Source organism: Podarcis erhardii (assembly GCF_964252035.2).
Source record: "Podarcis erhardii genome assembly, chromosome: 14".
Taxonomy (NCBI): Eukaryota; Metazoa; Chordata; class Lepidosauria; order Squamata; family Lacertidae; genus Podarcis; species Podarcis erhardii.
The window spans coordinates 17,091,177-17,213,138 of record NC_138503.1 but is presented as its reverse complement, the minus strand read 5'-3'; the positions used below and the strand labels follow the sequence as shown (position 1 = coordinate 17,213,138).

General features: G+C 44.2%; 1 protein-coding gene and 1 long non-coding RNA gene across 6 annotated transcripts; both read right to left on the bottom strand.

The window, feature by feature from the left end:
- Positions 1-1,733: 1,733 nt before the first annotated feature.
- On the bottom strand, positions 1,734-77,684 carry LOC309329010. Its single transcript, XR_014151012.1, has 2 exons — positions 77,592-77,684; positions 1,734-2,091 (listed from the first exon to the last, which is right to left on the bottom strand). It is a non-coding gene; the product is annotated as an uncharacterized lncRNA (long non-coding RNA).
- On the bottom strand, positions 2,549-49,492 carry TMC3 (transmembrane channel like 3). 5 transcript variants are annotated; one of them, XM_081838771.1, is made up of 24 exons: positions 49,344-49,492; positions 39,213-39,659; positions 36,513-37,055; positions 31,770-31,913; positions 30,572-30,647; positions 27,128-27,209; positions 25,995-26,101; positions 23,909-24,007; positions 23,654-23,796; positions 21,154-21,301; positions 20,113-20,156; positions 19,830-19,977; positions 19,004-19,113; positions 17,248-17,326; positions 16,322-16,576; positions 15,769-15,897; positions 12,967-13,034; positions 12,341-12,469; positions 9,957-10,067; positions 8,920-9,045; positions 7,939-8,017; positions 7,691-7,733; positions 6,316-6,661; positions 2,549-4,094 (listed from the first exon to the last, which is right to left on the bottom strand). In XM_081838771.1, exons 3-24 carry the CDS (start codon positions 36,608-36,610, stop codon positions 3,233-3,235), a joined length of 3,426 nt encoding a protein of 1,141 aa, XP_081694897.1. In that variant the 5' UTR covers positions 36,611-37,055; positions 39,213-39,659; positions 49,344-49,492; the 3' UTR covers positions 2,549-3,232. The 5 variants fall into 5 exon arrangements, with proteins under 5 accessions (XP_081694897.1, XP_081694898.1, XP_081694900.1 ...); XM_081838772.1 differs by lacking the exon at positions 39,213-39,659; XM_081838774.1 differs by lacking the exons at positions 39,213-39,659; positions 49,344-49,492 and adding an exon at positions 44,191-44,417.
- Positions 77,685-121,962: the final 44,278 nt, after the last annotated feature.

Genomic DNA, 121,962 nt, shown 5'->3' with positions numbered 1-121,962 from the left:
TGGGGGTCTGCACACGACCATGCAAAAGCACCCCCCATTTGATGTGGGGAGCGGTCATTGCTAGCACGCAATGGCATATATTGCCTGTTGCAAAGGGACGCTTCCAATCTGTTGAGCTGGAATTCATGTGTAATTTGACACTATCAGATTTGGGCTCAACAGAGACTGGGTGTGGCTAGCTCACTGTAGAAAGTAAATGTGCCCTCTGTTCGTGCCTGCTACAAATCTTGCTTTGCCAACTCATTACCAGCTGGGAGAGGGTTACGCCCACTCCGGTTGAACCTTTTACACTTTCGACTGGATCTTGTTTTCACTTATGCCCTATTTAACACGCCTCCCTCTTTCATTGCCAGTCTTCTCATATAGCAAGAAACCTCGCCCTCCCCACTTCCTGGCATCTGCAGATATGGCTGGGGAAGGCATCTGTTTGAAATCCCAAAGAGCCACTGCCAGTTGCTGTAGACCAGGGTTTCCCAAACCTGGGTCTCCAGCTGCTTTGGGACTACAATTCCCATCATCCCTGACCACTGGGTCCTGCTAGCTAGGGATGATGGGAGGTGCAGTCCAAAAGCAGCTGGAGACCCAAGTTTGGGAAACCCTGCTCTTGACAATACCAACCTAATCACTAATCTTCAGCCTTTTCAGACTCAAGGACCATCATTTCCATGATATATCTGTATGTTGGTAGTGCTGCCATGGTGGCCCAGCTTAGACAAGGTTGTGGCCCAGTACTGCATTCTCCTGGTCTCTAGCCAAAGACCAATGAGGCAGATGAACTGAAGGTTTGGTTTGGTTTAAGCAGATTGCGAATGCAAAATGGGGAAGGGTCAGAGTTCTTAAGCTCCTTGGAGGAAAGATGGACTATAATAATTTGCACAGTGGTATCTTGGTTCTCAAATGCCTTGGTACTCAAACGACTTGGAACCCAAACACTGCAAACCCGGAAGTAACTTTTTTTGGAAGCTGAATGTACTCCGTTTTGAGTGCTACACTTCCATTTTTAATGCCACACTTCCATCTGTCTGTTTTTGCTATTTATTTTACATTTTTGTTTTTACAGCTTTTTTTTCTTGTGACTGTGTGGGACCCAGTTCAGCTACTGATTGATTGATTGTGTGACTGCAGTACATTGTTTATTGCTTTCATTTTATGGATCAATGGTCTCGTTAGATAGTAAAATTCATGTTAAATTGCTTTTTTATGGGTTGTTTTTAAAAGTCTGGAACAGATTAATCTGTTTGGCATTACTTTCTATGGTAAAGCGCACCTTGGTTTTGGAACGCTTTGGTTTTGGAAGAGACTTCCGGAACAGATTAAGTCTGAGAACAAGGTACCACTGTAGTTTCCAAGGTGCCATCAGACTTTTTGCTTCACTATAAAGTTACCCTTGTGGAGTACGTCACTAATAAAATAAGGAGGCAGGGTTTACAGACCAATCTTGCAATCCGTTTTTGCCTCCACCTTCCATAAAATGTGGAAGAACCAGTTTCGCTGCTACTGTGTGTAAACATATGAGTCCAGTCTCTCACCTCCTCTGTGTTAGGGTCAGCCCAATATATTTTGCTGTGTCAGTGAGATTTGTCCTCACATCTTAGAACAATTAAACTTTAAACTGATTTATAATATTGCAGCCTTAGTCATTATATTGGAAATGGGCACCGTGCAAAACTGAAGCAAAGCAGATACTAAACACTGATGTTAAGAAGGGAGTTGACCAGACGTGAGTTTTCAACTATGTTCAACTACTGCTTTTAATATTTTATTTAATGCCAGTGATGAGCACTGTATTGTACAGAGTTAGAAAGTGCACTGTTGATCTGGAGGCAGAACAGGCAATGAGGTGCTAAGTAGGTTTGCAATCTGAAAGTGGTTGTCATACAAACTCGGAGCAAGGAGGAGCCAATCCGAGTGATTTTATACAGCCAGGTGGAACCCTATTGGGCTACCTGTGTCACGTGGCAACTGCTGAACTGGAAAATGTAGTACCATCCTCCAGCCATAGGTGGTACCCAAGCATAACAGAGAGCAACTCAGCAGCGCCACCTTCTGGCAATGATGCAGAATACAATACTTCATGTGTTCTTATACACACTTAACCTAGTAATATGTCCTTTTGAATGCATTGTGGCTTACTTGTGAGTATACTACACCAAGATTCATGAGAGGGTGGAATAAGCTTCACACAATGGTTTCTGTCCGTTTCTTTTGAGGGCTTTTAAATGCCTTTCTTTACCGCTGCAATATCATTTCACAGTAACAATTCAGCCACAAATGATTGAATATAGAGAATCTATAGAGAGCCAGCGTGGTGTAGTGGTTAAGAGCGGTAGTCTCGTAATCTGGGGAACCGGGTTCGCGTCTCCGCTCATCCACATGCAGCTGCTGGGTGACCTTGGGCTAGTCACACTTCTTTGAAGTCTCTCAGCCCCACTCACCTCACAGAGTGTTTGTTGTGGGGGAGGAAGGGAAAGGAGAATGTTAGCCGCTTTGAGACTCCTTAAAGGGAGTGAAAGGCGGGATATCAAATCCAAACTCTTCTTCTTCTTGCTCAGTATAAGGACTGATTGGTATCTGCTCCAAGCACAATGCAATTGCCTCTTTGCTTCAAAAATCTTTTTAAAGCAGGGATGTGTACCATGTGGCACTCTGGGTATGGCTGGACCCCAGCTGCTATCAGCCCAAACCAGCTTGGCCAGTTGGGTTGATAGGAGCTGTAGTTCCCCAAGCCTGGAAAGTGGATCTCAGCTTGCCTGCCTATTTGGCCAATGGCAGGTGGGCTGCGGCACCACCCCTGGGGCAGATTGGACTCTGGTCCACCCCATGGATTTTTAATCCCGTGGCCTACCCTACCCTTTGTCCAGTTTTGAAAAACCTTTCCTGCAGGGGGGAGACACAGAGTATAGTGGTACCTCAGTTTTCGGACGTCTCCGTTGCCGAACGTTTTGGTTTTTGAAAGCCAAAAACTTGGAAGTAAATGCTTTCGTTTTCTAATGCACCTCAGAAGTCGAACGGCTTCCGCTGTATGTATCTGTTGTTTTTCACAATTTTCTCTATTGAATTGGGAGACCGCCCTTTGTGCCTCGGTTTTCGAACGTTTCAGAAGTCGAACGGTCTTCCGGAACGGATTACTTTAGAAAACCGAGGTACCACTGCATTTTCTTTTCTGAAAGGTTGTAGGCCAAATAAGTTTAGGAACCTCTGCTCTCGAATGCAGCAGCCTCGTCTTTCCCCACTAAACATTTGAGCATATCAGTTCATTAGCCTCGGCCATGTTCAAGTCGGCACCAGTCTTGGATTTCTTCCTGGTTAACGTTGCTCCAGGTTTCAGGTACTTGTCTTTGCTGTGGATAACTTGGATGTATTGGTCATTGCTGCTAGTTGGCTGGTCACTGCTCGACTCGACAGAGATGGAGTCAGACTCCGTCGGGGATGGCTCGGGCTTGTGCTTGGATTTCGGCTTTGGGTGTTGCTCTGGGTAGCGCGGGTCCAGTTCAATGTTCTTCAGGTGAATCTTCCGGTGGGTGTGAGGGGGCCTGCCAAACGTGAGCCCAAAGCCATCCTCCCAAGATTTGTAGTGCATCTTCGCCAGCGCCTTGCTACTAAGGATCTGGCTGTCAGCACACTCCCCAATGTAGAAGCGGGGGGCTGCTCGGAGATCAGAAAGCGACCGTGGGCGGTGGGATCTATTGGCCAGAGCTCTCCTCAACTCCTCTTCTTCCTCCTCTTCGCTGAAATGAGGGGAGTAGGCCCTGTGTGGCGTCCGAACCATGTACCTTCGGATGTTTCTCGGATACAGCTCCACGATGTCCCCCGACTCGTCCATTCGGAAATTCCTCGGCAGCCGCGTGGTGGAGCGGAGGAGCTTTTTCCGGGGTTCATGCTCGTTGACAAGGAAGTACCTGGCTGTGTGAGACCTGCGGCCCACAAAAGCAGGGGTGCCCCCAGCGCCGCGAGCCTCGGGGTTGGCTTGTCGGAGGCTCTTCCTGAACAGAGGTTCTGAGTGAACATCTTCTAGGCGCTTCTTGTACTTCACAGGGGTGAAAGCCTTGGCTTTGCAGAGGTCGCTTGCACTGCCATGGGCAGCACTTGGGTATCTAGAGAGAAAGAGAAAGAGAGAAAGTGTGTGTGAGAGAAGGTAGATTAATTTAGGGCTTATCCACACTTCCACTTCTCCTCCTGCTTTCCTCCCTGGAGAAAACAGCTCTTTAGCGCTCAATTGGGGCCAACTATTTGGGTTTTGCCTGGATTGCCATTTGTTCTGGTCTATCTAAAAAACGGATTTTCCCTTGGAAATGAGCGATAACTCCTGCCAGACAGGATTGATGGAAGTCAAGAATTTGAATAAGATGTAAAAGCATGTTTAATTACTGTTCAAAATGATATGTAAAAAAAACTAATAAAAAATTATATATATATTAAAAAAAAGGAAATGAGCGATAACTGCTCAGAACCATGCTTTCTAGGCATGGCACAAGCGGAAGTGTGGATTATTATTATTTATTGAATTTATATACTGCCCGGTTCACAGAACAAAATCAAAATATAAAACCACACAATATATAATCAAAATAAAAACAACAACCCAATAACGCCCCCCTCCCAACCACATTTTAAAAGTGCATAGGATGTCAAAGGCCTGGTTAAAAAGGAACGTTTTTGCCTGGTGCCTAAAGTGTATAGTGAAGGTGCCCGGTGAACTTCCCTGGGGAGAGCATTCCACAGACGGGGAACCACAACAGAGAAGGCCTGTTCTCATGTTAGTTCTCGTCCTTCGTCTACACCAGTTTGTTATCAAATGGGTGGCCTTCCGCATGATTGTCAGTAATGGCCAACTATCTTCCTGAAAGAGACATTACCAAATGCTACCTGCTTTGAGGGTTTTTGCCTACCTAGTAACAATCATCACAACTTTTGTGAGGTTAGGCATTGGGTAAGCCTTTGTTTGGTTGGAGGGGAGGTTGTTGCCTTCGCCTGCCCCTCCTCAGTAAGGATATCCTGCTAAGGGGATCTGGGCATGGGCTAGGGCCATGTCACAGCCCCTACGGGGACCCCACGGGGTGCCACTATCTGACGTAATTATAAGTCACTCCCTATCAGTGGTTTACCCTTCTGTGGACTCCCTGCAGATGGACAGGAGTCAAGATATAGCCTGGCTTCACCCCGATGCCTAAGCCAAACCGCTCACATCTGTAACCAATAAAGTTGTGGCCTATTTGAACCCATAAACCAAATATTCCATGCCAGTGTGATTTATTGTTCTCCTGGGAACTTTGGGGCGTGGGTGCCTTGGCATGCAATCTCATGGTTTGGTTTCCAGTCTCAGCAACTAAGCCAGTTCCAGCTGGCTCCTCATACTCTGAGGAATAGGCCTCATATTGGTTTAGAGAGGAAAAAGACTTAGGTCTTCTCATTGTTGTTTGGTTTGCAAGTTAAGCCTCCAAAACAATCCAAGGCGAGCTTCAAATAATTCTTCCTATCTCTGTTGGTTATCTCCCGCTTGGACTACTGCAATGCGCTCTATGTGGGGCTACCTTTGAAGGTGACCCAGAAACTACAACTAATCCAGAATGCAGCAGCTAGACTGGTGACTGGGAGTGGCCGCCAAGACCACGTAACACTGGTCTTAAAACATTGGCTCCCAGTACGTTTCCGAGCACAATTCAAAGTGTTGGTGCTGACCTTTAAAGCCCTAAACAGCCTCGGTCCAGTATATTTGAAGGAGCGTCTCCACCCCCATCGTTCTACTCAGACACTGAGGTCCAGCGCTGAGGGCCTTCTGGCAGCTCCCTCATTGCGAGAAGGAAAGCTACAGGGAACCAGGCAGAGGGCCTTCTCGGTAGTGGCACCCGCCCTGTGGAATGCCCTCCCAACCAAATGGCAAAGAAAAACAACTACCAGACTTTTAAAAGACATCTGAAGGCAGCTCTGTTTAGGGAAGCTTTTAATGTTTGATGTATTATGGTATTTTAATATTTTTTCGGAAGCCGCCCAGAGTGGCTGGGGAAACCCGGGCAGATGGGCAGGGTATAAATAATAAATTATTATTATTATTATTATTATTATTCCACCTCCTCTGTCACAGGCAGCTTGCCTCTGGGTTTCAGTTTTTGAGATTCACTAGTGGGAAGAATGCTGTTGCATCCATGTGTGTCTCCCATAGGCATTTGGTGGCCACTGTGAGAACAAGATGCTGGACTACCTGGGCACCCAGCAGGGATCTTCTTATGGTCTGCAATAGCGTAACATGAACAAAACAACTGAAGCTGCTTCTTGTGGGCCTCCATTTACTTCCAGAGCTCAAGAGGAGGGTTTTACCTGTTGGCGATGGGTTCAGCTCTCGGCTTTGGTACACTGGGCAGTGATGGCGTTGGAGTGACGGGTGTCGGAGCTATAGGCACTGGGGATGCTATGGGTAAGGGAGCCACTATAGGTGCTGGGGCCGCAGGAGGAGCATTTGCCGGCGGTGGGCTGACTGGCTTGGCTACTTCAGGCTGTGCTATGGACTGGGAGATGGTTTGTATTCTCCTGCCTTTGGGTGACTCAAAGTTCACTACACTGCCGTTCTTCCTCGGCGTCGAGCACCGGACTGAGGACTCCTGGCTGATGATGTCACTCTCCTGCTCCGGCCTTATGTCGTTTACTTCTGTAGTCTGTATTCTGGCTAAAGATGCGGATTAAATCAAGAACACGGTTATAGCCTCTTTATTCATCAACTAGGACATTTGTTTTCACAACTGCAGACCCTCCAAGTGTCCCTATTTTCCAGGGAGAGTTGCAGATTTACAGAAGCTGTCCCAGTTTCTGGTTTGGTCCCAGAATGTCCTGCTTTTCCTTAAGGGTAAAGGGACCCCTGACCATTAGGTCCAGTCGTGACCGACTCTGGGGTGTGGTGCTCATCTCGCTTTATTGGCCGAGGGAGCTGGCGTACAGCTTCCGGGTCATGTGGCCAGCATGACTAAGCCGCTTCTGGCGAACCAGAGCAGCACACGGAAACACCGTTTACCTTCCCGCCAGAGCGGTGCTTTAGAACTGCTAGGTTGGCAGGAGCGGGGACCAAGCAATGGGAGCTCACCCCGTTGCGGGGATTCGAACCGCCAACCCTCTGATCAGCAAGCCCTAGGCTCAGTGGTTTAACCCACAGCGCCACCCGCGTCCCCCTGCTTTTCCTTAGGACGTTCCTATTTTTATTGAAACAATGTTGGAGCCCTGAGCCAAGGAGATAACTAACTAACTAACTAACTAACTAACAAACTAACTAACTAACTAACTAACTAACTATATAATCTTTAGAAGACATCTGAAGGTAGCCCTGTATAGGGAAGTTGTTTAATGTTTTATTATGCTTTTATATTTGTCGGAAGCTTCCCAGCGTGCTCTAATTTAGCAAACAAAGCTAAAAACTTTGAAACTGTCAAGCCCGTCTAATATTGTATTTGCAGTTGCCATCCATTCATTGCTAGTCACGAGCTCATGAAACAAATTTTTCAGCAGAAGAATAAAGCAATGGAAAATTTTGCACCTAACAATATTGATGCTAAGTCTCCCACTGACATAGATGTGACATGATTTCCTAATGGTTTTGGTGGAAGTAGTTGCTGTAATAGATGGTCTTTGCTCCCAAAGAACATTCATTCAAATACAGCTAAGTGTTTCTTAGGTTCCTGTTTGTGGATTTAGCCTTTCTTCTCACCTGCTGCCATTTGGACCACTTTTTTCTTGTCTTCAGTTCTTTCCTAGAATGCACACAAAACACTTGGGATGACTTAACAGGACCTGTCAATAACAGAAGCACCCAGTGCAAATTGCTAATGCACAATAAATATTACAGTTCCTCTTCCAGTCCTCACCCACCCAATATTTTGGTGCTAAGTCCTTTATGAAATGCCACTAAACATGTGAAATAAGAGCTTTTATAAATTAAAAGATATCAGTACTTACATTCTGGATCTGCATCCTCAGTTGATTGTTAGTGAATTTTAGCGACCTAGCAATACTCTGCAGATAATAAATTAGCATGCTGGGAAAGAGAAACACAGGGTCATCACTGAACCACATTGCTCTGGTGCAGGGACAAAAATTGGATTATAACTGCAAACCATTCATTTCCATGAAGATCAGTGAATGTTGTGTAAACGTCTAACCTGGCAGAGTTGCTGAAACTAAGCAGGTGTGGACCTGATCAATAAGCTAATCAATACACTGAAATGGGAGACCACTTACATAAGAGCAGGTTAGAAGAATACCATATACTCCATTCCAAAATGCACATTAAACTCCTGATCCAGACCCCTGTGTGAACTATGATGCACACGATTCATTCTTCCCATTCATTTCACTGGAGAACTTTGTGTACAGTTTCCTTTCCAAGCCACCTTCAATTGAAGTGTTCAGCTGAAGTGGACAGGGTGGCCTTATTGTATGTGTTACCCCGTGAACCTCCCAGACACCTGAGGACAACATACATGCACACATGTATGGCCTCAAACCAGAAACAGCTTGTCACGCTAAAAACCCCATTGAAATTAGCAGAATGAAAATAAGTCAGAGCTCACTTGTCCTACTGAGCTCAGTGGGACGTAGACCCAAATCCAGACATGTTGTGTGCATGTGTGTGTGTGTGTGTGTGTGTGTGTGTGATTATAAATAGGAAGCCTGGAAACTCTTCCCCATTAAAAATAAAAATAAAATCTGGAAAGACAGCATGTCAGAAAGAAAGCTTCAGGTCTAAAGTGTTTCTTTATATGCTACTTTTTCTATGCCTGGGGAGATTTTGTCATGGGAGAGCATATTCCACCGTGGTGTCAGTCATCATTCTAAAATGATACAGTCCGCAGAAGGGTCAAAGGATGTTCTGAACATGTAGGTCAGCAGCAGCTGTAATGTTGGCAGTGAAATCGATAAAGAGGTTTATAGACTTACAAGAGAAGCAATAAAGCCGGGAGGACAACTACAGGGCTGCTCACATAAATCATCATCTTGTGGAACCAGACAGGAAAGTCAGCTTGAATGGTTTCGGACACAATGTCATATATTTTTTCTTGTCCGCTAGGGTGAAAAACATTCAGTTACTCTCTCAGGAGAAAAATAATAATAATCCTCAGCATCTTAAGACACTTCATAGTTGTCTTCTGGTAACAGCCATATTATTGATTGCATTCTTATCCCACCTTTTTCTCCAAGGAGCTCGAAGTGATGTACAGTGGTACCTCGGGTTAAGAACTGTTCTTAACCTGAGGTACTACTTTAGCTAATGGGACCTCCCACTGCCACCACGCCACCGCCACACGATTTCTATTCTCATTCTGAAGCAAAGTTCTTAACCCAAGGTACTATTTCTGGGTTAGCGGAGTCTGTAACCTGAAGCATCTGTAACCTGAAGCATCTGTAACCCGAGGTACCATTGTACATGGTTCTGCCCTTCCACATTTAATCCCCGCAACAACCCTGTGAGGTAGGGTAGGCTGAGCAGTGACTAGCCCTAGGCCACCCAGTAAGCTTCACAGCCATAACTGGAAATCTTGTGTAGGTGGCTAGGCCTGTGTTTGTTGGGGAAGTGGGGAAAGGACTGGGAGAAAAGGATGGGGACAAGCACATCTGAGTTTTGTCTTTCCAAACTTCGTCAGATTCCTGTGCTGAGCAAGGGTGCATGGGCTAGATGATGTATTTTTTTTAAAAAAAAAATTTATTAAGATTTTTAAATACAAATGCAAAAAAAATAAACAATATAACATGTATCATAACATCGTTTCATAGCTTCTTTGGACTCCCTCACATCTCCCTCTCCCACTTACATCATTGTAGATTTTTACCAGCAATTTATCATCTTGTTTGCGTTCTTATGTCCCGCTCATTTAAATATAATCTTAATAATTCTCCAAAAGATTTATATTTTCCTCAGTCTCACTTATCATCCCATGGGCTAGATGACGTCTTAAGCCTCACTAGCATCAACTCACCTAAACGGCCCACAGGTGAGGGATGGCTTGTAGCGGGCAATAGCAAATATGGTTGGAAGCATACACAAAAACAGCATGAAGAGCAGCATAGCCAGGTAGAAGTTATTAGATCTACAAGGAAATAAATAGTTAATACGCAGTTCGCCTGCATAAAGGGTTCTAGCAACACCCTAACTCATTCACAGCAAATTATTTTGCTAGGGGAATCCTCCCTTGAGCAGGATTTTCCTTCTCCCTGGGCATCTTACCCATCAAACTTGAATTCTTGACCCCAAAGTCTTCCTTCCACTGTATCCCATAGCTAGGAAGGAAGATATATGGCATTGCCCCACCTTGGAAGTTCCTGTTTTGGTTATTTGGGGGATATAACCAAGGTCTAGAGGGACGTGGGTGGCACTGTGGGTTAAACCACAGAGCCTAGGGCTTGCTGATCAGAAGGTTGGTGGTTCGGATCCCTGTGATTGGGTGAGCTCCCGTTGCTTGGTCCCTACTGCTGCCCTCACTGCCCAGTTGTTATCTGTGCCTTTGGTCTGCCCTCACTGACCAGTTGTCATCCCTCTGACCTATTCTATACTTCTTGGTCCAGCTTGGCTTTTGGCATTCACCCTGAGCTGCTCAGCTCCAATCTTTGGCCGACGGCTCCATCTCTCGCTGAGGTCCCATGTGATCCCAGTGCAGTACAGTCACTTAGAAAATGAACTTCGAACAATTCAATTAACAAAGTGCCATCAAGCTATAGCCTTTCTCTCCCCTTTGCTGGCTTCGAATTGATGACCTGGAGGCGAAGAAGCTGCTTTGCAATCTATGAGAACTGGGAGGGGGAAAACTTGTGAACCTCCAGGTGTCATTGAGCTCCAGCTTCCTTCAACCATTGATGGGGGTCCCAGACCCTCTGGAGGGCTGCAACAGGTCCCCACCCCTCGTGGCACCATTGGTTCTAATAAACACACACCTTCCTTTAAGGCATTTGGAATGTTCTTGGGATCTACAGTGCCCTGCAAAACTCTGCTTCCAGAGGAAACTGAAGGATATATTAAATGGATGCTTGTCTTTGAGGCATCCTGCTAAGGTAGCAATTACATGCAGGGGAATGACCCGGGATGAGGATTGAAGCACCCACTCGGGATCCCCTGTGCCATGCTGGTAATAATAATAATAATAATAATAATAATAATAATAATAATAATTTATTTGTGCCCCGTCCATCTGGCTGGGTTTCCCCAGCCACTCTTGGCGGCTTCCAACAAAAGATTAAAAATACATTAAAACATCAGTCATTAAAAGCTGCCCTTAACAGGGCTGCCTTCAGATGTCTTTTAAAGATAGGATAACTGCTTATTTCCTTGACATCTGATGGGAGGGCATTCCACAGGGTGGGTGCCACTACCGAGAAGGCCCTCTGCCTGGTTCCCTGTAACCTCACTTCTCGCAGGGAGGGAACCGCCAGAAGGCCCTCGGGGCTGGACCTCAGTGTCCAGGCTGAATGATGGGGGTGGAGACGCTCCTTCAGGTGTACTGGACCGAGGCCATTTGTCCCTCTTCCCCTCTCGCCCCTCCACTACCATGGAATGCCCATGCCGCTTTGCTTCATTTTCACCCTTTGGCATCTGAGAGGCAGGCATGACACACCCACCCCATTAGCTGCCCCTCACTGGCTGGCCTTATTTGCGTTGCTGCCACCCCCACCCCAAGGTGCCCCGGACTTCAACCACGAAGTCTGCACCTAATGTTGCTACTGGCAATGAGAATTGAGACTGCAGTACACCGAGAGGGAGGTTAACTCTCTCCCCTCACCCCCAGCTCCTTGGTCCCTGTAAAAATCACACACACAGCCTCCCCAGCTGTGTTTCTGGCATCAGGTCGGACCCACTAATGTCCTTTAGGAAAGAGGGAATATTCACAGTGAAGAGGCCACTGTTGATCTTATCTATATTTTGATGGTTTTAAAATGTCTACTTAAAAAAAAGTTTATTGAACGGCGTTTTGTTATAAATATTTTATACTATTTCATATAAACTGCTTAATTAAGCAGTCTATATGTTTTGTTACATAAATAAACAAACTAATTAAAGGTGAGCGATTGAAAATCTGCTTCCCGGACATGTGTTTCCACCAGCTCCATCCCCCAGCAGTTGCTATTTTTTAAAAATAAAATAAAATAAAAGCAAGACACACCCATTTGTTTAATATATACAAGCAGAAGTTACTGTTTTCCTCCTCCCTAGACTGGTGTGAAGCCAACAAAGTCCTACTTAGAGGAGACCAATCAAAATTAGTGGACCTAAGTTGATTGTGTGCACATCAAGTTTAGTGGGTCTACACTGAATAGGAGTAGCATTGGATACAACCCTATAGCTATCTTACTTATTCACTGACTAACCTACCTTGATGCTCTGAAGACTTGCTGATGGGGGACATTGCAAGTTAGCACAGCCCAGCTCCGCAGGTACATGAGCCCTATCAGCTTGAGAACGTTGAACGCTGGGAGGCAGGGCGAAAAGAAGGCTCCCATCCTAGGAGAGAAAACAAGCAGTGATGAATTTGGGGAAAGGAAGGCCCAGCGGAGAGGGGAGATACAGGTAAACAAGCTTGCCATCAGTCATCTCAGAACAGGTGGAGTAGTCGCAAGCTCTCTCAAGCCATGTACACATGACATTTTATTCCAGAATCAGTGGAGACAGACTACTTGTTTTTTCCTGTGTAGTTCACAAACAATCTAGATCTATCACATAAAAAGTTATTTTGAATCACTATGAGATTGTATTGAAATGTTTTAACTGTTTGGTGAATTTGTTTGTTTTCTGCCTTCTTTATATGCTGTTGCGCTTTTGATATGATTAATAGTGACTGCAATCTTTGTTTAATTTTTAATGCCATTCTGAGCCACTTTGAGCTCAGTATTATTGTCAGAATGCAAATATTGAACAAAATTAAAATAAAATCAATTGCAATTACAACTTAACCCCCCCCCCCCCAACTCCCACAAAATTCCATATGTGTTCTCACTTACCAAATCATCCCTTGATTGTAGACCAGATGCAGGACATTTTCTGCTATTTTGAATTCTCCATATTCTGGCTGCAAAGTAAACAAAAGTACAGGACTAGAAAGCCACTCTTTGGTCGGAGCGAAACAGTACAAACTTAAAGCTTTTGCAGATGACCTAGTCTTGACATTACAGGAGCCAGAATCTAGTACGAAAAGAGTATTACAATTGATTCAAGAGTTTGGTCGGGTGGCGGGATTTAAATTAAATAAGCAAAAAACTAAGGTTTTGGGAAAAAACTTGACAGTTACAGAGTCAGAAAGGTTTCAGAAAGAGACAGAGTTAAATGTGGTTAAAAAAGTAAAATACCTAGGGGTAAATATAACAGCAAAAAATTTGAGTTTATTTAAGGACAACTATGAGAAATGTTGGTCAGAAATTAAGAGAGATCTAGAAAGTTGGACAAGATTGAAACTTTCCTTTTTAGGCCGAATTGCTGCTATTAAGATGAATGTATTGCCAAAAATGTTGTTTTTGTTTCAAACTTTGCAAGTTGTGGACAAAACAGAGTGCTTTCGGAAGTGGCAGAGAGATATTTCTAAATTTGTCTGGCAGGGCAAAAAGCCCAGAATCAAGTTTAAGATATTAACTGATGCGAAAGAAAGAGGGGGCTTTACCCTGCCAGACTTAAAGTTGTACTATGAGGCCGCAGCTTTCTGCTGGCTAAAAGATTGGCTACTTCTTGAGGACACTGATGTACTAGATTTGGAAGGTTTTAATAATGCTTTTGGGTGGCATGCATATTTATGGTATGACAAGGTTAAGATCAATAAGACTTTCAAGAACCATATTGTCAGAAAAGCAGTGTTTAATGTCTGGATAAAATACAAAGACTTATTGGAAAATAAAACTCCAAGGTGGCTTTCACCATTGGAAGCTAAGGCCCGGAAAAGACTCAATATGGAGGCCAAATGGCCGAAGTATTGGGAAATATTAGAAAAAGATGGAGATAATTGGAAATTGCAGAGTCAGGAGAAAATGAAAGACAAAGTGCGAGACTGGCTACATTATGCTCAGATTAAAGAAGTTTTTAAACTTGATAAAAAGTTAGGATTCCAGGTGGAAAAATTGAAGTTAGAAACGGAATTGTTAGAGCCTAAGACTAAAGTACTTTCAAAAATGTATAACTTGCTGCTGAAGTGGAATACACAAGATGAAGCAGTTAAATCGGCTATGATAAAGTGGGCACAGGACATTGGATATAACATTATGTTTGAAGACTGGGAGAGGTTGTGGACTACTGGGCTGAAGTTTACTGCATGTAATGCTTTGAAAGAAAATGTTATGAAAATGATATATAGATGGTATTTGACCCCAGTCAAACTTGCAAAAATATACCACTTGTCTGATAACAAATGTTGGAAGTGTAAGAAAAATGAAGGAACATTCTTTCACCTCTGGTGGACTTGCCCTAGAGTGAAGGCTTTCTGGGAAATGATATATAATGAGTTGAAAAAGGTATTTAAGTATGCCTTCCCTAAGAAACCAGAGGCCTTTCTTTTGGGTATTGTTGGCCAGAATGTGTTAAAGAAGGATCGAACATTTTATATGTATGCAACAACAGCAGCACGGATACTTGTCGCCAGGCATTGGAAAACACAAGATCTACCCACACTGGAAGAGTGGCAGATGCAACTGATAGACTACATGGAACTGGCTGAGATGACCGGCAGAATCCGAGACCTGGGAGAGGAGACGGTGGAAGAAGATTGGAAGAAATTTAAGATTTATTTACAAAAATATTGTAAATTGTACGAATGTTAAGAAGGATGCTAGAGTATAAACAACTTGGCACCATTGAGTCCAAGGAAGTGAATTATGAAGATAAGATAAATTTAAGAAATGATAAAAATTTTGGAATATGTTGGTTATATCTAAACTTTTTAAGATTTGAATAAAATGATAGTCAAAATTAGAGATATAACATCGGAAAATTAGATATGAAGACTAAAAATAAGGGGATAAATTTGCTGAATAATATTATAACCAGGAACGCAGGAGCGGGATATGCGAGGGAGTCCAAAGAAGTGAAAAGATCTATGTTAAGAGATGTGATATTGTATTGTTTTATTGGCATTGTGATTCAAACAAAAAATTGTTAATAAAAATATTTTAAAAAAATAAAATAGAAAGCCACTCTTTTTTCAGAGTAAATATTCATCTTTGGCACTCTTAATGTAATAATACCCCACAGCCTGTTGTCAATATAATTCTTTCCCCTAAAGAGAGCAGATCTGGCTGGAACACCAGGTGATGCTTACTGTAAAGATGGGGAATGTTGCATGGTGGCTAAATGAAATTATTGTTAACACTCACTTAGAAGAGCAGACTTTATAACCAATTAGCAAGTTAAAACAACAGTGCTTTGGCCCCCGGTTTAGATCTGCCCAATTTAGGAACACCCAAAGAAAGAACAACAAGATGGACAAGGTATAGAACCTTAGCTGGGCACTAAAGGACGTGGAACAGCACCATCTATTGACTGGAGGTGTTATAACAATCACAGATATAATCATCAGTAGTGCTAGGGAGACTGTGGCCCTCCAGATGTTGTTGGATTGCAACTCACATCAGCTCCACCAGAGTGACTAATGGTCCAACAACATCTGCAGGGTCCACAGATCCCCCGCCATTGTGTTACAGCAAAAGGGCTGGGCGATGCAATATAGGGATGTAGTAGTCAGCAGCTACCTCCATGTCTGTGTAATGTGCCCCCCGTTTTTACCTCCCCTTCTCCTTCTTTACTAATAGGAAAGATATACTCACAAATTTGCTTTCCAAATCCCAGCACCAACAGTCACTTAAGTATCGGACAAAAAGCCCACGGAAGAAGTCAATCAACAGGATGCTCGCCACGGTGAAGAGCATGTCAATAATCGACAGCTTCAACATTTCCTGAAACAGGAAGGATGCAAAAATGTCACATTCCAAGGCAAGGAATGCTCTTCTGTCACTTCCATTGCTGCCAGGAACAGGGATAGATGGATCAAACTATTTCTATTCTGTGTTGATGTCACACACGCTTTAGTCATGGGTAGGAATGTCAGAGAATTCCAACAAATGCAGACACGGGAGTAGAAATTGCCTAATAAAGTTTGTTTGTCTGTCCCATGTTTGGAATGGAAATCAATCCAGTGAATACAATTGGCCCAGCAACATTTTGAGGGAAACAGAATCCCCATCCCCGATCCAAAAGCTGACATATAAAAGGGCTCAACAGATCTCCACAGTGGAACTATTCATCAATCCTGCTGCCATCACGGCAGAGACCTTGTCATGGGTACCTGCCTGTCTAATCTCACATAAAGGTCAAACCTACTTGACCAACATAGGTCTCCCAGCATTGATCTTGGTGGCTTTGAGTGTTGGATTCATAAGATGTTGTCTTGTTGGTCACCATGCTGATGGGTAGAGCATAGCTTTGAGTGTGGTTGTCAACCAGAAGAAAGGTGCTGGTCCTCATAATGTGCATACTGGGAATGATTGTTGAAAAGTTGTCTTCTCTAATACGTTTAGTAGCTGAGGTGGTTGTGGCAATCACTGTGGTGCTTCCGTTGTTGTGAACTTCAGATTCCTGAAATCATGGAGCAAAAGTCAAACTCATAAACTTAAGCTTTAAGAAGGTGGTGCTTAAAATATCCTGGTTCCAGCCAGTTTGGAGATCTAGATCTTTTAGGACAGAGCTAGGGAACCTGTGGCCAACTCTCCGACTCTCATCAGTCAACAGCCAATGGTCAGGGACAATGGGAATATGGAGTACACCACGTTTGGAGGGTGACAGGTTCTCTTCCAGCCCTTATAACAGCCCTATAAGGTAAATCAGTGGGCACAGCATCTTACCAGCTGGGAGCCGTTCAGAGGAGAGCAACAAAGTGTGAGATAACCAGCCTCATATAGCCGGCATAAAAGGTAAAGGGACCCCTGACCGTTAGGTCCAGCCGCTGACGACTCTGGGGTTGCGGCGCTCATCTCGCTCTATAGGCCGAGGGAGCTCTATAGGCCGAGGGAGCCAGCATGCTTAAGTCTAATTAATGCATGAAGGGGTTAATGCCATAGAGTAAGCTGTCCTGTCGATCACTTCTTTATGCATTTGGACCCTCTTAATACTTTTGAAATATTGTTTTTGCATTTTGACTTGTTATCCACCTTGAGTTCCTCAGAAAAACAGATGGAACATTAAAGGCCAAAAACATAAATAAAAGCATAGAGCTTACATCCCAAAGATGGTCGAGATTTGCAACTTACAGCGATGCTCATGCTGTCTACTTTGTCCAGAAGTGCAATGATCAAACTGTATAGATTTCCCAGATATAAGACAAGAACTCTGTCAAAACAAAAACAGAAACGTCAAGTGCAGAAAGCTACCATCAGTTCACAGTGCTATATAGGAAACTGAATTATACTGAGTTAGACACTTGGATCTGTTCCAGCTTCTTCTTGCCTATACAGTGGTACCTCGGGTTAAGTACTTAATTCGTTCTGGAGGTCTGTTCTTAACCTGAAACTGTTCTTAACCTGAAGCACCACTTTAGCTAATGGGGCCTCCCGCTGCTGCCGCACCGCTGGAGCACGATTTCTGTTCTCATCCTGAAGCAAAGTTCTTAACACGAGGTACTATTTCTAGGTTAGCAGAGTCTGTAACCTGAAGCGTATGTAACCTGAAGCGTATGTAAGCCGAGGTACCACTGTACACTGAGTGGCAGTGGCTTCCCAGGATATCAGACATGAGATATTTCCAGCCTTACCTGGAGATACCAGGGATTAAACCTGGTACCTTCTGCGTGCAAAATACCGTATTTTTCGCTCTATAAGATGCACCAGACCACAAGACGCACCTAGTTTTTGGAGGAGGAAAACAAGAAAAAAAATATATTTTGAATCTCAGAAGCCAGAACAGCAAGAAGAGAACAGCTGCACAATGAAAGCAGCAATTCCTCTTGCTGTTCTGGCTTCTGGGATAGCTGCGCAGCCTGCATTCGCTCCATAAGACGCACACACATTTCCCCTTTAGGAGGGAAAAAGTGAGTCTTATAGAGCAAAAAATACGGTAGATGTTCTGCCACCCAACCACTGCCTCCCCATTGTACCATACAGTAAGCCTGGGCAATGTATTGATACATCAACCAGGAGCAGTTTGAGGACCAGATCGCGATGGCGTCTTTACCCGGTAGTATATCGTGGGTCGGGCTTGCCTGCCACTCAGTGCCTTTCCTTTCTCCTCCTTCCTCTGTGTACCAGGCGCTGGTGGCGGAGGGAGCAGTGGCAATTTCAGCCCAGCGCCTCACAGGGCCGGCACCAGTGCTCCTTGCTCCTCCCTCCATGTGCCGGGCACTGGCGACAGAGGGAGCAGCACCCCCCTGGCATCTTTTGGGGCCAGGGGGCTTGATGCTCCTTCCTCTTCAGCATTGTGATGTGTCACTATATCGCAATGTTTAGCTGGTGATACACAGCCCTACCATACAGACAAAAATATGATACAGTGGTACCTCGGGTTAAGAACTTAATTCGTTCTGGAGGTCTGTTCTTAACCTGAAACTGTTCTTAACCTGAGGTACCACTTTAGCTAATGGGGCCTGCCCCTGCCGCCACACAATTTCTGTTCTCATCCTGAGGCAAAGTTCTTAACCCGAGGTACTATTTCCGGGTTAGCGGAGTCTGTAACCTGAAGCATCTATAACGTGAAGCGTATGTAACCCGAGGTACCACTGTACAGTGGTACCTCTGGTTGTGAACAGGATCCGTTCTGGAGGCCCATTCACAACATGAAAAGAGTGCAACCTGAAGTGCCGTATCTGCGCAGGTGCGCAGCGCGATTTGGCGCTTGTGCGCATGCATGAAGTGCGATTTAGTGCTTCTGCGCATGCGCGAGCAGTGAAACCCGGAAGTAACCCTTTCCAGTACTTCCGGGTCGCCGTGGGATGTAACCTGAAAGAACGTAACATGAAGCAAATGTAACATGAGGTACCACTGTATACAATTAGTCCAGCCCTCCTTCCCATACCTGGCAAGCTGAAAGCGTAGGGTTGTTCGAGGGTGGTACATCTCTAGTGCAGCAACCAATTCAAAGGCAGAAGGAGCGAGCATTGTGATGAGGGAGACAACAACACTTACCTGGAAAGAAGAGGGACACGTGTGATTTTTAGCAGGGGTCCCTGTGGAATTCTTTTCTAAAAAAATAGTTTTTATTAAGGATTTCAACATAACAAATTATTGAAACATATCATCTTCCTCCTCCCCCTAATTTTTCCCTTCCCCCCTTCCCAAGAAGAACCTTCCCTCCCTCCCCCCCAAGACTTACCTCAGCTCCTCTCTCTGATTTTTCAACACATGTTGTTCTCTGCATATTGTAAAAATCTTTAAATTATCTGTCTATTATGTCAACAATCAATAAATTTGAGTATGTTTATTCAAAACCTGCCAAGGAGTCCAATTCATTTGTTTTTTTAAATAAATTGTAAAAAGTTCCCATTCTTCTTTAAAGTCACAGTTGTCGTTGTCTCGCAGTTTGTACATCAATTTTGCCAGGGGTCCTTATGGAAATCAACCATTTGCTAAACGGGATGCAGAATAACTTGATCCACACATCTCAGATTAATGTTCAGTTCAAACTGCTGCTCTCTCTTGGATTCCACACTTCTACATAAACTGTGGCTCCCAGTTCTTGGCTCAAAACCCGTATTCAAAATAAGGTTTAAAAATGTTTATTTTGAGAGGAAATGTGTTTTAAAAAACCTGTATTTAAGTGTGGATAGCCCAGTAACAAAGGTCAGTCTACGGTAATTGCCCCCATACTGCAGACGGAGACAAAGAGGATGTGCTTTTATTACCTCATTCTTTTCCCAGAGTGTTAGCTCCTTTTTCGTGCGCTCTAATTTCTGGGATCGATCCACTACGAAGTAAATGATGTAAATGCTTCCGGCGAGTGAGAGGAGAACAAGGATGTTGGCGATGATCCTTAAGCTTATGGTCACGGCCCTTTACACGAGGGTAGGACAAAGTATGGATATTGTTTCAGCAAGTCATTTTCATATTGTTTCAAAAGGACAGGAGGAAGACAATTCCACTTTTGCAATCGTGGAACACAGGCTGGGAAATGATACATATACATACATGTTTGTGCTTTTCTTCTTTTCCTGTTCTTCTAGTATGGCTTCCTGTGAAACACAAAAATAATAGCATGTAGCAGGGATGCCAACCTGAATAAAATATTGGGGGCGGGGCACATAAGCCCCGCCCCACATAATCGATCACATGATGCAGTGCACGCTTACCATTTGAATGGCAATGCCCATCAACTTTGGGGGGCAGCATCCTCAAATATTTTATTGGGGGGAAAAGGGACCTTGGCCCCTAAGAGGTGGCTCCCATGGCATGTGGTGAGCTTCGTGGGACTTGCTTCTGAGTAGACATGCATAGGATTGCAGTGTTGAGTCAGCCCCCTTTGGGACTCTCCTGTCCCTCTCTAAGGCAGACATAGGCAAACACAGCCCTCCAGATGTTTTGGGACTACAACTCCCATGATCCCTAGCTAACAGGACAAGTGGTCAGGGATGATGGGAATTGTAGCCCCAAAACATCTGGAGGGCCGAGTTTGCCTATGCCTGCTCTAAGGTGTTAGAGAACTGTTAGGGTGCAAGTCAAGCTTTTTAGGCGCCACAACCCCTTTTTGTTGTTTTTACTACCCCCAGTCAGAAAAGAGAGGCAGACCATTTGAATTCTTATAATAGGTTTTAGGAGTGACCATGTGCTGCTATTTCCATGTCCAGTTAGATTCTACTAGATGATGATTATTCTCTCTTTAGAAATGCAAGGCCTTATCATTTATTGGCAGGTCACAATCCCCTGCAGCTAGCAATCCATTAAAAAAAGAGCTCTTAATTCTTCTAAAGTCATCTATTTCCTTGGGGAAAAATAGAATCTTTGGTTTTTTCCACAGATCCCTTCGAGGTTCTGTCTGCTGTTTGCAGAGATGCATCTACAAACAATTACCACCGAACAGTGTTACTTTCAAACACTAACAAGAACTGCACCTTTGGAGCATTAATGCATTGCATTTTTCTTTTCTTTTTGCATTCGCTCCGTAACACATTTGCCTCATGCACAACAATCACAGGCAGGCATCTCTTCCGGCTACAGAGACCAGTAGCTTACCCTGATGCTGTTAACTATGGCAGCTGATTTGCTCTCTGCAGCCTCAGGGTTGCCAATGAGATAATCCCAGGCACAGAAGACACGCCAACAAAATGTGTAATTTTCATCAGAAGCGCTTGCGAGGCTCATTCTTGAATTTTTAGCCATCCTGGATAAGAGCAGCGGAGACATCGCATAAATGTGAGTTGCTCAAAGGCTGGCTCATACATGCATCTGATCCCCAGTCACCAAATTCCTCTGTTGAATGTGCGAACTGACTCCACTCCAAAGCACAGTGTTTGAACAGGCACTGAATGATAGTAACGCCCCGATTGCAAATGGCTAAACGTTAATAATGTTAATACGAATCCTCCCATTGCAGGTACAAGAATTCTGGAGGCAAAAGAGTTAAAGATCTCCCATGCAGAGGCGTAGGAAGGTCAGGTGGTAATAATAATAAGTAATAATAATAATAATAATAATAATAATAATAATAATAATAAACAACTTTTATTTATATCCCACCCTCCCCTGCCGAAGTTGGGCTCAGGGCGGCTAACATCAGATACATAACATTGGTATAAAATCAAACTATAATTAAATTATCTCCTAAAAACATGTCAAAATGAAATTAAAGTCTAATTAGGGTTGGGAACAGTAAGTGCTCCACTGAATTGAAATTTCAGACTTCACGACATAGGAAAAAGGCCAAGTAAACAGCTATTTTCATGGAGGAGGGTCAAGATATTAACTGATATGCATGGAATTTCATATATAGCTATATAATACCCAGTGTGGTAAGATAAGACCTTTGGAGCAGGCATTTTCAAAAAAAAGTTTTTTATGAACTACCCTAGTAGGGCAGTAATTGTTCCGTGATAATTTGTCACACCCCTCCATGATGGAACCTGGGGTAGACCGTTCCCCTTCCTACGCCCCTGCTCCCATGCCTGGTCACAATCTCTTTATCAATCTCAAACCACCCCACTACCACACACGATCAGGGTTTTGGTTTTTTTAAGTCAACTAGAAAGGGAAAACTGCACAGCAAAGACCATGTGTAATATGGCCTTCAACAATGGTTCATCCTGCACATCATGCTCCTCATTGCAAATGCTATGGGAAATGGCTTGCAAAAATGGTTATGTGACTTACCCCCAATAAATCAGCACAGGGTAACCAAGATGGCAAAAGAGGGAATGGGTTTGCACAAAATTGGCACATGCAAATTTATATGTGTAGCTGCAAATTAAGAAATTACCACTATAATTTAAAAGGAAATGCCAGGCATTTTGCCACTGTAGGGAAGACTGTGGCTAGGTTGTGTGGGAGCCAGTTGAGTCTGCTGCTACATATTTCCTGCAGGTGAGAAACTTTATGCCACCTCCCCCTGTTCCTCATTCTATTCTGATTCATCTCGAAACCGGACTTGGACCAGGCAGTTCTTCAAATAAATAGAGGATTCCTCCTGAGAGATGACTGTTCATGCTGAAATGGGTATTCCCTACCATGGAATCTCTCTTCTAACTAGTCCTGCTCCTAAACACTGTTTTTTAGCACCAGTAGGGATACAGGTAAAGGTAAAGGGACCCCTGACCATTAGGTCCAGTCGTGACCCACTAGGGTTGCGGCGCTCATCTCGCTTTATTGGCCAAGGCAGCCGGCGTACAGCTTCCGGGTCATGTGGCCGGCATGACTAAGCCACTTCTGGCAAACCAGAGCAGCACACGGAAACGCCGTTTACCTTCCTGCCGGAGCGGTACCTATTTATCTACTTGCACTTTGATGTGCTTTCGAACTGCTAGGTTGGCAGGAGCTGAGACCGAGCAACGGGAGCTCACCCTATCACGGGGATTCGAACCGCCGACCTTCCGATCGGCAAGTCCTAGGCTCTGTGGTTGAACCACAGGGATACAGGTATGGTTCAATAAAAACACCACCCAAACATCTTTGCTTATTTATGCCTTTGCTTATTTACACATTTTTCAATCCTAGCCAGTTTGTTTGCTTGCAAATGAAGTAATGTAAGCATGGCAGGGGGAGCAATTCCAGTTGGATAACTTTAGTCCAGTGGATTTTTTTTGGGGGGGGGGGGAGGTTACGAACAAAGGGATCGATCCTGCTCAGTTAGACTGAGCATGTGTGTTCCCCTGCAGTGTGGTGCTGTTTGAAAAACCTGCTTGCAAACAAACCCATGCTTTTTTTCCGCAGAGGCTGTTTGCCTCTGTTTTCCTGCCCAACTCCCTGCCCCCTTACAACTCTGGCTCGCTTCGGGTGGCCCAACTCGGGGCAACCGTGACCTGACTTGGACAAAGCCTGGATCCCACCCTGAACTGGCCCATCTCTGGATTTGGGATTCAGGCATTGGCTGAACCTGATGCCCAGCCCCTACTTGCCCGTCCTCTCCCACATGCCCCGTAGTAACCATTTTGTGACCGCAGCGCTTTCTCAAAAATCAAAAATGTCTGCCCCAAGCCCCAAAGGTTGGCAACTCCTGCCTTAAGCAAAAGAGCTGCATTACTTCTTTAAGAGGATGATGAAGCTGTAAGCAAAGACGGCCATTCCGACGAGGAAGTAAGCGAGGGGCAGCCGGTAGCCTGCTGCCCCAATCTTCCTCGCCTGTCCGTAGTAGCCGTAGAATAAAACTGAGTACTGGAGGTAGCCCTGTGGAAACACCAATGAAATAAATCAGCATCTAGTAGGGTAGCCACCCAGTCCATCGAAAGAAAAAAGGCCCAATCAATTGCTGATATGATAATATAATTTTTCGCCTTGCCCCCAAAGACCAGATCGTATCGAGATCTTGTGCAGATTCTTCTTGCCCCGCAGGAATGCTCTTGCTGGGAGTGCTTCCAAAGGGTTCTCCAGCCAGGATCTGTAATAACAAAGCAAAGCTTTAAACAGGTCCTCTGGAATGAAGATGATGGAGTTTATGGAGCTGGCTGATCTCACCGGGAGAATCCACGACCAGAAAGAAGAGGAACACCAAGAAGACTGGGAGAAATTTAAAGAATATTTGAATAAATATTGTAATATTAAAGTTATGTAATCACTTGAAATAATCAATTAGGCCTAGGATTAAATTGGGATTAAATAAATAAATAAGAAAATGTACGATAAGAAAAGTTAGGAAATATGATTATGACTGTGATATGGTTTTATGAAATAATGATATTGGAAACTGCTATATATCATTACTAAGAAACTCAGATGGAAGAGATTTGATGAAGTCAAATAATATGTTTATGAAGATGGATTTTATTTAATTAATTAAGTTTTAGTTTATGCGGTTTATTTGTTTATTTAGTTTATTTGTTGTATTTTATGTTTTATATTCTTTTTTCTTTTTCTTTTTCCTGTTTCATTCTTTTTCCTTTATTATTTTTCTTCTGTTATGTTTATGTATGGAAAATAATAAATATTATTGTGAAAAAAATAGTAATAAAATAAACAGACCCTCCGGGTGTCCCTATTTTCCAGAGAAAGTCCCGGATTTACAAAAGCTGTCCCAGTTTTTGATTTGATGTCAGGGGCTGGACTGAGAAAGAATGGTGGGAGCCTACACCACCCCCTCTGCACCTTCCAAGAAGAGGAGAACAGTATAGATTTAGAACAGTGGTCTGCAGAAGGGCATAGTTCAGAGGCTGCAGAGGGGAGAAGCTGGGAAATATTGAGAGAGCAGCAGGAAGAAGATGCACCAGGGGAGAGACAGCTGACAGACTCAGTGTCTCCAGAAAGCCTTCCTGACTCCCTTCTCCCAAAACCAGGCATGCATTGAGAGTAGTAGAACAGAAAGCTCAGAGGCAGAAAGCACAAATCAGCCGGCGCAGGGGTGATGTAGAATAGGAGGGACTGAGGGGGTGGGACTTGACTTGGAGCAACGGCATTACTTAATAGAGATGGTGTTCCTTTGTGTCTCTCTCTGGGAATACTGAATAAATTATGTGGTTAAGAACTCTTTTTGCTTATCTGCTTTTTGACTGCCACCGGGGGGAGGGATTGTAATTCCCTGAAACCTTGACATTTGGCCCCAGAATGTCCTGGTTTTCCTTAGGATGTCCCTATTTTCATCAGATAAATGTTGGACGGTGTGCAGTTATGCAACCCCCCGAGCCAAGGAACTATATAACTTTTAAAAGACTTCAGAAGGCAGTTCTGTAAAGGGAAGGTTTTTTATGCTTAATGTTTTATTATGTTTTTATATATGTTAGAAGCCACCCAGATTAGCTGGGGCAACCCAGTCAGATGGGCTGGGCATAAATAATAAAATTTATTATTATTGTTGTTATTATTATTATTATTATTATTATTATTATTATTATGGAATAGGAACGTCCTTATTTTCATTGGAGAAATGTTGGAGGGTATGTGAAAACAGCTCAGAACGCAGTACCTCAAGGACTGCCTCTTTGCATATGAACCTAGGTGTTGATTGCTTTCAGTTTTTAAATTGTATCAAGATGTAAACCACCTGGGGCCAAGAGCCAGTATATACATGCTTTAATTTATAAATAAATAAATAAATAAATAGGCACATACCATGCCAAATCTCCCACACCACACCACAGCAGGCAGGCAGTAGGGTACCTAACACATAAGACTGGACTCCTATTAGTGAATTCCTGTTTTTATAGTGCAATTTTGCTGATGTTTTGGTTTTGTTTGTTTTTTAAAAAATGTTGTATCTCTGTTTTTCATTGGGTTTTTTTTGTTTTGTTTTTGGTATGATGTTTTGTTTTTGTATACCGCTTAGAGATTTTTTTTTAAAAAAAATATACTGGCAATAATAAACTTCTGAATGAATAAATAAATAACTCTCCACACATCCCACCAAGAAATACCATACAACGAGCATTGCTTACCTCTGGTAAAACAACAAATGTTCCTGTCATGATGGTGAGAACAATATTGATTCCAAATAGCCATCTCAAAAAAATAAAGTAAGAGGCGACTCCAGAGCCAAAGTGACCTTCAACCACAAAAGGGGGGGGGGAGTATTAGCATTATTATTCTATTCTATTCTATTCTATTCTATTCTATTCTATTCTATTCTATTCTATTCCCTTCACCCCCATGGTCCCAGGATGGGTTACAACAATTAAAACACAATATTAAAAAAAGTTTCTAACAACTTGCCCCCACAGAAATAATGTGGGCCCTAAAAACATACATCTGAAGTGTCAAAAGCCCGGGTCTTCAGCATTTGACGGTAGCTGCATAACAAAGGTCCTTCCTGTGGGGAGGGAGTTTGGCAACTTAAGAGGCTACCACAGAGATTTCCCTCTCCCAGGCATTAGGAGAAATTCACAGAAAAATGCTGGTGAATTTTCACACCACATTTTAATAATAATAATAATAATAATAATAATAATAATAATATAATCAGGGCCAGAACTCACCAGAACCCAGAACCTCTCAGATGGGTGCAATTGCCATGCTAAAAGAACATGGAAGGCATTCATGGTGAGTTCCGGCAACTCTTTTCCCACCAAAATAGCACTGATAATCACAAACTGATTCGGAACCGGCAAGACACTCCAGTATCCCTGCCAAGAAAACTCCATGGACGAAGGAGGCAGTGGAAGACAGGAGTGCCTGGCGTGCTCTGGTCCATGGGGTCAAGAAGAGTCGGACATGACTAAATGACTAAACAACCACAAACTTTAGATTGGGAGGAAAAATGACAGACTGAAGTTGGCAGATTCTTCCATCCCTTCTTCCAAGTAGAAACATGCAAGATTGCAGTGTTACTCTGAGGTAAGTGTGCTCAAGAATAAGGGAATGTTGATTATTATTATTTTAATTGGCTCAATATGACAAATGTTGGAAACATCTATTATCTATCATCTATCTATCTATCTATCTCTATCATATATCTATAATATAATATTATATAATATTTTCAATAAGCCCAAGAGAAAGCCTTATTCCCAGCACTTTCCCATGACAGGCAACATCTTAGTTAATTAGCCTCCCTCCATACTTCCATACTTACTTTCTATTTTCTTGATTCTCATTTCCCAGGGAATAAAGATGACCACAAAGTTATATGCAAGCCGAATAAATTTTCGCCACAGCTAGGAAAAACACAGACATATTAGAAACAGCTTTAGTTTACGTGAAAGGAATACACTCTGCCCACACGAGGGATCATTCTCAACATTTAGGTCTCATCTGCACTGTACATTCAAAGCAGTATCATATCACCTCAAACAGTCACGGCTTTCCCCAAGGAATCATGAGAAGTATAGTTTGTTAAGGGCTTGGAGAGTTGTTAGGAGACACCCCCCCCCAATTCCTCTCACAGAACTACAGTTCCCATAGTGGTTTAATAAAAATAAAAATATAATAATAATAATAATAATAATAATAATAATAATAATAATAATAATTTGTTGTTGTTGTTGTTGTTGTTGTTGTTGTATTTATACCCCACCCAATCTTCTCTATTAGTTTTTAATGTTCAATGTTTTATCACATTATTCTTATTCTTATTCATATTATTCTGCTAGGAGCTGCCCAGAGTGGTTGGGGAAACAGATGAGCGGGCTATTAACAACAACAACAACAACAACAACAACAACAACAACTTTTGTCTTCTGATCATATATTGCAAGCCACTTTGGGCACCCTTTTTGGCAAAACAAAATACAAACAAACATGACTACAATGATGGGGGGACTCCCAGTGTCCCCCTCAAACCTGGCCCAGAGGAGAAAGTTCTCTGACATTTGATAACATGTATTTCTTTTTAAATTCCTCAGTCCTTTTGCTCATGGAATAACTCTCTATTTCATGCTGAACTGCGCTTTGGGCAAAATTTCTCATTTGACCCTTTTGCTCCATGGTATTGAGAAAGCAATAACATTGCCGTGCCTATGATGGTTCAGCCCATTAGTCAATCTCAAGAGGCCACCTTCTCTGGTCGCTAGTTGCTCATGCACAGTCAATTTCTTTCGAGCCAGATTTTTGTTAACTCATGAATAATCAATGCCGTGGTCAAAGCTAATTAATTCCATGGGTCTTCCAAGGCTTTATTGCTGTAAGTGGAAGTATTTTAATTAAAGAAAAAATTAACAGATGGCACAGACCTTCTCGATCAATCAGAAAACCACACCAATGGCACAGATAAAGCTTTACAGGCAATATATTGTAAAGCAGCAAAGGGGCACCTGCTGGCCTCCAGATGTGGCTAGCCTACAACTTCCAGGGGGTGTATGGGGTGTTAGGGGAGGGTTAGTGTTATGTATTCAGTGGTCTGTGTTTGCCTGAGCTTGAGTCTGGACTAAGGATTCCGAGCTCCTGTGTTCTGATTCGATACATGATGTCCAGTCACAGAACATTTCAGGATTTGGGCCTCTGCCATTGGCCCTTGAACTCTGAGTCGTGATTCGCAGCTTGGAAGTTTAGACAGCCAATCATGTTGGGAGTGGGAGAGGCCCAGGCTTTCAGGGATGTATATAAGCAGTTGCTTTGCCCACATTTCCCAGTTATGTGGTTCAATAAAGCTTCTTGTGTGAAAGAGCCAGTGTGGTGTAGTGGTTAAGAGCAGTAGTCTTGTAATCTGGTGAACCGGGTTCACTTCCCCGCTCTTCCACATGCAGCTGCTGGGTGACCTTGGGCCAGTCACACTTCTCTGAAGTCTCTCAGCCCCACTCACCTCACAGAGTGTTTGTTGTGGGGGAGGAAGAGAAAGAAGAATGTTAGCCGCTTTGAGACTCCTTCAGGTAGTGATAAAGCGGGATATCAAATCCAAACTCCTCCTCCTCCTCCTCCTCCTCCTGCTCTTCTTCTTCTTCTTCTTCTTCTTCTTCTTCTTCTTCTTCTCACTGTGTCCTGCCTCATGGGAACCCACCTACACTTCAGTAAGTACCTCTGGTGAGGGACAAATGCTCCTTCTAGGGTGGTTTGTCCATCTTTGGCCCCACCCTGCACTCAGCTCCCATCTTTGGCTCCCAGAAGCTGTCAGCATGTGACAGCAGCCACACTCCAGGAACAGCTTTGATTGGTCGGCTAAACCAGGTGGCGGTAGCCGATGAGTCTCAAACCCTTGGTGAGTCAGTGACTTCCTCTGTATGTGAGAACAAGCTCTGGTGGATTGAGTGAGCATGACCATTAGTGGGCGCAACAGTCAAGAAGGCGGTTTCTGCACATTCCGGAGAGGGAAGTGTGGGGTAGATGGGGCTTGTCAACCTGGGAAGGTAGCCCATCTAAAGCTCCACTGCCTTGCAGGATATCTTCAGGAGAAGAAAAGGCTAAGGGGTAAACACTACCATTTACAGTGGTACCTCGGGTTAAGTACTTAATTTGTTCCGGAGGTCCGAACTTAACCTGAAACTGTTCTTAACCTGAAGGACCACTTTAGCTAATGGGGCCTCCCACTGCTGCCGTGCCGCTGGAGCACAATTTCTGTTCTCATCCTGAAGCAAAGTTCTTAACCTGAAGCACTATTTCTGGGTTAGCAGAGTCTGTAACCTGAAGGGTCTGTAACCTGAAGCATCTGTAACCCGAGGTAACACTGTATTGGACATAAGACAGAGCTGAGTGCTAGAAGATAAAGAGAGAGCAATTCACCCAGAGCACAGTTAAATCTGTGGAACTCGCTGCCACAAGAGGCAGCGGTGGCTTTCAAATAGGGTTGGGCAGATTCATGGATGATCTGAAGCATATGTAACCTGAAGCGTATGTAACCCGAGGTACCACTGTATTAATTTATAGGGTTTGAGGGATCCCTCCCAAATCTGTATCAATATTTGGGGAAATGGTTCTCAAAAGGCTCGGCTGCCTCTAGAAATATTGACACTAACATTGGCATGAGGGCTCCTGAGGTGGGGGAGGCAGTTTTTGTCCATGTTGCTGTCTGCCATTTTGAATCAAGATGGCAGACCAGCATGTGACTTGGGGCAATTTTTGGCACGATGGGTCCAAACTCAGAAATTACACTTCTAAAAATTCCTGCGTGGTGACAGACACGCCCCACTAGTCCTTTATATTTATATATACTTAGTCCTATACAGTGGTACCTCAGGTTAAGTACTTAATTCGTTCCGGAGGTCTGTTCTTAACCTGAAGCACCACTTTAGCTAATGGGGCCTGCTGCCGCCGCTGCGCCGCCGAAGCACGATTTCTGTTCTCATCCTGAAGCAAAGTTCTTAACCTGAAGCACTATTTCTGGGTTAGTGGAGTCTGTAACCTGAAGCGTATGTAACCCGAAGCGTATGTAACCTGAGGTACCACTGTATATATATTGCAAGGCTGTGAAAGCTTCCCCTTCAGAATTTCTGCCAGACAGATACTCCGGCAACCTCTACCTTGCTGCCCTCTTTTTTCCCATTTAGTTAATAATGATGACTTGGAAACATTTCCCTCTGCAAATGGAAATCCTCAATCACTTTCATGGAAAGCGAGTTTGGGAGCTTGTAATGAAAAGCAGACCAACCTCAGCTCCGGCTGCCTGGTAGCCTCTTGTTCGAGTCAGCCGACCTTCGTACTTCAGTACAATCTCTTTGGCTTGTCTGCCGAGGAAGACGAGAGATTCATTCCGCGTGGCCAAAATCTCATTACATCCCCAGCTCCTGACGTCCCCCTCTCATAAATAACATCTAACGAACTTGCCAAGGAGCGCGAATTACTGCTGCAAAATGCAGCCTGCCTTGTGGACCTTCCCCTCCCTCGCTACACTTAAAATAAATTGGAGCATTGCAAGAATGCTAAATCCATACCCTCCAACATTTCTCTGATGAAAATAGGGATGTCCTATTCAATAATAATAATAATTTTATTATTTATACCCCACCCATCTGACTGGGTTGCCCCAGCCACTCTAGGTGGCTTCCAATACATATAAAAACCTTAATAAAACATTCAACATTTTTTTTTTAAAAAAACTTCCCTATGCAGAGCTGCCTTCAGATGTCTTCTAAAGGTTTACTTGGTTCGGGGGGGGGGTCGCATAACTCTATAACCTCTAGCATTTCTCCGATGAAACTAGGGCTGTCCTAAGAAAAAGTGAGACATTCTGGGATCAAATCAGAAACCGGGATGACTTCTGTAAATCTGGGGCTGTCCCTGGAAAACTGGGACACTTGGAGGGTCTGTAATTCCACTCAATGTTTTCTCTTAAACAAAGAAATTTAAGAAAACAAAAATGAAGGAAGAAGGTGTTTAACCACTACAGTGCCTGAAGGAGCCCTGACATAGCCTTCTCGGCAGCGGCGCCCGCCCTGTGGAATGCCCTCCCACCAGATTTCAAGGAAATAAACAACTATCTGACTTTCAGAAGACATCTGAAAGCAGCCTTGTTTAGGGAAGTTTTTAATGTTTGATGTTTTATTGTGTTTTCAATATCCTGCTGGAATCTGCCCAGAGTGGCTGGGGAGGCCTGACCAGATAGTATGTATGTATGTATGTATGTATGTATGTATGTATTATTTCCAGGTAGACCTAAGAAGATCACCCTCTGAAATCCTGCAGATTAATGGTTCTACTGTTGACTTACAGAATATTACCTACTGCTTATCACTAGGCAGATGCAGCCATTGATTTGTTTCTTGGAAAATGTAAATGATTTGAGATCACAAAACCCACAAGGGTGTATGTTTCAGAAATGACTGGTGTTGTTGGAGAATTTCCATTACCTTAACGCCCTGAGTTTCTGCCTCATGGGCCAGGGTCTGCAACGGATGTTGGCCATGATCTCCTTCTGAAACTGTATATTCTGGAAGATCTGTTCTGGGTCACTGCTGTCAACCTTCTCATCCCCATTATCTTCATCTGAGTTGCTAGGTATGGCCGATATCCCATGGTGCATGTACACAGAGAGAGAGAGAGAGAGAGAGAGAGAGAGAGAGTGCACATGGTGAGTTATCATCACAGTGATTTTTCAGTCAAAAGTAAAAGGTTGCATCAGTGCAGATAATCTAGAAACCCCCATCATACAAACAGATGGTTGGATATTTCAATCCTTGTGACTCTGGTACTTAATTTAGTCTACCTTTTCTGAATGCTTCTGCGCTTTAAACAGCAGTCTGACAAACGCAGCCCCCAACATCACAATTCAACACATCTCTAATCAGACATCGCTCAGTTTAATTGGGCTTACTCGAGAGCCAGTGTGGTGTAGTGGTTAAGAGTGGTAGACTTGTAATCTGGTGAACTGGGTTCGCTTCCCTTCTCCTCCACATGCAGCTGCTGGGTGACCTTGGGCCAGTCACACTTCTCTGAAGTCTCTCAGCCCCACTCACCTCACAGAGTGTTTGTTGTGGGGGAGGAAGGGAAAGGAGAATGTTAGCCGCTTTGAGACTCCTTCGGGTAGTGATAAAGCGGGATATCAAATCCAAACTCTTCTTACTCCCAAGTAGGGAAATCTAACCCAGGGAAGAAATTCAGCTCAGTTCACATTTAAAGACACATCTATCACATTTTCGCATTCAAAACAATAAGAGAATAAATGAACTGGCCATCTTTTATTCACAGTTACCTGGATTTTCTGTGATGCAGTTTTCTAACCAGTGTTGACAAAAATGCCATACTTTAGGAGAATGTGTGCACAGCGATGGGAATGCGAGTGAAAATAACTTACAAAATTGTAGTAGAATTATATTGCTTGCAAAAAATGTGCACATTAGTCAAAACTGTATTAAAAATGTGCTTACTGGGAGAAACCTGCAATAAAACGATACAAAAATTTCCTGGGGAGTTTTATTTTCCTTAAGAAAATCCCAAATTGCTGCAGAAATGTGGAGAACTGAATTTAAGATTGTTAAAATAAGAAACTGAGAGAACCGAAATTGTCCCAGATAAGCAGGGCTACCTGTCTTTCTGACTTCAAGGCTTGACCAAGGCACTTTGTAGACCAGGGCGGTTAACTCTTGATACCAAGTGGGCCACGAGAGTACTTTGACATGGAACCCACGGTCAAGTTCACTGCATGTACGGTGTTAAAGGAAAATATTATGAACATGATGTATAGATGGTACTTAACCCCTGTAAAACTAACAAAGATATATCATAATAGTGATAATCTATGTTGGAAATGTAAAGAAAAGGAGGGTACCTTTTATCATATTTGGTGGACCTACCCCAAGGTGAAAGACTGCTGGGAGAAGAATTATAATGAATTGAAAAAAATGTTGAAATATACATTTATTAAGGAACCAGAGGCCTGCCTTCTTGGAATAATAGGTTTGGAATTGCCCCAAAAAGATGTTAGATTGTTTTTGTATGCCACAACTGCAGCTAGAATTTTGTTAGCTAAGAATTGGAAATCACGAGAAGTCCCAACAGTGGAGGAATGGCAGATGACGATGATGGACTTTTTGGAGCTAGCCGACCTCACTGGAAGAGTCCGCGACCAGAAGGAGGAGGAGTACCAGGAGGAATAGATGAAATTCAAAGACTATTTTAGTTAAATTTGCTAAGATAACTTAATTGGGAAAACTTGCAAATACCAGATAGGCTTAGGATTTAAATATGTGATGTTAGAGAATAACATGTTTAAAGTCAAAACAAAGAAAGATGTTAAGTGATTAAGTTAATTTTATGGGAAAATTGGTTTTGGAAAACTGTTACAATGATATACACTGAAATTCAGCCAGAGGGATTTGAGGAAGTCACTTAACAATGTTACCAAGATTGGATCAAGTAAAGTTAAGATGTTTGTTTGTTTGTTTGTTTGTTTGTTTAAAAATTTAGGAAAATCAATAAAAAAAATTTGGGGGAAAAAAGACATGTAACCCACGGACTGTACTTGTCATGTTGGGGGGGGGGAGGCCAAAATTTGAGTGCCCCCTGCCCTCATGCTGCTTTCCCAAAGCCAGATAAGTGATGTGGCGGGCTTTGGAAAGGAGGCACAAAGCTCTCCCAGGGTCCTAGAGCCCTTCTACCTTCTTCCCAAAGCTGGGAAAGGGCTCTCTAGGCTCTGGGAAGAAGGATGGGGGACTCCAGGTGTTAAGTTGTGGGTGAACATATCAGACGACACAGCGATTCTTCAAACAGCTCTTGTTTATTCACAGGCCATAACAGAACTGAACTGAAGGGTTCAGTCAGCCTGCTTATATAGAGCTCCAGTACAACGTAACTGTAACAATTTTCTAAAACTATCCAATCACTGAACGTCACTTTCGATCCCTTATTTGCATAACTATCTACAGTATCCCCCTGCTGGCCCAGGGTGAGAACTTCAGTACACAACACTAGGAAGCTGCCAAAGCCCTCATGCTTCCTTCCCCAAGCCCAGCAACTCTCTTACCTGGCTTTGGGAAGGCAGCATGAGGGGGGTTTCGGAGGGGGGAGTTCAAATGTTGCCGAGGGCTGGAAAAAAGGCCTCGAGAACTACCTGCATTTTGGACCGCCCTGTTGTAAACACATGGCTCCATAGGACTGAAGTGGCATGTCTGCGTTTTCCATTACAAGCGCTTGCTGCCCATTTAATTGCAGCTCTGCATCGTCTTCCATCTGAGCTGCACTGATAACACAGTGCTCCTTTCTAGAAGTGTGTGTGTGTGTGTGTGTGTGTGTGTGTGTGTAAATAATAAAAGAATAAATGGCTCAAGGCCATCAATTCCCCGGGACTGCGAATAAAGGGTTCTGCAACCAGATCCTCTAAATATTTAGCCAGATATAGGTCCCCCAATTGGATTTGCTCTGAAGTAAATATGCATATGATGATGACAGCAACCTTAGTTTTAAAATAGCAATATTATTACTCTGCCACTGAGGCTGCCATCCTATATATTTATCTATTTAAGAGCATTTGTACCCCACTCTTCATCCAAAAAGATTCCCAGAGAGGCAAACATACAATCAAGAGAGTTTACCATCTAAAAAAATCCACAACATACATGGGAAGAGGGACAAGGAGGAAAACAATCCTATATATGCTTACCTGGGAGTAAGCCTCGCTGAGCTTATTTGGGTTCCCCTTACATTAGAGTTGATACACACAGGACTACACTCTGAGGGAAGTAGATAGCATGTACCTGAATTATTTTTTAACCAAGATTCATTGCTAACAATTTCCTGTTGCACATAAGAGGGGCAGTGTGGTGTACAGGTCAGAGGGTTGGGTTGGGATCTGGGAAACCAGGATTCAAATCCTCACTCAGCCATGAAGTTTGAGCCAGAGTCATTATCTCTCATCCTAACCTACCTCACAGGCTTGTTGTGAGGGTGGAATGGGAAGAATATGACCTATGCAAGTTGCCTTGAACTCCTTAGAGGAAAGCTGGGGTACACATATAAAAACTAGTAGTCGTAATAATAATAATAATAATAATAATAATAATAATAATAATAATAGTAATAATATACATTTACTGAATTCAGACAGCATCTAGAGGCATAAACTGCATGGACAGTATTCCTCTTTGCAATGTTGGTTGTGAAGATGTGTGTGCGAAGGAGATGCAGAAGACCACACTTTCCTACATTCATAAAACGAATCTCCAAACAAATAAACAACCAAAGAGATTTAACCGCTTGCCACCCCGCTGAAATCTATCCATAAAGCTGGGATCTTTCAGAAACAGAAATGCACTGCGTTGGAATTCAACACGGGAAGTGCAGAGAAACAGCATCTGAAAAGTTGCAGGCAAAGGAGATTTGAAAATGCAACTTCCTGCATTCATCATTTCAGGGCATTACAAAAGCAGTGCTTGGGTTAGATTGTTAATTTGGACTGCATGGATGCTATACCCAGAATAGTTTTCTGAGTGTGTTCATTTTTAAACCATGTGTTAGACTCCTTGGGTGTCTGAGTGACAGAAGGAGGGACATCAATGATTTTCTAATAATAATAACAAGGAAGTAGATGTGGTGTGTGTGTGTGTGTGTGTGTGTGTGTGTGTGTGTGTTAGAGAGAATGAGAAAATCCCCAAAGGGACTATGCTCTTATACTTGGAGCAGCTGAATAAAAGGGGGGCATTTTTGGCTGGTGAAGCCTGTCAGGCAAGGATGAAAGAATCGGCACCTAATTAAATTCCCTCTCTTAGGGCTCCTCCAGACTGTCACTATTTTGCGGCGCATACCAGAAATTTAGCTTTGTGCAACTGAAGTGGGTTGAAGTGTGCTGTCACCCAGGTGTAGCAAAGTCCCTTTAAAAAAAAAGAGAGAGACTTTGACTTTTTGCAGTTTGGAAAGTGAAAAGGAAATGCACTGAAAAGGGTGGGATGAATGAATAACATGAAGATGTATCAACACCCTGTAAGCAAATCAGGATGAATGCTGGACAAATTCACCCTATAAACAAGAGTGCTTAATAAGGACCGAATAGAATCTTACAGGGTTGTGCAAGCAACCCTGAACAGGAGCCGTCTCTCTTTGCACCTGGTTCCCCATAGCCTTTCTAGTCTAGCCTATCCTATCCAAAGGCAATCTCTCACCTGTGGGGTGGCTCCTGGTAGGTGTAGATGCTGGCATGGCGCTTCACCGTTTTCGACCTCTTGCAGGACTTTGCTGAAGAAGCACCTCCAGACGACATCTCAGGAGTTTCTGGATGTTTCAAAACTCAGGGTGTTGAAAGGCAGCAGCAACAATCAGATCTTGAGAACATGGGGGGGAAAGTGTTGGGTACCACCAGGTATCTCAAAGCAGAACCAGAAGCTGATGGGTCTTGAAGCGGACTCCCTTATTTCCCCTCCTGGTGGCATCTGGCACTCCTGAGTCTGGGAAAGACCAGAAAGCTGGAAACACAGACATAATCTTAAAGGTACAGTGCACCAGAGCCTGTAGCACAGTAGCAGCGATGCTTGATCTCCTCCTTCACGTCCAAGAGAGCAGCTGTGGTGCTCTTGGTCTGTTGCAGCAAAGGAAAAAGACGACATGTCTCGTAGCACACATTCATCAAGGCATAGCTTTCCCACGGAAAAGCCTACTGCATTAGGCGCACAAAAATCATCATCAAACGATGCAGCCTGCTCCGGACGCTAGAAATAAATAAAACCCTGAGTCAAGAATGATTGTGGCCGCCATTTTAAAAGGGTAATTTTGCAGAGTTTGCATTTCAAGTGTGTAACACCGGTGCTTCCTAAAGCTGTGCCCTGGGGGAACCTCGTGTGTGGGCAGGTGAGGAGCCTGTCGGAGGTGGGCTCTGTTCACCCTCCATTTGGGCTCTGCATACGCCCCCCTGGCTCACCCACCCATACCCCAGCTGCCCAGTCCACCAGGGGGCAAAACACTTGCCCTGCCCTGGGCACCGGCAACCCACGCTACACCACTGTTCCACAGTATGCCACATTCCACACACACACAAACCTCTTCCCATCCAGCGAAGGCATTATTACAGCTCAGAGACACATTTCAGCCAGGCAAAAGCACCTGAGAGTTCAGGGCAGGGCCAGTAAGGCATCCTGGGGAGAGTCCTGAGGGCCAGATAAACATGCCTGGAGGGCCACATTCATTTCTTATTGAGTCCTCTGGTTGAGATTTTGCAAGGATGTGAGGCTTCAGCTGTCTATATTAGGCACCCATGGCCTCTGCACACTTTATACGTCTCCTCTCTCAAGACAGAACATTAAGTTCTCTCCACTAGATTTGTAGCTGAGGGCAGCTGGCTTTTCTTCACACTCCCAGCTAATCTACTGTGTCATTGTTAGCTGAAAAATGTCCCCTTTAAATGGCCATAGTTAAACCCTGTATGCATTCAGGCAACCAAAATGCAACGGCTGAACTATTCTTCTCTTACCCAACCCGTTTTGTCACTCTTTTGTAGCCATACTAAGTTTTTAAGTGATATTCTCTCTCATGATTAAGAAGCATCAAATGTTTTTAAAAGTGTTGTTTTGAAACCAGTACAGCTTTGGAAAATTCATCCCACCATCTTGATTCAAAATGGTGTTCAAATGCATCCAAACAAATGAGAACTTGCTCCTTGATCCCAGGAAACCATTGTGCAAAAATATATGGTGCCCATACCTATTGCAAACAAGTTTCATGAACACTCTCTCACACAGACATTCCTGTGCTGGACATGTTTTGTCCTTATTGTTAGAAAAAGTGTACTGTAATGACAATAAATTAAGCGAGACCATTTCCTCATTCATTTTTCTTTCTCTCTCTCTCTCTGCCACCTCCCCCGAGTCACAATCCTACAAAATTGCCTGGCTGGCATAATTGCCAATCAGGCCACAGATTAAATTCAAGCACAAATAAGCAGCCAAACGTCACAGATATATCAACTCCAAAATACCCTCCTCCAATCTCTCAGCTGCAAGGCTTATCTCAAGTTCCCAGATGGAATGGGTTAAGATCACAGAACATCACAGGAACATCACAGAAGCCCATGAAATTCTGTTTTGCTCATAAACTGGAGTCAAGCTGCCGGATCGCCCCTTTTCATGCCAGTGCTAGATAAACCTCTCATCTAATGATTTAATGACAGTAAAATGGAGCAATTAGATTGGCTGTTTGACCAGTCTAGTCTCAAGCATCAGTTAATAGTCTTGAGCACCTACGTAGAGATGGGTGAAGCTGGCTATTTTTGACCTGTGCCAATTTAACATGTTTTCACTCATAATTCCATCCCATTCCCTGTCCGCATTAGTCTGCAAATTAAATGCATATTTAAATTTGTAAATTTTTAATGAGTATTTTGACACATAATCGTATTTAAATACAGCTTTCATCTAAAAAATAATCTTTAAATTAATTAATGGGAAACCAATTATTTTGTCATAACCAACAGAAATGTCTAGAACAGGGGTGAGGGACCTGTGGCCCTCCAGATGTTACTGGACTCCATCAGCCCCAGTCAGAATTACCAATGGTCAGGGGTGATGGGAGGTGCAGTCCTGTGTCAGCACTCCATTCTTTAGTCTAGAACAGGGTTTCCCAGGGTCTCCAGCTGTTTTTTGGAATACAGTTCCCATCATCCCTGACCACTGGTCCAACTAGCTAGGGATGATGGGAGTTGTAGTCCAACAACAGCTGGAGACCCACGTTTGAGAAACACTGGTTGAGGACCTCGTCACCAAGCCCAAGTTCCTGTGTGTAGATTTAAGAGTATGTGAACAGCATCAGAAATGGATAAAATTGAACAAGAACAGCAAACGTTGAGTTCAGAAGCTTTTACTTAAAAGGAATACCTTTCTGCAATAAATAATAATTTCCTTAAACTGTTCCTTTGAAGCATCCTGCAATGCTCACAGCCATAACAGCTTAAGTGGAGACCATTTTCCAAGACTACTTAGACATGATATAGTTCCCTGCAGAGACAACATATCCATCAGCTCCATTAGCAGGGCCCCTTGGAGCTGCCCAAGTCTACTGGACCGGATTCCAAGCTCCCTGCCTACTTCAGATTCTGAACTAACTTTGCTGGCTGCCCCTATGAGACTAAAGATCTCAGACGAGCATCAGATAATATACAACCTTCCATGTGCGACTCCAGTCAGACTGTCTTTCTCAGGCCCTTTTGAACGTAGGCTGGATGTCACAAATATATTCAGCCCACCAGGGACTTTTCTGAAAGCGTCTTAATTGGATTATTTGGCACTGAACCTGAATCGCTGGAAACCAGGAACAGGATGCAGCTGAAATGCAGAAGGTAGAAATTCGGAGGCAATTGGCAGATACAGGAAAGGGGGTGGCTGACACAAGTGGTCCAGCAGAGCTCCTGCCAGTATGATGAGTGGGCACTGGAAGAAGCAGGGTTGGAAGAAGGGAGCAGTGATTCTGGAGAACCTGTAACAGCCAGGAGACAAGAGGTGGAGGCAGGAGAAGCTGCTGGATTGGAGAGTGAAGCACAGGTGCAGGAGCAGGGAGAAAGAGGTCAGGCTGGTGGAGAGTTAAGGGCTTCTACACCTTCTCCTCCTTCCCCCACCTCTCCTATTCCACTGTCTTCCAGAACCAGAAGAGGATTGCAGTGAGAGAAACAGGTTACACACAGGCAGGGTTGTCATAAGCATATGTGGCACCGGGGTGCAAAGATCCGCCCAGCGGGGGCTCCCCCCAGGTTGCCCAGTCCCAGGCATGCAGGAGGTTGGAGCTGGCTGGCTGCCTCAGCGTCTTGCTGGCTCAGTCGCTCCTGAACTCATGGCACAGAGCCGCCCACAGCAGAAGAGCCTGTCACGGCGCTCCGACTGATGGGCGGGCTCTTCCCCAGAATCAACTCTCGGGCCCCGGATTCTCAGCCTGGCACCCCTGAGAGCCCAGCGCCCAGGTGCCCCGCACCCCTAGCACCTATGGGTAAGATGGCCCTGCACACAGGCGTAGTCTTTGCCTGCTTGCGCACAGCTCAAATAAAGGAGATACGTAAGCTGCAGTTGGGGCTGGGGCCTCTCTGTTGTGGCAATCGCCTCATTGAGTGCACACCTAGGGGTAGCTGAGAGACACAGGACTGATGGTCATGCTTTCCCCTAATGTGTAAGTCTACTTTTGGCAATAATGATTTAATTCCTCGCTCTGGGCATTCCTATTATTTTTTAAATGAAATTTCTACCCCACCTTTCCTCCCAATCTCATTTTGCTGCATTCACTAGGGGATATCCAACATTGGGCATAATAATTAGTTCATAAACTGCTGAATTCAGTGGGTCTAGGTAAAAAAGGTAAAGGACCCCTGGCCGGTTACGTCCAGTAAAAGGCAAATATGGGGTTGCAGCGCTCATTTTGCTTTTCAGGCCGAGGGAGCCGGCGTTTGCCCAGAGACAGCTTTCCAGGTCGTGGCCAGCATGACCACACCGCTTCTGGCACAACAGGACACCGTGACAGAAACCAGAGTGCATAGAAACACTGTTTACCTTCCCACCACAGTGGTACCTATTTATCTACTTGCACTGGTGTGCTTTCAAACTGCTAGGTTGGCAGGAGCTGGGACAGAGCAACAGGAGCTCACTCTGTCATGGGGATTCGAACTGCCAACTTTCTGATCGGCAAGCCCATAAGGGACAGTGGTTTAGATCACAGAACCATCTCTTCTTATCACATAGAAGCAACCCAGGCATCAAAGAGAAAGCAATGATGTGGGAACAGAGGTGTATTTTGCTGGAACACAGCACCACCTGAGTCCCACACCTAGGAGTAGCTAAGAGATGCAGGACTGATGGGCATCCGTTTCCCTAATATGTAAGTCTACTTTTGACAATAACAAGTTAATTTCTTGCTCTGGACATTCCTTGCCTGACAGCGCTGTGACACTCATTCTTTTATTAATCAAATTTCTATCCCACCTTTCTTCTCAGTCTCATTTTGCTGCATTCACTGGGAAATAGCCAACATTGGCCATAATAATTAGTTCATATACTATTGAATTCAGTGGGTCTTTTCTTGGTAGGACTGATGTTGAATACCATTCGTTCTCTCTTCTCTTTTTTTACTGCTGCCTGTGGCGTTTAGTGAGGCCACGGGTCCAACTTTACAGAGGACAACCCTCTGTTTGAAGGGTGGTTTGGTAAAAGTGTGTGGTTTAGACACCAAGAACCAGAAGAGTGACCGCAGAGGCCTTGAAGTTCCCCATCAGCAGTTAGCAGTACTTGGACCACACAGACAGAACAGGCCCATAGGCTCCCTGGTCACAGTCTTTCCCACTATAGAGAGATGGATTGTGCTTCTGTTGAAAGCAGGTGGAGGGAACTTTTGGCTGTATAGACATGGCTGAACTACAACTCCCACCAGCGCCAACAAGCAAAGCCAATGGCCAGGTGTGAGGGGAGTTATAGTTCAGCCAAATATCTGTGCAATATCGAGCAAGCTAGTAGTGATTAAGCCTCTGGTAATAAACATTACAAAATGAATACTATTGATCCATTTTGCTTCCAAGATAAAACACCGAGATACATAAAAAGCGGCGACAGGCAATCGCTGGGGTTTTCGGAAGCAATGAAATACAGTAATATCTCCAGGACATAAAATTGCTCTGTGACTCGGGCACATTTTGTGTTGGACGACCTTGAAATTTCCTGAGTCATGACCACTTTCCGCCTTCAGTTTCTAATGCCTGCCCTAAATCTCACACACTGTCATGCTGCTCCATGCTTCATGCACTTCGTATTTCCCGGCCGTGGAAGGATCTCCACATAAATTATAAAGGAAATGGAGCAGAGATGTAATCACAGTGCCCAGTGCTGCCATGGCAGAGAGAAAGCACCAGACAAAAGGGAGCAAGCAAAGGGGCAGGGTTTAAATCAATGTCACTCCACTTGGTACAACATATGGGACGCGGGCGGTGCTGTGGGTTAAACCACAGAGCCTAGGACTTGCCGATCAGAGGGTCGGCAGTTCGAATCCCCATGACGGGGTGAGCTCCCGTTGCTCAGTCCCTGCTCCTGCCCACCTAGCAGTTTGAAAGCACGCCAGTGCAAGTAGATAAATAGGTACTGCTCCAGCAGGAAGGTAAATGGCATTTCCGTGCTCTGCTCTGGTTTGCCAGAAGCGGCTTAGTCATGCTGGCCACATGACCTGGAAGCTGTACGCCGGCTCCCTCAGCCAATAAAGCGAGATGAGCCCCACAACCCCAGAGTCAGTCACGACTGGACCTAATGGTCAGGGGTCCCTTTACCTTTACTTTACTTGGTGCAACAGATACAAATGGTGAAACCTGCCCCGCTGCTTCCAAAGCAGTCCTAGATTATATCATCAGACAATCATGTGACCTCAATACTCGGAAGGCAAAGGCTGCTTCTGGCCATCAGGGGAAACGAAATCCTGATGGGAGACCTCAAATTTATGCTGCTTTTGTTTTTTCCTTTGAAAAACAAATTTTGATTGACATAGGGTGGTATTCTACAACCTGCTGGGCTGCCCTTAAAACACTGCAGAGGTGGGTGGGTGGTTGCCGATGTTAGGATATTTCCATTCCACTTTAAAAGGGGGACAGGCTGTTGTGAGTCACAGCCTACATAGTTCCTGTTCACAGGATGTTGCTGTTTTGCATATAGCTTTTGTTCTCTCTCTGTGCCTGAACATTGAAGCAGGCAGTCATGTTTTTTTCTTTGTTCTGACCAATGCTGAATAAAGTTGTAAATAATGCTCCCCTGAGTGCATCTTTCGTTGTGTGAACTCTGCAAAGGGCCTGCACTAGTCTTGGAATGAGGACAGCTATTTCCGAGGCTTGTGCCGCTAATTGACTGATACTGCGTTTCTACAGGAGATCGATGGATCGTCCAGAGACAGCATGGGAGCATGATGGCCTTTGTCTCCCTGGCAGTATCCCAACAGCCCATATCTTCCTCCAGTTCTGCTTCACAAGTGGATCCCAATGCAGGATCACAGGCTCATGGGGTATAACAGATGCTTGAGCATGGCATAGTCAGCAGACACGGGTGGCTAGGGACATAATTAGGGACACGGGTGGCACTGTGGTCTAAACCACTGAGCCTCTTGGGCTTGCTGATTGGAAGGTTGGTGGTTTGAATCCCCACGATGGAATGAGCTCTCATTGTTCGGTCCCTGCTCCTGCCAACCTAGCAGTTCGAAAGCACGCCAGTGCAAGTAGATAAATAGGTACCACTGTGGCAGGAAGGTAAATGGCGTTTCCATGCGCTCTGGTTTCCATCGTGGTGTTCTATTGAGCCATAAGCAGTTTAGTCCTGCTGGCCACTGGACCCAGAAAGCTGTCTGTGGACAAATGCCGATTTCCTCGGCCTGAAAGCGAGATGAGCTTACCATATTCGCCTTTGACTGGACTTAAAGTCCAGAGGTCCTTTACCTTTTACCTTACTTGGCTTTGCACTACTACATGTGCAAAGCATCTCGGGACTGTAGTAGATGACAAGCTGAACATGAATCAGCCCTGCTCAAGGGCAGAGGACAAAGTTAGGAAAAAAAGGTTTTCAGTGCTTATGCTTAACCGTCCAGGGGTCCTTTACCTTTGCCTTAGTCAGCACAGGTCAGCCAGGCCAGGCACTGGTTTCTTTTCACGTTGTGCAAATCTTTTGATTTTGTTCAGATATCAAGCCAAAGTCTGCCAGTATCAAATATTCAGCACCTCTACCACTTTGTCTGGAGAGCAGCTTTGGGGCTGGGAGGCCGAGAGGTTAATCTGATTTCCAGCATAATCATATTTGGTATCTGTAACATGATCTAATGTGAAGCCACCATATCAATAAGACAAACAGCATTCACCTCTCAGAAAAAGCAGCAGGCCCAGCGGAACAGACACAACAGCTGGTATCCAGGAAACCTCGAAGATACGCCGCGGCTGCTACATTTCCAAAGGGGATTGAAATTGACATCATTTTATTACAGAACAGAAGATCTGGAAATCTGCCCTGTCTATGCCATCCCTGGGGAGCTGCGCCACTGGCATGGGAAGATGCCATATCATCTACTTGTGCATTTCACTGCATTTCAAGAATCAGGGGAGGGAAACGGATCAGGTTCAGCTTTAAAGGTGAATAGACCTAATTTGCAGGGACGCAGGTGGTGCTGTGGGTTAAACCACAGAGCCTAGGACTTGCCGATCAGAAGGTCGGCAGTTCGAATCCCTGCCACGGGGTGAGCTCCCGTTGCTCGGTCCCTGCTCCTGCCAACCTAGCAGTTCGAAAGCACATCAAAATGCAAGTAGATAAATAGGTACAGCTCCGGCGGGAAGGTAAATGGCGTTTCCGCGCGCTGCTTTGGTTCGCCAGAAGTGGCTTAGTCATGCTAGCCACATGACCCAGAAGCTGTACGCCAGCTCCCTCGGCCAGTAAAGCGAGATGAGTGCCGCAACCCCAGAGTCAGTTACAACTGGACCTAATGGTCAGGGGTCCCTTTACCTTTAGACCTAATTTGCACTTTCAGAACGTGAACCGAAATGCGGGGCTGTGCACAGCCCCCCACTGATTTCCCCCATTGCCCTGATCCAGGAGCCCCTAATCAGAGTGATGTTGCCTTGAGTCAACCCACAGACAACCTGCCTCACCCCAGATCCATCCCCAACGTGATTTGGGGGTCGGGCTTTAACATATGGTTGGGAAGGGGAGGAGCAGGAGCAGGAGGAGACACTATATCTCCTCCTCTCCACAAAGCTGACCAAGAGTGGCCAGGATTTGATCCTGCAGGGTGCTGCTCCTTTGCTCGTGAAGGAACAGCAACCAGCACCATGAAGCTAGCAAGCTTGAACTACTGCAATGCGCTCTACTTGGGGCTACCTTTGAAGGTGACCTGGAAACTACAACTAATCCAGAATGCGGCAGCTAGACTGGTGACTGGGAGTGGCTGCCAAGACCATATAACACCAGTCCTGAAAGACCTACATTGGCTCCCAGTACGTTTCTGAGCACATTTCAAAGTGTTGGTGCTGACCTTTAAAGCCCTAAACGGCCTCAGCCCAGTATCCCCAAAGGAGCGTCTCCACCCCCATCGTTCAGCCCAGACACTGAGGTCCAACACCAAGGGCCTTCTTGCGGTTCCCTCACTGCGAGAAGTGAAGTTGCAGGGAACCTTCTCAGTAGTGGTGCCTGCCCTTTGGAATGCCGCCTCACCAGATGTCAAAGAAATAAACAACTATCTGACTTTTAGAAGACATCTGAAGGCAGCCCTGTTTAGGGAAGCTTTTAATATTTGAGGAATTGTTGTATTTTAATATTTTGCTGGAAGCTGCCCATAGTGGCTGAGGAAACCCAGCCAGATGGGCAGGGTACAAATAATAAATAATAATAATAATAATAATAATAATAATAATAATAATAATAATTATCATCAACAGGATTCGATCCTGCATAGTGCTGCTTTAGAGCCTGGAAAGAAGGAGAGGTCTGGTAGGAAAGGATGTAGGGGTTGCCCTACAGTCTCTTGTGAAGATGCAGTTGTGGTGCATTTTGTTGTTGTGCCTCCTGACAGCCCCAGGTCAATCTGGGACCACGCAACCTGACCTGAAGTGATCTGGGGCCTGCCCAAGCCAGCCCAACCCAACTGATGTCCTCCCAATATGCCCAATTTGGCTCAGGCCTGAACTGAATCTGGTGCACAGCTCTACCCAAACACACCTATGGTTTGAAATTCTCATTCCTCTGAGTATTGCAACACAGCTATATTCTAGCAAAGTAACATGTACAAAAATGCATTGTACTGCAGGAAATTGGTTTGCAAAAGTGTTCATTGGGCAAAATTGCATACCAAAATATGTATATTGAGAGAAATGTGTATTAAAATGCTGATGAATTTTCAGGAGCAGACTACTTTTTAAAAAAATTGCACACTATTGTGGAAATGTGGAGAAATTGAACTTAAGAGTGGGAAAAATGGGAATGACCGCTCCCCACTTAAAACGGGGGGCGCCTTTTGCGTGGACGCGTGCAGCCCTGGATCTGGAGTGGCCCCATCAGCATAGGCTTTGCCTTCCCTCAGGTGGGATACCTGGAGGTCCCCGCCTACCCCAGCGAGTTGTCCAATCCCACCTGGGGGAAGTGTTGCCAGGGAAACCAGGCCAGGTAAGGGGAGGGATTACCTGCCCACACAATAGAGGGTGGATCTTAATTGTTAATCCTCACTTGGCTCCAGAGCTTCTCCCACCCTACCCACCCTCAGTTAATGTCTTCTTTTGCAGGTTAACTTTTCTTCATAGGTTTTGCAGGTTAACCTGTCTCCACAGGTATGCGGGCGCTGCTACGATAAGGTCGCTGTTAAAGGGCCGGAAAGGAATTTCCCTGCATTGGCAGGTTTCGCCTTTCCCGTAGCAAAACGTCACAACTTTGGCAGTATCAGGCCTTGGGCGGAATCCTTTAGTCCATCTTCCTCTTTGCGGCGGCGATACCAGGGTTCCCCGTTAAAGGGGTTTTTGAAGGGAGGCTTTGGCCGTACGCCGAAAGGTCGTCATTGCTCTCCCCTGCGGCGGCGTAACGGGGGCGGCTATCTCTGCTTGAACATATGTTCTCCAGAGCCGGCCCATCCCCCCCCCCCACACACTGGATAACCCTGATGCTCCCTAGGTCCCCGGCTGGGGACTAGGGAGGGAGAACGCCCAATGCCTGAGCCAAGGTCTACCCACATTTGAAATTTAATAAAGTTGTGGCCAATTTAATCCCATAGCACGTTGTCTAGAGTCGTTATTCCACATGACGGGGGGACCACTCGGGATCTGGGGACTCCGCCTGTCCACGCAAATGGAAACTGACAGATTTTGCCCATCCCTAGGTTTGGGACTCAAAAATGTGGAAGAAGCAACCACATCACAAACGTAGCATCAAATCAAAGTTTGCTGCAGGAAAAGAAGCAAAGAGTCTTATGGCATCTTAAAGATGATCTATTTTAAATACTCTGCTGCAGAAGTTAAAAGAGAAGAAGGGATTCCTGCAAATTGCATGAATTACCTAGGAAGCTGCCTTAGACCAAGATGAGATTGTTGACCAAGGATTCTGGAATGGGGACCAATGTCCCTGCTAGGGTTGACTGAATATGTAATTTTCTCCTATCCTGATGCAGTCCAAAATGCCTGGAGAACGCCAGGCTGCCAAAGGCTGAATGAGGTTACCATTTTTATTTTTCAAGTTAACAGCCAAGACATTTCAGGACATTCCAGCTTTATAGGTACCACTCACCAGATGGCAGCAGAGACTGCAAGATAGCATAATGGGTCAAACTGTTAACTTTATCACTAGACATGAAAAAAAATCATACTTTAAAAAAAATGTTTTAAATTCATGGGGAAACCCCCCAATGCTTCCTCCTTTGTTCATATTGAGGCTAAGCTACACCCTGCACAGCAGATCTGTGACTAGATCCCCCAGTGATTAACAACAACAACAACAACAACAACAACAATAATTTTATTATTTATACCCCGCTCATCTGGCTGGGTCTCCCCAGCCACACTGGGTGGCTCCCAACAGAACATAAAAATCACGATAAAACATCAAATATTATTACTTTTACATTAAAGCAACCGCACATGACAAGCCACCCTTGCTGAAATTCCTTCTCCTGTGCAACTATTAACTACAGAGCAGGAGCCCTGCCCTCCAACCATGCCTGGGGAAGTGGGTTTTTTGTTTGAAGTCAAGAAAACCAGACTAGTCATTTTAATGTTTATTTCTTTAGAGCACTCGTATGCTGCTCTTCAGCCAAAAGTGCTCCTTGGGTGGTTAACAATCAAACAAGACAGTCGCTGTCTGCAGTTCTTACAATCTAAAAGTCGTGGCACAAAAGGAAAAGGGAACAGGGAGGGAGGAGGAAAAAATGAAATAACAATACAGGCACCGGTTCTTAAAGTTAAAGAATAACGGAAGGGAACGACCAGCAGGAATGGCAACACTTCAGTGGCAGAAGGGACAATTCCCATCTCTCTCACTGAAGCAAGCTAGAATGGCAGCTACCAAACAACAAGTGAGGTAGAGGAGGCCTGGCAGCAGTGGCGGAGGAAGCCGCTCGGGTGCCTGGGGCGAGCTGCCCATAGGGGTGGGGCGAGCCACCCATAGGGGCAAGGTGTACTGCAGGGCCTCCAGAGTCTGCCTGCCTCCTCTCACTCAGTTGCCCTACAGCTGGGGGGCAGGCAGCGGGCGGACTGCGTCACTCCCAGGCCCCACGGTGAGTGCCACCCGGCATTTTGTCACCCCCCTCAGTGGTGACACCCGGGGCAGACCGCATCCCCCCCCACCTCCCTTCCTCCGCCCCTGCCTGGCAGAAGAAATCCTTCAGCAGAGCTGATTGAATGAGCCCTGCTTCCTATCTCAAGAGATTTTTGCAGCCAGCCTGGGTGGGATGTTAGTATCCAAAATGCCTATTGAAAGGGTTAATGGCAAGAGCTGTAGAACTCTGTGATGCCATATGCTCTGTGGTCGTTATGGCCATTATTTCCGTTATGGCAGTTAACTGAACAGTCTGAACAGTCAGAGCAACAAGTATGTCACGTTGTGCTGTCTGTCTCAGAGCTAGTTAGTCCGTAACAGTTTAATCTATGGCTGGTAAAAACAATTTACCATGGGCGATGGATTGCTGCTCTGGTGTCACATTTTATAACACATTTTTAACGTTATAATTGACCAGTGTAGCTGAGTCCTTTTTAAGACGTACAGTGGTAACTCTGGATGCGAACAGGATCCATTCTGGAGCCCCATTTGCATCCCGAAGAGACCGCAACCCGCGTCTGCACATCTGCGTATGTGCGGGTTGTGATTCACCACTTCCGTGCATGCGCATGACGTCATTTTGAGCATCTGTGCATGCGCGAGTGGCAAAACCTGGAAGTAACGTATTCCGTTACTTCCGGGTCACCGCGGAGCGTAACCTGAAAACACTCAACCTGAAGCATATTTAACCCGAGGTATGACTGTATTAGCAACTTAAGAATCACTTACCTGCATTGTCTCTTCAATCTGCAAGCGTAAGTACACTAAGTAAAAGTTATGTGTTCTTTAACCTTCAAAAGAGAGTGTCTTATGTAGTTTTTCTAGGAGGGAAAAGAAAACTTATTAAAGGGTTAAATGACCCAGGGCTGTCTTCTGCATACTCTTTTTCACTGCCTAGGACCCTCGTACCTACGGGACCGCCTCTCCCGGTATGCCCCACGGAGAGCCTCAAGGTCCATAAATAGCAACACCCTAGTGGTCCCGGGCCCTAAGGAAGTCAGATTAGCCTCAACTAGAGCCAGGGCCTTTTCAACTCTGGCTCCGGCTTGGTGGAACGCTCTGTCTCATGTGACCAGGGCCCTGCAGGATCTGATTTCTTTCCGCAGGGCCTGTAAGACAGAGTTGTTTCGCCTGGCCTTTGGCTTGGAGCCAATTTGATTCCCTCCCTCCCTCCCTCTCTCTCTTTTTCTTCTTCTTTTTTTTTTTTTTTCTTTTCCTTCTCCTCCTGCGATGAGGCTACATTTTAATATTTTAATGTTCCATTATTTTAATGTTGTATTTTATTGTTGTTTTTAAGTTTGTAATCATTCATCTTGTTTTTATTATTGCTTGTAAACCGCTCTGAGCCCAGCCTTGGCTGGGGAGGGCGGGGTATAAATAAAAAATTATTATTATTATTATTATTATTATTATTATTATTATTATTATTATTAAATGGGCACTAGGGTGTAATTCCCACAGCCTTCAACCACTGTCATCCCGCCCCCATTTGCCTCATAATCCTTATTCATTGGCTCTGCTGTGGCAGGCCCATGGGAACCAACTCCTAGGGGCCAAGGTCTCTTTGCCCCCCCATAAAATACTTGGGGGAGCCTGGGGGCCAAAGTTGATGGGCATTGCCATTCAAATGGTGTGTGCATGCCATTTGATCAATTATGGGCTTACCTGCCCCTCCCATATTTTATTCAAGTTGGCACCCCTTGGCAGACTAACTTCACTAGACCTCCTCTGCCATCTGCTTGCCACCTGGCGCCTGCCATTCCCTCAGACTGCCTCAGTGGGAGAGATAGGAAGCAGGGCTCATTCATTTCTCTGGCTTTGCTGGAGATGATTTTCCTCTTCCCTCCCTGTTCCTTTCCCCTTGTGTATCTTTTTATTTTTATTTTTATGTTTGTTGCGGACTGTCTTGTTTTGCTTGCAAGTAAGCTGCTTTGGGGGACGTGGGTGGTGCTGTGGGTTAAACCACAGAGACTAGGACTTGCCAATCAGAAGGTCGGCGGTTCGAATCCCCGCGACGGGGTGAGCTCCCGTTACTCTGTCCCTGCTCCTGCCAACCTAGCAGTTCAAAAGCATGTCAAAGTGCAAGTAGATAAATAGGTACCGCTCCGGTGGGAAGGTAAACAGCGTTTCCATGCACTGCTCTGGTTTGCCAGAAGCGGCTCAGTCATGCTGGCCACATGACCCGGAAAGCTGTCTGTGGACAAACATTGGCTCCCTCGGCCAATAAAGCTAGATGAGCTAGCAACCCCAGAGTCGGTCACAACTGGACCTAATGGTCAGGGGTCCCTTTACCTTTACCTTAAGCCACTCTGAGAGCCTTTTTGACCGAAGGAGTACAAATGCTCTAGATCAGGCATTCCCAAACTCGGCCCTCCAGATGTTTTGGGACTACAACTCCCATCATCCCTAGCTAACAGGACCAGTGGTCAGGGATGATGGGAATGGTAGTCCCAAAATATCTGGAGGGTCGAGTTTGGGGATGCCTGTTCTAGAGAAATAAATAACACTCCTTCTGCTGCATGGATCGACTTCGTTGGCATAAGTTACTTCTTTAGCAGCTCGCCGCTACCAGCTTTCCAGTTATGCTCAAGGCATGCCTCTGATTTCCCCAGCATTCATTTGCTCAGCGCACGGCACATAATGAATGGCCTCGGGTCTGTCGGAGGCGCCAAGAGTTCGCCCTCTTCATCAAGAGCAAGGCTACTGATTTGGAAAATTGTCCTTTGCAAACAAGCTCGCTACAAAAGTTCCTTTCGGCTTTATCGCTTATGTATATATTCATGCTTCACGGAGAGCCCCAGCGTTTAGGCTTTGCCACATGCTGCAGTTTAGAGCAGGAAATTTGCCCGGGAGGGAAGAGGATTTGGGTTTATTCTGTTTCAGACACTTGGCTCTTGGGGAACTGAGAAGGCAAGTCGCTGATAAGCACAGATTGTTCCTGCCTTCGCAAATGCTGATAATTAGGCTCTGCACATAGGGCTGGCCTCGCCATTAGGCAAACTGAGGTAATTGGCTCAGGCGGTGGGATCCCACTGGGATCCCGAGGTGGCAGATGCCACCACTGTACCTGCCTGAGGCCACGCTTTCCCGCCCACTGCTGCCACTGCAGGGGAAACAAGGAGAAGTAGTGGCAGCAGCAGTGGCAGGTTCCAGTGAGATCTCATAAGCCCTGGCAGAGCACTGCGCAAGCTTTCACGACTGATTCTGCTTCTCCAAGGGCAGGGGGCCCTATTAATTCCTTCCTAAAACATGAAGGTAACTTCATAAATTTAAAAGGAGTTTCTCGTTGTGTTTCTGTTTTATTTTCTCCATAAAATAATGTACAATTGAAAGAAGAAAACTTAAGCCAGCGGTAGCATATGAGGGATTTGGCTCACGCTGATTTTTGCCAGCCAAAGCAAATGCTCCAGACGTGACATTTGCAAAGTGAAGTCAGATGCCAAACTGGGGAAGATGATGTGCCCAGCTAGGATCAGTATGCATACAACTGCCATCACAGACTGGTTTCCAGTGCACAAGCTCAGATTTCTGAATGGTGTCAAGAGAGGGTTCTTGCCCCCTCCCCATGCCACCGGGGGTGGATCTACACACAGGAAGAAAACGCTATAAATAACCAGAAATTAAATCGTTATAACAAATGGGGGGAAAGCACTATGAAAAATTGCATGGAAATTTTTTTGCTCTCCAGCACCATCTGATGTTCCATACTTATAATACATTCAAAATATTGTTTTTTGACTAATGTAGCTGAGTCCTGGGTGCAGCCGGAATCAAAAGCGGACAGCACAATTAATGCAAACATTACCTTTGCACAGTAGGTGAGGTTCCACACACCCTCACACAGATCTTGCTAACCTTCATCCAAGGAAATAAGAAGCATTGCCAGAGTTCAAGGATACATTCCAGCCAAGCAAAAAACATTCAGTATGCAAAGTGGGACCATTGGGTGATGTGGCTTGGAGAGAGGGTCTGTGGCCTGAGGAGTGTTCCAAGGGCCAGAATGAGAGACCTGGAGGGGCCACATGTGTCCCCAAGGCCTGAGGTTTTCCACCCTTCCCTTCAAACAGTTGGGATTAAAGATGAAATTGCCCCATGAACGGTGCACATGTGACTTTCTAAACTAAAATGCCACTTTTAAGATTGAGGGTGGGGGAACGGACAAAAAAACAACAACCAAAGAAGCAAATAGCAATACTAGTGTTGAATATTTGCTCGGAGTTGTTTTGGCTCGTGTCATGAGCTGGTAAACCGCATTTCTTTGGAAATGAACAGCACACATTAAAAGGCCCCACTGACTTCAGTGCGCTTTGATCGCGCAATCTGAAAGCAAAGAGCGCTTGAGCACATTGCCTACTGGAGACCGCTGATGCAGATGGACGCGAGGAACAAAGAAAGCTGTGTGGGCCTTGCAGATTGTATTTAGAATTCAGATGTACAATAAGGGAGGGGGAAATTGGCACAGGACCTCTGTAAGTTAACACAGAGGGTGCCAAGGGTGGCTTGTGAGAGACACACAGCTGACAGGGTTCATTTCAGGATATTGAAGCCTGTCCATCTGTGCTGGATTTAAACTGCCGGGATACTTTTATTTAGTGAAATGCCACATTTGGGTGCAGCGACAACAATAATGATTGAACAGATCCTTTCAGTGTGCAGAATCTGATTGATGTGTCAATACTATATGTCACCTACTTATATCCTGAGCTGTTTCCTCTACAGCTACTTACACAGCGAAAACTCAGCCAAATGTAATTCGGCAGCGACAAGGACAAAGTTCTGGGTTTAGACACACACACAAAATAAATGGGATGGTAGATATTCGGTGCTGTGGTCTAAACTATTGAGCCTCTTGGGCTTGCCGATCAAAAGATTGGTGGTTCAAATGCCCATGATGGGGTGAGCTCTCATTGTTCGGTCCCAGCTCCTGCCATCCTAGCAGTTCGAAAGCACACCAGTGCAAGTAGATAAATAGATACCACTGTTGTGGGAAGGTAAATGGCGTTTCTGTGTGCTTTGGCACTTGTCACAGTGTCCCGTTATGCCAGAAGCAGTTTAGTCCTGCTGGCCACATGACCCACAAAGCTGTCTGTGGACAAACGCCAGCTCCCTCAGCCTGAAAGCGAGATGAGCGGCGCAATAACATATTCGCCTTTGACTGGACTTAAAGTGCAGAGGTCCTTTACCTTTTACCTTACTTGGCTTTGCACTACTACATGTGCAAAGGATCTCAGGACTGTAGCAGATGACAAGCTGAACACGAACCAGCCCTGCTCAAGGGCAGAGGACAAAGTTAGGAAAAAAGGTTTTCAGTGCTTATGCTCACAATGTTAAATAAATAAACCAGAAAATAACACCTGCAACTGTAAGTATCTTATTTTTCCTTCTTTTAATCATTACAATGTGGGGGAGGGGGTGACAATAAATTTTCCGCACCAGGCACCACCTGGCCTTGCTTACACCACTGGTCCAACCCCCAGGAATGCAGGAATAATGCACCCTTCCCATACAGGGATCGAACCTACAACCTTGGCGTTATCAGCATCATTCTCTAACCAACTGCATCATTCTCTAACCAACTGAGCTATCCACTACGTGGCTCTGAAAGAATGATTATTGTTCACTTAGCACAAAACAAAATTATAGGCTTTCAAGAATGTGCTAATAGATACAAATGACAAGTGTTCAATCAACCAAATGATGCAGATGCACATATTGATCAGGCTAACAAATGAGACCATTATAGGATGCAGAAGCTGGCCTTCTGGGCTAGGAAACTGCTTGAAGATTTGACCTTTTCCCAAAGGAATCATCTTTCCTTGGGTAACAGGAGACCCAAAGCAGGACTGGCCTGTCCATGAGGTAGGGTGAGGCAGTCGCCTTGGGCAGTGGAAGCCCAAGAGGCAGTGTCTCCATGGGTGCCCTGCCCTGCCCTGCCCTGCCCTGCCCTGCCCTGCCACCGGCAGTGGTGCTGCCAGCTTCGGGCGAGATTTTGCAATCTTTGTGGGTGCCACAACACAACCCAGCTAAGGGAGGTGGTGGCAATGGGGAGGTGGGGCAGTGGCATGGCATGGTGGCCTGTTTCTGTTTTGTCTTAGGGCAGAGAAATGAGACAAACTGCCCCTAACCTGAAGCCTAACACATATCCTTCAAATTATAGTATACTATAAACTGTTGGGGATCGGTCTGCCCACCTCTGCTCCCTTCTCCCAATTAACCTCCATCTCCAGCATCAGCACCATGATACTAGCAGGAGTCTCCCAGCATGACTTCATCAGGGTGTCACCTCTAGATCTCAGCTTTCAGCCCATACATTTCATGGTCTGAGATGCTTCTGACTTGGCAACCCTCGCTGCATCTGAAATCATAGATTACAGTGGCTCCCAACATTTTTGGCGTGGTGACTCACAATTCCGAATTCACTTGGTATGGTGACCCATTGATATATTATCAACAGGAATGCTAGACCTCGGGTCTTCGGCAGCCATTGTCTTTGTGCATTTTAACTGCAAGTTAACCAATTCTACAACCATTACAGTGGTGCCCCGCAAGACAAACGCCTCGCAAGACGGAAAACCCGCTAGACGAAAGGGTTTTCCGTTTTGGAGGTGCTTCGCTAAACGAATTTCTCTATGGGGTTGCTTCGCAAGATGAAAAAATCTTGCGAGTTCCCGCGGTTTTTTTTTTGTTTTTTTCGCCCTTTTCCTAAGTGCTAAGCCGCTTAACAGCTGATCCGCTGATAAGCCGCTTCTCAGCTGATCGCTAAAAGCCGCTAGACCGCTAATAGCACTAATCCACTAAGCTGTCAATGGGCTTGCTTCGCAAGACGAAAAAACCGCTAGACGAAGAGAATCGCGGAACGGATTCTTTTCATCTTGTGAGGCACCACTGTACTTGGGATATCCAAGCCAAAATTAACTTACCACCTATGAGCACCTTTTTGGGTCCATCATTGAATCTTTTGCCAGCCACCAAAGAGACGTTCTAATGCATCAAAATGCAAGAGCTGATCCTTTCAGTGTTTGCTTACAAGTGTCAACACAGTATTGCAATATGTTTCAGTATTGCAAAAACAAAGTTATAGAGATTTTGATCACATGCCAGCTAAAGATTAATTATCTGGGGTTTACTTATATAGCCCACAACCCACAGGCTTTGTGACCCACTTATGGAGCACAACCCACTGCTTGGGAAATGCTGGTCTATGATGTCAGCTGTAGGCAGTGCTATTTTTCTGTGAAAAGAGGTGCCGAAACTCACTATGAATGTCTCCCTTGTTCTCTTATAATGGCAATGGTGCCCACCTGAGTTCTAGTGAGTTCTGGCTGGAAAAAGCCCTGGTTGTAGGGCGGGTGAATATGACTCTGGCCAAAACAGTCTCCTGTGTCAAATGGAGGGGGCTGAATTAGACCCATGGGCCAGAGGTTCCCCACTGGTGGCTTAACCCGAGGTTGACACTTCAAAACTGAGTTGTAATAGTCAACTGCCTGAGTGAGCAAGGAGATGGGAATCAGGGAGAAGGCCTGAAATATGTTATTGCTGGGACAGCATCCTGACCAAAACAGGAAGTCCTTTGTAACTCTTCCTGTCCAGGATTGCCCAATAGCCAGCCTGGCTGGGCGGGGCCTGTTCTGAGCCTGTGAACTCTTCACTGCCAGATGTTTGGCCAGCTGTATGGGAGAGAGAGAGAGAGAGAGAGAGAGAGAGAGAGAGAGAGAAGTTGGCTGTAGGGCAAGAGCGCTCTCTCTGGAATTTGCCCCAGGTGTTGGTGTTTAATGGCAAAATGGGGTGAATCAGCAAGTCTGTTTTATATTGGTACTTTTGGCTATATGCTGTGCTAACGAATATTTACACAAAATCCTCCTGCACAGCACACATATGATTGATGATAGTATCCATATGGACTTCTGCTTAGAGTTATGGGAGGAATGTAAACCAAGAAAAACAAATAGCCTCGGTCGTAATTAATACCGTAGGACTGCTGCATGCCCCCCACCCCACCCCCGAACCCCTCCTTTGCCTTAGCCGAACTGCTGAGTGCATTCTTGGAAAGGGACAAAAAGTGATTGCTCTGGGAGTACAAACCTAAATCCATAGCAAAGAATGAAAACCTGCCCTTCTCTGCTATGGTGATGGGCAGGTAGCAATTAGGCCCAGCAATAAGTACTTCAATAATGAGTGCTTTTGATCCCTACACACACACACACACACACACACACACTTTTTCATTGTTGTAAGGTAGGTCAGTAGAGCTGGTTCCAGGTTATTTTATTCGTTTATTTATTTAGGGTTAACATAGGAGCATAAAAAGAGCCCTGCTGGACCATCCTGTTCTTGCAGTGGCCAACCAGGTGCTTGTTTGAAGCCCCACAGTGGGACCTGAGGGTGCAGCGCCCTTATGATTCCCAGCAGCTGGCATTCGGAGACATATTGCTTCTGACAGTGTAGATAACACACAGCCACCATAGCTGCAGAGGCTGTTGCACTAGCAAATGGGTTTTAATGTTGCACAGCAGACAAATCCAATGCAACAGCTGCGCTAGTGGCAACTCAGGCAACAGACTGCACAATCTACTGCACAAGAGAGTTACGGTACCGTCAACCTGCTTATGCATTCTCCAGTGCAACAATGCTCTCCTGGTGCCAATCATTTCACCCGCAGAGCAAGTATACCACTAAGTGACTTTAACTGAGCACTGTGCTGGGTACAACTCAATGATCGAAAGAGTTGAGTATCATATTGTAAGGACTGGCTGAATCTTTATATCCCTGCCTGATCACTGATGTCTTGTTGGAGTTGCTGTTGGTGGCCCACCATGGCATAAATGCAGGGTTTGTATCCTCTAGGGCAGGGGTAGGCAACGTAAGGCCAGGGGGCTGGATGTGGCCCAATAGCCTTCTAAATCCGGCCTGCGGATGGTCCAGGAATCAGCATGAGAAGAATGTGTCCTTTTATTTAAAATGCATCCCTGGCTTATTTATTGGGGCCTGCCTGGTGTTTTTACATGAGTTGAATGTGTCCTTTTATTTAAAATGCATCCCTGGCTTATATGTGAGGCATAGGAATTCGTTCATCCCCCCCCAAAGAAAATATAGCCTGGCCCACCACATGGTCTGAGAGACAGTGGACCAGCCCAAATCTGGAAAAGGTTGCTGACCCCTGCTCTAGGAGCTGTACATTCAGTACTGTGGGTCCAGTTCTATGGAACTCCTTTCTGGTTGAGATCAGCCAGGTCTGCTTCCTGTTGAATGTCTGGCACTTGGTGAAGGCTTTCTTATTTCCGTGTTTCCAGTGGTATGGCTAATTTCAACCAATTTGATCTGTATGGTGTCTCTTTGTAACCTCAATGTACACGGCTTAGAAACTACGGTGTTACATGTTAAATTAGGGATAGGCAAATCTATCTGTTTTGGTTTCTCATTTATCTAATCTTAAATTCCATTTTCCACATTGCCACATCAGTTTCCAATTAAAAAAAAAAAAAATCAGCATTTTAGTGCAAAATTCTCCTAATGTACAAGTATACATGCAATTTTGCCTAGCAGATACATTTTTGCAAAGCATTTTTCACCAATATATGCATTTATGTACATTTTATGTATGTGTGTCAACACACACAGAGAGACATTTTTGTACACATTACTTGGCTGCAGAACTGCATTGCAAAATTCAGAGATGTGTGAATTTTGAAGGATGCCTGCGTTTCAGTTTGCATATGGTTTTGCAAAGTGCGAATTAGGTATATCCGCCTTTAAATGCAAACTGAATTGAATTTCTCTCTCATCCCTAGTGGTACATACATTGTGAAACAATAAATGAATAGATAAGAGTAGCATAAGTAGAACAATAGTGAGATGCAACACCAAGTTCTTACGAATAGTTGACTCTTGTCTCTCTTTTCTTAATGGTTTGGGATTCATCCTGCGGCAGTGTGTGTGGGGGGAATGGGATCTGCTCCCAGTGGCACGTGTGTGTTCTTTGCCTGAGGAAAGTTGTATCCAGCTTCATTAACATGTACAAGGAGCTGCCAGCCTTTCATCCTGGTCTCAGGCATCATGAATGAATTTAATCTCATCTCTCACATGTTTCTCTGCAATACAGCCTGAAGCCCTTCTGGAGCCCTTCATTGTCTGCTGCAGGATGTTGATTAACCTCAATGATTCTGTTTCTCTTAACCTTGCCACCACAATAGGCTCTCTGCCTCTTCACATTGCCTCTTCCAGAAGCTGAGTACTGCTCTCAACAAATCCCTGCCAACTGTTTCTGCAGTGCAGGAAACAAACCTCGTGATGGCAGCAGTGAGCTGAGAAGAGGTGCCCAGGACAACACTCAAGTGAGAGATCTCTCTCTCTCTCTCTCTCTCTCTCTAATTTGCGGTTTAAATGTGGTGAGAAATCTCACAGTACAGTGGCGAATCTTCTGTGCTCATCTGCCCATCTGTCCCCCAGCAAATCCAATCTAAAAATTAACAAAGAATTTTGCCAGTCAAGATGGTCTACTTTCAGTTGCACAACTCTTGGTTCTGCAAGACTTGGGACTGTTTGGAACACAACCATGAAAAGTGTACTGGGAGTGCATGGACTCCTGCTTTAAAAATAAAAACACTTTGCCCGTCCACATCTAATCTTGCCCCTTTCTAAAATTTATTTATTGGTGTGAGTTTTTCTTGTTGTAAATCTACCAAAGGATAAAACAAAACAAAACTGGAATTAAGGGGTTTTCTTAGGACAGTGGAGGGTGTTTGTACATTGGTTCTCAAACTCAATCCGTTCTGAAAGTCCATTCAATTCCCGAAACCGTTCGAAAACCAAGGTGTGCCTTCCAATTGGCTGCAGGAGCTTCCTGCACTCAATTGGAACCCGCATCAGATGTTTGGCTTCTGAAAAATGTTCGAAAACTGCAACACTTACTTCCAGGTTTTCGGCGTTCGGGAGCCAATTTGTTCGCCAACTAAGCCGTTTGAGAACGAAGGCTCCATTGTATTCTGTTGGTGTAGTGTGAGTGGAAATGCTTTGCTAGGGGTCAGGGAATAGAGTCAGTTGGAGGGTGGATTGAGAATTGTCCCTATTTTCATCTGACGAATGTCGGAGGGTATGCATTCAGTTCTGGGGGCCACCAGCCAGTTGTGGGTGTGCCTGAGGCATAACTTAAGGCAACAACTTCCAACCATCAGTGGGTGGCTTCCACCACACACATCTGAACAATCCGCTACTTTGCAGTGCGTTAAGTGTCCCTCATTCAAATTCCCACCACTGTTGCAGGTGGCTTTAAAGAAACCACTCCCTCTCAAGCCACAGCCGATGTAATTACTACATGTGTCACTTTTCCAGTGCATAGAACGTAAAGCAGAAAGAGGAAAGAAAACCTTCGTTTAAACACAAGAACCCTCCCTATTAAACACAAGTGGTCTGCCAACCATAATAAGCTCGCGGGCGCCACCCCAAGAGCAGCACTTGAGAAAATATACTGGTGAGATGTGCCGTGCCAATTAAATCTCCCTGGCAGGCTAGGCAAACTTCCTAAAAATAACCCCTGTTAATTCATCAGGAGAGATTATCTTGTTAAAATTTGCTCACACCTTGTTCTAACACATTTGCACCCGCGAAATCCAAAGTAGTAATGTTGCAGGGAGAAACCAAGGACACTTCCTTATGTCATAGGAAAATCTTTGGTGACTGGTTTCATGCTGAATAATAATAGCAATATACAATAATTAAACGCTATTGATCCTCCCTCTCTGTAGTCTCCTCTACTATCAAAATGAGGTAGGCCTCTCTCTGTTCTCAAGGTGTTTCCTATTTTTCTGTAAAACTATCTATTACCACTAGCAGTGACAGCAATGATATGGGGTGGGTTGGGGGGGCATGTTTCCCTTGCAAATTATGTTACTTTGCTCGGGGAGGGATCAGTTTTCCCCAGACAATTTTCTGATGCCCTAGAGCAGACTTCCTCAAACTCAGCCCTCCAGATGTTTTGAGACTACAATTCCCATCATCCCTGACCACTGGTCCTGCTAGCTAGGGATCATGGGAGTTGTAGGCCAAAAACACCTGGAGGGCCGAGTTTGAGGAAGCCTGCCCTAGAGAGTGATCTCATTTAGCACATTTATTTGACTTTTATTTAGCTAACCAAGCTAAAAACTTTGAAACTGCCAAGCTTGTGTAATATTGTATTTGCAGTTGGCACCAATTCATTGTTACGAATGAATTTATGAAATGGAAGGTTTTTTCCATGGGAAAATAAGGCATTGGAAAGTTTCCCAGAAAATTTTCTGCCCCACATCACTGAGTGATAGTACACAGCACACCCAAACACACACACACGAGAGAAAGAGAGAGAGAGAGAGAGAGAGAGAGAGAGAGAGAGAGAGAGAGTTGTAGTACCTTGAAAACGAAACCATGGGCCAAAGACCAACTATCTAGAAAATACCACGTGGATCTGTGCTTTGACTATAATAGACTTACTCTTCTGGAATTCTGCTACCAACAGATATAGCAGTTCTTTCCCCTACAACATTAACACAACAACAGTGATAACTGAGAATGGGGGGAAAACCCACAAATGCATTCCAACATATAGTCACAGAAGGAAAGTATGTATAGAAAGCAATGGTAGCCTCAGATATTAGGGGTCCTTAGGCAAGATGTCCTTCGGTGGACCCCTTTCCTCATCACCCTGGGCCATTTGCCAGCCTTCTTTGGGCATTCTGTTTGTGTGGAGAGATGGTGGGAGGGAGGACCTGTCAATTTCAGTTTTTCAGTTTTTCAAATATTAAGTTTGGTTCTCCACATTTCCACATCAGTTCACTATTCTTTTAAAAGCCGCCATGAATATTAACCAGCATTTTAGTGTGAATTTCTTCCATATGCATGATTGTATGCCATTTTGTCCAATAAGCATATTTTTGCGAGGTAATTTACTCTAAAAGAATGCATCTGTTTCTTTTAAAACTCATATATACATTTTTTATGCACAGTTTACCTCATCACATGCCTTTTGGTACACATTATTCGGCTGGAGAACTGCGCTGCAAAATTCGGAGAAGCGTGAATGTCAAAAGGATGGCTGTATTTCCCTTCTCATATTATTTCAGCAAAATGCGTATTAGGTAGGTTCACCTTTAAATGTGAACTGAATTGAATTTACCCCCCCCCTTCCTCCTTGCGTGGAAAACCAGCGAAGGAATTGGGGGGGGGGAATTCAAGCATGCTAAGCTCTGCCCTGTCACCGCTTCCATCACCTTCCATGAGTGGAAGGGCAAAGCTCTGGAAGCCATGATAGAGTGTAATTCTCAGCTTTTCCACTCACCCCCCCAAGCTTTAAACTGGACGTTAAATTTTCCATCGCCCTAATTAGCTGCTGGTGTAAAGATGGGGGGGGGGATGAAGGATTTTAAAATATGCTGATGTTTATTATTATTTGCTTAGTGGGCCTATTTACAGGTGGATTAATTTGCCTGGTGGTTTCTAAAAGAGAAGCTGTAACAAAATCATACAAGTTTGATATCATGCTATATATTGCTTCTGGCGTTTGGGAATTTGGGGAGGGTGTGTTCCCTAACTGTACAGTTGAGCCATTTTGACATGGCCTCTTATAGGGACAAAGCAATTAACTTTCTTTTCACTTTTCTTTCTGTTACTGATAGCTGGAAGTTAGGTCCAGATAGGCTGCAGAAGATACCCAACTCCAATAAAGTTCTTGTTGATAATTGGCTCCAGCAGAAGCATTATTATCCTTACACAATAAGGATGTGAGCTACCAAGCCCGATTCAAAGTTTTGCTGTTAGAATACAGAGCCCTAAACCAAAGATTGAGAACCTCAGGCCCAGGGCCCGATTTAGCTTTGATGAGGCCCTAAGCTACTGAAGGTTTTGGGGCCCTTTATATGTCCAGCTGTCCTTTGTCAACAACAAATTGTCGCTGTTTTCTGTGTTGAATATATGCTATATGGTAATTATGGACCTAATAGGTCCATACACAACACAAAACACTGTTGCTGTGTGTAGGTTTTATTTGATTTGTTTTTTATCTTATATTTTGGAAATGTACATCCAGGTTTTTTCCCTTTAATTTTTTTGGGGGGCCCCAAAAGAGTGGGGTCCTAAGCTATAGCTTCTTTAGCTTATACGTAAATCCAGCACTGCTCAGGCCTGACAGGCAAATGTGGCCCTCTAAGACTCTCTGTCTGGCCCTTGGAAACTCTCTCTAAGCCACAGCTGCTTGCCAGCCACACCTGCTCTTGCCTCAGGCCAAACTCCTCACCATCCCTGCTTTGCACCCTCCTTGAGTGTTTTTGCCTGACTGGAATGTGCCCTTGAACTCGGATAATACTTCTTGCTTGCCTAGTTTCTACACTAGGCTATTGTACAAGTCAAAATTCATAGTCAGGGCTCTGCTTCTTTTGCCACTGGCTCCACCTACCACTGGCATGTCAGCCTGCGTGGCATGATGCCAGAGGTCTGGGGCTGAACAGGGCTCTTAAGCCAAAAACAGATTTCCCACGAAATCAGTGCTTCTCAAGCTATCTGATGTGGTGGACAGGCAAGTCCAACCACCCTAATCTGCCAGGGGTCAGGACCATACTTGTGCCATATTATTGTTGTATTCATATACACAGGCACATAAGCACATCTGTTCAGGAAAATGTTTCTCCCTCGCCCCAGCTCGATGTGTCCAAGACATGAGTATTCTTGCCTCCACTCAGTTCATTTTTTTTTAAAATAATTTTTATTAATTTTCATAAAACAAAAAACACACAAATAAACAAACAATACATGACTTCCCCATGCCTCCCCTTCACTGCACCCCTGTTTCAAAAATTTTTTAGCAATCCTTCATTCCTTTTCAAAATTTGATTTCCCTCCAAATTTTCTTAACTTAAATATTTACAGCTATAGTTCTCTGTTTCTTAACCCTTAACATTTTATCAGTCCGAAATTTTACAACAGTTCTTAAGATATAATTTAAATTTTTTTCAGTCCTCTTCCACTGTCTCCCTCCTCTGATCACGGATTCTGCCAGTCATCTCTGCCAGTCCCATGAATTCAGTCACCTTCGTCTGCCATTCTTCCAGAGTAGGTAATTCTTGCATCTTCCAATACTTTGCCAGGAGAATTCTTGCTGCTGTAGTTGCGTACATAAAAAAGGTCTTATCTTTCTTTGGTACCAATTGGCCGACCATGCCCAAGAGAAAAGCCTCCGGTTTCTTTACAAATGTCCACTTAAGGACTTTCTTAATTTCGTTATAGATCATTTCCCAGTAGGCTTTAACCTTTGGGCAGGTCCACCAAAGATGATAAAAGGTTCCTTCGCATTCGTTACATTTCCAACATTTATTACTGGGCAAATGATATATCTTTGCAAGCTTGACTGGAGTCATGTACCATCTATAGATCATTTTCATTATGTTTTCTTTCAAGGCACTACATGCCGTAAATTTAAGGCCTGTGGTCCATAACTGTTCCCAGTCAGCAAACATGATATCATGACCTAAATCTTGTGCCCATTTAATCATAGCTGATTTAACTGTTTCATCCTGTGTATTCCATTTCAGCAACAAGTTATACATTTTAGACAAATTCTTAGTATTGGTCTCTAACAATTCTGTTTCCAATTTTGACCTCTCTTTCTGAAAACCTAGTTTCTTGTCCTGCTTAAAAGTCTCATTTATCTGATAATAATGTAACCAATCTCGAACTTTGGATTTTAATTTCTCAAAGCTCTGTAATTTAACTTCTTCACCGTCATATTCTATAATTTCACTGTATTTTGGCCAATTCGAATCCATGTTAAGTTTTTTTACCGCTCTAGCTTCCATTGGTGACAACCATCTGGGTGTTTTATTTTCCAACAAATCCTTATATCGATTCCAAACATTATATAAGGCTTTCCTGACAATATGATTTTTAAAGCCTTTATAGATCTTAACCTTGTCATACCATAAGTATGCATGCCAGCCAAAATTGTTATCATACCCTTCCAAGTCTAGAATATCTGTGTCTTCAAGAAGTAGCCATTGCTTCAACCAGCAAAAAGCTGCTGCTTCATAGTAAAGTCTTAAGTCCGGCAGCGCAAAACCCCCCCTATCTTTTGCATCAGTTAAAATCTTAAATTTTATTCTGGGTTTTTTGCCCTGCCAGACAAATTTAGATATATCTTTCTGCCACTTCTTGAAACAATCGATCTTGTCTATAATTTGCAATGTCTGAAACAAAAACAACAATCTTGGCAATACATTCATCTTAATAACAGCAATTCGGCCTAACAAGGATAATCTCAGTCTAGACCATATATCAAAATCTTTCTTCACTTCCAACCAACATTTCTCATAATTGTCTTTAAACAAATTCATATTTTTAGATGTTAGATTCACCCCTAGATATTTCACCTTTTTTGTTATCTCCAAGCCAGTTTCTTTTTGAAAGCTATCTTTTTCCCCCATCGTTAGATTTTTTTCCAGTACCTTTGTCTTTTGTTTATTTAATTTAAAACCAGCCACCTGACCAAATATTTCAATTAACTCTAAAACTCTTTTTGTGCTGACTTCTGGCTGTTGTAAAGTCAAAACTAGGTCATCTGCAAATGCTCTTAACTTGTATTGTTTAGCTCCGAGGTGTATTCCTTCAACCAGCTGGTCCCTTCTAATCATATTCAACAACACCTCCAGGACCGATATAAACAATAGAGGGGATATTGGGCAGCCCTGTCGTGTCCCTTTTTCTATTGGGATTTCATCCATGACTACACCATTCACAATTAATTTAGCTTTTTGCTCTGAATATATTGCACCTATACCGTTTTCAAAGTTTTGGCCTACCCCCATCCCATGGAGATTCCTCTTCATAAAACTCCAAGAGATATTGTCAAAGGCTTTCTCCGCGTCCACAAAAATTAAGACTGCTTTTCTATTTATATCAGTCTCCAGTAGTTCCAAAATATCTATAATATTCCTTACATTATCTGACATATGTCTCCCTGGGAGAAAGCCTGTTTGATCTTTATGAATCTCCTCTAACAACACTTTTTAAAATCTTTTTGCTAAAATGTCTGCAAAAATTTTATAATCCACATTTAAGAGTGATATAGGGCGGTAGTTCTTAACTTGATGTTTCTCAGTTTCTGTCTTCGGTATAAGTGAGATGAATGCTTCTTTCCACGATTTGGGAGCCTTTTTCCCCTCCAAAATTTGGTTACACACTTCTTTCAATGGTTGTATTAACCATTCCTTCATTGCTTTATAATATCTCGCCGTCAGTCCATCTGGCCCTGGTGATTTTCCTAATTGCATATTCTGGATGGCACCCTCAATTTCCTGATTCGTAATTTTTTCATTTAAACTCCTCTTATTTTTTTCCGAGATCTTTGATAGTCCGTATTTTTTAATAAATTCTTCTATCTCTTGTTCATCTTTCGGCCCTTGTGCATATAATTTCTTAAAGAAACTTTGAAAACAATTACTAATTTCATTTGGTTTATTTATAAATTTTCCCTCTACTTCAAGGGACGTCACAGTGTTCAGCTTTTGTCTCTTTTTCAATTGCCATGACAGCAATTTCCCACATTTGTCAGCTGATTCAAAAGTTTTTTGCCTCATTTGTTTTATTTTCCATTCTATTTCTTGATTCATCAGTTCCATGTATTGGGTCTGGTAATATTTTATTTCTCTTAAAATCTCCTGAGATTTTGGTTTTGACCTCAGTTTCTTCTCTCCTTCTTTCATCTGATTCCAAATTTTTTCTTTCTTCTCATTCTGTTGTTTCCTTTTTATCGAATTTTGTTGAATTAGAAAACCACGCATGACAGCCTTACTTGCGTCCCATATTATTCTTCTTTCCAGGTCTGTTCCTAAATTTATTTCAAAGTAATCTTTCAGAGTCTTTTGGGCCTTTTTTACAATTGCTTCATCTCTAAATAGGGTGTCATTCATTCTCCATCTAAAAGTTCCAGCTGTTGTCAATTTCATTTCCATCTTTACTGCATTATGATCAGAGCAAGTTTTTGGGCAGATTTCTGTATTTTTAACCCTTGGTGCCAGATTACTAGAAATCCATATTTGGTCAATCCTGGTCCATGTCATTTTTGCTTCAGAGAAGAAGGTCCCCTCTCTTTCCAGAGGGTTCCTTGTTCTCCAAATGTCAATCAAGTCCATTGTGTCAGTCAGTTCAAAAAAAGTCTTTGGAAGTCTCCCATCCTTAGAGATTACTTGTCTTTGAGCTTTGTCCATGTTTGTGGAGACAACTCCATTCATATCGCCCATCATTATAATTTTATAGTCCATGAAATCGGTTAATGTCTCATGCAACTTCTTGAAAAACTCAGCCTTCCCCTCATTAGGTGCATAGATACCTACAATCAAAATTTTTTCTCCTTGCATTTGAATTTCCACTGCCAGAAATCTTCCTTGTTCATCCTTAAAAATCATTTTTGGTTCCCATTTTTCCTTGACATAGATCACCACTCCTCTTTTCTTAACTTTATCTGAGGAAATAAATTCCAGTCCTAATCTTTTATTTGTCAAAAGTTTTCTATGTATTCTGGCAATATGAGTTTCTTGCAAACATATTATGTCTAATTGCTCTTTCTTTAATATATGAAACACTTGAGTCCTTTTTCGGGGATGGTTAAGACCGTTGCAGTTCCAACTCAGAAGTTGCAGAGACATATTTGTTACTGGGTGTCTTTTCCACCAACCGCTCCAAGTTCTTGTTCCTGGTCAGTCGGTGCTGGAGTCAGTCCAAATGATAAATTTGCAATATCCGGTATTTCCCTCTCACTCACGGTTCCTTTCTGAAAGTCCTCAAAATTTCTCTCCAGAAAATGTTCCTTATCTTGGATTGTTTTTATTTTAATTTTCTTCCCTTTAAAGTTAAAGGATAGCCCTTGTGGGAACTCCCATCTAAATGGAGTGTTGTTTTGTTTCAGCAAGTCCACTAAGTCTTTAAATTGAGTCCTCACCTCCAAAAAATATTTAGGAATATCTTTGTAAATCTGTATTTGAGAATTCTTAATAATCAGTGCCTTCTGGAAATGTAGGTTCAGTATTTTATCTCTTTCTTCCTTGGATCTTAAAGTGATTAAACAATCCCTTGGTTTCTTGCCTTGCTTCCTGCCAATCCGGAAGGCTGTAGTTATTACAAATTCATCTTCTTCTCCTTCTAATTCATCAGTCCAAAATTCTTGAAATTTGTCTGTGAGAAATTCCCCAAGGTTGCCCTCTTCCTCCTCTGGTACCAGTCTCAATTTCAGATTCTTGCCTTTCCTCTCCAGTTCCATAAGAGCTAAGGTTGCATCATGTTCATGTACCTTCTTTACAATAGGTACAAATTTTCCCTTGACTTCCTCGGCAGTAATTTTAGCAGTCTCGGCTATTTTCCTTGTTTCCGTACTTTCTTGTATTAAACGATTTGTAGACTCTGTGTTAGACGATATTGTCGTTGTGTTCAAGTCCAATCTTGTTGTTAATTCTGTCAATTTCTTAGAGTTCTCTGTAGATTGCTTAGTGAGTACTTCTAAAGATTGATTTATTTTGAGCAGTGCCTGTGTCATAGAATCCATTGATGCTGTTGTTACTTTTTCTTGTCCAGCTGCTGCTCCTGATATAGAGCTTCTTTTCTGAGCCTGCTTTTGAGCTTGCTTTGTTTTGCTTCTTGTTGATATTTCATCCAGTGGCGTGCTCATAACTCAAGGTCGTTCCCACAGGAGGATTACAAGTGGAAAAACCCAGTTCTTGCCTCAGTACTGCAGTCTTTCTTTTAATCCTCTAGAGGGGGAAATTGTATCCCAGCAGGAATAACAAAGAAACAGGGAAGCAAGTAGCCATACAATGTCCCAAAGGAGATAAAATCCAACCCAAAGTCCTACTTTGTTGCCATTTGAAAATCTGGGTCTGCCAAGTAAAGTCCCGTTACTATGTTTCAAATATAGTCTTACTTTATATCCGTAGTCCTCTCTTTTTTGACAGTTCGTTTCTAGGCGCTCACCGCTCAGGCAGCCTGATCAAAGGTATCGGCAGCGGAGAGTTTCCCTTTCAAAGCTTACTTCTTCTAGCGGGTTAGATTAAGCCAAATTTTCCTTCCCCCTACTCCCGCTCCATGGGGGGAAGGTCTTTTCAATGTCGGGGTTTAGCAAAGTTCAAATAAAGCGTTCCCTTTAAATACAGCTAGCTCTTTTCATTGCTGCGTTAATCGTGCAGTTCCGGGAGGCTGACTTCCTTAATTTTGCCTTTCCCGTTTTCAGCCGAATCTTCTTAAAAATAGTCCTTTTCAAATATTTTGTAATTCCTACTCACAGGTTTTGTTGCCAATCGGTAATTTTCAGGAAGGAATCGGCGCTCTCCGTCAATGGCGACGCGGCTTCGCTCCACGAGCTGGGTTGCGATCCTCAGCACCGCACTCACACCCGATGCCGCTCCGGAGCCTTTAAAAAGGCTCCTTCGCAATACCGGGGGGTGCAAAGGTGCCCACCGAATCTCCTTGTTCACAGGCTTCAGCGCCTGTGATTTTAGGGGTCCCCCGCTCGCCGTAGCGGGTCAGACCCGAACTCGCGGAGCAGTCCTGCCTCGGAGCTCAAGGCAAAGACCGCCATTAAGATGCTGGCGCCGACCGGAAGCCGCCTCCACTCAGTTCAAAGTCTCTGCAGCAGTGACAGAAACTCTGGGTCTCTCCATCCCTCCTGGCTGTCACTTCCCTTCCTGTGCTAGAATTCCAGTGTGATTTTTCAATTATTCTGTTGTTTCTTTCTTTCCTAGAAACTCGCTGTGGACTGGCAGATGATGGCTCGTGGGCTGGCATCACTTTGCGGGCCACCATTTTGAGTAACACCGCCCTAAATGACATTGGACTAAAGTAACTGGTGTTATGTGCATTTTGATAAGCAGGACAGGTCTTGCTTGTTGTCCCACCCGCAACAGAGGCAACAAAGGTGGTGAGACCAGACAGGGAATTCTCGGTCGTGGTACCTTCCAAGTGACATTCTGTCACCATCTTCAGTAAAAATATTTCAGTGGAGACGAAATGTCTTTTTATTTGGCTAAGGTGTTGGTCCATCAGATGATTTACTTTTGGGGTGTTATTTTACAGATTCTATTGCTGTAGCTCGATTAGGATTCCGTATTTTCAAAGGATGCTTTATACTTGCTTTATGCTCTTTATACTTATCTCTGCTCTTAACCACCCCGTGCTCTAGAGCAGCAAGATATAAATGTCCTGTTTAAATAAAATTAAACAAGTTAAGTAGAATTTGGGAAGGCTGCCAAGTGGCCTTCACTACTTAAACCACAGACCTTAAAACCAAAGCAGTAAATCGGGAAAGCCCCCCTGAAACCCAAAGAAACAAATGCTTTTTTTGTGGTCCAAAATGCACCTTTTTCTTCAGAAGAGGAACATGGAGTTCATACAAAGAATACTGTATGTGTTTCCACTCCACCGGTACAATGCGAAAAGAGGATTCTGCTGGTTTTTTTTTCCTCCTGCAAACAAATTTGCTGATGTGAAGAAGCCAGAGTTATTGTTTTACAAACTATGATTGAGCCTACGCTTTGAAAATATGCACAAAAATTGCACCTTGGAGCTTAGGGACAAAAGTCCTGTCTTCCTTTGTTCCTTCAGCAAGAAAGCACACAGAGATTTTTTTATTTTTATTTTTTTGGCCTGTAACTGGTTCTTCCTGGAGGTAGAACTTTTCCCTGTTTCAAAAATAAATAAAGAGAAAATGCTTTCAGTGAAAACCTCCCAAACGCTGCAACTTCACTGGAATAACCCTCATAAGATGCCACTTTGTTTTACGTCTGTAACAAGATACAGTGATAGCATAAGTGAACTTGACCTCACCCTAATCTTTGGGCTCAGACAGTGACCTCTGTTTGAAAAATCTCCCTTTCAAGTGCCAGATCGAGACCAAGACCAATCAGATAAAGCAGCATATCCTGGGGGCTTACATCTCAGCTGTCCACATATTTAACCCTGGTGACAGAAAATCAGATCCCTTCTTTATCCGGTGGGGTTAGCAGGATCACAGTTATGACATGGATTTCTTAAGAGGCTTTTGGAGAAGGAGGCCACCAAAATAATTTCCTGGATTTTGTGCCGTTTCACACAATGTGCACCGATGCTCACGCATCCACCCTCAAGTCCTCAGTGGGGTTGACTGACACACAAGTATGTTCCTTGCTTAATGAAGGCAACATGAATGGGCCACCCTGATCTGAACATCACAGCAGGATTCCCAAGAGTCATGTGTCACCAAAAACACTCCTCTGTTTGGAGATACAGTCATACCTCGGGTTACAGACGCTTCAGGTTCTGCGTTTTCGGGTTACGGATGCACCGAAACCGGAAGTACTGGAACAGGTTACTTCCAGGTTTCAGAGCTCGCACATGTACACAAATGCTAAATCACACTTTGCACATGCGCAGAAGCATCAAATTGCAACCCGCGTGTGCGCAGACACTGGGCTGTGGGTTGCGAATGCTGTGGGTTGTGAACGTGCCTCCTGCACAGATCACGTTCCCAACCCGAGCGTCCAATGTATTCTCTAGTTAATGGTCTGCTTGGTCCATGTTCAGATTAAAAGCAAAGAACCACAAGAGGATGCATCGAAGTTGCCTGTCTGCTGTTAGCAGCAGAGACTGAGCAGCAACATGGCTGTCAAGCTTCAGGGAATCAGCTTCCTCTCCCCCCCCCCCCCCCCGTGGCAGTAGATAAGTAGAAGAAAGGAAAAGGAGTCTTCTTGCCAGTTAGAAACTTTAATAATCACAGCGAGAGAACAAAGAACACATCTCCTAGAAATGGCGGGGCTCCCAATTAAGGATAACACCCCTTTCAATCCCAATTAATCACTTGTAATCTGAGTTTGTACACTCTGTGCTTTCTGTGTAATCAAACAACCATTGATTAATTATTCTATACTATTCTATACTGCTCACTGGAAGGACAGACCCTGAAGCTGAGGCTCCAGTACTTTGGCCACCTCATGAGAAGAGAAGACTCCCTGGAAAAGACCCTGATGGGAAAGATTGAGGGCACAAGGAGAAGGGGACGACAGAGGACGAGATGGTTGGACAGTGTTCTCGAAGCTACTAACATGAGTTTGACCCAACTGCAGGAGGCAGTGGAAGACAGGAGTGCCTGGTGTGCTCTGGTCCAGGGAGTCACGAACAGTCGGACACGACTAAAAGACTCAACAACAACAACAACAACAAAATGACTAAACAACATTCTATACTATTCTATTCAAGATAAGGTCAGAGACACATTGGAGATTAAGTAAATGCAAAATTAAGCATGAGACCAAGGTAAAGGTAAAGGAACCCCTGACCGTTAGGTCCACTTGCGGACGACTCTGGGGCTGCGGCGCTCATCTCACTTTACTGGCCGAGGGAGCCAGCGCACAGCTTCTGGGTCATGTGGCCAGCATGACTAAGCCGCTTCTGGCGAACCAGAGCAGCACACGGAAATGCCATTTACCTTCCCGCTGGAGCCGTACCTATTTATCTACTTGCACTTTGATGTGCTTTCGAACTGCTAAGTTGGCAGGAGCAGGGACCGAGCAACAGGAGCTCACCTGAACTGCTAACCGTATTTGACTGTGTAATCCAACAACCTTTGATTAATTATTCTATACAGCCCAAGATAAGGTTAGAGACACATTGGAGATTAAGTAAATGCAAAATTAAGCATGAGACTAAAGCACAGGCTAAAGAAACAGTCCTCCTTTTTTTAAGAAACTTTTTTTTTTTAAAGGCACACACAGAAAACATCTGTGTCTTATAAGTGGTCTAATTCAGCAATATTTCACAAGTCCCACCTGTGTTATATTTCCCTGGTCTCTGCCCATCCGTTCCCTGTCACCAGCAGCAAAGTGAATAAAAAGTATAGCAGCTGGTGTCAAAGTATATGGGGGGAAAAGAGCCGCAGTTTTATTGCCATAACAATTTTCTTCAAGACGTTTTAAATGTCCATCGCAGAGAGTCCATATGTTATGTTCCTCTAAGGAGGTGCACTGTATGCCTCTATGTATTGCCAAGATAAATGTGAGGGGTTTTATAGAGTGGCAGAGAAAAGGAGCTTTGTAAAACCTTGTAATTTGAGTGCCTAATAAGCTACTCCATTGCCCCAGGACATCAGTAGCTTGCAGACAATTGAGGTGGAAATTGCATTGACAAGTAAGAGGCAGAAGTATTAAAGAAACCCCCACACACTTTGGGGAATTGAGGGTGGTATTCTTCCACAAGTACTGGGCATGGTGAACGTCAAGGCATGGTACACAACATGTAGGCAATATCTGGATTGAGTGCGCAGACATTAGTGATTGTAGTTGCACATCAGAGTTACAAAAGAGACTTTTTTAAAAAAGAGAATAAGGCATAACATAGAGGCTGGGGAATCTTTCTTCAGCCTGTGGGCCACATTCGCTTCTGGGCAGTCTCCCAAGAGCCACATATCAGCAGTGAGCAGGACCAGAGACAAAAGTAGGTGGAGCAAGAAATGCAAATTTTACCTCTGCAAATGATACCTTTGTACAAGGTGAAAGGTAAAGTTTGGCTTTCTGCATACACTTCCTTGGCTCAGTATACCTGAAGGAGTGTCTCCACCCCCATCATTCAGCCTGGACACTGAGGTCCAGAGCCAAGGGCCTTCTGACAGTTCCCTCGTTGCGAAAAGTGAGGTTACAGGGAACCAGGCGGAGGGCCTTCTGAGTAGTGGCACCTTCCCTGTGGAATGCCCTCCCATCAAGGAAATAAACTACTATCTGACTTTTAGAAGACATCTGAAGGCAGCCCTGTATAGGGAAGTTTTTAATGTTTGATCTTTTATTGTGTTTTTAATATTCTGTTGGGAGCTGCCCAGAGTGGCTGGGGAAAGCCAGCCAGATGGGCAGGGTATAAATAAATTATTATTATTATTATTATTATTATTATTACTCTCCATTCGAGCAAGCAAGGGGCATTATTTGTCATGGTTGGACTCAGAGGAATGGTGGGAGGAGCCAGCTGTGGAACCCCCAAGGGAAGAAGGCTCAGAGTCCAGGGACTGGTAGTGAGACGGCAGTGAGTCGTCAGAGGGAGAAGACTGGGAGGAGGATGGGTCAGAAGCTGAAGAGGTCACAGGGCTTAGTGAGCTGGGAGAGACTGTGATGGAGAGAAATCCAGAATCAGACGCAGAGGCAGAAGCCAAGAAGCAGACATGAGTCAGGCTTGAGATGAAGCCAGAGTGCCTCCCCCTCCAGCAGTGACAAGCTCCTCTCACCCCTGGTCTCCCGAGAACCAGAAGAAGTATGAAGAGGAAGGAGCAAAGACAGGCAAGGCGATGGAGTCTCAGAACGCTTGGGAAGGACCTGGGGATAGGTGAAGGAGGTTTAGGCAACTGTGGGAAGGGGGTAAATTCAGTCCACATAAAGGCAAGATCTACCAGAACAGGTTGGTGTGCTTACTAGTCCTGGGCTCCTGAGCAAACCTTGTTTCCTTTAATGAAGAGTTAACTTCACTGATGATGTGTGATTTATTACTGACCTGCTCCTGACACCCGCTCCTGACATTATCAGAGACCAAGGACACATTTCAGCCAGGAAGGAACACTTGGAGCGCAAAGACCAGTGAAGTGTGTGGCCTGTGGAAAGGAGGTGTGGCCTGGGAAAAATTCTGTGGGTAAGATAATGGAATCTGGAGGGCAGCATTCTACCCCCACTTACCAGGTTGGTGAAAGTTGACCTAATTTAGATCTTGCTCATTGCCTTCAATCATGAACCTTCCTTCTCCCTATTAACATAATCTGCCAAGTATTATGGAGCATGGAATAACTTTTCCAGACATAAAACTACCACGGTTCATTGTTGCATGGTGATCTGTGGCTGTATTCATCTTTCTCCTTTAGCAGAAAGTCAAGCTGGAGTTCTCACGCATGACTCATGCTTACTTAAGGTATGCCCTCCATATGTCTCAGAAGAAACATTTGCTTGGGGAACGGCACTACCTGGTGCTTAAAAGGGAGCCCTTCTTCTTCCTGCCATTAGCACTGTGAACTATTTATGCCACAAGGCAAAAAAAAAAAAAAGACAGAAAAGTTTAAGCTTTGCAGCTTTGAAGTTGAAACCTCAAGCAGATGTCAGCTTGCTGACCCAACACCCCACCTAATGCTTTATTTTGGCTTCCTGCTTATCCTGTCGCCTGTTTTTCTCATTAAATAGCCTCTCTGGTGAACCACAGAATCCAAACGCAGACAATCTGCAACATGAGGGTCATCATCCTTTAACAAATTGATCCATGATGCTCTCTGGCTTATTCTTAGAGCAGAGAAACATGGGAAAGACACCATTTTGGAAGGTTAGGAATATGTGAGGCTCATACCATCCAACATTTTCTTACCTGAAATTGTGACGCGTGATGCTCCCAGGTGAGTCATGTGACCCGCGCCACACTCTTACCCCAAAAAAGTGAGGTGAGAGGATCGCAGGGTGAAAGAGTGGGGCAAGAGCACAGTGCTGGCACTCTGGGTTCATCATAGCGTTGTATCAGAGTGCTGGACCTTCGACACTCTGCCACGACTCTCCTCATGAGTGCCAGAGTGGGAGTCTTTTGGTCCAGTGCTCTGGTGCAAGGACTTGCATCAGAGCACTGGACCAAAAAAATGGGACACCTGGAAATCAAACAGAAGCTGGGATTGGGTTCTGTGATTCCAGGATATCCCGCTTAAAACTGGGCAGTTGATGGGTATGTGTTTGTTCCTCAGAAGCAGTGTTTCCCAAACTTGGGTCTACATCTGTTTTTGGACTACAATTTCCATAATCTCTGACCACTGGTCTTGTTAGCTAGGTATGATGGGAGTTGTAGTCCAAAAACAGCTGGAGACCCAAGATGCTGAGAAGCATCTATATCTAGCTAGCTCATTGGTTTTATATAAGACCATAAGACCATGCTGGACCATTCAAAGACTCATCTCGTCCGGCATTCTGTTCTCATAGCAACCAACCAGATACCTCTTCTGGGAAGCCCACAAGGTGGACATGAGTTCAACAGCACTTTCCCCACCTGTGATTCTCAGCAAGTGGTATTTTATTCATCGAAGGACTTGTCGCAGTTGGAAACTTCAGCCATTTCAAGGGCTGGTGATGAAACACAGAGGCAGTTTGCTGGAACATCAAACTCTGTCATCGCTTCTGTTTTACTGGCTAGTGATTCATTTCTGGGCTTGATTAAAGGTGTTGCTGGTTCTTACCTTGAAAGTTTTCTGCGGTTTGGGATGGAGATGCGCATCACCAAAAGCACAACACGAGGACACAGATTTGTAAAAAATCTGAATATGATAATTTATTGGTAGAGAGTGATATCTAGGGATGGAAGAATCTGGTGATTTTGGTTCATTCCATTTCCCCTTCTTCCAATTTTCAGTTCAGTTCTCAACATTTCCTCAGCAATTTTCATTTTTGAAAAAAAACCCTCATGTGAACCCTTCAGCATTTTTATGCAAATTTCTCCTAATAAGTACAATTTTGTGTGAGGTTTTGAATAACTCACATTTTTTTGAGAGCATTTTCTCATAATATAGTGCATTTTTCTATGTTATGGTCACAGATGTATCCATATTTAAGTACCTAATATATGTGCTTTTGTCAATATTGGTTGGTTGAAGAATTGTAATTGCAAAATTCTGATAACTCTGAATTTCAAAGGATGGCTGTGGTTCATATCTCACATTGTGCTCTCCATGTTGTCAAGTAATCCCAAGTAAGAGCACAGAAAAATACAGCCTTCACATCTCCTCTCTGGAATAATAATATTAATAAAGCCCCTGTTGATTAAGAATCTCACTTTCAGCGATGCATTCAGAGATCAGCCGCGTCCACTGTTAAAATACGGCCATCAAAGTCTGAGAATTCACATATTGCTTATTTTGGAGGGCTTTGGTGTAATTGCAGAAATTTTCAGGAAACCCTACTCCGCTTTGCTATTTTTAAACTTCAGGAATGCAATAAAAGCTGCTCGCCACTTAATGGAAATAAATGATTATTGATTTTCTCACAGTTACTATGAGCCAAGTAAAACAAGCCTTAAATCAGGACTGGGAAAGCGGGACAGTATGGCAACAAAGATCCAAAGATACATAACAGTCTGGATAATGGTTTAACAACAAAGAACTAGCATATGATTGACTAGTACATTAGACCCACAGCTAGATCAAAATAAATAATGGAAGGGTTCACTGCGGCAAATAATCTAGACTACTATTACACCGCTGCATGGATACCACAAAGCAACCGCAAAAATTGTTTGCTGTCATTCTCATTTCCCATAATGGCTACATTATTGGATCCATCAAGGGCAGGGTGTCTCCCCCCCTCCCCCCAAAAAAAATAGATTGCCATGCCGGAATACAGGATTACAAAAAACCTAGTTGGTATCCAACTGAGTCCCCATCTGCACTATACATTTGAAGCAGTATCATACTACTTCAAACAGTCATGGCTCCCCCCCCCAAGAATCCTGGGAACTGTAGTTTGTTAAGAGTTATTAGGAGACACTCGCCACACCATTCCCCTCACAGAGCTACAACCCTCAGAGTTCCCTAGGAAGGAAGGTTGACTGTTTAACCACACTGGGAATTGTACCTCTGTGAGCCAAATAGGGGCTCTCAGCATCCTTAACGACTTTCAGCATCCTTAACAAACAGCATCTCCCAGAATTCTTTGGGGAAGCCATGTGACTGCTTATAAGGTGATATGATTCTGCTTTAAATGTATGGTGTAGCTGAGGCCTAAGCCACACACCAGTTTAAGTCCATTGAATTCAATAGGTCTAGAAATATTTTTTCTGTTTCTCATGGTGATCAGTACTGCTTTTTTTGTGTACACACACACACACACACACACACACACACACACACAAAATGAGTGGTATACAATGTTCTTCATACTCAAAATAGACTCATGGGAATCACTGGGTGTAAGCAACTTACTGATCTCAGTGAGTCTGCTCTATGACTAATACAGTGATGCCCCGCAAGACGAATGCCTCGCAAGACGGAAAACCTGCTAGACGAAAGGGTTTTCCGCTTTGGAGGTGCTTCGCAAAACGAATTTCCTATGGGCTTGCTTCGCAAGACGAAAATGTCTTGTGAGTTCCTGCAGGTTTTTTCCCCTCCCCCCTTTTTCTAAGCCGCTAAGCCGCTTATCTGCTTATCCGCTAAGCCGATAAGCCGCTAAAAGCCGCTAAAAGCCGCTAATAGCGCTAATCCGCTAAGCCGTCAATGGGCTTGCTTCGCAAGACGAAAAAACCACTAGACGAAGAGACTCGCGGAACGGATTAATTTCGTCTTGCGAGGCACCACTGTATTGAATATCATCCCTTATCTGTATATTATTATTATTATTATTATTATTATTATTATTATTTACACAAAACATATTGATAACCAGACAAAAAAGGAAATTAAAGGGCAAGGAAGAAGAGTAAGTTTTTAAAAAAACATATTCAAAAAGACTGTTTGGTACAGTTTAGAACAGGAAGAATAAAAATAAATGGCTTGAATTCTGTACATGCTTTCTGAGGAGTAAGCCCAAATGAGCCCTGTGGACTATACAAGAAGCTGGTATTCAGAAGCAGACTACCTCTGAATATGGAGGTTTCATATGGTCACCATAACTAATAGCTGTCACTCGTTCTATCCTCCTCCATGCCTCTAGCCCTAAGCTCCAGCTTGCTGCTTTTTACAGTGTGTCACTATTTTCCTCCTGCCTACGCAATCTCCATCTGCTCAACCCTGCTTCATCTCCCCTAACTATCTCTGTTGAAGGAGGGGATCATACCCACCTGCTGGCTGGCACAGAGTACTTGCTTTGTTACTCTCCCATTACCTTCCTCTTGTTCTTCCTAATGGCTCTTTTCCCAGGCGATTTCCTGAACATGGGAACCTGAGCCCAACTATTAAGTGTCTGACTTACATTCTACCACTTACTTAAATTCTAACACTTACTAAATCCAGGAATTTAGGGAAACCTGGCACCTACAATTCATAACAATCCATTTCCTTGTCATGCAGAAGACCCCAGATTCTGACATCTTAAGGTAAGGCTGGGAAAATCTGAAATCCAGGGGAGTGCCTGTCACTCCATGTGGAAAATACCGTGGTAGATGGATGAACAGTCTGTCTAAGTGCAAGGCAGCTTCTTTTGTTTTGAGTATCTCTCTCCAGAATGGTTGAACATGAGCATGACAGGTTGGATTTATTTATTTCTTTAAAGTGAGAGAACACAGGTAAAAACATCCCAAAACACTTTTTTTTAAAAAAAAGAAAAGGAAAGGAACAATAGTGTCTCAAACAATACACTTACATGTTGTATTTCTCTTTCTTCCTCGGAACTGAACCTCTCCTGCCATTCTAATAAGAAGCAGAATGATAATAATTTACACACACACACACACACACACACACACACACACACACACACCACTTGCCAGATGAAAAGGATCCAAGCTCAAGTAACACTCCCAATTTATTTTTTTTAAGTCATAAAAGCGCCGCATTGTTTGAAGTCGGAGACCCAGCAAGGAACGAGCTGCTTTCATATGCGATCGTTAGCCTCCTTCCTTTTCCCTTTCCAGTTGCCCTTTAAGGGCGCTCCCTTTATAAAAGTGACAAGATGGGTTAGATCGGCAGCAACTTCTGATTAGCACATGGCAAGCTCTGCTTCTCATTAAGAGGGATCACTTTGCCGTGAGCCCTCGTCATCCCAGGTATTTCCACCCATTCGTTTCATGAGGCTCATCTGACAGAGAGATCCCGGTGTCCAGCTTTCCTTTCTGTTTTATGATTGCAAGGTTTCTCTCTCTCTCACACACACACACATACGTTGGTCCTTCTGGACCTTGGTGAAATAGGGATCCTTCAAAGCAATATTGGCCCATCCTTCAGACTGGGGTGCTGAATTTTAGGCCCCATTTAAAGCACTATCACATCACTTTAGGCAGCCTCCCTCCAAACAATCCTGGGAACTGTGGGGTTTTTTAAAAGGTTCTAAGTAGTGATGTATGGAAGTGAGAGCTGGACCATAAAGAAGGCTGGTTGCCGAAGAATTGATGCTTTTGAATTATGGTGCTGGAGGAGACTCTTGAGAGTCCCATGGATTGTAAGAAGATCAAACCTCTCCATTCTGAAGGAAATCAGCCCTGAGTGCTCCCTGGAAGGACAGATCCTGAAGCTGAGGCTCCAATACTTTGGCCACGTCATGAGAAGAGAAGACTCCCTGGAAAAGACCCTGATATTGGGAAAGATGGAGGGCACAAGGAAAAGGGGACAACAGAGGACGAGATGGTTGGACAGTGTTCTCGAAGCTACCAGCATGAGTTTGACCAAACTGTGGGAGGCAGTGGAAGACAGGAGTGCCTGGCGTGCTCTGGTCCATGGAGTCACAAAGAGTCGGATACGACTAAACATCTAAACAACAACAAAGAGTTGCTAGGAGAGCCCTGTTTGCCTCACAGACCTACAGTTCTCCAAGTGGTTTAAAAATCAAACCCTCTTCCTGGGGAACTTGGGGGAATTGTAGCTCTGAGGGGAATAGGGGTCCCCTAGTGACTTGCAGTTCCCAGGATTATTTGGTGGAATCCATGATGGCTTAAAGTGGCATAATACCGCTTTAAATGTATAGTGCAGATGCAGCCTTGGTGTGGAAGAGCGAAAGGAGCTATTTAGAAACCACACAGGACTTGATGCTTCTTGTATGAGTGTAGCAACATGACTGTAGAGCAGTTACCCTTTGGCCAAAAGAAACCCTCCTCCCTGACATAAATGCATAAAAATGATGACATACAATACGAAATAATGTTATTATTTCCCTAATTTATTTATTATGACATCCTCTCTCACCCTCTTAACAATTTGAAAAGGATTGCGCACAAATTCAAGCTTAGCTTGAAATTTTCAAAAATTCATCTCAGTCAGCGTAGGTCATTTGTTCTTTATTGTATGAGTTTATATTTTTTTTGATGTGTTAATAATTTTATTATGATTATTATTTTTATGAGTTGATGGGTGATGATGAAAATAACAGTATCATCAACTTAAAGGGCTAAAAAGAAAACTTTCTAAAAAATGAAAAAATCAGATACTGAATTCTGGCCATACTGTTGCACAGTATAATCATAAATACACCAAGTCCTGATTCATCTTGTAATTTCAGCTACAAGGAATCTGAATTTTCCTTCCTTGAAGATCCAAATGTAAGAACCTTGTTCAGTTCGCATTACAGTGGTACCTCGGGTTACATCCGCTTCAGGTTACATCCGCTTCAGGTTACAGACTCCACTAACCCAGAAATAGTGCTTCAGGTTAAGAACTTTGCTTCAGGATGAGAACAGAAATCGTGCTCCGGCGGCACGGCGGCAGCGGGAGGCCCCATTAGCTAAAGTGGTGCTTCAGGTTAAGAACAGTTTCAGGTTAAGAACGGACCTCTGGAACAAATTAAGTACTTAACCCGAGGTACCACTGTATAGCCAATTACATATATATTATAAATGTGCATATCTCTCTCTCTCTCTCTCTCTCTCTCTCTCTCACACACACACACACACACACACACCCCCCACACACACACCAGTGGACTGGACTTCCAAGTAATTCAGCTGGTCTGAACTTGGAGACAGGGACCTTTTCTTTTTCCCACTTCCCAAAGCCCCAAAAATAGCACATGAGAAAGATTACAGCCATCTTACTACACAAACAAATGCTTTTGCCAGCAGTTTGACAAGCTTGGCAGCAGCACTAACAAGAAACACTGAATAAAACAGAAACTGAAAAGGGGGAAAGGAGGGGTGGGTGGGAGAGACGCTGATGGAAGTTTGATGGAGCAACACCAGGTTTATTCACTTAAAATACCCCAGCCATTAGGTAATATAGCTCAGAAACACTTGCTCATTCAATAAATACATGCCTGTTTGCAAAATAAAGAAATAAATTAAAGAAAGGCAGGGAAAATGTTCCACAGTTCACCACACTTCATTGTTTCCCTCGTTTTCTTCTGGATTTAACTTCCAGATGCAGATCACTTTTATGCTTGAAAAGGTAAGATGGAGATTTTCTCAGTTCCCAAAAATGAGGAGTAGGAAACATCTAGGACACCCAGCAAATCTGATGGCAAATTCTTTTGGTCAGACCTACTATACATTTAAAGTACAGGGTTCACCCCAAAGAATTCTGGGAACTGTCGTTTACCCACCACAGGGCTACAACTCCCAGCACCCTCAACAAACTACAGTTCCCAAGATTTTTTATTTGGGGGGGAGCCATATGCTTTAAATGGGTGCTGCGGGTGTGCACAGCACCTTACTGCACAAGAGGGTGATGTTTGTACTAACCATTTTCCCTTTGCAAACAGCCACAGTGATACCTGGTTGCAGAAGTACCAAAAAATCCTTCAGAATAAAGCCTGGGGGAAGGGGAACTGGGCATGAAGACTGAGCACATTCAGTGAGTATGGAAAAGTAGAAAACTGAGGGGTGGATCTATACACGGGGGGGGGGGGGAGATGCTATAAATAAGTCAGAAATTAAGTAAAGGTAAAGGGACCCCTGACCATTAGTCCAGTCGCGGACAACTCTGGGGCTGCGGCGCTCATCTCGCTTTATTGGCTGAGGGAGCCGGCGTACAGCTTCTGGGTCATGTGGCCAGCGTGACTAAGCCGCTTCTGGCGAACCAGAGCCAGAACCGGAGCGGTACCTATTTATCTACTTGCACTTTGATGTGCTTTCGAACTGCTAGGTTGGCAGGAGCAGGGACCAAACAATGGGAGCTCACCCCGTCGGCAAGTCCTAGGCTCTGTGGTTTAACCCACAGCGCCACCCATGTCCCTCAAGTCAGAAATTACTTATAACACAAAAAAAACCCTATGGAAAAACGCATATAAAAATTTTCGGCTCTCTGGTGCCATCTGGTGTTGCATGTTTATAGCGCATTGAAATCGTTTCTTTACTAATGTAGCTGAGTCCTGGGATTTGGTGGTGGTAGCCATGCCCCTTTCCCAAATAATGCTCCCACAATGCCTGCTCTGCCCCCTTTGTCAAGTGCTTTGCCCCTAAATGGCCTCTTTGAACTCACTAAACCCTGTGATAATGTTCCTTGCTCGCTAGATGGTGTGTGTGTGTTTAGAACCATCTGCCTTCAATGGCTAAAATGTAGCCTAAGCCTGCTACAGAAAAGAAAGTGACTTCTATGGCTCCACCCATTTTTGTCTCTGGCCCCTCCCACCGCTGAGGTGTGGCCCCCAGAAGGTTGCTGATGAGGAAATGTGGCCCTTGGCCTAAAAAGGGTCTCTCCCTCCCCTGCTTCTGGAGAAGGAATTAACCATGCATCAGTCTCCAGAGAGATAATATTTGCACAAGCTTTAAAACAGAAACAAAATGACGTACTGCAGGTTTAATTTAAGAGGAAATAATTCAGAGAATGAAAACCATTTGGTATCCTTAAATAGTTTCTGGAAGGTTGTTTGTGGGGTAGAAAGATGAGGTCTCTTTCTTGCCGCTTGCTTCGGATGAATCAGGGGTATATTTAGTGTGGACATTTGCACATTGTCAAAAAGCGGAAATGCAACTGCAAAAGGGAGAACAGGACAGGACAGAGATTTGCATAATATTTGCCTATGCTTATGTATATGTAGAAACACACATTTAGAAACAATGGCTGTAATTTAAATAGAATGGGGAAGACTGACTGTGTTCACACCATATGGTCATACCTTGGTTGTCGAATGCCCTGGAACTTGTACGTTTCAGCTCCAGAAGGATTGGAAACAGGAAGTGAGTGTTTCAGTTTTTGAATGATTATTGGAAGCTGAACGTCCGGCACGGCTGCCATGGCTTCTGATTGGCTGCAGGACACTCCTGCAGCCAATTGCAATCTGCGTCTTGGTTTTCTAACAGTTCCAGAAATCGAACGGATTCCCGGAAGGCAGTCTGTTTGACAACCAAGGTACGACTGTACATTGAAAACACTTTGATACTACTGCAAAAATTATGACTTCCCCCTATTAATCCTTTGGACTGTGATTTGTTAAGGGTGCTAAGAGTTGTTAAGAGACCCCAAATCAATCCCTCTTCCCAGAGAACTTGGGGAGTTGTCATTCTGTTAGAGGAATAGAGGTCTATTTTTAAGACCCTTGCTACGTTCCAAATGCAGCAACGTGTCCGTGTTCCTTGCTCCCTTACTGAAATATACTTGAAATATGTCTGTAAGTGCCTCTGACAACATCATTCATAACCATAGTCTTGGATTGCAGAGCTAATATTTTAAACAAGAGGCAGGGAAACTTCATTACCCTGACGTTGTGGGACTCAGTCTCCGCCACCATGGCCAATGATAGGGGATGATGGGAGTTGGAGTCCAAGCTTCCATCAACATTCACAGGACTACAGCTTTCCCACTACAGTGGTACCTCGGGTTACATACGCTTCAGGTTACATACGCTTCAGGTTACAGACTCCGCTAACCCAGAAATAGTACCTCGGGTTAAGAACTTTGCTTCAGGATGAGAACAGAAATTGTGCTCTGGCGGCGCAGCAGCAGCGGGAGGCCCCATTAGCTAAAGTGGTGCTTCAGGTTAAGAACAGTTTTAGGTTAAGAACGGACCTCCAGAACAAATTAAGTACTTAACCCGAGGTACCACTGTACTGTCTTAGAAATTAAGAAGGAAATATAGATAGCTCCAGGTGCACAGATTCTACTATCTGCAGAAGAAAGGTGGAGGGGGGCGGGGATATTTTGTGTGAAGTGAGAAAGAAACCTATCCAAAACCAACAGCTTTCCAATTCATTGGACTCCTCTTATCTCCCTGAAAAATTATTGATGAGTAAAACAGATGCTTTTCTGGGAGCTTCATGCTGAAATATGAGAGGGAGTTGTGTTTGCCTGTGTGCAGCAACCATTCCTGAATTTGAAGCAATTTTTAAGGAGATGGATTTTGATAAGCTGGGCCTCCCAGCTTTGAATGGATGCTTATCAGCTATCTGTTTGCTTGAATTGGATATTAAATCTAGAAAGTGATGCTGCTGAAGAACAGAGAGCTACTGAAATGTTATACTAATATTAATGGTTGCTGTAAACAAGTTGGAGTATCCATTGCCTCTCCTTGGCCGCCGCCACAAGCCTCCTCTTTTGGATTGCCTGTAGTGGCTACTGGAGAGAGGGAGAGGCTGTGGCCGTCGAAGGCCAGCCCCATGTGGTACACCAGCTCTGAAGGGCAGTCCACCCTGAGCAGGAAGAAAGGGGGAGTACAGTGGTACCTCGGGTTATAGACGCTTCAGGTTACAGACTCCGCTAACCCAGAAATAGTACCTCAGGTTAAGAACTTTGCTTCAGGATGAGAACAGAAATTGTGCAGTGGCAGCAGGAGGCCCCATTAGCTAAAGTGGTGCTTCAGCTTAAGAACAGTTTCAGGTTAAGAACGGACCTCCGGAGCGAATTAAGTTCTTAACCCGAGGTACCACTGTAGAGTGGATTTCAAAGAGTTCAGATTTTTTGATTTTAAAAAAATGCTTTCTAGTTCTGCGTCTAATTGTGCCCCTTTCTAAAATTCACGATTGGTGAGTGTTTTAGTTTTTGTAAATCTACCAAAGAATAAAATAAAATAAAATAAAATCAGGATTAGGGTTGGTAGTGGGGTTTTTTTTTAGGGAGGGTGTGTATGCTGTGTCCTGTTAGTGACACTTGTCCTTCTTATGACAGGAAATGCTGGGGGGACGACAATGACAAAAAATGGAGGAGTCAAGAAGGTTCAGTTGTGGGAGAGTGAGAAATGTCCCTGTTTTCATCTGTTCTCTGTGGCTATCTGCAGGGCGCTTTATTCTGACATAGTTAGAAAGAAGACACAACAGCACTCTTGGGCTTTAAGCAGGCCACAACTTTATTGTGTTGGCAGGTTTCAGTCTGGGCATTGGGTATGTAGCTTCAAATCAACAAACCCGCCTACTGGTTGGTGATTGAGCATTTTTACGGATTGCATCAATTCCAGGCAACCCTCCAAGCTCACCATTTAGGGGTGCTATTGCCCATCAGCCCCCAAGCCAGGAGTCTGGACAGGAAGCTCCTCCCCTAAGCTCCTTTTAAGGGGATACCCTGTTACCATGGTGTGGGAGGGGCCACCACCCACTTCCTTAGACTAAGGATCCAAGCCAAAGCCTTATCTGCCACTCAAACTGCCCCTTCCTTGCCCACAGTGGGGGGAGGCTTGTAAGTTCAAAACAGTCCCCTTGCCCAACTGGTTGGTTTTATAAAATGTTACGGAAAAATCTAGGTGTGAGGCTGTTCAGTCACCCAGCTCGTCGGGCAGAGCCCGCGGGTTCCTGTGGAATAAAGGAAGGAGTCCAGCCACCAACTGGATCCAATAGCCGTAGATCAGTTTATTGCGCAACAGGTTCAAAGAGGAATTTTGAACCCTGAGGATGGGGTGACAAAGACTTTTAAAACTTCCCCACCATATCCCAAAGTACAGTTCGTACAGCATCATTGGTACATCACTGACATGTCACAAAAGGGGAGGGGTTAACCTTGGCAAGCATGTCCAGACAAGTCCTTGGTACAAGATTAGCATAAGCAGGCATGGCAGGGCAAGACTCAGGTATAAGATTAGCATAGACAAATATGTCTTTAAGTACCCGCCACCCAAAAATACAATTGAACTTCCTTTGCATGTCTGAAGCCTGAGGCAAGTCAGGTGATGAGATTTGGCTTCCCTAGGCTAGCAATGAGCCCAGCAATTGTCACCTCTGGGAACTTCCTGGAGTCCTTTTTCAAGGGGAAAATAGCTTTGCAATGGAGGAAACTGGCAAAGGAGTTGATTTTATATTATTTTTAAAGCTAGGTAACTTCCCTGAGCTGTCAAGTTGAGAGGATACATTCAGGCATAATATTTGTAACATTTAACTTTAAAGATGTGCCCTCCCCACCCCGTAATTTCCGTAACATAAAATCACACGCATATTTTCAAGGCACCCTGAGAGAGCTTAAGGTCACTCAGCAGGAGACCCTGGGTTAATGTGAGGCATCTAATCATAAGCCTGCATGTTTATCAAAGCTTCTATATATTTCAATCAAGGCTTGTATTTAAAAATGAGCTTAAAAAAAGGATTTTCAAATGTTTCATGCCAGGCAAAAGACCAGCTGCCTAAAAGAACCTTGGCAAGATGTTTTTCCTCCTAAGACAAGAAGGGCCCCATTGATTTATAGTAGAAAAACAATTCTCAAAGTCATAAAAAGGGAGAATTACATATGCTGCCCCAAGGCTGAGAAAACACCATTAGGAATGGGGAAAGATAATACTAATGTGCCTCCCAGTAAAATGAGCCAGATCTTCTTTCTAAGGTTGAAAGGCCAGGAGCAAATGGAAGGAAAAACATTTAGCTAGAAAGAAAGAGAGCATTTTTGGGGAAGTCTCTTCTAAAGCTGTTTCTTAAACTGAGAGAGTTAAAAAAGGTTAAAATGTGTTAAATGTTGGAAAGGCAACTGGCTTGGCAGAAGAAGCAGCTTCTTCCTATTTTATTTTGAGGCTGGAGAGGAGGGGGAAAGGGGGAGGTGCAAACTGAAGAGGCTTCTTTTAAAAGCTGTGTTTTATTGAGTTCCTTCCTTTTCACTTTGAGAAGCTTTATTCTTTTAAGAGGCTACCTATGATAAATGTATGAAATATATTAGCTTAAATATATTGGCTTAAATGTAATTATGCAAAGGATTTAAGGAATGCTAGATTCTTATTTCATATGGTTGTAAGAGTTGTATTTATCCTGAAATTAAGTCAGCCACCAGCCCCCCCCTTGCCAGACAGAAGACGCCATCCGGGCAGTCTTGATATATAGTTGTCAGGCATTTTGTTTAGAAACATTAAATGAAGGAAATCTTTCAATGTTTATGTGAAACTCAAGATCCTTGACATCTGTTGAACATAAAATGTAAGATTAAACCATTTGTTTTAGAAGGCAATAGGGCAAGAAGGGCAAGAGGTGAGCTGGTAATTAAGATTCCATGTAAGATATATTATTACTTATTTGTCATTTATATATAGCTCTTTGTCTCCCATATAAGGGCAAGGAAGTGGGTGTATCTTTTGTGGGTGTATCTTTTGTGATTGGCTCTAGCAAACAGCCAATAGGAATTTCAACCAGGCTGATTGGACAGAGGCAGCCACAGGAGGAGCAAAGGGGGCTGGATTAAGGGAATATAAGTGCTGGCCAGAATGGCAGGAGGCCAGGCCAGAGCTTGGTAACCATGTACCACTGTGCCTCTTATTTATTTGTCTGACAAATAAATTACTATTTTAATTTCTCTATTGCTGCGTTGAATATTTCATTCCAGCTAAGCGTTAACCACAAGCAGGGTGCTACATTTTATGGTGCCCTGTGACTCGGATAAGTGGTCTGCTGGAACGCAGCCCCTTCGCCCTACTGGGCAGGGTACAAGAGAGAGGACAACTGCTTACCCAAAGCGCGCACTGGTAATTTTTTTCCAGGGGGAACGCAGAAGACTCGTCTGTCTGATACCCTGCTCACTGGCGGCGACGGACCGGGGGAAACAGGGAACCAACCAAGGGTAAGTGCACAAAGGGATTTTTGGCCCTCCAATTAATTGGGAGGAAGAGAAGTCTTGATCAAACTTCTGCGTCTCAGTAAGGGGAAACTGAGTACGCTAGGTGGTTGGGTACATCAGATGGTGATCTGGTGTAGGGAAAGGGAAGGATTGGGAGGTAGAGTGTGGTGAAGTATCCAGCGCATTGTATGTGTGAGAAAGTACAGAGCAATCTGTAGCTGACCCGAGTGTGGAGTGGGCAGTACTTTGGTTCCTAGTAAGGCGACTTCACTAGGCAAGGAAACCCACGAAGCGCGTCTGTGAGTGACTGAGTGGATACTTCACAGGGCCATACAATGGGAGTTGGGGGTTCAAAGGGGGAAAATACACCTCTTGAGTGTATGTTAAATAATTTTAAGAAAGCCTTCTCAGGGGCATATGGAGTCAAAATGACGCCAGAGCGCTTGAGAACGTTATGTGAACTAGAATGGCCAAAACAAATTACTGGATGGCCATCCCAGGGAACCTTTGATATAAATTTAGTAAGCAAACTTTGGACTGATATCGCCAAAGAAACTGGAGGGTGCCCAGAACAATTTCCATATATAGATTCCTGGCTGAGCACATTAAATAAAAATCCTCCATGGATAAGGGAATGCAAAGTCAAACGATGCAAATTATTGGCTGTAAAAGCCGAAGCTAGGAAAGGAATCTTGCCAAATAAACTCAAACCCATTTTTGAGGGGCCAGAGGAAGAGGTGCTTCCACCTCCACCCTATGCTCCACATCGAAGGGAGCTTAATCCAAACACTCCACCAGTTGTAACCCCAAGGCAAGAAACTGGAATGAATAATGGGAGTGGAGTCACAGAGCTTGATTCCTTGATAGATTATGATAAATATCTTCAGGAGGCATTGGAGTCCTATAATAAAGCCCAAGCAGAAGTGGTTATTCCACCTGTGACTCCTAATAGACCTCCATCTACAGTCTCCTTTAGTGGAACAACTGATTGCCCACCCCAAACCCCTGTACATCCAAGTCCCAGAGAAATGTTACAGAAGTTACAGGGAGACCTTGCTCGGTCAGCAAGCAATACAGCCAGGCGTATAAAGCTGCTAAAAGAACGCCTTGCGACAGATACCATCCCCTATGATTTGAGGCCCCTAGAGCAAAGTGAAGAGAAAGATCACGTAGTAGCCCCTCTTAGAAGAGTATTTGATGCACTTGAGGAGCCTGCGCTGGTTAATGGGCAACCCGGACCACGGCCACCTCGAACTTCGACCCTGCAATATATTCCATTCACAACTACAGATCTGATGAATTGGAAAACACACACCCCATCTTTTGCAGAAAAACCTCAGGCTATGATGGACTTGGTGACTTCAATAGTAAATACTCATAGCCCTACTTGGACAGATTGTCGCCAGCTCCTAAATACTCTGTTCACCACTGAGGAAAGGAGAGACATAATTGAAAAGGCACAGATATATTTGCGTGAGCAGGCCAGAGCGGGAAATATTTATAATATTGACCGTCATCTCCAAGATAACTTTCCCTTGGAAGATCCTAATTGGGATCCAAACAATGCAATTCACCTGGTCAGACTCACCACCTACCGCCAGACACTTGTGCAAGGTATCCGCAGGGCATGCCAGAAGCCCACTAATATGTCTAAAGTCTCAGAAGTAGAACAAAAACCAAATGAGAGTCCGGGAGACTTTTTAGAGAGGCTGCAAGAAGCCTATCGTATATGGACTCCTTTTGACCCTGAAGCCCCTGAAAACAGTAGAATGATTACTGCTACATTTGTGGCCCAGTGCGCTTCTGACATTCGTAAGAAAATTCAGAAATCAGAAGGATGGGAAGGGATGCTGATGAGCCAAATTATGGCCATTGCACGCCGAGTTTATCGGAATAGGGATGAGGCTGAGAAGCAAGAGAAGAAGAAGTGGCAGAAGGAAAAGATGGTAATGCTAGCCACAGCAGTGAAGCAAGACCACCGCCCCTTAAATGGAGGGCGAGGGCGAGGAAGGAATCCACCACTGGGAAGGAATCAATGTGCAAATTGCAAGAAGGAGGGTCATTGGAAGCGGGAGTGTCCTGAACCCCTGAGGTTGGAAGAAGTACGCCCAGGCCCAGGCCCAGGCTCCGGCTCCGGCCCAAGAAACCAGGGACGGGGACGGGGAATGATCCGAGATGGAAGATATCAGAGACCAGGACAGGGACGGAGTAGAGACAATTTCATTGGACTGGCAGAAGAGGATTTTACCCAAGACTAGGAACGACCGGACTCCATAAAGTTAGGCTTCCAGGAGCCCACGGTCACGATTCAATTAGGAAGCCATTTAATAGATTTTATGATTGATACTGGGGCTGAATACTCAGTACTCCCAGAACTATTGCAGAAAAAGGCATCCAAAAGTGTAATCATTAAAAGTGCCACTGGACAGTCAGCTAAGAGGTCTTTCCTCCAACCTTTGGAATGCCAGATTGGGGGACATCGTTTAACCCATCAGTTTTTGTATATACCTGAGTGTCCAATACCTCTCTTAGGTAGAGATATGCTGTCCAAATTGCAGGCCCAAATCACTTTCACTCCTCGAGGTCCAGAAATGAAACTGCCATCAAAAGCAGCAGGAATAATTACCCTCTCAGTACCTAAGGAACAATCATGGCGCCTAATGTCAGCCTTGCAAGTCCAACCCACATTGGATACAGAATTAAACAAGCTCCTCCGAACTCTACAGGTGCCACCAGGAGTATGGGCCGAAAATAGCCCACCAGGAATGGCTAAGAATATAGCTCCAATTGTAGTAACCCTAAAACCTATGGCTACCCCTGTATCTGTAAAGCAATATCCCTTACCCCGGCGAGCAGCGGAGGGCATCCAGAAACATTTGGACCGCCTATTAAAATATGGTCTGCTTAAGCCTTGCCAATCAGAATGGAACACACCCCTTTTGCCTGTTCGAAAACCTGGGACAGATGAATATAGGCCAGTGCAGGACTTGAGGCTCGTAAACCAGGCTATCGAGACCTTGCACCCAAATGTGCCAAACCCATATACCTTGCTGAGTTTGATCCCACCAGAAGCAACATTTTTTACTGTATTGGACTTGAAAGATGCATTCTTCTGTTGCCGGCTGGCACCACAGAGCCAACCTATATTTGCCTTCCAGTGGGAAGACCCTTTGACAGGAACAAAAGGCCAGCTAACCTGGACAAGATTGCCCCAAGGATTCAAAAATTCCCCAACTTTATTTGGCACTGCCTTGGCGAGGGATCTAACAAGTTACCCCTCAACACCGGGAGAAAAGGTGGTTCTGCAATATGTGGATGATCTTATACTAGCTGCAAAGGATTTTGATACCTGTAAAGAAGGGACAGAGGAACTGCTCCACTTGCTCTGGGAAGCTGGCTACCGAGTTTCCCAGAAAAAGGCACAGTTATGTTTAGAAAAGGTCAAATATTTGGGCTTTGACATCTCACACCAACAACGAGCATTGAGACCAGAGAGGAAAGAAGCTATTTGCCTTATCAAGGAACCTACCACAAGAAAACAACTTAGGGGATTCCTGGGAACAGCAGGGTTTTGTAGACTATGGATACCTGATTTCAGTAGTCTGGCCAAGCCCTTACATGAAAGCACTCGAGGTGCAGAAAAGGACCCATTCGTATGGGGACCTGAGCAGAAACAAGCCTTTTTAGTTATCAAACAGCGACTTATGGAGGCACCAGCCCTTGGATTGCCTAATTCGGAAAAACCCTTTCAGCTGTATGTACATGAACAGAATGGGATTGCAGCGGCAGTCCTGACCCAGAGATTAGGAAGTTGGAACCGTCCAGTAGCTTATTTGTCTAAACAATTGGACTCAGTAGCAAAAGGATGGCCTCCATGCCTAAGGGCAGTAGCGGCCACTGCGAGCCTTGTCAAAGAAGCTGATAAATTTACCTTTGGCCAGACGATGTATGTGAATGTACCTCATGCTGTTCTGACACTCATGGAATATAAGGGTAGTTATTGGCTAACGAACCCAAGGATGGCTAGATACCAAGGCCTATTGTGTGAAAATCCCAGGATTCATCTACGAGTAGTGAATATGCTCAATCCAGCGACTTTGCTGCCCCTACCAGAGGTAGATGATGAGGAATCACATGATTGTCTCCAAGTAATGGATGAAGTTTATTCCAGTAGACCTGATCTGAAAGATGAGCCATTGAAAAATCCAGATGTTGTATATTATACGGATGGTAGCAGTTACCTGCATGAAGGTGCCAGACGAGCAGGATATGCTGTGGTCACCAATGAGGAAGTTGTGGAAGCTGAAGCTTTGCCTGCTGGCACCTCAGCACAAAAGGCTGAACTTATAGGTTTAACTAGAGCTCTGCAATTGGCAGCCGGATGTAAGGCAAACATCTATACTGATTCAAAATATGCCTTCTTAACCCTGCATGCACATGGAGCTCTATGGAAAGAAAGAGGTCTAATCGGAGCCCACGGGAAGGCTTTGAAATATGGACCTGAAGTAGAAATCCTGTTAGAAGCAGTATGGGCTCCAGAACAGATTGCTGTAATGCACTGCAAAGGTCATGGACGAGGAAGGGATCCAATAACCAGAGGAAATCATGCTGCTGACAAAGCAGCCCGAGAGGCAGCCCAAAAGCCTGTGGGAGGATTTATAGCAGCCCTCATACCAGAGGTAGTTCCAGAAGATGTTAAACCTCACTATACCCCAGAAGAGAGGAAGTGGGCTGAACAGGAAAGAGCAGTTGTGAAGGACGGTTGGATGATCCTGCCGGACAATAGGATTTATGTACCTCATCATCTAGCAGGTACAATTGTAAGAAATTATCATGAATCTACTCACCTTGGCGGTACTGCAACTAGAGAGAGTCTCAGTCGGAAGTTGTATATTATTAATCTATCACAATTAGCAACTTGCATTTCACAGAAATGTGTTCTTTGTGCTAAAAACAATCCCAGGCAGGGACCGGTACAACCTCCTGGAATTCAGCATGTGGGATACGTCCCCATGGAAAGCCTAATTGTGGACTTCACAGAGCTGGTCCCTTCTAAGGGATTCAAGTATCTCCTTGTGTTTGTAGATACTTTTACCGGATGGGTTGAAGCTTTTCCCACCCGAACTGAAAAGGCACGAGAGGTAACTAAAAGACTCCTCACTGAATTGATCCCAAGGTTTGGATTACCTAGATGCATTGGAAGTGATAATGGGCCAGCGTTCATTGATCAAGTAGTACAAGATGTATGTCGAGTCCTACAAGTAAAATGGAGACTGCATACAGCATATAGGCCTCAGAGTTCAGGGAAAACTGAAAGAATGAATCGGACTCTGAAAACCCAATTGGCAAAATTAACCCAGGAAACGGGATTGGGATGGGTAGATGTGTTACCCATAACACTGTTTCGTGTTCGGTGTGCACCCACAAAAAGACTTAAGTTGTCACCTTTTGAGCTCCTGTATGGGAGACCGCCCTCCTTTGTTCAGGATATTCCAGCTGACCTTAAACAAATAGGAGACCATGTGACACAGGAACAAGTGCAATCTCTCTCCCGTGTTTTTGTTTCTCTTAACAGGTGGGCCCTCGAGCGCACGCCGTGCAGCATTGCCGAGCCGATTCATCAGTTCCAGGCTGGCGATAGCGTATGGGTGAAAGAGTGGAAACGTGATCCACTTGCACCTAAGTGGCGTGGACCTTACACCGTCTTGCTCTCTACTCCAACAGCGGTGAAGGTAGCTGAGGTGACCCCCTGGATTCATCACTCTCGTTTGAAGAAGTCTGAAGGCAGTTGGACGTGCAAAGGTGACCCCTCTAATCCTTTAAAACTAACTCTCTCCAAAAACCCCTGTATCTAGCCCTACCGGGAACGGGCTAGGTCACGGGCAACATTTGACGACCGGCCTGCTGCAGCCACAACCTGGAAGCTGGCTGACCTGCGCACGCCTGAAGCTTGAGGAGCGTCTGAACCAGCGACTGTGAACGGAAAGATTCTCTAATACAATTGATTGACTGCCCCCCCCTTGTGGAACAATTATCAGAGATATTACTCATTGGGGATCCTCGGGATATATGTTTTGGTCTTGGTGGTTCCCCATTTCTGTCACTGGGGGAATTATATTGGGGCTAATAATTATTTGCTATCACAATAAGGTAATCTTTTGTGGAAGGAATGCATATACTAGACATCAACATGATTTTATTAATCCTGATCCCTTGGGAAGGGGAAGGGTCCTTGAATCTGACCAAATTGGCTAAATATGGATTCAGCCATGACCACAATATGTGGGTAGGTTTAGCTGAAATGGTAGCTAATGTTGCAAATAGGACCAATTGCCTTGTTTGCTCTCTTGGGCCAGATGATTCAGAGGGAGGTATGCCCTTATTACCGATACCATTAGATGCTATTGGTATGGTAAGCGAAATGCCACACCAAACTGAAATACAGAATTTCCCCGGATGGAACTCAACTAAACCATTACGAGTTATACCTGTACAAGGGGAATTCTGTGTACATAAATCATCAGATGCAGCTGATTCTCCCATGATAGGCTCTTCTCATTGTCACTATACTTGGGATTATAAGAAGAATAGTCATACCTGGGCACACGGTACTACCTATCGAACTCGGAATGCCTTGCCCTGTGCACCTCCTTTTATTCATGCATGGAAAGTGGTGTGGAACATAACTGTGACAGAAAAAGGCAATCTAACATACTGCACTGTGAACTCTCTACCCCTTTTGGTATTTCGCCTTCTGTATTCCCCGTACCAAAAACCTCAGACCCGATGGTTGTGGTGGATATGTGGAGAATGGGCATACAAGAAACTCCCTTCCAAATGGAGTGGGACTTGTTTCTTGGGTTGGGTATTACCACCAATGTGGATTATGCCCACTAGTTCGGCCAGGCGAACACGAAGGAATGCTGATATTTCTCATATAGCAGGAGGAAGTACCCAAAGTTGGAGCGGTACTGATGATTGGCCGCCAGAGCGCATTATAGCCTATTATGATCCTGCCTCCTGGAATCCTGGTGAGCTCATACAAGGGGCACGGGATCCTATTTATAATCTAAACAGAATAATTCGATTGCAAGCAGTAGTGGAACTTGTAACCAATGCAACGGCCCAGAGTTTGAGACTTATTGCACAACAGTTGGATGAAAGTAGAGCCGCCATTTTGCAGCTGAAAATGGGAATGGATTATGTACTTGCCAGGCAGGGAGGCCTATGTGGAGTCTTGAACTTGACAGGGAATGCCTGTTGCTTTAACATTTCTGATAATGGTGAGGCAATCCGTGTGTTGGCCACAAAGATGGAGAATATAGCACATGTCCCAGTACAAACATGGGAAGGATGGGATATGGGATGGCTCACCAATTGGTTACCTAATGTCACAGGACTCAAAGGGATACTATTGTCTTGCTTGTTTTTCTTGACAGTAGTAGTATTGGTTTTATGTATGATGCCATGTATCATTTCATGTTTTAGAAGTACAATTAGCAAGATGGTTTCAAATGAAACTCTACCTCATATCATGGCCCTATACAGAGCTTTACCTCAGGAATATGATGAAGGTCAAGCTATCAAGGACACTTGGGATGAAGGTCCTTGAGCTTGAAAGGGGGGAATGAGGCATCTAATCATAAGCCTGCATGTTTATCAAAGCTTCTATATATTTCAATCAAGGCTTGTATTTAAAAATGAGCTTAAAAAAAGGATTTTCAAATGTTTCATGCCAGGCAAAAGACCAGCTGCCTAAAAGAACCTTGGCAAGATGTTTTTCCTCCTAAGACAAGAAGGGCCCCATTGATTTATAGTAGAAAAACAATTCTCAAAGTCATAAAAAGGGAGAATTACATATGCTGCCCCAAGGCTGAGAAAACACCATTAGGAATGGGGAAAGATAATACTAATGTGCCTCCCAGTAAAATGAGCCAGATCTTCTTTCTAAGGTTGAAAGGCCAGGAGCAAATGGAAGGAAAAACATTTAGCTAGAAAGAAAGAGAGCATTTTTGGGGAAGTCTCTTCTAAAGCTGTTTCTTAAACTGAGAGAGTTAAAAAAGGTTAAAATGTGTTAAATGTTGGAAAGGCAACTGGCTTGGCAGAAGAAGCAGCTTCTTCCTATTTTATTTTGAGGCTGGAGAGGAGGGGGAAAGGGGGAGGTGCAAACTGAAGAGGCTTCTTTTAAAAGCTGTGTTTTATTGAGTTCCTTCCTTTTCACTTTGAGAAGCTTTATTCTTTTAAGAGGCTACCTATGATAAATGTATGAAATATATTAGCTTAAATATATTGGCTTAAATGTAATTATGCAAAGGATTTAAGGAATGCTAGATTCTTATTTCATATGGTTGTAAGAGTTGTATTTATCCTGAAATTAAGTCAGCCACCAGCCCCCCCCTTGCCAGACAGAAGACGCCATCCGGGCAGTCTTGATATATAGTTGTCAGGCATTTTGTTTAGAAACATTAAATGAAGGAAATCTTTCAATGTTTATGTGAAACTCAAGATCCTTGACATCTGTTGAACATAAAATGTAAGATTAAACCATTTGTTTTAGAAGGCAATAGGGCAAGAAGGGCAAGAGGTGAGCTGGTAATTAAGATTCCATGTAAGATATATTATTACTTATTTGTCATTTATATATAGCTCTTTGTCTCCCATATAAGGGCAAGGAAGTGGGTGTATCTTTTGTGGGTGTATCTTTTGTGATTGGTTCTAGCAAACAGCCAATAGGAATTTCAACCAGGCTGATTGGACAGAGGCAGCCACAGGAGGAGCAAAGGGGGCTGGATTAAGGGAATATAAGTGCTGGCCAGAATGGCAGGAGGCCAGGCCAGAGCTTGGTAACCATGTACCACTGTGCCTCTTATTTATTTGTCTGACAAATAAATTACTATTTTAATTTCTCTATTGCTGCGTTGAATATTTCATTCCAGCTAAGCGTTAACCACAAGCAGGGTGCTACAAATGGACCCACTGGAAGGGTGACCTTGCACTCCCTCACCCTTTGGACCCCAAAGAATGCAATGAGTATGCAGCCTGGAAAAGCCTAGTCGCATATCTAGACCAACAAATTGTGTCCAGCAGGTTTTTCCTGCTGGTTCAAAGGGTCTTTACCACAAGCACCCACTTGTTAGTGTTCTGATCTTGTATTAAATGAATTTGTTGCTTTGGCTTTTTAATTATCTTATGCATACACCTATTGTTATGTACTGAGTTGAATAGGATCCAAAATGCAGCAGTCTGATTGGTCCTAGAACAATAGGATCCAAAATGCAGCAGTCTGATTGGTCCTAGAACAATAGGATTCAGAATGCAGCAGTATGATTGGTCCTAGAACAATGCAGCAGTATGATTGGTCTGCAGGAGCCACCCAATCCGTCTCCAGATGGAAGTGAATCCACAACCTGATTGGCCTACAGGAGAATTCCGGAATTAACCAATCACATGCAGCCCATTGTGTAAATAATGTATATAAAGCAGATACTTTGAGGGGACATTCATTCCTCCTCACCACTATGAGCTGAATAAAGAGCATGAAATCCACTCTCGACTCTGAATATATTTCACCTTATTTCAGGACACCGCCCCCCCCCAAAGCCAAAAAACATGATTTTCCGATTGACTTGCCTAAGATCGAGGACAAAGCGCCACGTTTCGGAAATTCCCCTGGGCGTCAATTCCGCCTTGGAAAATCCGGACGTATGGCAGCCCTAATACATCATGGAGGTTCATAAGGTGATTAGTAAATCAATAATGATGATGATGTTAAAAAAAATAGTAGCAATAATTTATATTCCTCCCTTCAGTGTAAATATTTAGTGGTTAACAGCAGCCCACTTCTTATTCTTGCTCTAATGCATAGCATAGAAAGACACAGCTGAGGAGTTTCCAAAGTGGAGTTTTATGCTGCACAAGGGGTCTACAGTTTAAATATGATTTTTTTAATTTATTTTGGGTTCGGGGGGGGGGGGGACCTTCCTGAGTGTGCACAAGCCTTTGGACATGTCTTAAAGTAGCACTTTGGGATCTAGCCCAAAGAATCTCATTAGTGGGGCTGGTTTGTTTGCAGGAAAAGGTCCCCCTCTCATAAAGACCTGGGGAAAGTACAGGGAGGATTTTGGTCTGGGAATAAGTCCTGATCGTTATTCTTTCCCCTATTAAAAAAACAAAATAGAAAGACACAAGGGCACACACCCTTTTCTCATGTCATGTGCATTTAATTTCACTGTATAGGGTAATCCAGTGGGGCTTCAGATTGTGCCAAGAAATATTTTCCCTGCTCCTTTTATTTCCTCAGGTGAATAGCGAAAATTAGAAAGACAGGGGGAAGATGAAAAAGGACAGGCAAGGGATACAGAGGTCCAAGAAAGTTAAGTAACACCAGTCTAAACAACGTGGTCCCCCTTCTTCTTCCTGGCCCGTGCAAGGAGCAGTGATTATTTATAACAAGGGAAGCATCTGTCTTTGATTAGTATTTTCATGGAGACTGCAGACTGTGGAGAAATTACTATGTGCGAGGGACGGCCGCCATCCTGCAGCCTAACATTCCAGCAAACCAAATTCATCATTCTCTCAGTTTGAATGCCCCACTTTGCCCTAAGTGGAGTACATCACCGAGTGCGAAGTTTGTGCCAGGAAATTCATCAATAAATACATGAAGCTGACTTATGCAGGGTCAAGCCCAGAGCTGTCCACAATGGAGCAGCATTGGCTGTCTGGGATTAAAAGCAAGAGGGTTGATCAGTTCAACCTAAAGATTCTGGAGTTGAAACTGGGACCTTTTGCATGCAGAACCACTGAACGTATTGTGACGTTAACATATGAGAGTGCTGGAGGTGAAATAGTTAAACAGGTTACCCAATCAGAACCCAGGGGTTGGAGTCAGTGAGACTATAAAACCAGCTCTGCGAGGGGTGAAGGGAGGAGTTCGTTGGGAGATGGGTGGTTGGTTGGAGTGGGAGTGAATTGGGATAGAGCCTGTGGGTAGGGTGAGTTAGTGTAGAGAAATAAGTTGTCAGGAACAGTTAGGAGCTAGGAAGACAAGTAAATATCTGAGAGGTGGTTTAGTGAGTGAGAGCAGGTAGCAGAAGTTATAGGTCTGGATAGGCACCCAAGAAGAAGAAGAAGAAGAATAGTAGTAGTTTGGATTTGATATCCCGCCTTTCACTCCCTTTAAGGAATCTCAAAGCGGCTAACAATCTCCTTTCCCTTCCTCCCCCACAACAAACACTCTGTGAGGTGAGTGGGGCTGAGAGACTTCAAAGAAGTGTGACTGGCCCAAGGTCACCCAGCAGCTGCAGGTGGAGGAGTGGAGACGCGAACCCGGTTCCCCAGATTACGAGACTACCGCTCTTAACCAAAACAAAAAACTCCTTCCAGTAGCACCTTAAAGACCAACTAAGTTAGTTCTAGGTATGAGCTTTCGTGTGCATGCACACTTCTTCAGATACCACTCTTAACCACTACACCACACTGGATTGTAATTGACCGATACTGTTTATGAAACCACACGCTTCTTAAACTGCAATAAATAAACAGAAGTTTATGTTCCAATTTAACCCTGACTGGACTCAGTATTGTCCCAGGTAGGGCCTCGGTGGTGGCAGTGATAAATAAAGTGGTGGCACAGGGATCAACAGACGGTGAAACGTCCGGGGACCCTGTGTGATCACCACACATATAACCATGGGCTTCTCCAAAGAAATTCTGTTCAGGTTGGGATCTTCTGCATGCATAGTTGGGAGTAGGCCCCAATGAACACAGCAGAGCTTAACTCTGAGTGAATTCAGATAGGATCAGATTGTTAACTGATGAAGCAGGGGAAGCAGTGAGATTATGCAATGGTTTCTAGGCAAGCATGAAAATTCAAAATCTTTTGTGAGGATACTATGAAAGTAAATAAAATAAAAAAACTTTTCAATGAAAACAGAGAACAGAGTTGTAATTTTGTATATGGCTTTAAGAGAGCTGAAGGCATTGTTACCTATAGTACAGAAAAATTATTTTATTAGCATTCATTGTTGCTGCTGCTTTCAATCTGCAAATGAAACACAACATACATTTCCCCCCTTCCATTTGCCTAGTGTTTCCTTTATCCTGAAATGAGTGGTGCGAAACAACGGAATGACAGCGGAATTTGTGTAATTAAATTATGTAAGTTAGGTAGTTTATGGTCAAAGGCAAACTGCAGCAGCATGGAAACAGCGCTGTATCTGACAAACACAGGGCAGAAGCGAAAATGATGCCTTATTACATCCCCCAAGGGTGATTGAGAAATTCTCTGAAATATCAAAAATGCAAATTCTCTAAAATAGCACTGATCTCTCAAGGCTAGGGCAGAGATCAGGTTTCCAGACCTAGTTTTGCATTTATTTATTTATTTATTTAGCCTCCAGGGGACAAATCCATCTCCATGCGAACAGAAAAGTAGCAGTGTGCAGGTCGGCTGGAAGACAGAAATTACTTACCTACCTTCTCCCCCACCCCAAATTGCTGACAGCCAATCTTAGTTGGGAGCACAAATTATAATTTACCCACTTGATTCTTGACTTTCAGAAACAGCACCGGAGAGGACATTTCGTAACCTGACAGGCAAGCCACATCCCAAGGTGTAGTTGCCCATCAAGATCCGTGCGACTGACAGCGCTTTCTTAATGCGCCTCTCCTTCAAGTCATGGTGAGACATACAGATTTGATGCTCAAACATTTTTGCATTTGATATGGTGCCAGGTGATAGCAGCTTGTCACTGGCAGCAAGTCTCCTGCCTGTCTGCTTCAAATCACCCTGAGCAAACTTGGACTTCGCAGTCTGCAGACTTCCTTTTAAAAAAAGTGTGTGGGGGGGGGAATTCAAGGCCTGGAACCAAATATGGTTCCCTTGAGATTATTATTATTATTATTTATTATTTATACCCCGCCCATCTGGCTGAGTTTCCCCAGCCACTCTGGGCGGCTCCCAATCAGTATTAAAAACAATACAGCATTACATATTAAAAACATCCCTGAACAGGGCTGCCTTAAGATGTCTTCTGAACGTCAGGTAATTCTTTATCTCTTTGACATCTGATGGGAGGGCGATCTCTCTCTCTTGCCCTGAGAACTCTGCCAAGACCCTTTCTCACACCCCAAGTGTTTTCTCCTGCCTGGAAGGTGTCCCGGAATTCCAGTAATGTCTCTTGCTTTTCTGGATGGATGAGGGAGAAGAGATTGTGAGTGTTCATGTCAAAACTAGCCTACTGTACATAAGTAAAAGTTGCACATATGGCTCCACCCACTTCTGCAACTGGCCCCGCCCACCACTGGCTTATGGCTCCCAGAAGGCTGAAAACTCTTTCCTTTTTCAAATATATATATAATTTTTGTTAGATTTTCTCTTTTGCCATTTCAAATACTCATTTAAACATCCTTACAACATTAATGACTTCCCTTCTTCTCTTTCCATTGTTCATTTTGCATACTCTAAATCCTTGCATATTTGACATAAACTAAACCATTCAGTATTCCATTATTACATCCTTATTTAAACTGTTAAATTTATCGTTATGCTGCCAGCGTTTTCAAGTGTACACAATTTCCCCCATATATTCAATAAGCATTTTCCAATCTTCTTTAAATGTATCTTCTTGTTGTTCTCTGATTCTATATGTTAAGACTGCAAGCTGTGCATGTTCCATCAGTTTAAGTTGCCATTCTTCTTTAGTTAGGACCTCACTTGTTTTCCATTTTTGGGCTAACAAAACACGGGCCACTGTAGTGGCATACATAAAGAACCTTTTTTGACACCTGGGAATTTCCATCTGAATTATCCCCAACAAAAAGGACTCTGTTTTTTTTTTTTGGGGGGGGAAGTACTTTTAAAATGCTTTCCTAACCTTGTTTTAATATGTATAATGGTAACTGGGACTGGATCTGCATTGATCTTCTAAACATAATTAAAAATAATGTTCTATAACTTTTGTTGGCAGTTCCCTTTTGCTAGTGGCTTGCTGCTCTGCAGCGCCCTCTGGTATCACATTTTAATAATACATTTTTAACATTATAAACGACGACTGTAGATCCGCCATTGGTTTAAAAAGCAAAAGAAACCTCCTTCGATGGAGCAAAATACTTTACTGTTCAAGAAAAGCTCTTACACCAACATAGGAAGCTGAGTCAGACCATGTAGTCCATTATTGTCTCCACTGGCTACCAATGACACTCCTTAAAGTTTTAGGTATGGGTTCTTTCCAGATTTACCTGGTAATTGAACCTAGGACCATAGCTGTCAACGTTTTCCTTTTTTTAAGGGAAATTCCCTTATTCCGAATAGGATTTGTTATGTACTGAAGTTCTCACCCTGGGCCAACAGGGGGATACTGTAGATAGTTCAGGTCCACATATGCAAATAAGGGATCGAAAGTGACGTTCAGTGATTGGATAGTTACAGAAAGTTGTTACAATTACGTTGTTCTGGAGCTCTATATAAGCAGGCTGGCTGAACCCTTCAGTTCAGTTCTGTTCTGGCCTGTGAATAAACAAGAGCTGTTTGAAGAATCGCTGTGTCGTCTGATATGTTCACCCACGACTTAACAGGATTCCTCGCAAGAAAAGGGAAAAGTTGACAAGCTATGCCTAGAATATCTGCATGTAAACGGCTAAGGGAGCTGGGCATGTTTAGCTTGGAGAAGAGGAGGTTAAGGGGTGATATGATAGCCATGTTCAAATATATAAAAGGATGTCACATAGAGGAGGGAGAAAGGTTGTTTTCTGCTGCTCCAGAGAAGCGGACACGGAGCAATGGTTCCAAACTACAAGAAAGAAGATTCCACCTAAACATTAGGAAGAACTTCCTGACAGTAAGAGCTGTTCGACAGTGGAATTTGCTGCCAAGGAGTGTGGTGGAGTCTCCTTCTTTGGAGGTCTTTAAGCAGAGGCTTGACAACCATATGTCAGGAGTGCTCTGATGGTGCTTCCTGCTTGGCAGGGGGTTGGACTCGATGGCCCTTGTGGTCTCTTCCAACTCTATGATTCTATGATTCTATAAAGCAGCTGTTCTACCACTGACCTACAGCTCTCCCCACAAGAGTGACTATAACCCACACCTAGTAGTGATACCTCAGTCAAAAAACCAAAAACATGTGCAACTCATTTGACCCAGGAAGGAAAAGCACTTTCACTCCTGATACAACGTATCTATATCAATGACTAAGGAGGCAATCCTGAACCCACTTACCTGGGAACAAGCTAAGTGAACTGGATTCAGCTGAATCCTGAACTGATTTGGGCTGATTTGTATCCTGTATGGATTGGGTTGAAGCAGCTATAAATCACTACGAGACAGACGGGCTCGCCACAACTTGATTTGTAGAGATTTGTGCTGATCTGTAGTTCAAAGCACTCTCAGAAAGACAGACAGCATGTCCCCAAAATGTTGCAGTTATTAATCACACCACCAAATCAGGTGGATGCCAGGGTGTGGGGAGGGGGAAGGCTAGAATGCCTCACTCAACCCAACCCTCTCCAATCAATCCTTCTTCCCAGGGATCTCTGTGAGGGGGATAGGGGTCTCCTAACAATTCTCAGCACTCTTAACAAACTATTGTTCAAAGGATTCTTGGGGGAAGCCAAGAGTGTTTAAAGTGGTATATACTGATTTAAATGGACAATGCAGATGGCATCCAATATTGCTTTATATGTATGATACTGATTTAGCCTTAAACAGAAAGGCAGAGTCAACTTTTTAAAAAATGAACAAGAAGGTAAAGAAATACATCTAAGAATGAAGGCTAAGGGTCCTTCCAATTTTCTGGAACAAAGTAGTAACACAGTGCTAGGAATCTTAGCAGTTAAATCATTTGGTGCTCCATCTCCCATTGTGTACACAAGCCCAGATTTTGAATTGAATGAAGTTGAATGAATGACTGAGTTATTTTACTCAGTACAAATTGGTTTGGGGTTTTTTTGTGTTTGCCCGTATGTGGGGCAGACATGGAGGACTTTGTGAAATAAATAATTATCAGTGCTCTCTTTGAAGTGCAAGATCAATTAGGAAGAGAGGAACACAGAAAGCTGCCTTTTCCGAAGTCAGACCATTGGTCCACCTAGCTCAGTACAGTCTTAAGCAATAGGCAGACCAAGCCTGTGCTGAGGGCAGCAGCAAGTCAGGAGTGCACACACAAAAATGAGAATTTAAAAATAAAAAATTAGACATTGCGTGTGTGTCTGTGTGTGTATACACATATACAGTGGTACCTCTGGTTGCAAACAGGATCCGTTCCAGAGCTCCAGTCACATCCTGAGGAATTCGCAACTGGAGGTGCTGCTAGTGCGCATGTGCACGGTGCGGTTTAGCGCTTCTGTGCATGCACGCGGTGTGCAGAGTGCTTCTGCGCATGCGCGCATGGTGATACCCGGAAAAATACTTCTGGGTTTGTTGCGCACATATCCTGAAGAATATGTACCCGGAGGTGAACGCAACTAGAAGTACCACTGTATTTAAAATCATCAAAGTGATTGTGATGGGGAAAATCAGGACTTTGTTAGGTTTTCTTACAATTCGCTAACATAGACTGAAAAATAAAAATTTGAAGAATAACATTCAGTTTTGGGTTTAGCATTATTTTTGTTATGGTGAGCACCATAACCTTTTCAGCGCTTCGGGTCTCTAAAGGTCTCAGTCTAGCTGTATGTGCACTGGATGTGAGTGGCTCTTGCGGGTTTCAGGCAGGAAAGGGTCTCTGCTCTCACCTTCTGCATGCAAAGCAGTTGCTCTACCACTGAACTACAGCCTATGTAGTGAATCAAGATCACTGAACTGAACATGAGAGCATAGAAAATGTAAGAGGCACAAAAAATGGAGACGATTTCATTCCCCACCCGCCTTTCTAATTACCATCTTCTAACTCAAGATTGCGTTGCTTAAAAGAGGCCAAGACTACCTGCCAGCTGAATTTTTGCGCCTGGTGTCCTGCAGATTCTGGCAGTCACCTTCATTACTGGCGAATATGGAAGTGCAAAGCTAGCATGAAAAATGAGGCAGAACCCCCATCACTACGGTCTCCTGCAAGGAGACAAAGGGAGAGGAAACTCACATGCGTAAAAATTGACACATGGCACAGCCTCCTTTAAGCTGCACGGTGGCAAGTTACTGGAGGTAGCAAGGCAGCAGCTCTTTGCAAAAAGAGAAAAGTGCTTTCAAGGAAGCTGTGTGTTTATTTATGATAAACAGAACACGTGCATCACTTTTGATGAAACAACGCAAGGGAAAACCATGAGATAGGATGAGGCAAAGCAACTCAACAGCATCCTTTTTGGAATACACTCAGGCATGCAAAGGACACATTATTTCCATTATTTTGGGTGTGCAGTGAATTCACATGAACCCCAAGTCAGTGTGTATTTGTGTTTGGCCAATGCAAGGTGAGATCTTTACAAGACTCACCCAATCAAGTCTCTCCAAAAGGTTTGGTTCAGCTGTGTTTACATGGTTGCTGCAAAACAGAAGAAAAAGCAGACTTTCCCTTTGGCAAAACATGAAACCAAATTTACTGTATGGAAAACAGCCTTGGTCAGAGAGGAGGGAAAGTGAGCAGGATAGCTGGTTGTGATTGACAGGTCAGAGTCAATTTCTGATCACAGTGTTTTGTGGCAGAGATGTTGGAAAAAAAGATGTTTGTCTTCTGCGCTCATTGGTCTTTTGCAGGTTCTGCCTATTTCCTAAGCAGGGCACTTACAAGAGTTCTGCAGGACTAGGCAGTGTCCCTAACTGGGCTTTTCTTCAGCCAGAACTCACTGCAACTCAGTTCTGGCACCTCTCAGGTGGGCGCCATTGCCATTCTAAGAGAACCAGGGAGGCGTTCATGGTGAGTTCCGGCACCTCTTTTTCTAGAAAAATAGCACTGGTCCCTACTCTTCCCTGTCACAAACAATTAGGCTGGATCTAGACACATCAAATAAGTGTTTCAGTTTAAAGGTAAAGGGTAAAGGGACCCTGACCATTAGGTCCAGTCGCAGCTGACTCTGGGGTTGCGGCGCTCATCTCGTTTTACTGGCCAAGGGAGCTGGCGTACAGCTTCCGGGTCATGTGGCCAGCATGACTAAGCCACTTCTGGCGAATCACAGCAGCGCACGGAAATGCCGTTTACCTTCCCACCGGAGCGGTACCTACTTATCTACTTGCACTTTGACATGCTTTCGAACTGCTGGGTTGGCAGGAGCAGGGACCGAGCAACAGGAGCTCACCCCGTCGCGGGGATTCGAACCACCGACCTTCTGGTCGGCAAGTCCTAGGCTCTGTGGTTTAACCCACAGTGCCACCCGCGTCCACCTTTCAGTTTAAAGTGTCATAAATTTAAAGAGGGAAAATGGGTAGAGAAAAACGGGACTCCACGTCACCATCTGGTGGCACAATGTTATATCGCACATACAACTCATATAAATCGCTTTTCCTTTACCAGTCTTGTTGAGTCCTCAGAGAGTCTTTTAAAATGAGATTGAATGACATCATTTCCTTGGCTCAGGAATCCTTCAGAGTCATCAAGTTCTGTATGTCTGAACGGTGATTAACTGGACACTCGCCTGGTTGCCACACCGGAAAACAGAACTTAAATCACTCCAAAAGAAGATATTGGAGCACTTCCAATCAATTTGCCCATGCGTGTGCAGAGAAAATAGTAGAGCTATATGAAAGCAACACATGAAGATCTGCTTTGATCACTGCAATGAATATCTAATTGTTGTTGTTGTTGTTGTTGTTGTTGTTGTTGTTGTTGTTGTATAAGATTATTTTATAATCTTCAAAAGGGGCATGGCTATGAGGGGGGAGTGACTGTGATTATTACAAAGGGATACTGAACTTCTGAATTTGCCACTACACTACTGGCCAGAAATGTAGTATATATGGAAAGCTAGATTTCTGAGGCTATGTCTTCTAGCAGTACTTGATGAGCTGGTGTAATTCTGGTGGAGGGACAATTGTGGCACATCAGGATGTTGATAGAGAAGGGGGAAGATACATCTATGTCTAAGTAGAAAACTAGCACAGGAGAGAGAGAACTGGGTTACAGTCTTTGTCCCTGATATCCGAGATTTCTACTTGCAGGGAGTTCTTCTACATGAGCATTCAAAGACAGGATTTCCTACCGGCAGTCCATTCTGCCAATGCACTCTGTTTCCTGCTTACAGACAATGAATAAGAAAGTTTATAGGACAAATATATATATGTGAGTCATTATTTTTATTTTTATTTTAAAAAAAATTGTTGATGGGGATACAATTGATTGATTTTTATTTTATTTTTTTACATTAAAGGTTTTTGATGAAGGACATTAGAATGTTTCCTAGGAAGCATGGAGAAGTTTTATGGCTTTAATTTTCCCCCTTCAAAAGATGCTTCTAATTTTTATGAGAATAAAACTGAAATATTGCAACATTATTAAGATTGTCTATGAAGGAATAGTTAGCAGCGGTTGTGTCTTTGAATGTGCATACCAATGAGGCAGTTCAAATCAAGGGCATGTGACGTTAATGCTAATGAAGGGAACCACTCATGTTCAATTTTATTACCGTCTTCTGCAATTAGAATTTTTTGAATTATAAGCCCCAGTGCCTATGAAGAGATCTCTGCAGTTCCCTTAATGCTGGGCTCTCACACCACCCAGCTGCATCTGTTTACTAAGTACAATGCCTGGTCTATTGCAGATCTATTGATACCGACTTATGTGCTAAAGTAGCAATGCTAGCTGGTTGTAGTATAATAAACACTGGTCAATTATGTTATCCCCTCCCACTCCCAATGCTAATATTCAACTTAGCTGCCTCTACATTAAAACACATGGGAATATTGGAACCCTTAGACCAGATATGGAGAGTCTTTGGACACCCAGATGTTCCTGAATCACAACTACCATCATCCCTGGCCATTGGGCCAAAGGTACTGTATCCTGTGGGAAGGGTACTCACTGTGTGAGGAAACCTTTGCAGCAGGAGTCAGGAAAGGTTCAATAGCAGCATTTATCTGTGAAGAACGGGTTAACAGGAACAGCAACTTACAGCTAGGGCTTGCTCCACATGCCAGATGTCAGGGACTGGTTGGATGATGAGGAATGGTGGGAGGAACCAGCTGGGGAACCACCAAAGGAAGAAGGCTCAGAGCCCAAGGAGTGGTGGTGGGACAACAATGAGTAGTCAGAGAGAGGAGAGGGGGAAGACTGGAAAGAGAAGGTGTTGGAAGCTGAAGAGGTAACAGGGCTTAGTGAGCGGGGTGAGTCTGTGTTAGAGAGCAGTCCAGGCACAGAGGCAGAAGCAGAAGAGGAGGGAGGCGAAGAGACAGTGATGGATCAGGTTTGAGAAGTGGCATGGGTGTCTCCCCTTCCTGCTGTGACCCAGCTCCCTTTCCTCCTTGGTCTCTCAGAACCAGGAGAAGCATGAAACTGCTTTAAGTGCAGGTAAAAAGGTACAGGTAAAGGACCCCAGGACAGTTAAATCCCATCAAAGGCGACTATGGGGTTGCAGCACTCATCTCATTTTCAGACCGAAGGAGCCGGTGTTTGTCCACAGACAGCTTTCCAGGACATGTGGCCAACAGGACTAAACCACTTCTGGCGCAGTGGAATACCGTGATGGAAACCAGAGCGCATGGAAACGCCATTTAACTTCCCGCCACAGCGGTACCTATTTATCTACTTGCACTGGCGTGCTTTTGAACTGCTAGGTTGGCAGGAGCTGGGACAGAGCAACGGAAGCTCACACTGTCATGAGGATTCGAATCGCCGGCCTTCTGATCAGCAAGCCCAAGAGGCTCAGTGGTTTAGACCACAGCGCTACCATGAGGTCTCATGCACACATTTAACATCACATCTAGCTTGACTCTTAGATCCACACCACTTTGTAATGCCAGCTTCCATTACTGACTTGGAGGTAGCTCATGGTCTCCTTGATAAGGCAATCTGACATCAGCTAGAATTGTAGTTCAGACAAACCGTTCTGAGCTGGTCCAGTCAGGTCATAGTCTAAAAGGTAGAAGGAAACACAGAACTCACACATATATGCCGGGTTTAGCATTTCAAAATCTTCCTTGCTTTCATAAAAAAAATGGGTGGCATTAGGAAATAAGCCAGGCATGATCAAAGCACTGTTCTGCTCACAATCACTGGCAGAGGAAGAGGGGGCAGGGGGAACGCATCGCCCCCGGCAGCGCAATCCCGGTAGGGTGTCATCGCGGCTGCCACCCCCCCCCCGCCTGCACAGGTGGCGCGCCACACCCCCAGGATGTGCGTCACATCCCCGGGATGTGTTCCGCGCCCCTGCGGGCAGCGTGCCACACCCCCGGGGTCACGCCAGACACGCCCTCGCCTGCTCTCCGCCCCCCCCCAGTGCCGGAGCATGAAGCCCCGCCACTGCTCACAATTTGTGTTATAGTGCTGTGGCGTAAATAAAAGAGTAATTTGTCGCAAGCCACATGGCTATAAACCCTGAATGGCGTTTTACGTTTAGCAAAGTCATGGGAGGTTTGTGTAAACAGTAATAAGTCCCATCAGAGCTTATATATGTCGAGGGTCATTGTGTTTTCAGTGTACAGTGTACAGTGTACAGAAGAATGTGTGCCAAGCAACCGGCTACACCCTCATGCTTGCTTCAGAGTTCTCAGGAATGCCGACTCCATGTCATTAACAGCATTAGCCAAGAGACACCTAATCACCACAGGAAGAGACCTTGGCAATACTCCCAGGGCAAACCCACAGCATTCCCAAGAGCAATGCTCACATGCCAAATGATCACTTGTGGCTCAGGATAATTACTATCAGATCCTGAAGATTCTACCTGGGAGGTCTGATGGTAACCACAGCTATGGGGCTATGGTTGTGATGCCACACAGGGGTGGAGAACCTTAGTCACAAGGATCAAATCTAGTCCTTCAGGGTTGTCTACCTGGTTCTCAGGCTACACTTCCTCCAGAGCTGAATGTTGGAAGATTCAGAATACAGTGGTACCTCGGGTTAAGTACTTAATTCGTTCCGGAGGTCCATTCTTAACCTGAAACTGTTCTTAACCTGTAGCACCACTTTAGCTAATGGGGCCTCCTGCTGCCACCGTGCCGCCGGAGCACAATTTCTGTTCTCATCTTGAAGCAAAGTTCTTAACCTGAGGTAATATTTCTGAGTTACCTGAAGTGTATGTAACCTGAAGCGTATGTAACCCGAGTTACCACTGTAGACAAAAGAGAGGACTTCTTCATGCAGCTCATAGTGAAACTATGGAGTTTGCTCCCCCAGGAGGGAGTGGTGACCACCTACTTGGAAGGCTTTAAAATAAGACTGGACAAATTCATGGAGAAGATTATTGGCTACTAGTCATGATAGTTAAGCTCAGGCTCCACTGTTGGAGGGAGTTATACTTCTGAATACCAGTTATAGCACTGGATTTGGCAGGAGAAGACCCAGGTTCTAATCGCCACTCAGTGAAGAATCTCACTAAGTGATCTTAGACCGAGTCACGCTCCTTCCCTCTAAGCCAGCGGTTCTCAACCTGTGGGTCCCCAGATGTTGTTGGACTACAACTCCCATCATCCCTGAGCTCTGGCCTTGCTAGCTAGGGGTGATGGGAGTTGTAGTACAACAACATCTGGGGACCCACAGGTTGAGAAAGGCTGCCGTCGTGGAATAGTTGTGAGGGTCAAAAGTCAGAGAACCATGAGCTCCTCAGAGGAAATATGAGATATAAACATAATAAGCAATGAAGTTGGGCTCCAAGGGGCAAACCACAGGATATGCATCGTCCAGCCACCAAATGGGACATAATAAGAAACAAACCTGTGATCTAAATAAAGTACGGTTTTATTGTCCAGATTCTTTTTTAAAACAATCCATCCTGGAAGGGAATTAAGAACAAAAAAAAGCAAGCTATTTACATACTTGCAAAGATGGAAATTAAAAATGAAGGGGCTGTTTGACTGCCAATTATGCCTAAAGCCCCCACCCCCACTGAACATACAAACAAATACATGAAAATGTGCTGCAACAGAAAGGGACAACAGATTCTTCCCTCCTTCCCCGTGCAAGATGTTTGCAATTTAGTAGGTATAAAAATATGGTCCTTTGCAGATCTAGCCAAGGTTCGCTAAAGCAATTGAATCAGTATGAAGGGGGCTGGAAGGAAGCCATTGAGCAGACTCTCAGCAGCGATTACAACCATGGACTCCGGCCCAGCACAACAACCATGGACAGTTTTGCTGCTGCCTCCTGCCTCAGTTGCTCATAATAGTCGTTCTGATCTCAGCAGGAAAGCATGCCTGTGTTTGCAAGAGGCTGGCTCAAGCTGTATATGAAGTCATCATCTCTTTATTCAATCTTTTAGCTGGCACCTGTCAGCAACAGCTTGTAAGCAGGTTGCAGGCTGGGGGTGGGAGTTTATTTTTCAAACCCAGATTTAGGCAGCGCAACAGAATGCTTATTTTGCAGAGCAATGTCTCTCCCCACTTTCTATTTATTTTCTCTTCATGCGATGAGACGAGCAACCCAAATCTAGTCGCCAAATCTTTTCCTTTTCTCTTTTTCTTTTAAATAGCTGATGTGTGAGAGAGGGCATGGGATGACTTTCCCAAGTCCATTCCCAAAGCTGAGCAGGGAATTAAACGGGAGAGTTCTGGGTTCAAGTCCAACACTGATGTTCAACTCATGATCAAAGGGATGGAGCAACGAAAGGTCACAGCCTCTAAGGCTTTTTCAGTTTAGATAAAAGACAACACGAAAGAAGTATACAAATGGATGCGTGAAAGCGGTGGGCGGATCCAGGAACAAAAGTGGGAGGAGCAACACGTGCAAATTTTACTTTTCTTCAGTTGGAACGCTGACATGCCCCTCTCTGTCCCCCAGCCAGGCATGATCAGGGACTCATTCCAGTCATGCAGAAACGTCTAAGGTGCAGAGCAGGGTGAGTGAGGGATGTGGTTTGGAGAAGCATTGGAGGGTCAGGGAGAAAGGCCCTTAAGGCTGCATTTGGCCTGAGGGTTTGAGGCATCCCACCCCTTCAGGAACCAATAAATGACACAGCAGTGGGCAGAGGGATATAAAAAGCCACCCAGTTACTAGCAGCTCTTTTGAGTATCTTCTCTGGCAAAGACCGGCCAGAGCATCATCAGCGCTTGATCAATTGGCGAAACCAGGATGTTTCGTTACATCAACAGAGAACGAACAATTTCCACACTTTCCCCTCCACTAGTAAAGGTAAAGGGACCATTGACCATTAGGTCCAGTCGTGGCTTACTCCTGGGTTGCGGCTCTCATCTTGCTTTATTGGCCAAGGGAGCCGGCATACAGCTTCCGGGTCATGTGGACAGCATGACTAAGCCGCTTCTGACAAACCAGAGCAGCGCACGGAAACGCCGTTTACCTTCCCACCGGAGTGGTACCTATTTATCTACTTGCACTTTGGCGTGCTTTCGCACTGCTAGGTTGGCAGGAGCAGGGACCGAGCAATGGGAGTTAACCCTGTTGCAGGGATTTGAACTGCCGACCTTCTGATCGGCAGATCCTAGGCTCTGTGGTTTAACCCACAGCGCCACCCACGTCCCAAATACTAGTATACTGAGTGCCATAATACACAGTGGTACCTCGGGTTACATACGCTTTAGGTTACATATGCTTCAGGTTACATACACTTCAGGTTACAGACTCCGCTAACCCAGAAATACTACCTCGTGTTAAGAACTTTGCTTCAGAATGAGAACAGAAATCGTACTCTGGCGGCACGGCAGCAGCAGGAGGCCCTATTAGCTAAAGTGGTGCTTCAGGTTAAGAACAGTTTCAGGTTAAGAATGGACCTCTGGAACGAATTAAGTACTTAACCGGAGGTACCACTGTATCCAACTCAAATGACATCTCTTTTATTCTCCCACAGGAAAGCTGCTTTCCCCAGTCCCTCCCACCTTTAAACTAAACCTATAAGAGTTCTTCCCTTCCCTGTAAATGCATTTGTTCTTCTTTCATGGAAGTAAGGTTCCACGTTGATTAATGTATTCTTTTTTTGCACTTCCTTATCATTTCCCCCCAGTAAATAATCTCATTGAACAAAATTAAAACGTAGGTCCAACGAGCAGCATAAAACACAATCCACATACGAAAAACTGATTTTTCTTAACAACAACAAAAAATTCCTTCCAATAGCACCTTAGAGACCAACTAATTTTGTTATTGGTATGAGCTTTCTTGTGCATGCACACTTCTTCAGATACACTGAAACAGAAGTCTTAATTGAGAGCCAGTGTGGTGTAGTGGTTAAGAGCGGTAGTCTCGTAATCTGGGGAACCGGGTTCGCTTCCCCGCTCCTCCACATGCAGCTGCTGGGTGACCTTGGGCCAGTCGCACTTCTCTGAAGTCTCTCAGCCCCACTCACCTCACAGAGTGTTTGTTGTGGGGGAGGAAGGGAAAGGAGAATGTTAGCCGCTTTGAGACTCATTAAAGGGAGTGAAAGGTGGGATATCAAATCCAAACTCTTCTTCTTCTTCTTCTTCTTAATTGCGGAAGATCTTCACGGGGTTAACAAGCATACAAAAATCATGCAGAAAGTAAGTCCTTCCGAAGATATCCATGCTGGTTTGGGAATGGTGTGGCAAAGAACAATTATCAGTACAAGCAATTGTTGCTGCACCCATTCTTCCATTCCATCAGAGTTCCTTCCTTCCTGTTCATTTCCTCTTTATTCCCCCCTCCCCCTGACTTTCTAAAACCCTGCAATACCTCCCACCCTCTCCTCTTCCTATGGCATTTCAGAACAATGGGAATAGCAATGTTTTATGTGATTAAAAAAAACCCACCACACTACAGTGGTACCTCGAGTTACAGACGCTTCAGGATACAGACTCTGCTAACCCAGAAATAGTACCTTGGGTTAAGAACTTTGCTTCAGGATGTGAACAGAAATTGTGTGGCAGTGGCGCAGCAGCAGCAGCAGCAGGAGGCCTCATTAGCTAAAGTGGTACCTCAGGTTAAGAACAATTTCAGGTTAAGAACGGACCTCCGGAACTAATTAAGTTCTTTTTTTAAAAAAAAAATATTCAAAATTAAAACAAAACATATTATCCAGAAATATATCATCCTTATTCCCCCCCCTATTTTTTGCCCTCCCCCCACCCTCCCACACAAAACCCACCCACCCCCCGGCTTCCCTCAGTTCCAGTCTTTGATTTCTCTGAGAATGCTGTTTCCGCATGTTACAAAGTTGTATAGATCCTCAAACTATTTAGCTGATTATTATCAATAAAAAGTTCATGAATGTTTATTCAAAGCCAGCCAAGGAGTCCAATTTGCTTTGTTGCCTCTTCAAATACTTTGTAAACGGTTCCCATTCATCTTTATAAAGTCACAGTTATCCTTGTCCCATAGCTTATATGTCAGTTTTGCCAGTTCTGCATAGTCCATCAATTTTTCTTGCCATGAGTCTTTAGTTGGGGTTTCTTCAGTCTTCCATCCTAAGTAAGTTCTTAACCCAAGGTACCACTGTATGTTTTTTCTCCCAGCTGCCTGAGAACAATGGCTACTAACCATGACTGTGATGTTCTACCACATCTGCCATAGGCAGTAGGGCTCTGAATCTCAGTCACCGAGGTTCACAGGCAGGGAGAGTGCTGTTGAGCTCAGGTGCTACTCGCTGGTTTCCCACGAGCATCTTGTTGGCCACTGTAGCAATGGGTTGCTGGCCTGATCCAGCAGACTCTTCTTATGTTCTTCATAAATTGGTAAGCTTCTGCTGTGTGGGTGTTTGTGTGTTTGCATACCCTCCAACAATTCTCCAATGAGAATAGGAACGTCCCATTCCATAAAGATAATTTTACTCACACACATCTTACTGGGTTTCCCCAACCACTCTGCACAGCTTCCAACACATATAAAAACATAATAAAACATTTTATTGTTTTAAACTTTCCTATATAGGATTGCCTTTAGACAGCTCAGGTGTCGGATAACTCCATACCCTCCAACATTTCTCCAATGAAAATAGAGACATCCTAAGGAAAAGCGAGAGAGACACGGGTGGCGCTGTGGGTTAAACCACAGAGCCTAGGACTTGCCAATCAGAAGGTCAGCGGTTCGAATCCCTGCGACGGGGTGAGCTCCCGTTGCTCGGTCCCTGCTCCTGCCAACCTAGCAGTTCGAAAGCACATCAAAGTGCAAGTAGATAAATAGATACCGCTCTGGCGGGAAGGTAAACGGTGTTTCTGTGCGCTGCTCTGTTTTCACCAGAAGTGGCTTAGTCATGCTGGCCACATCACCTGGAAGCTGTACACTGGCTCCCTCAGCCAATAAATCGAGATGAGTGCCACAACCCCAGAGTCGGTCACAACTGGATCTAACGGTCAGGGGTCCTTTTACCTTTACCTTTAAGGAAAAGCGGGACATTCCAGAATCAAATCAGAAACCAGGATGGCTTCTCTAAATCAGGGACGTCCCTGGAAAATAGGGACATGTGGAGGGTCTGTGTTTGTGTAGCACAATGAAGTCGGAATGGAATTACTTCCACTAGCTTTCCAGATCAGCATCTGTATCGATTTGTTGTACTATATTGTTCTTAATAGACTTCCAGAATCAGGAGAGGTATGAAATGGGCAGAGCAATGGCAGACTCTACACAGATGCAGTCTCTGATTGCTCAGAAAAAGCCCTGGAGAGGAGGAGACATAGACAGCTTGGGGAGGTGAAGACCTTTAGTCTCAGCAATTGATTTCATGGAGTCACACCTACAGGAAATGAGCTGCTGTGCTCATTAGGCCTGAAACTCAGCCAAGTCTGTGAAGATAGTGTTTTTTGCTAATAAAGAGGTAACTCCAACTTTTAGCTGTGTAATTTACTGAACAGCTCACTCTGTGACTCTGATGTAGGACCACATCTGATAGTCCCACAACACTTCTATACATCCCTACTGAGAAATAAGCTCCATGGGTGCTAGCTAACTAAGTTCTCCTCAGAGTAATCCCATTGGAATTAATGGACACAAGTGAGTCATAATGGATCTACTCTGAATAGGACCAACATTGGCTATAACCAACAGGATTCAATGGAACTTACTCCCAGGTATGTGTGTTTAAGACTGCAGTCTCTAATAACTGCATCACAGGGTCAGATTCTAACCCATTAAGGGTAAATGGTTGCATGCGAGAGCAATATATTGTTTGAATAAATGTGTTTTGATCAACAGTGTGAATTGATGAGGCTACAGTAAGAGCCCTACTATATGCTTCTATGAGCAACTGGGAGATGCAATGGTTTTTAACTTTTGCTGGTTCTGTCCTAATTTATTTCCTGCTCACCACCTGTCCTAACTCATTTTCTGCTCCAGCCCAGACCCTGCCACCCACCAGGGCCCCAAACATCCCACAAATGCCATCTTGTATATCACAGCAATAATAAACACCGTGCTAGTATAAATTATGGATAAGGGAAAATTGGGATTCCCCACCATTACTGTTGCTAACCCTCCACCCAATTTAAATCCAATAGATTGCTGGGAAAGTCATGTTAAGTGCTGGGTAATCCACAATTGACTCCCAACTGGGTTTCTGTTGGGCCTCTGAAAGCCTGAGTAAGTTGATATCCACATGAAAAGAATTCTTGGGCTGACCCTAACTCTTTCCATTTGGAGGACGGAGCGGGTGTGCTTGAGCATGACCTGCACATCCTCAAGGCACCGGGCTGAAGAAAAGCGAACATAGGAGGAACATATGCAGCTGGATCCAATATCCTCAAATGAGCTATTCATTAAACGTGACGATTTCCAGCTAGACAAGGAAAGATTGAGTCATCAGACTGCACAGGTTTTGTGCTCTCTTTTTTTCTAAATCAGAGAGGGAAAGGGGGCTTGAGGTGTGTGGGGTGTCAATCAACACAACAAGCAGAGACGCAGAATGACCTTGTGGGTGACTGCATTAGACTTACCGCAAGGGGATTAAGAGAGCAGGTTGGTAGCTTAACTCCTAGCTTAATCAGGGCAAAACACAAGAATTAACCTGGATGGGGTCAAAGTGGAATGTGCATGGTCTCAAAGCACTTCATGTGCCTCCTTAGGGAAGCCCAACCAGCATCTGGAAAACTATGGTTCCTCTTACTCATTTTACAATATAAAGAAAATGAAAATGGGGGGATGAGAAGGGAGAAAAGGGGCTAAGTGCCAGGAGAGCAGAACTGCTTATCTTTAAATCAGAAAAGCTCTGCTGGATCCAGCCAATGGTCCATCTAATCCAGCAACTTGTTCTCACAGCATAGCTGTCAAGCGTTCCTTATTTGGTGGGACAGTCCCTTATCCCAGCACCATGCCCCTCTGCTGTCCCTTATTGATGATGTCCCTTAAATTTCCCGGGTTTCAAAGGAAGCAGCTCCTCTCCCTCCCTCCCTGCCGGCCAGGGAGGAAGGAGGCTCCAACTGTGTTGCTTGGCTGTGTTGCTCACCCAATAAGGAGTCTAAGAACGACTTGGGGGGGGTGGAGCTTGCATGCCTAGTGCTGATCAAATAGGCCGTGTTGCCTGGGGACTCGCCTTTGCTCAGCGCTTCCCAGCGGAGAGGTGACAGTGGTTTTCCTTGCTGCATCCCCTTTGCCGGGTTGCTGCACTATGGGAGCCACCACTTGAGGCTTTGTTTGGCTGCTGGTTGACTAAAATCCCTTATTTTGGCTGCTGATCCCTTATTTTCGAGGCTGCTAGTCCCTTATTTTCAAATCTGTAAGTTGACAGCTATGTCTCACAGTGGCCAGTCTGATTCTTCCAGGAAGCCCATAGACGGGGCAGAAAGAAAGCAGCTCCTCTCTCACTGTTATTCAAAAGAACATCAGAACAGCTTTGCTGGATCTGGCCAGTGGCCCATCTAGACCAGCATCCTGCTCTCACAGTGGCCAATCAGATGCCCATGGGAAGCCCATAAACAGGACCTGAACACAACAGCACTCTTGCCTCCTACATTTTCCAGAAACACACCTCCTTTGACTGTGGGTGCAGAGTGTAGTCATCATGGCAAGTAGCCATCAATAGCTTGAAAAGTAATTTTCCAGGAATGCTCAGGGCTTCCCAATTATTGAAAGGGTTCTTCTGAAGGATTGGGTCACGACTCTGTCTGATCTGGTGGACAGACACACCAGAAAGCGGAACTAGATGCTCCAATGCAACTAGGTGGCTTCTCTGCACCATCGTGGGTCATAAGAACAGAAGAACATCAGATCAGTCCGGCTGGGTCACATCCATGTGTTTCCATTTAGTCCACTGACCTGATTCCCACAGTGAAGTGAAGACAAGTCCGTTTGGAGTATTTCAACAAAAGGCACTATGAAAAGGATTAAGTGAGATTGAAACATATCGATAGCTTCCTTCCCCCTCTGTGTTTAATGGGACATTCATAATAGTTGGCAATTTGAAGAAAGATAATCATGGGTGGATTTAAATTACTGGAGAAAAGATTCCCTCAGAAGCTCCCATATTTGCAAGTGTATTGAATATAATACTCTAGCATAGTATTGATGTCAGGAGCAATGCTATTTTAATTTTAGAGTACAGTTTGGGGGGGCCAGATATGTATATATTGTACTGGGCATGGCAGCCCTGCCCACTTCCCACTTGATGGCAGAAGCCAGAAGGTGCTTCCTTTCCATTCTGACATCCCAGAGTCACTGCCTGCATCAAGGAGGCAGGACCAGAAATGTGCAATCATGGTGGGTCCCAATCCCCCCTTTCTTCATATATTTAATGTATTCATGGAAGCAGTCTGAACAAGTCTAACACAGGGTTTCCCAAACTTGGGTCTCTGGCTGTTTTTGAACTACGTTTCCCATCATGCCTGATGGGAAAACAGCTGGAGGACCCAAAAACAGCTGGAGGACCCAAAAACAGCTGGAGGACCCAAGTTTGGGAAACCCTGGTCTCACATGTGAAGCACTTTTAACCCTTAAAAACGAGTGTTGACAGCTAGAGATGGGAGTAGGGCAGAATGAAATTTGGTTCACATTTAAAGTCGAGCAACCTAAATCCACACTTTCTGAAAGGGGACGTGAACTGAAACTCAGCCATCCTTTGAAATTCACACTCCTGCGAATTTTGCAATGCACTTCCCCAGACAAGTGTTGTTGTTGTTGTTGTTGTTTAGTCGTTTAGTCGTGTCCGACCCTTCGTGACCCCATGGACCAGAGCACGCCAGGCACTCCTGTCTTCCACTGCCTCCCGAAGTTTGGTGAAACAAATGCTGGTAGCTTCGAAGACACTGTCCAGCCATCTCGTCCTCTGCCGTCCCCTTCTCCTTGTGCCCTCCATCTTTCCCAACATCAGGGTCTTTTCCAGGGAGTCTTCTCTTCTCACGAGGTAGCCAAAGTATTGGAGCCTCAGCTTCAGGATCTGTCCTTCCAGTGAGCACTCAGGGCTGATTGCCTTCAGAATAGATAGGTTTGATCTTCTTGCAGTCCAGGGGACTCTCAAGAGTCCCCAGACAAGTAGTGTGTGCAAGAGGGCATTTACTAAGTGTGCGCAAAATGAATGCATTGGAATTGTAGACAAAAATGCATTATGTTGGAGGAAACTGCTTTGTGAGGGAACATGCTTGTTTTCTCCTGCTCTGGAGGGCAGGACTTGAACCAAGGGCTGTTACAAGAAAGGAGAATATGACTAAACATTTGAAAAAACTTTCTGACAGTATGAGTAGTTCGGCAGCGAAACAGACTCCCATGAAAGGTGGTGGACTCTCCTTCTTTGGAGGTTTTTAAGCAGAAGTTGGGTGGCTGTCTGTCATGGATTCCTTTGTGTTTTTTTAATAATATTTATTAGGTTTTTAACAAAAAGAAGAAAAAGAATAAACAATTGACAAAAAAGACACACAAAGAAAATCCAAATACAATCCAAAAACCAAGATTTAACATACAATGAAAAAAGAAATAAAGAAATAAAAATCCCTCTTTCTGATATCTTACAATCATTTACTTATTTTCCTGACTTCCTCACACCTTCCTTTTTTGTATTCCATTTAAAAATTTGTTCAGAAAATTCATACCCTCTTAATTTACCCTTAATTATTTGTCCTCACATATTCTTACTTCAAATTTTCATCTAATATCAATCCCTTCTTGCATATTCTTATTTTGCCTTATTGCTAGAACCACTTCGTTTCATTCCAACATCATTAACATTCAATAATTTTACACTGTCATGGATTCCTTAGCTGAGATTCCTGCATTGCAGGGGGTTGGACTAGATGACCCTCGGGGGTCCCTTCCAACTCTAAGATTCTATGATTCCATAAATGTGCATATCAATGTGCGTGGTAGGAGAAAAGCACACCAAAATGATGAATTTTCATGGGGACTATTTTTTATTTTTTAAATTAATGGAATGTGTTGTGGAAATGTTGAGAGCTGAACATAAGATTTGGGGGGGGGGGACTGAAACTGTGAGAAGCCAAGTTACAGGGAACCAGGCAGAGGGCCTTCTCGGCAGTGGCACCCGCCCTGTGGAACGCCCTCCCACCAGATGTCAAAGAGAAAAACAACTACCAGACTTTTAGAAGACATCTGAAGGCAGCCCTGTTCAGGGAAGCTTTGTTTAATAGACTATTGTATTTCAATATTCTGTTGGAAGCTGCCCAGAGTGGCTGGGGAAACCCAGTCAGATGGGCGGGATATAAATAATAAATTATTGTTATTGTTATTGTTATTGTTATTGTTATTGTTATTGTTATTGTTATTGTTATTGTTATTGTTATGACAGATTCACCCATGCCTGCTGACAATACTAACTCTTGCAGCGGCTCTCCTGGGTCTAACGCAGAAGTCCTTCTCAGACCTACTTGCAGATGCCTGGAATTGAACCTGAGTCCTTCTTCATGTAAAGTCGATGCTCTACCACTGAGCTTTGGCTCTTCGCCAAGTAATTTGTTGCTGGGTCAAGGTCTCTGAAAGGCCATCACGTTTTCCTGTAGGATGGAATCTGCATCTTCTGTCTGTCTCTTCCTTCTAGTCCCCTTCCCTTATCCCCCCCCCCCCAAATTCCCTCTTGAGCCAGCAGGATGAACTTGAAATCTGAACCGTCTGCATTCATTGTGCCTGATAAGAGTGAATGAAAGATCCCTAAAGCCATATACGCAGCGCTGTGAATTGACAGGAGTAATTATAAGCTTAACCAAGATGGGAGAAATGTTTAAGACAATGGACACTATTACATATGGACGGGCGGAGGGTTGGGTGCACTGTACAGTGGTACTTCGGGTTAAGTACTTAATTCGTTCCAGAGGTCCGTTCTTAACCTGAAACTGTTCTTAACCTGAAGCACCACTATAGCTAATGGGGCCACCTGCTGCCGCCACGCCACCGGAGCACAATTTCTGTTCTCATCCTGAAGCAAAGTTCTTAACCTTTCTGGAGTCTGTAACCTGAAGTGTATGTAACCTGAGGTACCACTGTAAAGGGGATGGAATGAGCTTAAATTAATAACAACTTTCCAAAAGATATTTGCCAAGCGGCCATTTAACAGAACTGCTCTACACTGAAGATTTCAAGCACTTGTGAACGGATTAAATTGGATTTCAAGGTCTCCAGCATCTGAAGTGGCTGAATCACTAATGTGACTTCTCTGGTGTTTGATATTTAAAACAGAGGTTTGAGGAGACATCCACAAGGATGCTTCAGTGAAGGAAAAGAAACAGAACAAGCACTGTAGAGAGGCAAGCTGAGAAAAATCTATCTGTTCTGGCTTCTTTCAGCTTCTCATTTTATCCAGGCTTAAGCTGAGTTTGCCTTATTTCCAGTTTGTGATTGTTATTTTTGAAAAAGAAAGTCTGCAATAACTGAGTAGCAACAGATA

Coding starts and splice junctions, on each gene's coding strand:
- TMC3 (XM_081838771.1), bottom strand. CDS start 36,610: ATGTCGTCTGGAGGTGCTTCTTCAGCAAAGTCCTGCAAGAGGTCGAAA. Junction 27,210..30,571: donor ACCAGGCAGCCGGAGCTGAG/GTTGGTCTGCTT, acceptor TGTTTTTCCTAG/CTGTGGCGAAAATTTATTCG. Junction 26,102..27,127: donor GAGAATCAAGAAAATAGAAA/GTAAGTATGGAA, acceptor TTGTGGTTGAAG/GTCACTTTGGCTCTGGAGTC.